A 144,179-nucleotide genomic window follows, 5' to 3' on the forward strand; every position below is an offset into this window, starting at 1 on the left:
GCACTGTCATTATGGAATTTATGTTGATCAAGCTTAAACTATAATATTGTGTACTCGTATTTGCTTAATCTATAATTGTTTGAAATTACCAATTAAATAAAAATCATACGTAAAACATTTGTTTATTTGTTCTAAATTAAATGATATTTCATACATAATTAATAAGTTTGTATAAGCTGGTGATTACATTATAATTTGTTAATAATTAATTAATTCACCATCAAATTTATTCAGTTATTGATGGCGAAAGTAAAAGTATTTCTTGTAAGAATGCATAATATAATTTTTTTTGGCAGGTACTAACCCATTCACGCCTAAATTAGCGTATGGAAAATGTATTACCATTTGAAATTAATGCAGAAATTCAAATTAACGATTTTAAAAACTAGCAGAAGGATTATAATATAATATGTTAAAATTAATATCTCTCTGTTAGTAGTCCATTGGCAGTATATTTAAAGGCACATAAAATTTTGATAATCTTATGCATCCTCTAGTCGTCTCTCGTTAATTACTTGAAATTTGCTTCTAAAACTTTAGCTGTGCCTTTACGTTAGCTTAGCTTAATTATTTAAAGATCAAATATTTCAAGAAAAAATGAGACATTTACTTTAATGGACGTCGTTAAGAAAAAAATTATTTGTGCGATGAGACTTTCTTCTAATTTTTCTTTCGTGCTTTTTATTTAATATTATTCTTAAAAAGTATAAACATCTTTCGAATGTTATATTTATTTACAATGTTTTACATGCATAAAGCCTTTGGCTGTGAACTCATATTAAAATCCTAATATTAGTATATGACATCTTCAGAAATAACTACTATAATAATTATTATAGTTTAATTTTTTTTAAATGCTTCTTTTATTAGATATCTGAATCTTACTAGCTACTTCAGAGCATAAATTGAGACAGTGAAAGTAATTTCTAGAAGTTTAGTAGCTTAAAAAGGCGTTTCTTAAGAACTTTGTAATTGGTATTTTAAAACTTAAGCAGCCTTTATCTAATTTTTTTCACCTACTTATTACAGGTTTCACACCATTTTATTAACTATGATAATAATTATCAAAAATTCCTTATTGCCTTAAAAATATGAAAAAAAAGAACATAAATAAATTATTATAAATGAATCAATTTTTAATGAAAGCTTTAATTAAGCTAAAGAATAATATGATATATGTTATGCTGGGTATATGCTGGACGTCAATAACTCACTTTTATAGAATCCTCGACAATTCTGTTTGGACTTTTTTAAGGGAAGGTCAACCTTCTATAATCTTATTCATAATCGTATTATAGTATACAAGATGATATATATATATATATATATATAATATACAATTATAATATACAAGATATACAGGGTGTTTCCTAACTACGGTACGGAAACTATACAGGGTGAATCGTTAGGTCGTTTTATGAAAAAAAGTTCCTATGAACGTATGTCGGGAGTTGCTTTGTTTCTAAGATACAGAGCGATGAAGGTTCAAAAAAATATCGGTATTTTAAAAGTACTATAACTATCCTTAAACCGATTTGGTTGAAATTTGGTGCAGTTATTTGAAGTTATAAGACGCTTATTTAGCTGTAACTACATTGAAATTATTAGGTCCAGTGGCGTGTCAGTGGCCACCACATGCTTATTGTTGAGAAAAAACAAGGCCAATAATTGTTTTGCAGCTTTTTATTTATTTTTGTATTTAAGCAACTAAAAATACAACTTTTTCGTATCTTATATTATCTTCATATCTGGCTTTGTTTTCGAAAAAAAAAATTTAATTATCTTTAACTCATTGTAAAAATTATCCATGGACGACAACATGAAATAAAAACCAATTAATTTGATAAACAATTTCGACCTTAAAGTAAATAAGCAAAATGCCCACCTTCTGATGAAATACATGAGTGCAAACGATTTGTCATTAAGTATCTGACACGCTCGAAAATACCTGGAGTATCCCTTATGATATTGCAATTGACAATTATCCGATTCCTCAAGTCATTCACATCTAGAACAGGAGTTTTATAAACAACAGCCTTCAGATTGCCCCATAAAAAGTAATCCAGGGGATTCATATCAGGACTGCGAGCCGGCCAATTTTGAGCTCCTGCACGTCCAATCCAGCAATTAGGGTAGATGACGTCGAGATGCTGACGAGCAAGGACACTGAAATGAGCTGGAGCCCCGTCGTGCATAAACCACATGTTGACTCTTACCTGTAGGGGTACTTCTTCTAATAAAGTGGATAAATGGTGTTGCAAGAAATCCGTGTAGGATTCACCTGTTAATCTTGCCGGTAAAAAAAATGGGCCAGTTAGGTAGTCACCAATAATTCCTATCCAAACGTTCAGCGAAAATTGTTGCTGAAAATGAGTTTCTCTAATAACGTGGGGATTTTCGTCGGCCCAAAAATGATCATTGTGGAAGTTCATAATAGCATCTCTTGAACAATGTACCTCGTCCGTAAATAAAATATTTGGTAAGAAATTATTATTGTGTGCCATCGTATGAATCAACCACCTGCAAAACATTAATCTTAGATGAAAATCCCGAGGCAGTAGAGCTTGTACACGCTGTATGTGATATGGATGCAGGAGGTTTCTTTTTAGAACTTTTGTTTTTGAACTGACTTCAAGCTGTAGTACAATCTTCCGGATACTATTGGAATGATCTTCTTCTATCGCATTAAGTATAGCTTCTTCCAGTTTAGCCGTTGTTATAGTTTCTGGTCTTCCACCACCCATATTTTTATTAAAACTCCCAGTTTCACATAATCTTGCATGTAGTTTTCTAAATGTTTTTGCACATGGAATTACTCTGTTAGGATATATGTCCTGGTAAATTCTTCGTGCTTCTTCCGCATTTCTATTTGCTAATCCATAAATAAAGTGCACGTCGGTCATTTCATGGTTAGTAAAATTATTCATGATGGAGTAATGAATCACTGCTAATTGACAGCTGAATTTTACTTATAGCAATTCTATCACTGTCAGCTGGTCTCCAAAGCAGGTAGGTACAAAGGAGGTACTTGAATGGACTTGCCAATTATTTGTCATAAGAAGCAATGTATTTGTTATTTTGTTGTATTTCAAAAATCTGATAATAAAAATCATAGAAGTTGAATGTTTATTATCATAGTAAACAAGACACAAGAGACCAAAAAGTCGTGCATTGGAGGGTGGACATTTTACTCATGTACTTTAAGGTCGAAATTGTTTATCGAATTATTTGGTTTTTATTTCATGTCGTCGTCCATGGATAATTTTTAGAATGAGTTAAAAATACTTTAAATTTTTTTTCTCGAAAACAAAGCCAGATATGAAGATAATAAGATAAGATATGAAAAAGTTGTATTTTTAGTTGCTTAAATACAAAAATAAATAAAAAGCTGTAAAACAATTAATTATTGGCCTTGTTTTTTTCTCAAAAATAAGCATGTGGTGCCCACTGACACGCCACTGGACCTAATAATTTCAATCTAGTTACAGCTAAATAAGCGTCTTCAGCTTCAAATAACTGCACCAAATTTCAACCAAATCGGTTTAAGAAGAGTTATAGTATTTTAAAAATACCGTTATTTTTTTGAACCTTCATCGCCCTGTATCTCAGAAACAAAGCAACTTCCGACATACGTTCATAGGAACTTTTTTCCATAAAACGACCTAACGATTCACCCTGTATAGTTTCGTACCGTAGTTAGGAAACACCCTGTATATAAGACCGACTTGTTGGAGACTTTGGAGAGTAATATTTAGATAGGTTCGATATCGATATACCGGGTGGTGCGTCGCCGAGCGGAAAATAGGAAATTCCATGTAAATTTTAAGGGGGTCAATTATTGGCTTCCCTATACATTTTACAAAAAAAATGTAAGATAACTTTTTGAAGAGACCATTCTGTATACTGCTTCTACTTTCCATATCCAAGCTACTTCAAAAATTAATTTCATTGTTCAGTTTCTTATTGGCTTAAGAGTTTTCTTACAGGAAGACTGCAGAGAGTTAAATTCAATATTTTTATCTCATCTCAATTTGAGGTTCTTTCCACTTGCAGTATGTTTGTGGACGATTTAAGACTTTAGAGGAATATTGAGCAGTGGGATGACTCGTTGAAGCTTCAAAGTGATGTGGATGATATACGGAAGTGGTCAGTATCTAATAATATTTCACTTAATGTGAAATTTTTTTTGTGTAAGCTTCTTTAAGAGGAGAAGAAATATAATGCTGGATATAAAATCAATATCTACATTTTATAGTCTGTTCCTATAATTAAAGATCTTAAAGATTTGATAGATTGACCTAAACTTAAGAGGTTAAAATAAGGGTCTTGGATAAATCCAAGGTTGATTTTGATGTACCCCGCCGTAATCTTCAAAATAACTCTCTTCACATTCCATTTTACTCAACTATGGACAGCATTCCCCTATTGACATATCACTGTGAGTTTTCAATATTAAGGATATAGATATTTTTGGGTGCCCTCTGTGTGGTCGTCATACGACCTAAGGTCTCGTGTGGATCCGTGATATGGTGGCCATATAGCATTAAAAGCCACCAACCCCAAAAACTGGCTACAAAAGCTGGTTTCTTTGGGAATTACTAGAGCCATGAGAATAATAGTTGCGGCAGCTCTAGATGTTTTTCTTAAGCTACCGGGACTTCTAGTCTGATCAGGATGTGCAAGATCATACCAATTCTGATATCTAGATATACTATAATGAGTGGTAAACTAAGGTTAAAGAAAGGCCTTCGGGTGGAAGAATGGCAACGAACCAAATCAAGGAGCTAAACAATTTTTAGGCCTGGTACACAAATGGGTCATGGATGGAAAGCACCAAGTCAGCCGGAGCCGTTCTGTACAGGATGGAAACGAATAAAGGGGAATCATTTCTCCTAGTAAAACATACCACAGTTTTCTAAGCGAAAGTAAAATTTAAGTAAGATGACCTAAGATTTCAAACAATCAAATTTCGTGAAACAATTAAGATTCTAATTGTGAATATATATATAGGGGAGAAGCCTTCTTGTTTATACATTTACGAAAATGAAATAAGTTCTTTTGTATAAACAAAATTAACTTAACATAATCAATAAAAAATTATCACTAATTATTATTAAGTTATGTCCCCATCGTGTACTGTAACCACCCTCTGTCTGTCTGCCCCTCCACACCAATCGTCCCGACCATCGGCGCCATTATTTGCACCGCCTCTTAAATAAATGAAAGTGCGATCGCAGTTTACATTTGTTCCACCGCGGAACCACTATGCTTCTAATGTTTGATGGGCAAATGTTTTCATAGATTTCTATGGTTATATGAAAAAGGAGGTGTGATCTTCGAATGAGGATGGTACCGCATACAGATTAGGTGATGTGCGCAAGGCGTGCGATACCGGCTTCGTATTTAATTTGTAAAGGGGAATGTGGAGGGAGGCCTGTAGGTGTTAGAGATAAAAATGCTTAATTGGTAGCATCGGAACATGTTTGCGTAGAAGGTTCTGGTTTAACTTTATGGGAAGGTTTAACTTTGTGTGAATTTTTATATTAAGGTTTATCCTCTGAAGCTTTTTTGCATTGACTGAAAATATATTTAACTAATCTGATTTATACAAAAATCTCAGTTCTATCTTATATTAAAATTCGTTTTTTTTAGATTTCTTAAAAAAAATCACTGTATTTGATTTTCATATTTAGCATTATTGTACCGTATTTACCTGTATTGTATTTAATAAAATTTATCTTTATTAAGTACGTATTATCACGCTAACTTCGCAAAATATGGTAATGAAGTTTGATAATTTTAAAAGTACTGAAAGAAAAACAACATATAAGAAAACAAAAATTTGACTTTTTAAATGCAATTTTCCAAAAAAATGGTAAATTTTTAGAGATACCCGATAACGGGTAATTTTTGTTTTTCGAGTTTTATTTGTTGAACGTATAATTTTTTAGAGAAAGTGCCACAAAAATTAGAAATTTTTATAAGTTTTTTAAATTTACCTAACCGAAGATCTAACATTTTATAATAATAGTGACATAAGGAGTATAAAAGTTATATTTAAATTTAGTGTTCAAGACACTCATAAGATAATTTAAACAGCAATAATAGGCAAAAAATTACAACTCAATGGAGCTCAGTAGGATTTATATCACATATTACTAATTTTCAGTGGAATGTTCGGAGATTATATTTTAAAATTCCCTTCTTAGTTTTATACTTTCTTTTTCTGTAACATACATACGTATATTTTTTGATAGCCTAGACCGATGCACGCATCTTGGGGTTATTTTTTGGAGTCTTTAATTGCCTCGTCTGTCCTCTCTCCTTGCGCTCGTCCGTTGTCGCACTGCCGCTGCCTCTCTTAAAATCTTAGGTTAATTAATTGTATATCTTACTTTGCATTCCTATATAAAAACGTTATTTTTATTTTTGTAAATTGTAAAGGGCTTTTTCATCCCTTCTTTGCTTGTGTTTACTAAGTGAAAAACTGTTTTATAATCGAAAGAATAGTCCTATTTGTCAATGTATTTTTTTTTCCTTGTAATTTAGTCCTATTATAGTCCTATTTGTCAATGTAATTTTTTTTTTCCTTGTAATTTTTATTGACCTATAAAACTGTAAATTTTGACTGACAAATAAACCTTTTTGGTTGATTGATATTAATTTTAACTGCCTCAAAAACTGACTTCTAGTTACAAAGCAGTCTAGCTGAGCTAAACAACTGGTATCTAGTTTGCTGACTCTACTGACAAAGTAACTGCAACCATAATTTGCTATGGTACCATCCATAATTTAACTATAGGTAAAGGAATATTACTCCTAAAAGTAATAAACCTCAAAAACTTATGCAGGACTTATTAAATAATTTGTGTGACGTTGTTATAATATAATGACCACACAGAGCCCATAGTAAGCGCGAGGATATACTAGAGTACTGAAAAAAATCGTTCATTTCGCTCAAAGAGACCCCATTATGATTTTAAATAGGCGAAAAACACAAAGTCTCGTTTTCGAAAGTCATAATAAAATTAATTTTTAAAATGGCTACATGTTTCGCTCAAAAAGTTGAGCATCATCAGACCTAAAAACATAAAGTAAACATAATTGCAAGACAAAAATGTAAATTAAAACTTTTTAAAAATATTTAAAAGCATTACTTGAACATAGGAAGACTAATATAAAGTATAGACTAGAGCTGATTGCTAAGAGGTTTATTTCATAGATTTCTTCAAGGCATACTATAAATAACTAATCTTTTTACAAATATTTTAAAAATTAAGCTGTTAAAAAATTAGTAAGCAAATGTGCTGTAAGAGAGTCTCAATTTAAATAACTCTATATCTATATTATAACCGAGTTAGTAGTTTTTTTATAAAAAAGTTTCATTAACTTATTCTGGCGAGTCTCTGAAAAAAGAATAAGAATTCATGATATTTATCATCCAGGGTTTTGGCATTTAGTCCTCGGAAATCTATGACAACTCGCCACTTTTGAGTGCCCGATGGATCTTGCTTCTTGGGGATAACCCCAATTGGGGAGCTCCATGGTGAGCTACTGGCACGAATAATCTTTTGTCCTAGCATTTTATCAATTTGCTTTGCTACTTCGACTTTATGAATCTGAGGATAATGATATATTTTCGTATATACGGGAATTTCGTCTGATGTTCGAATTCGGTACTTAATTTTGCTAGTAAAAGTTAAGCGATCATTTTCATTTTAAAAAATGTTGCTGTATTTTTTTATGAGATTTTAAATTTTATATTTTTCTTTTTCATTAAGATGATTCATTCAGAATTTGAAAAAATCTAACTTTGAATTTTGCAAACGAATACTTTCATCATAATTGTTTACTTTAAAGATATTTTTATGAAAATTTTCAACTTTAATCTTATGAGAAAAATCTAAAGTTTCGGGATATGTATGTTTATTTAATATTTAAGATCTTTTAATATTAAATGAGTAGCTGGTTATTAGAAAATAAAATTACAGAAATATTAATTTTTTTTTACATTATTACATTGACATTTTATTATGTAATACAAATCTAATAATATTATTTAATAATGAATTTAATTCCAAATCATAGGCCTCAAATATGTTGAAATATATGTTAGAGGATTACATGGCTTTTACCTGCAAAGATATTCTATAGATAGAAAATGCAATAATAACGTGGTAACTATTTGCCATCCTATTATATCAAGTTTAACTTTTAATTTTTAACCATTAACTTATATCATGTAGTGTTGCTTTTTTTACTTTTTTCTTTTTAATTAGTGACTACATAAGAAATGAAGTTAACTACTATTCCTATTCCTGCATCGTTGTTACAGAAGATCTGATGATGCCTAGTAGAAGCGAAACGCGTGTAATCCTTTGGCTTGATGTTACAATATATTTGAGACCTGTGACTTGGAGTCTAATTTATTATTATTTAGCTTAGACCGGTCTCTTTGAAAAAATAAGACTTTTTCTTCAGGTTTTAATATTAATAGTTTCTTTACAGAAAAATGGCTATATTACAGAAAGAATATTTTAAAATGATTTTTTACAGACTTTTTTCAAAATTCCATTTTTTTTTATTTAAGTAACAAACCTTCTAATTATTCTGAATTGTAAGAGATCCCAAAACTCAAAATCCAACATTTTCCTTTGAAAATTGCTAAAAAACTAAAATGGTTAAAAATTTTGTTGGTTTTTTGGATAAATTCAAATAGTAAAATAAATAACCATATTTCCTTACCAATTAAAAAAAATTTAAACTTAATCATATAGGTTTATTAAAGATCTATAGTAATATAAACACCAGAAAATAGCATTTTGTAACCAAAAAAATTAAATAACCCAAGTAAAAATAAAAATAATTTACTTAAGTCGTTGCTGTTTTAAAAGTTAAAAATGAATTTTTATTTTTTTTTTACAAAGTTTTATTTTAAATTTTGTACAATGACTCGTGTAAAAATGTCATTAATAAATCATAATAAACATATAATAAGAAAATCCAAAAAAAAATAATACTGTTGCAAAATTAACATCAATTTAATATCAACCAATAAAATTAAATCTATTAAATAGTAATAACATATATCATAACTTTATCGCCAAAAAATCTTAAAAAATATTCTTTTAACAGTTAAAATTGAGCAATTATATTAACACCTTTGGGCAAAATCTAAATAATCTTGTTTGATAATTTCTGTATTTTATGATAGTTCATGACTATTATTACCCATATCTACCTATACTATGTGCTTTTAACTGCTACATAAACTATAAATAATTAGCCCAGAGCAGGACTTATTTAATCTAACGCTATTTAAGTTAGGTAAGCCTTTACGTTTATTCTATATATATATTTGTATTGTGTGTTTATTTTTCACTACTTATTCTTAATAAAATAGTGCTTGTTAAAAAAATTATCTACTTAAAAAAAAATGCAAAATTATATTATTATATAGATAGCTTATAATTTTTTATATTAATGACCAAATTTTTATAAATTATGAAATTTATATTTTTTCTCTAATCTAATAGTTATTTTATGACAGGGAATTATTATCACAGATGCACATATTTATTAAAATTCTTTATATTTAACTTGCACTATAAGTATTGCTCTTCTACATTTAAACAACTTAAGTACATTTTTCAGTAAGTGTTGACCTTATTTTTTATTCCAAAAATTTTTTAAAAATCATATTTAGGTACTTTTTAATATCTTACAAATATACTCAATTTTAATAAGTTCAGCCCTGCATTAAGCATATTACCTTAAAACAAGAAATATTCAGATCGGCCAAAGGCAGCGGCGAGGTTGCGTTGTATAAAATCATTATCGATTCCAAAAAATCTTTATCCTTATCTTACTATAACGGACTAATTGCATCTAGGAAACAATCTTGATGCAGTTACGACACGATTAAACAAGGACATGTATAGAATATAGCGAATAATCTGTTAATTAGTTCTGGGGATAATGAATTGATCAAATTAAACTAAGCGGTCGGGTAAAGGCTTGCGTTTATACATAGAAACATTTTGCTGCTTAATTATTAAAGAAGTAACATAAGTAAAAGTTTATTTTAAAATGTTAAAAGACATTTTTCTTTTGTATATTTTTGTATGTATTTTGTAATAGGTGTTTAATTTTTTTTAAATATATTAGTGTCATGAAAAAAAAAATATTTATGGTCAAATTTTTAAGCTGCTAATAGATTTTTCAGATAAAATGAAGAAAAAAGTATGATAAAATACAATCAAACAAACCTAAGACTTAACTAGAAAGAGAAAGAATGGCAAATCTGAGGGTAACAAGACTTACAATAATTGTGCTGCTTTAAAATGGTCAGGCGGATAGAAAAGAGTCATAATGTGAATACAGCACACTTTTGGTTAAAATTAATTTGATTTTTCTTCAATATAAATCAAAATTTTGTATGTTTTTAATATTGTGCTTCTTTGTATGCTTTAATTGCCTGGAACATTGGTGAACTCTTAAATATTGGACTGGTATGTGATGAAATGCTGAGGTCCGATTTAGAACGAGTCTGATTTCCTTTGTTGAAATAAGCATTAATGTTAAAATAGTTTTTATGTTTTCTAATGAATAACCGTAATTTATAGAAGTATAGCGAGAAGATTGACTTGATTTTCAACTTAACAAGTAGGGGAGTGGCATAAGTTTTTCATTCAGCACCATCAATTATACGTTATATATTATTATGTTTTTGCAATAGGAATAACATTTTATTAATCTCTTTTCATACCGTAAGAGAGTCGACTCATAACATATGCACGCACATAAAAAATAATTGCGTTTAAATTCGCTTTTTTTTTTAAATTTCAAATACGGCAAAACACAAGGAGACTGATATATTGGTCAAATAATCAATATGACTAGACTAGCTCTAGCTATAGAATAGACTAGCTATAAAAATTGTAAAGATAACAAAGTTTTGAAAACCTGCGCTGTGGGCTGATTTTTAAAGGTTGAGTAGTAACCCGTTTATAAAACACCATTGTGAAGAAAAAAGGTGAATCTCAAATAAGAGGAAATTTGTTAGTGAGGTTTGTTTGCAATTGGATAAATCTATGATAGTTTAATTGTTTCGACTCGGAGTACTCGATACCTAAAATATCCTATGTATCGTTCCTGATTTCGATGTTACTTGGAAAAGTTGTCACATACATGCGATATGAGCCATTTCAAAGCTAGCCTTCGGATGCCAGAAGATTCAAATTTGTAACCTAGAAAGCTCTAATTGACAAGATCGAAGGGCCTTGAAACATCATAATAACTCCAAAAATAAACCGTGTCATATCAAACTGATAATGAATGGAGGCTTTCAAAAAGTGTAGTTTCACTGAATTTAAGAACTTATGTTGACAATCAAAAAGTTAATAATATTTTGGTAATGCTTCAGACGAGCACACATAAATTTTTAAAATATTTTTAAGAAGACCGACATATTTGAGATTGGACTGCAATTATTTGAATTGAATTAGTTACATGAATGTGAGATACAGGTCGAGTATACTTCATAAATGGCTTTGGTGGCTTTTGTCCTATATTTGTTTCCATGATTTTCTTTTGGGTCTTTTTATAATAAAAATGTTTTTATTTTATAGGTTATAATGGAATCATAGTTACCGCATTTTATATTACAAACTATTCACAAACTATTCACAAATATCAATTTACAAAGAATATAAATGTAATATATTCAAGAATACTTGGAGAAAATAAAAATAAGTGTATTTAGTATTTTATCTGAGGAATTAAAAAACCTTTAAATTATTTTGAAAATAAAGAAATGAAAGATGCACCTTGTAATCATTCACATTCGCACATTCTAAATGGCTTGAAAAGTTACTAAGAGTTTCATAATTTTGGGAAGACATGGATAAAGTTTGTGTGTGTTCCAATAATAACATGCAATTTTTTACCTCTTGGGCTACCTTAAGCTAGTAATTTCTTTTAAATATATATTTTGGCATATATTTTTTTAGTGATTCTCTAGTAAAAGTAAGTATTACATAATGATTATGTATATGAGGTTCCTGAAAATAGAAATTATCTAAAACATCAGAGGTAAAGACATTCAATATTTATTTATTTGGAATAAATAATATGATGATGCTTCATAGAATGACTGAATAAATGATGAAGGATTAAGAACTAAGTTTGTATTTCTTAGCTATTCATAAATGATGATAAAATAAAAAATTATATAACATACGCAGGGACTTGGTTCTTTTTTGTCTCAAATCTGCGAGGTGATAACATATTTTTTTATAAGAGTTGACTTCTTGTTAAATTTTTCTCCTCTTCTCTTGCAAAATTTTGATTTAAGGTACTGTTTTTAAAATATCTTAGTTTAATTATACAGAAACGCGAGTTAAAATGCTGCAAAAACTTAAAAAAAAAGAAAATTAGGCTTGAATCTTAAATTAAACTTGTCAAATAAAATAATGATTTAAGGTAACTTTTGATCATCTTTTATAATTAATTTTTTTACAAATCCAAGCCCGATTTCCTTTTTTTATGAATTTTTGCAATATTTTAGCACGTATTTCTGCACAATTAAAGTAAGATATTTTAAAAACAGTGCTCTAAATCATAATTTTGCAAGAGAAACATTGAATGGAGAATCTAACAGTTGACTTCTTATAAATAAAATATTTTATCAGCTAGCAGATTTGAGACAAAAAAGGACCAAGTCCCTCCGTATGTTACGGCACTGACAATTTTTTTAAAACTTACTTCATCAATAATTTAAAAAAAAAAATTAAATTTTTTTAAAAATTGACTTCATCAATAATTGACAATTTACTACTATAACCTGCATGCGAAATTTAATTAAAATTGAGCTGGTAGTTCAAAAGTTATGATTAATTAATAAATAATTATTCTTAATTTTAACACCCTGTATCTTTGTTATTAAACATTTCTATGAAAAATTTTATAATGAAAGTCTATTCCTTTTTCAATTTTCTATCACGTATTAAAATTAATGACGTTTGAACTGGACCACTGTATATATATATACAGTGTGACCCATTTGTTTTCGGGTCACCCTAATAAAAAGTTTATTTTTGGTGCGATTTTGCTCGGGTTTCTTTTAAATGTTAGGTCCAGAAAAACTGTATCATTACATCAAAAAAAATTCTGCCATGCAAATTCCAAGGCATACTAATGTCAGTTTTTAAGGGCCAAATTTTAAGAAATCATGCTAGGTATTTTTCTAGCAAAAAATTGTGCACACCACTGGATTCGGCATCGCCCAAAATGGCCTTATACCAAATTTCACTAAAAATATTAAATATTAACAATTTTATGATAAAAAAAAAAATGCGCTTTACTTCTAAATTGTCTCTAAAAATTATTGAAACATTAAACTCTATTGTGTCTAAAAATTATTGAAATATTGAATTGTCACATTTGACATCTAACTGTCGAAAGTAGTAATAGAACGTGTTTAGATAGTATTAGTAATCATGGAAAATTTAAATTTAAGAGAAAAAATTGAAATTGTTCGTCTTGTTGGTGGTAACACGCGTTCGATGAGAGAAGCTGCCAGAGAATTTAATATTAGGCATCCTGATAGACCAGTAAGTCTAAGTACTGTGCAACGTATTAATAAAATTTTCAATGAAACAGGATGTGTTTCGAAATATCTACTTAAAAATAGATATAATGGACAGCGTGGGCTCAGAAGAAATGAAAATTACATTTTGGAATATTTTAACGGCTATCCTCGAAGTAGTGTCAGAACGGCTAGTTTGGTCCTTAACATCCCCAGAGGAAGTATAAGAAGATGTTTGCAAAAAAATAACATAAAAGCATTTAAGCCAAAATTTTTGCACACCTTAGAGGATGGTGACCAAGCAAGAAGATTAGAGTTTTGCTATTGGCTTCAGGGAAAATATTTAAACAACAGAAACTTTCTAGATGAAATCCTTTTTAGCGATGAAGCCACTTTTACCACAAATGGCGTAGTCTCCAGTCAAAATTGCCGCCACTGGTCCGTGCAGAATCCAGAATTTATAATAAATGCAAGGAGACAGTATTCGCAAAAAATTAACGTTTGGTGTGGAATACTAAGCGACAAAATTATTGGCCCTTTTTTCTTTAATGGTAATTTGAATACAATTGAATTTTTGAATTTTGTTGAGAATGAATTTTCGAACGCATTAGAAGATTTACCCTTAAGATATCACCTTAATTTGAAGTTTCAATTAGATGGTTGTCCTATCCATATTGCTCGTTTAGTAAGAGACTGGTTAAATCAACATTTTGAAAACTGTTGGATAGGACGAAACAGTCCTTTCGTTGAGTGGCCACCGAGATCCCCTGACTTAACGCCATTCGATTTTTTTCTCTGGTGCTTACTTAAAGAAAAAGTGTACAAATCAAGACCTCAAAATTTAGAAGATCTACAAGTCAGAATAATCCAGGTTTGTTCAGAAATTACTCCAGAGCAAGGCTGTAAAATTATTTTAAAATAAATGCATAATTTCCCTTTTTATTTTTTGTTATAAAATTGTTATTACTTAATATTTTTTGGTGAAATTTGGTATAAGGTCGTTTTGGGGGATGCCAAATCCAGTGGTGTCCACAATTTTTTGCTAAAAAAATGCCTAGCATGGTTTCTAAGAATTTGGCCCTTAAAAACTGACATTAGTAGGCCTTGGAATTTGCATGGCAGAATTTTTTTTTGTTATAATGATGCAGTTTTTCTGGACCTAACATTAAAAAAAAACCCGAGCAAAGTCGCACCAAAAATAAACGTAATATATAATGTATATATATATATACAAAAATGTATCTGAAAAAAACATACCAATTTAGATATACAGCGGGTCGTCTAATTTTATATTTAAAAAAGTTCTGTTAATCACCTCTTCACCACCAGCAAACCTCATTTGAATATATCAAATGGGAACCAACCCTTACCGTGTAATACATCATTATATGTAAGCAGCAATAAAATGTCTATTTAACAGTGTTAAAAAAATTAAATGTGTGGATGTACCAGCAAATAGTGAGCTAAAATGTCTGGTAATAATGAATATTTTATCGACGTCATACTTTGGTATGTCAAATAGCTATTCCTTAGTGTGATACATCATTTTAAGGGGCATATAATCTATTATCCAACGGTGATATAAAAAATCTTAGACTTACAAACAGTGAGGGTGTAAAAAGGTGTTTAAAGAATAAACAATTTAATCAATTCACAGAATTTATTTTATTAAATTCTCAAAATGTGCTCCGTTATTGGCGAGACAATAACAAAGTCTGTTTTGAAATACCTCACGAACATTGACAAGTATTTGTCCGCTAATAACATTCGCAAGTAATTCGATCCTTTACATTACTAATATTTTCAGATTTCAATTCTGATGAAACTGCTCATTAATCCACTCTCGAACTGTCAAAGCGTAGTGCGGAAGAGCTCCATTTTGTTGCAAATACAAATAATTTTTCTTTAGTATCCCAATACTATTTTCTTCCAGTTGGTTTCGCAAAGATTTGACGATTTAAGGATATATTGTATTTTCAAGGAGATTGAAATTAATTTGCCTAGTTAAATTTCGAAAAAAAAATGGCCCGATTGTTGAACTTTACCATAAATTCCTGCCCATAAATTAACTTTATTTTAAATTGTTTCCAATTGAAAATAATGTTTGATCCTATGATGCAAGCGTTTGACCTAACAAAAATGGACCGATTAATTCCCAGATATTTCACTATTCGCTGGTATGTGACATTTTAATGACAGTAAGAGACACTGTTTGTTTGCGAGCTTGTGATTCTGTTGACAATTTTTCTATCCTCCTTCATGGCCAGCAGAAAAATGACCACAAGACGAAATAAATGATTTTTCTGCTTCGTCTCTTATTTCAACTTACTACTTACATACTCTTTTTCTATTTCATAGGTGCCTAATAAAGTTTCAAATCAAAATTCTTCATCCATCTAAAGCGAAGCGGCAGAGCGACCTTTAACTCCGCACGTCGACAAGCATCGAGCAGCGGCATCGAGTCACCGCCACGCCGCTTCGCTCGTGGTTCACCCTGATTTTACTTTTGCTTTCTACATCAAGAAGTCGGGCGTGGTCGCCAGCTGCCTACGCAATAATACGAGTAGTTACGCTTTTTTTTATTTCGTCTAAAAGATATTGCGGTTCTGCTACTATTTCAGCAGGCTGTGAAGGCTGAATATCGTTTTGCAACTAGTGCGCAACGGTGAAAAAAACACCCCGTATAGAAAGTCTATAAGTGTATTACTATCGAGGTGTAGTAAAGCTGTCATGGACGTATTAGAAGTCACTCCTTTTTCTTTTCCTTACCTGATGAACTATCTATATTCTATTCGTCACTTTAAAACGAAAAGGCTGTATACGCGGCAAGAGAGTTTGATGGTTTACAAGACTCAGAATCGTACATCTCTTCATGAGTATCGCTCTCACATATGGAGCTCTACACTTTAACACACTTTGAAGCTGCTTGATTTCATTCAGGATTCAGAGATAACTGGAAGCTTGAACAGTTTGCGCATAAAATAATGGTGGTGAACCTAAGTAATTATTTTAAAATGATATCAACTAATTTAGCAACATGCTGAAAGTCACTCTTGCCTAGTCAGTGTCTGTACTTTGTTTGTACTGTTTGTTGGTACTTTTGTGGTTATTATAGTTTTTTAGTTTTAGATGTGTGTAATTTGGTTTTTTTTTATAATATTTTTACTCTTTTAAATAAGTTAATTAGGATTATCACTTTCTTTCTTCTGACTTGTCTTATCCTATTGTATATACAGTATCAAATGACCAAATAAATCAGTAATCAGTAATCAGTAACTTTGTTTTATGGATACCATGGTAGTAAATGCTCTTCTGAACTGTCACATATTATTCCACCTACAGGTATTACTACAGGCAGATGCAAATAATGAATATCAAATGCACTGCTGACGCTTAAAACGTCGCTATATTGGGATTTTTTTTTATAGAGAAGTGGAATCAATAAGCACGTCTTTCTTGAGCATTATAATTTGCAGAACTTTAATAAAAATATCTCCAGACACATTCGTAGCAGTGATGCTACTCGGATACTTGAGTACTGTAGGGTTTTTTATGCCAGTGTATTTCGTACAAAAAAAATACTATTAGGGTTCTTTTGGGCTTTACAATCTATTGATAATAATTCATTATGTGTTTCTATATTTTACTCTGTTATCTATGTTTTTTTTTTATATTTATATCCTTTCGCTCACACTAAATATGAAAAATAAAAATATTGCCAATATTTTCTTTACTATTACAATCTTAGAACTTTCATTTGAAAAACATATTTTTGATTAACGTGTTTTGCTCTGAATTTATAAACAGGAAGAACTAAATAAAAAATAATACAAAAAAATGACCAATTCGCAGCTCCTATTTAAAAGCCATTAGGATCTGTTGAAATATTAATGTTTTACTAATGACAAGCACGGGCCTAAGATTAATTACCCTAAATGATCTCTAATTGTAGCGTACAACCGAAAATCGGAGTCTATAATTTTACACACTTCAGTTCGTTTATAGTCACAATCGCCCGTATAAATCGGATAAGACATAAATAACTATATTTTACTTTTACTAAGTGAATTTGGTAATTGGTCAATGTAAATGAACTCAGCTAGTACGACACGTAACGTGACGTCTTACGATGAATTGTGGTACACATTTGTCTGTGACACGAAACGGTATACCGGCAAAATATTGTAACGTAATTCGGGAACATTTTCTTTTCTGGAACATACTTAAGGAATATTTTTTTATTTCAGAAATACACTTTTTATTGACATCGTTAAAACTTTAACTTAACTGGTGTTGATTGTCGCTTAATTGTCAAAGGTAATTCTAATCTGTTACTTTCTAGGTAAAGTTTATCGTATACATATCCCAGTTAGTTTTATTAGGGTTTGTCATAATTTTCAAATAGGCTTCAAAAATGTGAATAAATCTTTAGACCATTTTATCAGACTAAGGTTGTAGGAGAGTTGTGCGGATTTTACTGATTCCCAGTAACTCGCAGACTTGTTGGAATACTTGTTACTCCAAGTTTCTTCCTCGGTATAAATATATCTCCCTGGGTACAGCACTTGAACTATTGTGGTTGCTTTTTAGATTGAAATGAGATAAACCACTTACTAAAGTAGTTCAGAGCCACAAAAATTTGTCACAAATATCTTTTTATTTTTACTTTTAAAATTTTTTGAGTTCATAAATAACTTCACTTTATAAATAAGGCCAAATACTTTGACATCACACAAAACCTGAATTAAATTACCTGTATTCCACTCTTTAGAACTGCTAAGGCCAATATAATGACAAACTGTCAAACAATCTCTGCATGTTACTCAAATTCCTTTTTAACACAATGTTGACAAGGTTAATTGTAAGTTTTTTTAGATCAAGCATCTGCGTTTTTGTAATACTCGCCTTTCCTATGTTCTAGTGTAAAGAAATACTCTTGTAGTCGTTGAAGAAAGCTATTTGTTCTTCAGGGTTTTTGAAGAGAAACAGCCATTTTAGAGAAACATAACGTCAGCCCTAAGGGTAAATCGTTGACAATAGCTTTTACTGCTACCAAAAGCTCTCATCTAGTCACACAATAATACCATTTTTGATTTAGTAGTATTTTACTTGCTCTCCATCTTCACATTTTTGTAAATGAACATTTCCAATTCCAACATTGTTTGCAAATACAAAATAACAGTTTATCCAGGCATCGAATACATTAAAATTGGAGATGTGAATAATGTTCCTTTTTGCCCTTTTAATGATTCTTCACACTCTGCTATATCATTTATAATATCATTTGGTCCTCTGTGAGCTTATGAAGAAGTTTTGCAGTTCAGCGAAACTTCTTACAAATCTGCTGTGATATGTACAAAAGCATGAAACCTTCTGAACTCTTGTTTAACATCAAGTCTTAGCCAATTTTCAATTGTCTTTACTTTATCTGAATGACTCTTGATCCCAATTTCTAATATTACATAGCCGAGATATCAATGAAATAATAATAATAAAGCATTTTTGTGCACTTAGTTTTAGTTTAATATCTCGGACCTCAACAAGTAAATACCTCTTGAATGTTCTTTAAAGAATCTTCAAAGGTTTTTCCTGCTATGATGACGATATACAGAAAAACCAAGCATAATTTCTAAGTCATTCCAGGTAACACACTTTCCATAAGTCTTTTAAAGTTGGCTAAAGTATTACAGAGTCCAAAGTATATACCAAAATCCTGTTTCAGTGTGACTTTAAAAATGCGGCCTTTTCCTTATCTTCTGCATACATTATTTCTTACCAGTATCTTCCGATTGACCATTAAAAATAATACTAAACCTGATAGCTTGTCTAGGATGTCGTCAATTCTAAGTAGAAGTACTCTCTTTCTTGATGATGTCATTCAATAGTCTACACAAAATTTGATAGATCTTTTATTTCTCTTTTTTTATCTGGAGATGTCCAGGGGCTCTGAGATGGTTCTATTATTCCTTGTATCCTTATTTTTTAAAGGAAACCTCTGTTAAGCTATCTAAGTCCTTCGAAGTACTTGTTCTAGCAATATCTCCAGTGTTAATTCGATGCTATACAAAATCAGCACTTTTCAAGTCATTTATCATGTAAGAAAAACACATCTTGATTTTGCGCAAAAAGACGTTTTAGAATTTACTACTCTGGTTAAATTGGATTCTTCCAAAAGGTCAGGTAAACATACTGGAAAAGATCTGCTTAAATGACGTCAAAGCGTACGCAAATGTTCTTTCCTTGTTTTACATGTTAGTCATATCCTTTCAAGTTTATTATTTGAACCATAATAGTTAAGTAAATGTCTTCTTAGTAGGTAACATCATTGCTGGAATAATTCTTTGACCATATACTTAACAGTTTTCCGTGAGCTTAATCAAAATAGCTTTTCCCTCTTTTACTCGAGTTCTGGCATTAACCATCACCTTTTAATTAGTTGATATGGTAATATCCTAAGATAACTTAACGACTCGGGTATTTACAATATCTTCATGTAGATGGTGCATAAGGATCTCTTCAGGTTTCGTCATCAATATGCGTTTATGCAACTAAATTGATGAGTTAGAAGAGTGAATTAAAAAAGAAAAGAACAAAATGGACTATGTAGTTGTAAAATTTACTACAATATTATTCAACCTACATAATCTTTCTATTTTAGGTTAAATTTGTGAAAAATATTAGGGGGAAATAATGGGAAAGATTTTACTTTAGGAATTTGTAACAGTTTATTCAGAAACTCCTTAGCAGAAGTAAGGGTTCATGGCTTGAGAGGTAAAATTATGCGGTGGAACATTTAGAAATTATAAATTTGGCATAGGATAAGTGCAAAAAATATTTTTCCCGATTAAAAATTTGTCATCGTAATTGTTTTTAACACAAGGAGATCAGTTTTTATAACTTCTATTATTACCATTTACATAATTCTAATTTTTCCTATTCATTTTTCTTACCAATTAATGGATTTTGAGGAATACTTCCATTTGTTGAGTATAGTCACATGGTCTTAAATAGAGTTCATTGGATAGCCATTAATTTAATAGAAATAAAAAGAAAAGAGAACACAAGAGAAGATGACGTCAAAAAGTATATATAGATTGATCAAGAAGAAGATTACAGAAAAGCAAGGTTGATTAATTGCCAAAATAAAATAAAAGGTAAGCAGACTTGAGAGATAAGGAGACTTAGCCAATATTTATGTAGCAGTTTCAAAGTTATTCATAGAAAGAGATGTGAGAGATTGTCTATAGGATCTTGTATAAGAATTTTGAATCTTTAGAAGAAAGAGAGTTACTTCTGACAGAAATTAGGATGCTTTAAATTCAGCACTTTAAAATATGCTTTATCTAGAGTTTTAAAATATATTTTACCAGTTAAATATTTATGATTCCTAAGTGAAACATGAAGGAATAAAAGGAAAAAACGTTCCTTGTTGCTTGGCTCATCATCAATAAAAAATATCACTGGATTAGGTATTCTAAAGATAACTTGTTTCAGGTAATGTTTCCTTTAGTCATCTAAGTTATTCTGCATGTCAATGCTTTTATGTTAGAATTTTGCACCAACGCTATTTTCTTTGTCAATCAATTTCTTGTTGAATAGGTAAAACTTAATATTACTAAATCTGATTTTTAAATTATCTTCGGTTTTCTCTTCCTAGTGTTATTTGCATATAGATGCTCATTTTCTATCCAAAGATTTTTGCATAAGCCCGGCAATTTTTTTCTAGATTAGTGCGATTTTTCAATATTATATTTACTCCTACGCCTGCAACAAGACTACTATATCTATCACCAAGATTATCTTATAGAACTATGTAAAGCAGATACTGCTTGTGATTTTGTTCACCAAACTGATAGATCTCAGATGTTAATAATTGGCAGTGTACCATAGTAGCGTAGCATTTTATATATTTATGACCTCATTTATATTTTATGAAAGTCTAAATTAATTTGTCGTAACCCTTTCTCTAGAATCAACTACGCTTAATTAGTGATTTCAAAATTAATTATTACAATAAACAAAACTTACTGCGCATCCATTTACATCTTATTAACTTGCATAAATAAATAAGTAATGAGTTTAAAGATGTGATTTTAATGCGACCGATGATACAAAATTTATTTAATTATACATAATTAAGCCTTTAATATTGCAATACCAAGTATGATGTGATATGTTGAGTGCTTATTTACAATATACGTGGGAACTAGCTGGGCAAGTGTTTTAATATTCTTGTAAACTACTTAAGAAATTGTATTTCTAGAATAAAAAAAGGAAAACTTTAATATTGGCTTTTAAAATAATTACAAATACTTTTTACTATATCACAAAAATATGTTCTTCTGCCATATCTACCATCATTAATTAAATTTCTATATGAAAGCCATAATAGGTAAAGCATCTTCCTGAACCTATAGAGGTATACGAAAAATGCGAAAAACATACGTTATAGTAGCTACAACATCTGCTGGCTTGTACGAGCTTGATACTCACTTATTTGCTACGTCAAGGGTTACCAAGAGGTTACCGTTGATCGTCTGCTTCCTATAGCCATGGTGGCTAACGCCCATATGTACTACGGATCCCGCGTGAGTTACTGCATATTACAGCACCGATTTTTTACGCTGGTCAGCGTGAAAAGCTCCCGCTGCTCGGTAAGGCAACCACTCCTACCTACCGACGACTACAGAAACCGATTGCCTCAGGTAACTTGAAGAATTGCGAATGTGTTTTGAGTCGGCTTAAGACACAAGAGGGTTAACGTATGAGTAGTTATTCTAATTATATATTTATGTTTTTGTTATTTAATATATATTTTCTTGGTTCACATATCTTCTTTCTCATAAATGTAGGAAATTTGGCGCCCAACGTGTGGGTCATTTTTTATTTATTTTTCTTTTAAAGAAAAGGCAATAAGTATGTTAAATATGTCCAATTTTAAAATAAAATTGCATTCATTTTACCAGCATACGAGATTTGTTTTATTGACAGATGCTAAGCAATCTATTGTAGATAGTATTTTACCAATTTAGGTTTGACTCACTTTAATATTATTCCATTTAATTGGAAGTTTGATTTTATGATTTTTTCATTGTAATTTAGTTTAATTTGTAATTAATATACATATCCAAATTATAATTTAATTGTTATATTTTGTAAAGGTATTCATAAAAATGTAATATTTGGTTGTATGGTCTGATATCGTGAAACTATACAGCTATTTTATATTCAGCATAATATCATTTTATAAAATTAGGCAAATTTTTAAACCAAGATAAGAGAAATAATGCATATTTTAATTTTTGTCTCTAAAAGTTTATATTTATATCTTTAAAAAATACACTATGATTTACTGGTTAAGCAAAAATATATATTTTATATAATTGCTTTGCCGATTATGTGATCACTTGTTTTTTATAATATCTTCACTAACTTAATTTTTTTTACGTTTTCATTTCTAATATTTTTTTATGATACATTATTAGACGATTTTCAAATCAATTCTAAAGTAACAATAAAATTTTATTGTGAAAAATAGAGATTCATTTAAATAAATTGGTGTCTAATAGTAAAAGAGACCTTATTAAAAAGTAGCAGGTTTATTGCATTTTAAGTTAATATTGTAATCTTATTTTTCAATTTAAAATTTAGCTTACTATAGTTTTTTAAAAGTGCTATCATACTTTAATTTTTGTATGTATTGCTTTCTTTCTTCTTTTTTTTTTACAGTTATCACAAAATATTCATTTAACATTCGATTTATGTCAATAAATTACATACCTTTAAAATAATTTCTTCTGCTTTCCTCTAATTATTGACTATTTAGATATATTAAAATTGAAAATGTTAAAATCAAACCCGACAAACAGCCTAGTGCATTGAAAGAAATTATTAAAATTTTATAATTTCATATAAAATTTTTTAAGAAAATCATGTTTCTACTGGAATAAATTCAACAAAATTTACCCCCTTTTACACTTAGAAATTATTTTAAATTTGAAATGCAAAAATTATTACTTTGTAAAAAAAAATATTGTTTCTGTATAGATTATGCATTTTGATATTGGATTCACATTGTGTTCGTGTTAAACTTAAGCAATGTTGGCAGTTTTGTATGTTTGGAAGCTTCTTTATAATCTTTTTTAATTTTGACGTCTTTTAGTAAACGTTTCTTCTAATTTTTCGAAAGCATATTTTGATAAATGCACACAAAATATAATTTTAAATTATTTTGATCAAAGTTGATATATTTTGTTAATATCCGAATTTTGAATGTCAAAACTACAAGAACAAAATAAAAAATACAAGATTTCAAGTAGAAAAAAAGTTAGTGGATACAAAAAATCAATTATATGCTTTTAGGTTATGCACAAGGTTATTTAAACTTTTATTGAGTTTTCTGTTGTTGTAGCGTTTGTGGAGTTGGTTTTTTAGTGAATAATTTAGCACAATTTTTAAAAATATTTTTTTAGGTTCTAGTATCAACGTCAAGTAATCCATATTTAAAAAAAGCAAGATGATACAAAACTTATTGATACATATACTTTTATGTGTTTTATATTCTTGTAATCAAAACTTTTTCGCGCATCAAATATTACTTATTAATTTTTTCTTGTTTAAAATTAAACTAATTTACATTGTTCCTAAACCCGGACCTAAAGTGAATAACAATAAACTTACATTACAAAAAAAATTCAAATGCTTAACGCGTATCACGGAGCTGAACTATCGAACAAAGACAGATATATAGCAACAGCATTGTTGAAGCGAGGTGGTGCGGTATTTATTATGATTTATTTGTGTCTAATAATATTTGAAAAAAAATCACCTAAGGCAATGGGAGCCGTTTTGATATCAGTCATGAAGCGTAACATGAACGTGCAATATCATTTTGTTGCATAACTTATAGTGCAACTTTTAATATGAAAATTATACGGGGAGGTGCTGATAGTTTGTAAGAGAAATAAAAAGTCATTTGTGTAAACTGGATAAGTTGCCTTAAAATAATTAATTATTTAAACAGATTTTTAATAGATATGTATTTTTTCATTATGATAGAATTGTAAACATATTTTTGTGGTAATTACTCAAAACATAACTTACTTCAAATAATCTTCTGCAGAATTACACAGCCTAAGACGTTACCTTTGGAACTGAATATAGTGTAACGTAATTTTGAGAAACACCATGTATATAACTTTTTTATCGATACACGTCAAAACAAATATTAAACTTAATTTAAACTGATTATCAAGAAGCAGCAACCACCAACAATTCTCAGCTTCGATTCATATACAAACAAACATATTTTCGATCTTGCTCAGAATTAAAGTAGATTTTTATTTCACACTAGTAGATGACCAGCTCATACTGATCCCTCATTTGTACCTGCTACTAAAAAGAGAAGATAAAATAAAATATTACCAGTGCTGTATCAAAAAAAAGGTGCTCAACAGATCATCCTTAAAACCATCTAGAGAAGATGGTGAGAACATCACTTAAACGAAGACAATACCGTTGGAACCAGAGATGATGCATAGTAGGCTTAAAATAGTCTGTATAGATTACTTATTCTTTTACGCATAGAAGTCAGAATAAACAATAAACCTACCTGAAACTATCTTATTTAGATAAGTAAATACGTTGGCTTAGAGCAATTAATTGATTATTTTTTTTATTTGTTATTAATCCATACAAAATAACAAATTATTATATAACTCTATACATTTTAGCGGGTTTAATCACTTTACTATAAAGTTTCACCTAGATGTGAACATCCGTATGTGCCAAAACATAAAGAAATATTAAAAGTATTAAGGCTATAAAAGTAATAATCTATATAATATAATCTTTATATGTTAATTTATATCCTAACTATAATTTTAAATAAAAACAGTGATGTAAAGAGATGGAACAGCTTTGACATAATCTTTCGTTAAAATTGTAAAAAATGTGTTACATTTTTGTTAGAAGGAGATTAAAACATTTAGGTTTGAAATAAGTAACAAATTTATGATTTATTTTTTGCAGCTTGATGAAATCATTAGATTATTGCCAGTTTTAAATCTAGTTACAATATCATGCTTAGCATCTTGGATTAATTTACTGCTCTTTGCTGTAAAAGAACAAAAAATTTTAATATACAGTGCTCGAGTATTCTAAATATTTTCTTTATAGAATAATAAATCAGCAGCGTAGTTTTTCTAAATATTATTTTTAGAGTTGTTTTTTGAATAATATTAAGTGGCTCCAATACATTGTTGTCCAGATCACCCAAGATGAAGATACCATAAGGACCTATTCAGTAATATATAAATTATTAGCAGGAGTTTTAATTATTTTAACAGGTTTTAAAATTTAACCCACTTAAAGTAATCTTCTCCAACATTGCCGAGCCTAGGTAGCGTCTTACCTTTGGAACAAGATATATTGTAAGTTAATTTTAAGAAATTTATTTTATATAGATAACTTAGATAACTTTTTTATTAATAAAAGTCAAAACAAACATTAAACTTAATTGAAACTAAATATCAAGAAGCACCTCCACCAGTCACTTACTAATTTATACCTTCTACTGAGAAGCGAAGATTAAAAAAAATGATACCAGTCATTTATCAAAAAAAAAGAATAAAATATCGTATTTAAAACTATCTTTTCCAACATCGCTACTCAAATGAAGGCATAATACTTAAATTGAATATCCAATAAAAAAAGAATAAAATGACATCAACCGCACACCAGACGGAGATCAAAAAGATTTTACGATTTTAAAATGTGCTATGGAAGACATTAGGAGAGCATACACTAGTAAGCAGATCCTAATAATAACAGATAGCCCAGCAGCTCTAAGAGCCCCATCAAACCTTAGGGTTACATCAAAGCTGGTTTAAAAATGCTTCATAGAACACTGATAGGTATAAGAAAGGGAAACAGGGCCGTTAAAGGACACTTTAATAGAATTGGAGTGTGTAATAGAGACCTTGATTGCCGGTGGTGTGTAAAGGAACCTAAGACAGTGCGATATATTATTTGCAAATACACCCTAGGAGATAAACTGAACCCACAAGTGCTAAATATCATAGCAGCAAAAGACTTAGACCGGCTCATACAAGGCAGCCAGGTGCTACGCTGAGTAATACAGATGCAATATCGGGGTGAGCACAATAAGCCTTTAGACTAAGGTGTATTCGGATACAATATACGAACATCAAAAGAGGAAAAAAATGGCATAATCCTTGAAGATATTTCATTGTACCTTTGAGATACTCCGTATAGATTATTTCATTACTGATAGAAGTGCTCAGCACATGTAAATGTCGTGGCTTGAAACCATCTTCTGTAACATTCACTTAGTCAAGATATTAGTCTTGCAACTGGAGATCTTGTGCATAACCCACTAACAACCTCCACCAACAACTCTCACCTTTGTTATGTCTACAAAGAAAACTATTTTGATCTTGACTGGAACTACAACATATTCTTATTACCGGCTCACTCATCTCTAATTTACAACCTCTACTTAGAAGATATGAAATAAAAATATACCAGCAATGGAAGAAATACCAGCTGATCCCTATTAAAACCATCTCCAATTATATCCTCCATATCAAGGCATTACTCTTAAGGAGTAGAAATGTTGATTAGCACTTTTGCAATACTCTATATAAGTTAGTTATTTATTGATTCAAGTCAGAAGAAACAATAAACTGAAAGTCAGCATCAAAAATATCCAGTTTTGGAGTTCTTTTCGGAAAATACTTTCGATCTCACCCAGAAATAGAACAGCCCTAAATCTGACATAGTCGACGACTAACACGTACGTACTGATTTCTAGTTAATACTCTCTGTTCAGAATAAAAGATAATAAAATTTACCAAATCAAGGCATTAGCCTTCCCACTAAAGAACTTGTGGAATAATTTTAGGATATTCTGTATAGAATAGAAATTTAAAACAAACAATAACTAAACTGAAACTGACCTTTAATGATCAGAAACTGTCAACAACCTCCAACAATGACTCCCAGCTTTGATTCATCTCTGGAGAAAACACTTTCTATTTTGACCAGAACTAAGGCAGAGCTTTGTTTTGGCCCAGTCCTTAATCAACTTATACTGATCCCTAATTTACACCCTCTACTTAAAAGAGAAGATTAAATTAAATGGTATTAGTCAAGTATCGAAGAAGAACATTGTTTAACACATTATCTTTAAAGCCATATTTTCTTTAATGTGGCTTAACTTAAATAACTTCACCCAAACGAAGACATTACCCTCGGAACTCAAGATGTTGCTTGGTAATTTTGGGATACTCTATATAGATTACTTCTTTGCCGATAGCAGTCAGAACAAACAGTACACCCAACTGAAACTGACCATCAAGAAGCAGAAACCGCCAACAACCTTCACCGATACTTAGTATTGGACTTCTTTTTTGGAAAATAGTTTCTATCTCGCCCAGAATTAGAGCAAATCCTTAATTTGCTATGGTCCATGACTAGCATGTACTGATCTTTAATCTACACTCTTTACTCAGAAGGAAAAAAAAGTAAATTTACTAGTCGGGGAAAATTAAATGCTAAGCAAATATAAATGTTATAGCTTAAGACCTTTTGATGTAACATTAACCATATCAAGGCATTACACTTGATTAAGTAAATAGTATCAGTCAAGTTTCGAAGAAAAAAATTGGCTAACACATCATCTTTAAGGCCATCCTTTCGAACATCACCCAAACCAAGACATTACCCTCGGAACTCGAGATGTGGATTGGTAATTTTTGAGCCACTCTGTATAGATTACTTCTTTGCCGATAGAAGTCAGAACAAACAGTACACCTAACTGAAACTGACCATCAAGAAGCAGAAACCGCCAACAACCTCCACCAACAACACCCAGTTTTGGTCCATCTGCGAAGAAAACACTTTCGATCTCGCCCAGAACTAGAGCAGATCCTTACTTTGGCGTGGTCCGCGACCAGCGCGACCAGCAGCTCAGTGATCCGCCGACCATCGTTAAGACAGCACCACGTCCGGTCGTCTGCAAATCGATTTTACACGTGCGCGTTACGAGAACCCACCGTGAGCAACCCCTTCGAGCTGATTGACTGACAGCCTTTGCTCTTTTTTTTACTATCTTTTCTGGGATTTGGTCACTTAGGTTCGTTACTTAAACGGTTGTATGGTAAATTTGTAGGGGTTCTTTAGACCCTTGGACTTGAGCTGTGATTATTTTTAAAATCATCGAGATTGGATAGTGGTGTTGTTTAAAACTTTGAAGATGTTGACGATTACGTTGGTGACTGATGATAATTTGTCGCAGGGTTTCCGATCTACTTGTCTCTGCTTGTCACTGACAGTTTGCTGAGTTAATTGGCTGTTAAAGTCTTTTGAACTGAGTTTTGGCTTTTGTGATATATAAACTGTGACCTTTTTTTAGCTGGATTTGTAAGCGATAGTGTTTTGAACTAAGTTCCTTGCCGTTGGTTAAACGTTTTGGTTTAGCTGAAAAAATCAAAAGGTAAGCATAGTTTTTTTTTATAATTTATTTTTTGTTTAAAATATCATAAAGTTTGAAACTATCATATTTTAAAAATATCTACTTTGACAAATATTTATTTATTTAATGATTTTTTTTTGAACAATTTTGTAAGTTTTTCCAGCAGAAATTTTCAATTAAATTTATAAATATTTAGTTTTTAAATAATTTTTTACATTTGTTACTATTTATTATTAAGACAAATATTTTAGACCCTTAGGAAAATCAATATATTTTTTTTTTACAAATTAAAACGATTTTTGAAGCTCTTTGTACACATTGTAACAAGCTATTTATTTTATTTAAAACGATAAATAAATATAGTAAAAAATTATATAAAAGAGATAATTTATGTACAAGAAATTATTAGTCATCTAAAATTTATGCCTGTATGATGAGTATTTGCGTACATTTTAAAAAGGTTAGCACTGTAATAGCCTGTTGATGTCTTTTCATATTTACTCAGATGCTGGTATTTAAATGATTTTTTATTATTTTTTTCACTTAAAACAATAATAGAAAGATATTTAGTTATAAAATTTCAAACAACCTTAGCATATTTGTTATAATAAAATTGGATTATAAACAATAGGCAACGGAAACAATATTAGTCGAGTTTGCTTTTTATATTGAATTTTCTAAAAATTTTTATTTTAAATTCTAGAAATATTTTAAAATTTAATTACTTTAACTATAAAATTTTATTGTATAATTTATTGTAAAAAAGGAAATGGAACAAGAAAATTATTAGTATCATAATAAGTTTTCTTATTTTTCTTTCCATAAAAAAAATAATTTTGTTATTTGTTAGTGTTTTATTAATTTTGTATTTGTTTTATATATTAAAAGCCACTACATTAGAAAAAAAATAAAAATATTAATAATTGTTTGAATTCATTTAGAAAAAAAACAAATAAAATAACAATAAATATACGTTAATAAACCTAAATATAAGGCATTTTAAAATAGCTAATTATTTATTGTAAAGCTGTATGAAAAATATGAAACTTAAAGGAATAAGAAAAATAATTATTAACTTATATTTGTACGTCCTGAGTCTACTTTAAAAAGGTGTATCATTGTAATCGCCTGTTGTTGTCCTTTCGTATTATTTTGGTTTCTGTTATTAAATGAAATGAATATTATGATATTTATCTTTCATGCTATATTTTTGATACTTTCTCAGTAAATTACCATAATAGAAAAATTACAAAATAATAGACAAATATTCACAAACATGTTTTAAAAACCAAAACTGATTCCTTCATATATACACTCTAATATGAAAAAACTTGTAAAATGTTAGTTTAATTCAGTAATAAAATACTTAAGCCATTTCTCATACCACTTTTACTAACAAAATTATCAAATTTCGTGTATTCATTAAACAACAAATTGGATTACACAAATAACACACATGCAATAAACAAAAAGTAACACGCGTTTTGTTTTTTGTGGGCATTTAATTTTAAAAAATTTCACCGGATATGCTTGTCAGACTTCATCTAAAAGTCATTAGTATTGTGTACTTACAAAAATGTATACACGCTCGTGGACTAGTTTTAATCTTGTTATTAAATCTTTGTAAAACCAGAATTATTTTATTTTATTTTTTTTATTAAATTATTTGGAAAGTATTATATGAAAACGCATTTTTGAATAGTCCCATGATGATTAAAGATATAGTCAGTTTTCTTGTTTTTGCCACTGGATAACTGTAATTTACATACTACTCCCATATCTATATGATACTTACATTTTGCGTGAGATGTTTCTATATATAAAACCTATAATTTCTTACGCACAATGTAATAATATCATTCAATTGAATTGTTTTAATACATCTTGCTCTATGGAGTGAAACATCTTATAAACATAGATTCGCTCAAGCACGATCGTGTGAAATAAAATAATATAATATTATTTTATTCTGAGGGTTATCATTAACAAGTATGCATTATTTATTGTCTTTCGTAGAAAAATGGTAATCGTTAAAGATTCGAAGGACCATGAATTTAAATATTTTTTTGCTTTAGTTTATTACAAATAAAAAAAAATCTATTTTTTTTTCACTTGACTGTATTTGTATGCACTATATTTAAAAAAAAAATTTTAGATTATAACAAATAATTATTAGAAACATATTTAGTTAGGTTTTGATCTCTTTATCTTAATCTATTTTGTAATTAAAATTGAATACCTATCAAGTTTTAGAATGCATAACTTAAATGTACACGATGTTACCTTTTTTATTTTGTAAGACTTCTTAAAGAAACTCATGATTTTTCTTATGATATAATTAAATTATGGTTATTTATTTTTACGGAATTAATAAAAATCTCTTACTCTATTTACTTTAATCATAATTATATAATTGCGGATTTCTAAATTTAGAAATAAACAACATTAACAATTTTTTCCATCGGGCGTATATGCATTTTGCAAATTGTAGACTACAAATTAATATTAGTTAAAATAAAAAATATATATATTAATTATATTATTCAAAGTATTTTTTTAAACTAAATTTTAACATTTTTTTATTAAAATATCTCATACAGATCATAACAGTTTCCCTATTTAAATGCCTTTAAATCTTTATATAGCTTCGCATATAGCCAATTATGGCTACGATATTTATGATAATATATAAAATAATTACGAGAAAACTTAAAATATTTTACTAATTCTATAAGAAATTAATAAACATTATTTATTAGTAAGCATAAACATTATTTAAACAATAAAGTAAATATGATAACCGGAGTCCACTTATGTTATGCATCCTAAAACTTAACTCAATAAATGTAATTCGAAAAAAAATTATAAATTATGAATAATAAGTATATATAAATTGATATTTTTTGAAAAGCTCAAATGCCAAGTTTCTTTACTTTTATTCACATACTTTAGGTATACACATTCTGTCGCCTATAATTAATAGTAAAAATAGTAAATAAAAAATGCAGGAATAATAGTAAATTATAGCACTAATAGCATACAAAGCCATGTTCCTTTATTTTATAATTTTAATAACAACATATTAAACAATAAATAAAAGCCACAACAAATTAAAAATAAAAGTAGCATATTTGAGCTTTGACTCTATAAGATATTGAGTATAATACATGCAAAAACTCTTTTAATTTAAAAAAACAACACAACAAACAACAAAAATATTTAAAAAAAACTGCATAAACCAGATGGCTTCCGAACCTGAAGGCTTCTCGTTTTCATAGAAATAAAACAATAAATGCCAAGCGAAGAGCATCGCGGCATAAATTATCGCGTTGACCTTAAAAAATCTTCTTAATTACCCGATTGTGTTAAAACAAACTCACTTTAACACATAATATAGAAATGTTTCTTTATATTGTATGCGGTTGAATATGTGTTGCATAAATATTATTTTTATTATTAAAAAATCACCTGGTATGGAAAATAATAAGGCAAAGGTACAAAACAAAGGTTGAACCCGTGCATTCACGAGATGGGATGGCGTGTGCCGGGCGGTTTCAAAATCACGCCGAGAACATTGTTTTAGAAAATGAATGGCCCCGAGATGCATATCGGCTAACGTGGTAATAAATAAAATATGTTAAATATACTCATTTAAATACACACGACGCGCTGGATTTTCGGTTTTGAATGGAAATTAGCCTCGTATTAGGCTACCTGATGACATAATAGTGGGAAGATTATGATCTCTAACATTAAAAGTTTAAATTAGCTTATAATTAATTATCTAGAAAATATGATTAATAAGAACCAAACTGTTTATAGGTAAAAGTAAATTTATGTGAGTCCTTTATTTTATTATTATTTAGCATGCATTATTTGTTATAATCTGCTATTTTCCACAATAACAGGACTTAAATTCCTGACTAAATTGATTCTAACTTATTTGCTTAATTCCCATTTTAAGTTTTGTCATCGACCGGGATCCTCAAGTTTTCTGATTTTAAGCTCTCTTAATGATCCTAGACTATCCATAAATTATAGGCAATATATCATATTATCTTGCTTTTTTATTGTTATGAAGGTTCCTTAAAGAAATTAGCGTATCACCTAATCATAATTGATGAGCTATATACCCCTTTTCTTCTTTTTCTTTACTTTTTTCTATGGATTTGGCATCATTTGTCCAAACAGCATAGTTAATAGAATTAGGGGATCAACCTTTTTTTGTTGTTGTTATAGTTTTATTTTATATTCAAGTCACTTTCCTTTCCTCTGATCTGCCTGTTCTACCATTATTTTTTTTTAGCTTTATTAATTTCTGATGATGATCCCAGTTAATTTTGTTTCTCCATAAATCTTGATTGTTGATAAATTTGTATCATATTTTAACTATTGGTTATTCTCGTTTAATAATTTTTTCTAATTTTTATGTTCTTAATAGTAATATTTTGTATATTCTATATTCTGGTTCAAATTGATCAAATATTAGTGACTAATTGTCATTATTTGTAAATTTGTTCTTCCCTTCTTTATTTCTTCAAAATGATCATTTTTAAGCCTTTTTTTATTTATTTGATTGATGGTCATAATTTTGATAGATTGGAAAATGATTCTTATCAAACTGGTGTTACTCTTTAATTTATCTTTATTTCTTAGAAGCATTTTTCAAATTCCCCTATTAAATGCTCTGCACAAATTATTTTTTGTGTTACAAAATATGGATATTCCCTTTGTAAATCTTCCTTAATTAATTTTTCTCTAATTTTGTTTTTCTTGGAAGATTTGGAATATAGTTCTTCTGATAGATTTACACTATTGCAAAATCTTCTTTTGCATACTACATCTATATTTTTCTTAGAGTTAATTATTTCAAAATGTCTTCCAAGCTATGATTTTTCCAGTTCTTGAACTTAAAACTATGAAACTTTAAAAAATTATGACTGTTCTTCAATCAATTAAATAGCATCAATTTATTAAAATTAGTTTTTATTTTAATTACTAACTCGAAAAATTCATCCATTATCCCAAAGATGCTGGTCATACACTTTTATAAAAGGTAAAAAACACGAAATATCAGTATACACGATATATCAGCTGTTTTGTGTATGTTATGGTCTGATGATGCTCCAGTCGAGCGAAACATGTAACCTTCGTTATTTTATTAAATGTATTTGTGATGCTGTAGATTTCGTGTTTTTTACCTTTTATAAAAGTTTAATTACTAATCTTAACATCTTAAAAATTACATTTAATGGATAGTTTCCATTGATAATATTCATATTAATATTTTAGCTTTTTGTTCTTTTAATATCTAATATAAATTTATTTCAATATATTCACAGTAGTAGTATCTCATAATCTTCTTTTTCTATTGTTATTTCAGTGTTTTTTTCTTTTTTATTTCGTAGATTAATATAATTTTATTAACTTTGAGAACTCTGTGTATTTGATAATGGCTAATTTACGACTTGTTTATGAACCATTTAAAATTAAGGCTTTCTTTTAGTTGATCTAAAGCTGATCACCCACTTTTTTTTTTTTTCTAATATACTACTACACTTGTTGCTCTAATATACTACTAATATAAAAAGTATTAAACCTAAAAAAAATCATTTCTTTAACTAAATTTTTGAGCAATTAGCTACTTCTACATCAAGAATAAAACGGGAACATTTACAAGAATTTTCATATACAAGTAATAGGACAAAAATTAAGAATATGTTTGATGAATCTGAAGAGTACACTCTTACCACGTCTAGTTATCAACAAAATGAGATGATTGATGTCTAGTTGTAGTACCTCATTCCACGTAACCCAAACTTCGGGGATTAGCTGTGCCAGAGTCTGTGCACTATGGTGTAAAGTGGTTTGTTTTCTTCCCAATACATGTTTCAAAGGGATTTAAATCCGGTATACGGGGTGGCCAGGGCAAATCAGTAACGCCTGCTTCTTAAAGAAAGTTCGTAGCATAACACTCAACATGAAAAGTTTTTTTTTCGTTGTGCATACATCTATTTAGCAACTGTCTAAGCTGACTAATCGCATTTGAATCTTATATAGTTTCATAGATAGCCCACTATGGCTATGATCTTCAAGCTACCCTGTATATAAATTATAAATTTTTCATTTTAAAAATTTCATTAATTCTATTAAAAAATTTATAAACATTTTCAAATTTTAATTGTTAATAAAAAATTTAATTTAAAAAAATTGAATAAAGATGATAACCGATGTCCGTTTAAGTTATGCATCCAAAAACATGAAAAGTCAATAAACTTTAAAAAAAATTAATTTATATGCTTTAAATATATTATGTGGCTCAAAAATAAAGTTAAACAATTTATTCCGTCTAAATCTAACACTTCTTATGTCAGTGAGTATATTTTATCCCTATTCTGATTTTGGTGTATTAAAATTATTTTTCTTTGTTTCTAGCCAATTGCTTTATAAGGCAACTATTGCTTACACTTTATTGATATCTCTTTCATAGTAGCTTTTTATCGTATTTACAGTTCCATTAATGTTAGAGCTTAGTTTAAGTAATGTTTTGATATTTTATTTTTTACAATTTGTAAGACCATTAAATTTATGCTTATAACATATCTTTCATACAACATTATAGATCATTCTTTGACATAATTATGATTCTTTAATTGTCTAAATTAGTATAAACATTTCTGTTATTTTAACCATCGCATGTATCCAGGAATTCTGTGCTAATTCGAGTAAAAAGTTCTTTAAGTATTATATCGTCTGAACAAGATAAATCCTTAAAACTTAATACTTCTCTTATTCTCTTCTGATTTTGGGAGTAAAACTGCTATATAGTACTGTATTTAGTCTAGCTAAAATGAGTTATTTCCATATTAAAAATTTCACAAAAAGAAAATATGAATCAGCATAAATATAAAATAGGTTATCAGGTCAATCTAACGACAACTTTACACAGCTTTTAATTTACATCACTGCAAAAAAACCGTTGATGGCAATATCCGAAAATCAATCCGTTTCAGTTACCACAGACAATTTAATTGTTCTAAAGAAATACGACATCCTTTGTACTTTGTAGTTCTCAGTTACAACTGGGTCACCTAACCAAGGATCAATTAGGCAACCTTTATTTATAGAAAATAAAATTTTAAACTATTCGGACTTAAATGTTATATAAATGTACTAAAATTACGTCGCTTATAACAAAAAAAATCAAGGCGTGTGAGATTACTAACATCGTAATTTATGCAAAATGATTAAGCATATTAGACTAAGCTTCTTTCTTATTTGTGTATTGCAATCAGGAAGCATTAGGAGTTACAATATGCTAAAGTAATTGATTTTTTTACGCTTGTATGAAATTCTATAGAAATAAGAGTTGCCAAAAAAAAAACGATTTTGTTGTTATGATTGAATTTATTTTTAGATTATGATGGTCTCTACTTTCACCTTTTTTTAGTTTGTAATGGTAAAGCTTGTTAATTGTTCTATCAAAAAATATATTTATTGGAATTTTTAATATTTCTTTAGGCTTACAAATTTCTCTTTCAGCAATCGTCACCGAAGTTACATAAATTAAAACCTGATTAATCTAATTTGGCTTGATCCATCATCGAGATGGACAAGTTTCACTGACATGTCAAGTATTTAGAAAGTGTAACAGATTATTATTATGTTTTGCATGTCAACGAGCCTAAGGTTTCGTAATATTTTTTTTTAAGAATGAATAATTGTCGGTCTTATTCTTCGGTAGCAGTTTAAAATAGCGGAACGGGTTTTTTGAGACAATTTCGTCGTTTTTTTCTTTAAGTTTTTCTCTTAATGTGTCAACTTTTATTTGCGTATGAGAGGTTATAGTAATTTACTTTAGCGTGGCCTAGATTTTATGAGAATATATAAATTCAGTTATTATAGTAACTTATACTTAGACCAGAAGTTTTTAAAATTATTATTATGAAGCGCAAAAAAATTAATTTTTTAACAAATATTCATCTATTATTTTTCGTAAGTTCGCTTAAAAATTAATTTTTTTGTGTTTTTTTTAAAAGTAGGAGAAATCTTGCTATAAAGTGAAAATAGAAATATAAAAAAAAATTTGTTCTTTTTAAAATATAAATATTAATTCAGATTTTAATGTATTAATCAAATAATTAATACAGAAAAAATTAAGCTTTACAAAATACTTTCTATTTTTTTTTCATTTATTTTAACATATATTTGTAAGTGGTTGATATTGAATTGGCAATTCTTCTCTTTAATTTTAATAAATTTTTAATTTTCTTAATTCATCCATGCACTTTTCCTAAAAAAAAACGAACTATTGGTATTCTTTGATAAGTTTCTCTTTCCATGTCTTGTAAATTGGTATTTTCATATGCTTATCATTTTCTTTAATATTTCGTGTAAGCAATAAAACTTTTATTTATTTTATATTAAATATTTCGTATAAAAGTGATTATTTTTAACTTTATTTTCTTAAATCGATGCTAGGAATATAATTTTTCAAAAAGTTTTTCAAAAATTTTCATATTTAAATAAATATATATATTATGAAATGCGATCCTTTAATTTTTACTTACTTTTTTGGATTAAGCAACAACACATATCGATAATAGTATATATTTGAATGGAAAAAAATTATAATTCGGTCAAAATTATACAACAAAAAATATTTATACATTTATTATAAAATACTTAATACTTTATAGTTGCCATTTTTTTGTTTAGTTTTTATAAAATATATAATGAGATGTTTATTTTATTTGGCTTTATCTTCAGCTATAAATGTTTTAGGAAATGGTATTCTTTAAATTTTTTGAATACAAAATTCTACAAAAAATCTTTGAATAAATATGTTGGTACTATTTATATTGTCAGATAATAATGTTAATAATTATTGGTAATTGCAAGTTTTAGGAATCTGAACAAAGATGATGGTTATTTAAATCCCAAACATCGGGTTTTAAAAAAGTACCTTTTAAATAATAATATTTTTTGTTAGAAAAAGTCAGAATTATCCTACTCATAATATATAAACCAAGGAAGAAGAATTCCTTAATAATCTATGACTTATTGCAAGTAAAATGATATATTTGTTTGGTTATTATTATTAGGAATAACAATAATCCCTAAAATAATTGGTTTTATAGTTTTACATATAAAACAATTTTCGAAGAGTAAAACCTGAAGTATGAAATATATATTTTTTAAATTATTTTAAATTTTCTCAAATTTAGTAATAAATGAAAACTTCGATAGCATGCTGGCTAATTACTTAATACCAATAATGCAACACCAAGAAAGCAAAATTTTGCTAATTAAACAAACTCTTCATCTGAAACTCCACGTGACAAATGGGATGACATTTAAACTTTCTTAATTTTCAGGACGGTGTCTTTTTAATTACCAAGAACTACATAAACCGACTAATTTTAATTATATATTAAGTTAATTAAATTTAATTTCCACAGTTCATATGTCAGGTGTTCGTAATAATTAGACCTTATTTTCTTATAGCCTTATATAAAGGCAGCGTACAAAGATTTACTAGCCATCAAAAACAATTAAAGCAAACGCCGCATGAGGTTTTAGAGAGATAGCCTTATTTAATGTAATAAAGTAAACAAAGATAGGCGAAGTTAAATGGTATAATAATTTAAGTGGTGTTATTTATTGGTTAAGTTAACCATATTAGTGTCCAAATAAGGAATGGTATATGCACGCACTGTATGGTGTAAATCTTTATTTGTTGGTCACTTAAAGTCGATTAAATTTTTTTGTTCTGTTTTTATTTTAATTTAAAACGGATGTTGTAGAGAATAGAGTGCAAAAATTTACATATCGTCGCCTTGGATTCCTTATATAACGGGTTAAGGAAAGGTTAAGGGATATAATTCTTTCTAAAATGACATGTCTCATTTTTTTTGCTCAGTAACCTTTAACTCTCTATCTCTTCACATATATTTTTTAAATTATCATTTTATATCTATCGTTTAATTTGATCCATAAAAATTGATCCACATTATCAGTAACCCACATTATCCGTAATACATTTACTCATAATTGTTCATTAAAACTCGTTAGTTTTAAGACTGTTTGATAAGAGCTTATCTTAATCATATTTTTTTTTAATTAAATTATAATTAATTTAAAAATTGTTATAAAAACCGATTATTGTATATTTTAGCCATTTAATATTATTTCAATTTTTACCAATAGAGCACTCTTTATAAATCTCTTAAGTTATGCTAATTTCTGAATCACAGCATTGGTTATATAAGTACATATAGCAACCCATAAGTCCCTATTAGATTAATAATATTAATGTTTTCTCATAGTGCTTATTCAAATAATATCTTAATTAGTTTTAGATTGTTATTGATTTATCTACATAATATTGTTTATCAGAAATTAAATTTTATTAAGAATTTACATTTTATCCATCCTATTGAATACGGGGGTCTACAAGACATCCTAGAATCCCGGGTTCATCGGATAATGTGTTTGAATAGAAGTTCTAGTACTCTGGTTGAAAAAATTACCTTTTTAGTTTAATCTGTATTCCAAAATAGATTATTTAAATTAAATCTGCCCTCTATTGACCCTCTAAGCTAAATTCTATAGAGACCTCAAAGAGTAATCACTGGTAGATAATGAAGTATCATCGGACAAAAAAGAGGCAGTCGGTAAAGCCAGAATCTGGTGTTGGCAAGTCATTTATATATATTAAGGATAATATTGTACTCAGAACATAGCTTTAAAGTACCTCAATACTGACCTCACCTTCCCTCTATGATACATTGAATGATCTGAGATCTATTCTTCAATTATGTTTTTTTTTATTTTAGCACTTAGCTTTTCTAGCAGAATATCATGATCCACACAATTTTATTTAAACACTCTTATTTTTTCAAAATCTAACTTGACTTTCATTAAATAAATTATTAGTTTTATTTAACTATTTGTTTTGCATTACATTTTTCTAGAATTTTAAGAGAAGAGAAATTAGAAAAAAATTTGTGTTTTTTTGGTGCATTATGATTTCCTCTTTTAATAATAGGCATCACTACAGCTTTTTTAATATTATTAGAAAGATGCCTTTACCCAAACAAAGACTTGTCGGTTTCTATAAGTTCTTGTTGTATTAGTTCGCTTAACAATTCTAGTATAGTGAATAACGTATAACATACACATAGATTAGGCTAAGGTAGTGAGTGAATGCACTATGTACAAAGCTATCAAAAAACCTTTTAGATCTTTTGAATTTCATTTTTCTGACATAGTTTATCTAATTCTGTACGAAAGCATAGTTCTAGTAAGATTATTTATAATACCTTAAGAATTTCCCTTCTAAATATTTAATTTTCCTGGCATTCTTTATGCAACAGCATAGAAATGATATCATTTTTAATTTAACATCTCAGACTGATATTACGATATAGCTCTATATTATTATTTAATTTCTCAATTTTTCTGGCTGTTTTAAGTGCGGTTTTTCGTAGCCTAATTTATTCTTAAATTAATATTAACATTTTTTAAGCTTGGGTTATCAATTCCAGGCTAATCTAGAAATCGTAATTAAAGCTATTTAATCAGCGTCAAGACTCATTAAAACTAATCTGAATTATATTACCTCTTTAAAATTAAATTTCAATCGCTATAAAATTACGCTAAAGGTTCACAAGCTTTTTACTTCAAAAACATTCTATGAACAAAAAATTGTAAATATTGTTCAAAATAAATTATTCGCCGCTGTAGCTCTCAAGCAATTTAAAGTAATACCGACACGTTATTATTTCTATTTACATTTCCTCCTAGATACATATATTTAATACCTCAAGAAAAAACCGCTTAAAGCCGCAAGAACTATTGCAAATAAAATAAACTTACGTAGAAAGATCGGATATCGCAAGAAGATGAAAGTGCGTCGATTTTGCGGTTTCTTGTCGGTTTTATAAAGAGAGAACGGCATCCATGTCGTTCCATTTTATTGAATTCAATCGTACTATCTATCGGGAGATAATTGATGTTTCTTCTATCTAGACAGACGAACTGTAAGTACTGCTAAAAAAATAACCTTCGCAGGTATCATAAACTTGATACGAAATGTCACTGCAATATTCACCAGCCATTTTAAATAATGATCCTTTGCTGAAATCGAGACCATTGTTTGCACTTTAACGCTTTAGATATAAAAAAACTGGTTCATTCATAGATCACCAACGCCTTGTTATGAAATTAAAAACTCCATACAAAGAAATCTAAGGCGGATGACATTGAACGGGCCCCGCCATCTTGCCGAGACAACGAAATGTCATCTAAAAATGCTAATCTGGATCAGTTTATTGCATTCTATTTTGTCGCTGTTTTGCAGGAAATACGTTTGGACATTGGCGTAGGGATTAAAGATTAAAATATTTAGACATAAATATGAATAATATTGTTGGATTTAAGATCAATAAAATTTAAAGCGTACTGTACCTACTGTGATGTTTTACAAAATTGATATGCCTTTTGAGGCATTAGTATTCAGTAGCATTTTAGGAAGTCAACTTCACTATACAGAAAATATTTTCCATGAAAATCTAAAAATTAAACTTATTTATCTTAAAATATTTAGCCAAATAAAGCTATTATTAGTAATTTCGCAATTTATTAAGGAACTATTTTGCATAATTCTTAAGCATACGCATACATATTTCATTTTAATGTTACCTAATCTGACCAATTTAACGTTTCCTTTACAAATATTTTACTGTTGCTGCAATTATTTGTTACCGCCACTGACTGAGCCTCAAGCGATAATCTATGGGCTCACACCTCAAATTGTTATTATTAAATAAGAATAATAACATATTATATGTAAATAGATGCGATGCGGCAAAACCCCCGGCCATTGAAAAGACGACATCTTAGACTTTTGTTTAAATTAACATTTTGGGCATAGGCGGGACGTTCTTCACCGGCGATGGGACGATCTGAAATCATTGTTCGTATGTTAATTGGTATTTTAGGTTATGTAAGGTCGATTATTTTTTTTTTTTTTTGAAAGTCATCCTAATTCTATCTGTTTTCATCATATGATTCGTGAACAATTTGTTAGGATGTCAGAACAAGTTTGTTAATAGAATTACCATATTATGGTAAAGTATAATATATAAATTTTTATTAAATATTATGAAAACCCGTTGTTTAATAAATTACTTTGGGACAGCTTGGCTGAATCACACTTTTTTACTGCATGAAATCATCATATTTTTCCATTGTTTACGGAACAGTTTTTAGAAATCACACTGATGATTTTTAAACTGATAATAGCCTAACTTAATAATTTTTAATACGAGTAGCTTTTTAAAATTACAAAAAATATTACTTAATCAATAAAAAGCTTTTTTGGACATAAGAAATAGTTCGTAAGATGACTTTTACTGTACGAAATAAATTATTTATTTTAGCATCATTAAAGCCTATTGGAATTATAACCGTTTTCCTTAATTATTTATGGGTCTATGACCTGTTTTTTAAGTCTCAGTTATGGTTTATGAATGTTCAGATTATTAAGTAATTTTAAATTTTACCTGAAATTATTAAATATTGTTTATAGGGCAAGAACCCTATCATCATAGGAAAGATTATTCAGTAAATTCAAAACTTGTGTGAACATTAGCATTAAATGTTGTTAAGAAAAAAAAAACTTAGTTGAACCATACTAATGTTTTAAATTGTTTACGTCTTTTTGACTCTTTAAGCAAATTAAATCACAGTAAGAATAATTGGATTATTTTAATTCTGATTTAGTCTTATCTAAATCAATAGATTTTTTGATCATTGTTTATAAATCTTTACAAATATTACGGATTTATTACTGCTTACAATTTATTGTAATGATTGAATTGAATTAATTAAAAAGTTTTGTCACTGATATGTTAAATATCACTTTAAAATTAACGCTAGGACTATTTATTTGTAAATAGGGTGATATGAACTTTTTTGAATCAGATCAGTTTCTTCTTGTACCTAAAAGTGATTAGTAGATATTAAAAATCAAGTTGAAGATTATTTATTAATTTTTAAGCAGTTAAGAGTACTATAATTGGAAGTATCTTTAGAATCATATTAAAAATATTGTAATTATATTTTAAGTAATTTATATTAATGTTTTTTACTGTCAGTTTGGTGAAGCTATAAAAAATAAAAAAAATATTTAACTAATTTTAAATAAATAAGCACTTATCTCAATCAGAACAATTATTGTTGTTACGGGTATATATGCATTTGAAAATCATTGAGATTATTGGAATAACTTAAAGCCAATAAAATAAACTATACAAAAGCTTATATTAATTAAATTTTTTTTTAATAATGTGAATAATTAATAATAGTAAAATTAATTTGTTTTACTCCTAAATAACAAGATCGCAAAAAAAATATGATTATTAAGAAATTATAATATTAATTACTACATAATATCAAAGTTAATATGTACTTATTTGAATCATAAAGTTTTGTTACTGATTACAGTTAAGATCGCCTTAAAGTCACAACAAAGTTTGTACTGCTCTTAACCCTAAGATCTTATCAGAAACATAAGAATTTATTTTAAATATGGTTGGATGACCAATGAGTGAAAATAATTTAATTTGCTTAAAGTTAATAAATTTCAAAATACTAGCAATAATGTTCAGCAACCTGATAAATTTAAGGAAAAAACAACAGCCTAAACTAAGAATAACAATTTCGAGCCCTTAATAATCATAATATGTTATTAATAATAATAATCTAATAAAAACGCTTATCAATAAGACCAAAATGTGATAATAAAAGTAGACCTCCTTACTAATATACGTAAATCTATAAAAGATAGCAAAAAAAAATGCAAAAGAAATTAAGAATTATGAGATGAAAAAATTACGCTGAAAAAAATAATCAAGAAACTGCACATCCTTCACAAAACACTATGATTTTTTTTAAATGCATTTTAAAATTGTATTTATCAATAATATTAATGAAAAAATTATGCATAATTTATGTGGATCTTAAGGACAATTCCTTAGACTCTTACATTAGCGAATTTTTAAACTGTAAATTAACTATATTAAAACTTAATCTATAAATTTATACCAATTAACATAAATTGCTACAAATATTCAATAATTTTCAAGTTTTTAACAATAGATAGTATTTTTTTTAATTGTAGCTGAAAATTTTACCATATACATTATTTATTTAACCATAAAACTTATTATCCTTAAGTGACTTTACTTGCTTAAACAGGATAATAATGAAATTATGATTTTAAAACTGTATTACACACAAAATTAATGAAATATAAGTCCCAATAGTTAAAAGACTTATTATAAATATCTAAAACCTCACATTTATTTTCTTATTTAGTTAAAATATATCGGCATAAGAACAAACCGCTTTACAGTACATCCAATTGGCCTTTTGGGGAACTTAAGAGCCGCTCATCAAAGCGCATTCTCCATTACGTATTTTTAATTAATTATCACTTCCCATTTGCCGAAAGGCCTATTTCCATTTTATTCACATTCGTTAGTGCCCTGGTACAGCGATAGGGTTCTCTGGAGATATTGGCTCTGGATAATAAACAAGGAAATAGGAGTACTTAGCTTGGGTTAATAGCTCCTAACTTGTTGATGTTAACATATTTTACAACAGACCTAATGTCTTTAAATCAAACTTCCAATGCTAATAAAAAAAACGCCGATTAATAAGATCGAGAATGAGCACACATAAAAAAAAACGAAATCATTAAAATCCCATTCATTTCACTCAGAAGAACAGGCGTAATTTCACCGGAAACTAATACTAGTATTCGGATGATATATGGCCTGTTATATTTCGGTTATAAATATCTAATGATCTATACCTGTATAAATATCCAAACCGGTTTATTTATTATAAACTATTTATAATTAAGTATCGGTGATTTAAAAGCCAAAACACGAAGCACGTGGACTATAGCCTAATTATACTGAAACCATGTAATAACCATATGGTTGTATCGTAAGTACCGATCAAAACGGTTCTGTGACAAACGCTAACGATTTTAAAGTCTTTTCTAATTAGACAAGCAAGTACACTGTTACAGCCATGTGGGTGGCAGAATTCTGCATCAAATTAGCAGCTTTAGTTACGATAAGCTTAAGCTGCTTTAGATATAAAATGGTTTAGTGCGAGCTTCTGTAATTAGAGGGAAGTAGATTTGAGGAGATTTTTTTCAATTAAAAATGTAGATACAATAATAAGGGGTATCAAATATTGTTATATCATATATTATTTTATTTTTCAAGTTATTAAGCTATTTTGTTTTGTAATTTTTAGGTTACTGAATAAAATTTTATTTTTTAGTTTGCTGCCATGTACTTTATGGAAATAAGTAATTTATTATCCTAAAAAAATAAGAAAAAGTTTGTACGTCTTAAGTTTGCTGTCTTTAAGAATGTAAATTTTGAAATTTGTTGATCAGATCTGGTGATGCCTTAGGGGCGAAACATGTGCTACCAAATAATCATTTGCTGCAATATACGTTCGAGGCTTTGACCAAACTTCTAGTTTTTTCTAAGAAGAAAATAACTAACGGCAACTGTTATCAATATAAAATATAAATTTATTTATATAATGCGCAAGAGCTAATAAAACTATTTACACTTTTAGCATATAGTAAAAATATTTTAATATCTAATTGTTAACAAAAATGTACATTACGTTATATTTTAAAATATTGGTTTAATATTATGCATAATTTAATTAGGTATATTGCCATTTTTCTTTATTCACTGCACTTGCCCAACTAGGCTAATTAAATCGAATTTTTGTTATTTTCAAAAAAAAATATTTAAAAAATCAATGGTATATTTTGCTTGTTAAAAAATATATTTTACATTTCTTATCGAAAGAAAAATATGTTCGTGCAATTTGGATAAAATTCTAGCATTGTAAAAATTATAAAATAATAAAATAAATAAAACTAAACTACAGGCAATTGATCTTTGTCTTTAGTTTTTTTTTTAATAAATTCATTAAATTTAGTCGTTCTTACATTCGGGAGCTACTAAATTTCCTAAAATTAATTGTTACTATATTAAAATTTAAAATAAATATATATGCCTTTTAAAAACATTATCAAATTTTCAAAAATTATATTTAAAATAGTTTATATTTAAATGAAAAGAAATATAATGAAAATATATAATGTATTTAAATCCAATTTAGGTTATTCTTTAATTGTATTTTTCCTAAACTTGCCCTTACCTAATAATAAAATAAAAAATTTTACAGAACAACTTTATTATATGCAGAAATCAAAAGATATAGATATATATCACGCCGTATATAGTATTTTTTAGGTTGTTCTAATTTAAAAATATATTTTTTAACTATGAGAAAATCAAAAGATACTTATTATAATAAAATAAATAAATTAACCGCCTGAATATAAATTAAAAAAATAATTATTACGATAATTAGTACAAACGCCTGAAAGAAATTACATTTATTTTGATATTTTTATTTAATTTGACAATATTTACCTATCAGACCGTCACCTAGAGTCTTTTTATATGCATAATTTAATTGGATCCGATTTCAATATTTAAATGTTTTCATTTGCTTATTTAAATAATAAAGTTATCCTTTTTCTAACACTGTAAAAACATTTAATTTTAAAAACCTATTCTTTTAATGTCATGTTTATATATTTTTGTTTCTTAAATTATTTTAATGCTTAGACTTTTTTACTGATAACTATAGTGTTTTTCATATATAAAATGGTAATTTTGATATTAAGCGACTAATTAAATCCTAACTACATTACGAAAAAAAATCTTTCAACTTGACATCCGCAAAAATATTGACCCAAAAACCGGGACAATAGACCCTCGTTTTCAAGAATATTTATTTTTCAACGATCTCAATGAAAAGATGTCAGTGAAATTCCCACTGAAACACGCGTTACTTAATTTCAACCCATTCAGAAAAATTCCCATACTTCGAACATAATGGACACATTAAGTGGTTTATGCTAAATACCATTTAAAAAACATTTTTTTCTAATTAAACTGGTAATCTGATAAAATTATTACACCGCACGAGATCGTTTTGAGCGAAGAGTGATGAGGCAGATGATTGTTTTTTTTTATTGGCAATTAATACCTCTTTTGTTATGAAAATGTTGAGAAAATGCAATTTCTTTGCAATGCAATCTGTTTTTTTTTTTGGGATAATAAACTATTGCAATATTTAACCTTCTAAAAAGCTCTTATTGATCTAGATGCTGTTCTTTTTATTTTTTAACTCTCGCGAAGATATTTTAAGTCACCTTATTACCATAGCGAGCATAATTAAATCGATTTAAAAGTGTCTAGACCATATGTCGTGTAACCATTAAATTTAAATAAATGTTCCATTTATTTTGTAAAATAGTTAAATAATTTATTTACAGGTGCAGTAAAATTGTTTTTCCTTAATTAATTATATTTATTAGAATTCTTATGGAAGATTAAGTTTTTTCTTGTATAATTTACTGCATGATGCTGATCTACTATAGAACTTTTTTTTTAAATAACTTAAAAAAAATCGATAGTTTAAAATTATATTTTATGAAAAAATTAGAAAAATGTTATTATGACGATTGGTTAGTTTTTTAGATAGTTAGGAAATTAATGTTTTTATTCGCAATATTCCTCTTGTTTTAATATTTAAAAGAAATATTTGTAGAATAAATAAGCATAATTTAATTGGATACCAACGACATTTAGCTTGACTTTTTAGTCACATATATTTATGGAAACCTCTATGGCAACTTATCTATTCATAAGTTACGCAATTTATATATTTTTTAAAATGATATTAAGATATGTATTAGAAAAAAATATGAAAAAAAAAACTTTTTTTTTATTAATTACTGGATTACAGATAATTATAGATAGAAGCACATAAATCAAATTTTTTCAAATTTTTTTGTATTATTTTATTATTAGAGGTAATATTAAAATAAATAGGCATAATTTAATTGTATAAGATTAACACTTTACTTCTTAATTGTAAATATTAATTTTAGTTTTTACGAATGCTTAAGTTGCTTTTGCTAAATTTTTTGCTTATTGCTAAAATGTATATATTCTAAATATTATTACATGATGCTAATCTACAGATGAGTTTTAAAAAATAATTTATTAATTTGAATACATATGTAAATTTTATTATTAGTGTAATAATTTTTTTTTAAATTATGAATGGTCAAATTTTTGAGTAATATATAATATAAATATTTGCATTTTTGCAATTTTATAGAAATTCCAATAAATATTTATCACATTTTTTACAAGTAAAATCATAAAGCTGATCTGCTTTAGAAGGTGTCATTTGGATTGCGTTAAATAACATATAATTAGATAAATTTTCTTAATAATTTTAACCTAAATTCTTACGACTTAATAAAACATTATTTTATTATATAAAGAATAAATGATCTATTTTAAAGCTTTTAAAGCGGAACTTAACAACCTACGAGATCTCGACGCCAGGCATCGACAACTGACATCAAAATAAATTCAAGAAAATTGCCGTACTTGAGGCACTTTAATCTGATTTCAGATTAAGTCGAGTTTGTAATCCGAGATCTTTCAGTCGTAAAAACGGTTGAGAACTAAATTAAGCCTCCCACGATAGTCACGACGTCATTTGACGCTAAACTGATTTTGTCTTTGGCATATTTTTGTCTAGTATCAAGCGTAAAAAAAAAACACAAAATTTTTTGGAAGCTTTCTATCTGATCATTTTAGATTGCTTCACTTTCGCTTCAGATTGATTTTCAAACTCAATTACCTAAAATCCTAAGCAATTTACGCAAAAGGCAAGAAAAAAAAATAACGAAGATCATGAACAAAAGAGGCAATCAATCAAAGTTTTGGTTTTTGCGTCATCGGGTATCCCGTGAACAATTGACAAATACGGATCGATTTTTTTCTTTAACACGCTTGATTGGTCACGTGGACATCTAGAACGCGGTCGTTTGAGTGAAAAATTGACGAAAGTGTTTTGGAAATTTTACGGATCGCCGGCCAACGAGTATTGTTAGATGACATGTGACAAATGGGTCACGCGATTTCAGCCCAAGTTGCGTTAGAGTATCTCGAAACAAGTTGAGAAATGTAATTTGAAATTATTGCTTGTAACCTATAATTATTTTAAGAAATTTTTTGTGCAAGAATCTACTTCCTATTTAAAATTTTCATCGATCTAGCCACGGCAGATACATTTTATGAAGTGGTATACTACCGTTCAAGTACCTCCGAAAACCCATCAATTTTACGCTACTATCTTGATCAAAAAAGACACGATGATGTCGAAAGTGCATTGTCTTCCTTCCCATAACTACTAAAATATGTCTTTATACGCCGCACATACAGAAACGGCTCTGTGAGAAAATATAGGAGTTTTATGGTAATAAAAGGTCTTTGTGGCGACTTGATTGATTTCCCTTGGTCTACGACTTGATAGTAGTATATATGAGTAGATAAGTTAAAAGCTAAGATCGATATGTGAGAAACAACTCTTTTTTTCAGATCATTATTTAAAAAAATTTAAATATTTTTTTGACTTCAATAACCACTATTACTTTTATTATTACAAAATAACTAGACTTTGCTTTTAGATTACTCCAAACCTACTGAATATACAAAAATCAATACTGCCATCTACAAATTAATTCTATAGATGATAACCTTTAACTAATTATATTTTTCATTATTTTAAAATAGGCCTATATTATTAGGTACATAAACAAAATTATATAAACTCATTAAACATTCTAAGTAAATTCATATTTTTAAGCGAACATATCATAAAATAAATATAAAATCATGTTTATTAATTTTTTTTAATTATCATTATTTAAATTAAAAATTAAATCAATATTAATTTGCAATACTGCATCAATAAAACCTTGCTGTCTCCTTCTCTATCAACGTCAAAATTTTCATTTATTACTGCACAATATAACTCAACTAACGAGTAACAAAAAGAAAAACTAAGAGAGTTACAAAAACTAACAGGGGCTTAATTGATATTGCTTAAACTTAAGCTTAGAAAAGGATTTTTTATTTAGTATTGTTAATTCAATAGGCAATGAATTGTATAGCTTAATGGTATTAAAAGTAAACCAGCACGATATGATGATAAAGAAATGTTATTCAGCATGTTATAAATTAAAATTTAGGGGCTAGTAGAAATGACGGGTTTAATAGAATGAAACTTCCTATACGTATCCATTTTAACCAGTTTTAAATTTTTAACAGTATCAGAAATGTGATTATATTTTTGTATTCCAAATATTATCCGTAAGCAGATATTTTGTACCAGAACAGATCATAATTAAGATTACAATAACTAAAATTGGACCAAAGATTCATAAAGCATCTGACATTATTAAATAAGGTTTTCAATGATAAAAATAAATTCTGATTTACTGTACTAATACTGAATTACTGAATCATTCATTTTACATATTCACCAAATCTCAATTTAGTATCCAGAATAAGAGCTAATTTCTTTACATTATCAGCCTTACTTAATAAATTTATATCCTAATTTATTAAATAGTCTGTTTGAATAATCCTTATGCTGAAAATAAATACAAATTTGAGTATGATCTGCAAAAGCTCCTAATTTAAAATATTTTGAAGACGACTTAAGTATATTACAAGTAGAGATAATAAACAACAAGAACCCCAAAATAGAATCTTGAGGCACTCCATATAAGATTTTAACCTCATCAGAAAAAGAATTATTTAAAAATATTTTTTTAAATCTATTTCGAAAATATGATTTAATTAGCTCGACCGACTGATTCAGAAATCCATAATAGTTAAGTTTGGCTAATAAAAAATAGTGATTGATCATATCGAACGCGAGGGAAAAGTCTAAAAGTTTAAGTGCCGCTGTCAATTTCTTATGTATTGACGCTATTATGTCATCAGTGACAGTGACAGAGGTAACCCACGCTGATTTTATGAAATAATTTTATTTACATTGTAATATGCAATCAACTGGTTATATTCAATTAACTGCTTATATTTTATTTTTATATTTTTTAAAAACGTTTCATAAAACTGCCAAAATATTTATTACTCTCAGGTCTCTGAATATAAATTAATTTTTTTTAATTTTGGTAAAGGTTTACCTATCGAGATTCTCACTGACTGGGAAAGTAATTCTATTCTATGCAAGGATTAATTAAATACTTGATGAAAACATCCAAAAATGAACTGCAATACTTTAACACTTTTCCATTAAATCCATTAACCCGGTGAAGCATTAATTCAAAGTGGAGAAAGAAACTAGTGGTTGCTAAAAAATTACTATACTAGTGGGTTGTCTGATATTTGTAGTTAAAATATTAAGTTGATCATAAAAAAACTAAGGGTTTCTAAAAAAATACTAGTGGATCATATAATCAACATATTCGAAAATATACAGGGAATTACAAAATTTGGTATAAAAAAAAATTTGGAAATAAATTATTTGGAATACTAGGTATAATTATGCGTTAAATATTTTGAAAATTTGCAAGTCTCCGTTTTTTTGAGTTTTGCGCAATCACGTCCTACTTAATTTTTTAACGAGATGCTGTTGCTAGATTTTTAAATTTCTTGTTGTGAACTTAAGATGGAAGCTATCAGAAGGGTACGCTCTCTTGAATTCTCCCCTATAATTAGATTTATACCATTTTTCAAATGCAAAATGAAAAGAGCACTTAAAAAACAGGGACTTGCAGTGTTCAGGACGCATAACCTGTAGTCACGATTCCAAATACCCGATTTTCTTGAAGCGGATTTGCGCGGATGTAGGAGGTACATTCTAGGACGCATCTTTATAGGGAAAAAAGTCTTATTTTGTTTTCAACAATACTCTCTTAAAATATTTGCACCGAATTTTGTAAGGCCCTGTATAATGGAAAAAACTAGCGGTTCCTAAGAAAACTAGTGGGTTATTTTCATAGTTTTGATGTTATTATGAAACAAACGAAAGGTTTCTAAAAAAATTACTAGTGAGCCATAAATGAAACAAAAAATACGTAATGTATAATGGAAGAAATTAGCAGTTCTTGAAAAGAAACTAGTGGGTTATCATTGTATTTAAAATAAAAACAGCAATCATGAAAAAAACTAGGGGTTTCTAAAAAAATTACTAGTGTATTAAGTTAAAAAATCGTTTATCGTGAAAAAAACTAGAGGTTTTTAAAAATATTACCAGTGAGTCGCCATACAGTGAACATAATTTAAAGTATATGAAGAAATAAACTAGGGACATCTACAGATATCACTAAAGGTTTTTCGTATTTTCAATATATAAATGATTACATCAAGAAACCTACTAAGGGTTCCTAGCAAAATACTAAACAGTTTTTGTACTTGGGTGCATAAAAGAATCAAACAATTTCTAAATGAATACTTACTTTGAGAAGAAAAATTTAGGAGTAGGTTTTAAAATAACTACCACTTCCTAAAATCTTTTTTCGATATAAAAGTCGGATTTAAAATAAACAGAAGTAAAAATTCTGAGCTTTTTATAGTAATCCTACGCATGTAGGATATCAGTTACCTTAAAATTTCGCAATGATGCATGTCTTTGCCTCACTAAAACTTTAATGTCATCATGGAGCTTCGGTTTATTTATTCTTGACTTCTAAGTGGTGCACGCTTATTAAAAATAGAATGAAGTAGCTGATTAAATAATGAAATCTTATTATCTATAGTTTTTTCACATATTACCTTAAGAGCATTTATTGATTAAATATTAGCGTAAAAAGCATCGACATTAAAATTGTCAAAATTGTGCGCAGGGGCTCAAGAAGAGAAGTGGAAGGACTACTTGTGTAATTTTTGCAAATTTAGAATTTTTGTGTTATTACTATCCAGAAATTTTTTTTAGATACAGTGTTATTTTGTGTATGAAAAACATTTTAACGTACAATTTATTATTGCATTTAACTATCGTTTAATGCTTGGTCCCATGTATAAGATGCATGTCACAAGGTACACGAGCCTAGTGTATCGGGGACCACTATGCAATAGTTTTGTATTCTATTTTTGTTTTTTTTTATTAAGAAATTATAATAAATTATCAAATTCGATTTTCTACTAAGGGGTATCATCAATAGCTAAACATGTTATTTAAAGACGGAAAATGGTAGTAAAAAAATAAAAACTTATGAAAAATGGCTCAAGGTACAACAGTTTTCCCTAGACAGTTTTAAAATCTAAAACAGAAAGAAATTTGAAATACAATAAAAGGTTTTTACTGTTAATATGAAAACTGACATGCGCTATTTTAAAAGTAACCAAACTTCAGCTGCACATTTGGTAAGAAAACACCCCAAAAATATACTCAAGATTTCGCAATTTAACTAAAAAGTCAATAGATTTACCGTTTGTACTTTTGCAATTAAGAAAATACAATTTTTAATATATTGTTGAAAAATCTATATTTAAATTCCAAATTTTAAAAAATAAAAAAAGAACACTAAAATTTCTATATCAAAACAGGCATTCTTTACTTCAATTGGCTCGGACATCGAACTGCGCGTTTGGTTTTATAATAATAATAGCAAGTTAAAAAAAAATTAATTTCTCACCCCCAGGCAATGTTATTTCTCAATAAAAATTTGGATTTAAACGACTATTGCATAATATATTTAAATATAAATAAGATGCGGTCCTGTTCAAAAGTAACATTGAATGGCGCATTCAACATTTAACATATTAGACGAAGAAACAACGTTGGGCGTAGCACCGATATACAGAATAACATTCCTATATTTATTGTCGATCAAGGCTAGCGGCTTCATGCAGATTTTTTTGTTTAAATTATTGTTGCAAACCGAAGAATCTATGCCATTTCTAGATTTTAATCGCCATATAAGTTACGATGCTGGCTGAAGTTTAATATAGGCTGTCTTGTATATTAATATTGTATAATCGCCCTGTCATGTGACCAGTAAAATTAGGTTTAAAATTAACTATTACCACATAAGTATATTAATACTTTTTTTATTTAATAAATAATAAGAAAATCTTACAATAATAATTATTTGTTATAAAGTTAAACGTGTTTTCAGCTCCATTTAACTTTACGCATGATATTTGATTAAAAATTTAATTTAGATAGTCCACTTCGCTATTACGAAGATAATAGTCGTGATTAAACAATTTCCTGGGAATATTTGTTTTGACTAGATAAATGGTTCTTATTAGGCTGAAACTGCCAACAAAAGAACGTAATATTGAATCGGTAACCGTGACAAATAGATGAAGGTAATGATTGTTTTCTCGTTGGGTCTTGTGACATTTACGCATTTTGAGAAAGTTGGAAAAAAGTGAAGCATTTCTAATTAAAAACATAAACAAGAGCCATATTCTATTAAATTATGCAGTAAAAATAATTTAATACTTTTTTTTTGACAAGAAGCAATACAAATTCCATCTATAATAATATAGATATAATAATACTTATAATAATATATAAATATACTTATAATAATATAGATAGTAATTTAAAAATGAAAAGCTGATTTGTAAAAAAAAAAAAAGAAAAGTTAAATTTTTTATGATGTTCAGGTTTCTACACCTGTATGCTAGGAAATTACTAGGAAAATAAAAATTAAATATCTTTAGACTCTATCTCGTAATAATAAATAAATCCAGATGTCAATAAAACTGCCTAAAACAATTAGTCAAATCTTCATAAAAATTACACGAAGCAATTTAACACTATAAAGATGTCACATAAATAATTAATATACCGAGTGTATTTAAATATCTGTAGCGCCTTGTATTCAAATGAAGTGAGAAAATTATGCGGCGTATTAAAACAATATAAAATTATGTAACGACAATGTAATGAACGTGTTTTTTCTTATCATCCCTGTAAACAATGATGCATTAATGTATAAATTGCTTTTGATCTATGTGTTTTCAAATTTTCATTTTTTTTTCAGGTCAGTACCAGCCACATCCGTTTCGAAGTAAAAGTGCAGACAACCAAATAAGTTATTACGGATCTGTAAAGTGAGCTCGTGTTGCAGAATTTAGCGGTAAAAAAAAGGGAATTCCTTTTCGTCCGTGGTCTATGTTGAATCGAATCTAGATCTAGTAACCTCCTGACCTTCGTACACTTGTACACAGTTATTTGTTGCATAAAGGCACGTTCCTTTAAGAGTACACAAGCTTTAAATGAAATTACTAAGAAGCCATGCACGATCTAATGCTAAGAGCTTAAGTTCGAGTGATATTTATTAAATAGTAAGAATTATTGGTTTTAGATGGAATATCCTACTTAAGATATAAATTATAGGAATTATACTGATTAGTGGCATTTTGACTAAGTAGAATATTTTATTTTAGCATTTTATATTTTTAACATTGGATGGGGCACAAACAGTAAGGAAAATAAAATATAAAGTTTTTCCATTAATTAAGCTCTCGTCGCAATATGTTTTTTTTTTTAAATTGTAATATAAAAAAAAGTGAGAAAGTTACATTTTCATAATTATACCTCGATCTCAGTCTGTGGCATCATAAAGAATGCTAATAAAATGACGTTACTTTACTATTGAAGTTGTGTAAACTATGCATGAAAAGCATAATTTCTAGATAGTCTATATAGTACCTAATATTAAGCTAAAATCTGACAGGAAAAAAATTTAAATTTTGAATTTCAATTCTTTTATCCCCATGTGAATCTAAAGTATCATAACGAATAGTAATAAAATATTAAAGTTTATATTATAGTTAAGTTTACCACAGGAGGAAAGCAACATTTTCACATAATCCAATCAGTCAAATTTAAAATACAGTGATATAGGAAAAACGTGTATATTAGTCTAACGTATCAGAAATAATTCCAATAAAATAGAACTTATTTTTTATTACAATTATAAAAAATACATGAAAAAATCATAATTTCTTTATGAATAAGCACTTAAACACCTTACCAATGGATCGAATAGCGCTATCTCGACCTCTTGGAGAAGGAAAACTCATGGATATCATCAGGCTGCTATATAGCCAAATAACCAGTCTGCGATCATACTTTTAGAAACAGGCATCGTGTTGTTGCATCGTGCAATATACCATGTAGAGCTCGCAACACATTTGCGATTCAGTAAACAAGAGGTAGGGATGCCTCATAAGCCTCTGCATGAACGACCGAATAAAGTAAGTCAGGATTATGTCGACAGTATCGCGTCACCTGTATAAAGTTACAAATGTCGCTATGGATTACAGGTGCAGAAAACCATACAACAATTGACTGGAAGCTGTCAGGCATTCACTGGCACAGAATACAAAGAGAGGCACGATTCAATGGGGAAGACACTGAATCAAGAACTGGCAAAGCCTTTAAAATTCATTCAGAAGAACAATCTCTTCTTCTACAAGTACATTCTTTAGTATTCCAGTATAGCTATAATTATTGTGTTCAAAAATACCAACTATAAGCTATGCTGGGATCGCAGTGTTCTCACAGATATCACAGGCAGAGGCATAATAGACTAGATCTCATTCTTATAGGTATAAGTGCTAGGCAGACAACTCTCGTCGACGTAGCAGTAGCAAATAACAGCAATATACTTGATAAATGCAATAAGATCGCCAAGCAAAGAGATTTGGAAATACACGTAAAGATGGAAAAGGTCCACACGGCCCCAATTATTATTTTAACATCAGGTGCTATCCTAAAAGTCCTTCTTAAGCTATTTGGGCCTAGTGAATACCTTTAATGTAAAAGGAACTTACAAATAAATTAATTCCTATTTTAAGAATACAGCTAACATAATAATTAGTATTTGCTATAAGCTGATACGTTAGACTATAACAAATTTATATAATATACTCTAAAATTGTTTTTATATGTATAAGTTTACATTATATAAGAAAATCACAAACGCACGCAAATATAAAAAAAAGAAGGAAAAATAATTTAAAAAATATATGATTATAAATTGATCGTAAAACAATACTCTTTAGTATACGTTTATACGCAGGCGGGGGGCAGGCAACTTAGATTGAAATTTATGAAACTGAAAATTATCCAACCACATCAACTTACGCATCTTAGCATCTTTATTAAAAAGATGTATTTGACTATATAGTTAAACTAATAAAGCATTTGGTTTGTATTAAAACAGAAACTGTATCAGATTTCTTACATTTTGTTATTTCGCCTATTTCTTACAGTAATAAATAAGTAAAAAATTTGCAGATGGAAGCGTCTAAAAAAAAACTTTTTAGTTACCAATTTAACCAACTTAACAGGCATTCTTGCTGCGTTTTAATTAATAATAATGGAAAAGATCATTGGGAATTTATACAGGTAGCAAAATATTTTAAATTTAATACATCTCCACCATATATCTTCTACATTGCTTAACGATTCACAAAGCACAGCACTCTTTGACACTTGACAAAAGATCTTAAAAGAAATAATGCGGCGAACACATCAAAAATTACGAAAAAAAAACCTTTGTTTCAGTGCCGCCGTAAATCGCCTCCTATTCTTTCTCTGAGCACGATTTCGGCGGCTAATATCAAAGGCGAATCAAAACGACATCTTTCACCTTAAGCATTTAGGTCTCGTCGTAGTAGGCGTTTATCTAATTGCCGATTTCAGTTGTTTTCACAGCCGGCTGCTTTTTCGGCACGTTATTCTACAAGAAGATGTGATTTCTAGATTAAGATGGTGCTCAAACATCTCCTGATTGGCCACGCGGATGGATTGTATGCTTGCTTCTCTTTTTATGGGGTTGTAAAGTAGTAAGTTGATGTAAAGTAGTAAGAAAAATGTGGTAAATTAGTTTCTGTAACACAATGTGTTGGAAATGTACCATAATGACTTTATGAATAGAAGAACCTAGTATGCTTACATTATAGATGATTTAATTTAAAGAATCAGAGTGCGATTAACATTACGAGAAACTACAATTTAAATCTTAATGATATTAGGTTTGTCTAATGTAGTGGATCAAATTACGTAAAAATTATTATATTAGGAATGTTAAGGTTTATTAAAAGAATGAAATAAGGCAGAAGTGATAAGAAATTTAGGTAAATGGTGGCATCATAAGTTAATTAGATGAGTTGGTGAACGTCTTCAAATGATATTTTGTGCTGAATAAGTCGCTTTTTATAATGTTTATCATGTGATTATTTTTATTTGTTCCATCCATCTCTTTCATGATCTGCATGGCATTTTCACGCCTCGAGTTATCCAAAAAATCTGAGGTATGACCAGAATATAGTCATGATCACGGATATGGCGTTTTCTTTATGCCGAATTCTATGATTTCGGTGTGTGCGGTGTGTCGTCTATGCTATGCACAGCAGGCATTGGTACTCCTAATTGCTCAAAAGCATTGATTATGTTCCTGCCTGTCTTTTTAATTGTACAAGTTTTGGCTATGTTAATTGCTGTCATTTGTATTATTCTTTATTTGGTGTTTGAAGTTATGCCTGTGACTTTCCAATTTGTCAGCTATGTGGTTGTAGGCATGGCATTGGCATTTCTCCATCATCTCATATTTCAGGATTCTTTGGATCTTCTATTTGCTAGCTTTTGTTTTCATTAAGATATTGGATAAACGAAATTAAGTGAGAGGGCGCTTAGAGTTTTCTAAAACTTATCTTATTTTTCTGAATCAAACGTCTTGTGCTAGTCAACCAAGCATAGATATGTCTTTATGTTGTGTTTGCGCTCTTTTTCAATAAGCTGTGGTGTGCTTAAGATTTATTCGCGCATGTATTTTCCGGGCATTTAACCTGTTTGTTCATGCGGTATCTGATGAATAAAATATGACTTTATGCGTTCGTTAATTGTATTGAGTAGTACTTTGCTGACCTATGCTATCAGTGCAACCATCATCTAGTTATTGCAGTTCCTGTGTGGTAAGTTTTTATAAAAGGGTTTAATGATTGATTCACACCAGTTTTGTAGCCACTTTTCTAACTATCATATCGTTTGGCATATTGCGTGTATTAGGTCGATTCTGATTTCTCCTGTAGTCTTGATGATGACTTGTTGTGTATTATATGTATCATAGGGTCATCAAATAGGTTACCATTGTCTCTACATTTTTAAGTAAATTGCTGTTCGAATCGTGTATACTTTTTGTGTATGATTTGAACTCGAGCTAGATTTAAGTGTTTTTACTCTATCGGTAAGTTTGATTTAGCGACTTCTCTCCTTTCTTCTAGCTTTTGTATATTTTCTTCGTCATCTATTTTTTTACGCTTTTGTCATCTTGTTTGCATTTCTCTGCTGCTTTCCATGTTTTTGTTTCCTGCCAGATTTGATTTGACTTTTTGCAATTGTCTCGTTTATTACTTTCCTGTCTGGTTTAATTACTTACCTTGCCTATAATTCTTATTAAAATGCTTTTTCTGTTTCGGGTTTCTATGATTTTCTTATTATTATTTTACTTTTTTGTTGTTGTGTTGAGTTTAATTTCAAAGTCAATCTGTAGTAGATATTTCATGACCTAACACACATTGGATGCTTGATTTTGCCTTTCCGTTGATGATCAATGTCTTCTATCTCATTTCTATCATTTTAATTGGAATCCAAACTCTTCTGCGCAAAATCTTCTTGGCTAAGATCTACGTCGAGCGTTTTCGTGCATGAAGGTTGTGTTTATTAAAATAAGATCATTTTCTATACCGAACTAAATAAGTCACTCACCTCTTTCATTCCTCCTTCCCAAACTATAATTCCCTATTATTCTGTGCAATTTTCGCATTAAAATCCCCGGTTATTACCAAGATTTTTTTGTTCGATGTATCGCGTATGATTTGTTTAATGGTTCAGTGCATTTTTTCTATTTCGTTATCTCTACGTACTTCAATATTCCTTTTTATAATAAAAACGCTAGTAGTTCATTTTTCCAGCAACTACATGTATCCTAAATAATACCAACGATAAAATAGATACTAAAAAAGATGTAAAAGGAGACATGTATGCAATAATACGATACGGCTACCAGGCTGGAAAAAAGCTGCACCTGGACTTACACCTCCTTATAAAAAACGTTGAGGGTACTCAGCAAAAGGAAAAGCTTTGAAGAGTTTCTACATAACCGTGGCTCGGACCCTCTCGAATCAGATGATCGAATTCATACCGCTGTAGGGCTATATATCCGTTGAAGTGAAAAGTAAGGTCAAAACGATGGAGCTAGGGGCTAGTCACAGGGAATAGTAAAGTTCTCAATGGTCTATATTCGACAGCTTAATCATTAATCTAACTAGAGCCGACTTGTACACATGCTGCTACAATGCAAGGCCCTATGACAGGAGCCTTTCATATAGGGAACCACTATGATGGACTAAAGATTATCCTCAAATAAGCAGAGCATCTACTTTTCACAAAGAGCCGTTATTTTTATTTACAACGTTTTATATCTCCATCAAGCGTGCAGCTAAACTACTTCAGAACAGATTTATTTCTAGAAATAACATTAGTATCTCCCAGTCTGATTAATAACTGAGGTACTTATATTAAGCATTCAGGCTCTCTGTAGCACATAGGGTATGTCTATCAAGAACCTTCACTGGATCTACTTATAAATCATAAAATCTCTTTTTATACAGAAAACCGTCACTTGGTGATAGATCCTCTAATGTTATATATGATGAACGATTATATTAAAATATAAAAAATGAAAAAAAAAAAACAGAAATTTTATTACCACAGAAAGGTAAGTCACGAAATCGCAAGAGGTAGCCGATAACTTAAAGGCTGATCTCTAATTAATTGAAGAGTTACCTGCTAAACATAATTTAAACTTAATTTCTGACAAAACTAAACTATTCCATTATATGGAAGTGAAATCAATAGAAACTCCACTAAAAATAAATTAATTTAGAGTAAAATCTGTATTCAGCGCAAAAAGTCTTGACTTAACTATAGACGAAGATCTCAAATTTATTGTAAATAAGAAGAAAAGCTTTTTTGTGCTTAAATATTTATAAAATATTATATGGTATATTCTTAGCTATTTATTGGAAAAAGTTGTATATGATTTACTAGTGCTCTCATATTCTAGCTATAGGCCATGTCTTACAACTCTCAATAAACAAAAAACAGAAGGGATATAGAATACATGATGTTGATTATTACATAGAAACAGGAAGCATGATCATATTACTAACAAAATTGTAAAATCAAATCTAGCTGGCTCAATATGGATTTACGACGGCGAAAATCTTTTTTTTTTGTCTATTATATCATAAAGTGGTTGGAATTTGAAAACCAATGACCAAGAAAGATCAATAGAGCACCCATAATAAAAAAGTGGATGATGATCGTCAAACGGTCAAACGTCGGATGTAAAATCTAAAAAAGGGATTTTCTGGTATGTTTGATATATACAACATTTTTCAAGTTAATAGATAGAAGAAAATAAAAATCATGTTCTTACGTTCATCAACGTTTAAAATTTTTAGACTTTTTAAGAGTTTCTTGTGCATTTTATCTATTATTCATAATAGTAAAAAACCAACTATATCTAATTTTTCTTTTCCAGGTTTTTCTTTTTTTATTACATTTCGAAAATCAAAGAAAATATATAAAAATATTTTATTTCGATCAATAACCACCACTGACAGAAATTGTAAAACCTTTTAAATATAAGGTTAATGGCATAAAAACTAACTCAAAAGTATCAAATATCCTGATTTACATGAATAGAATTTAGATTGCAACTTTTAATGCAACATGACAAAATTTTACTTAATTTTTTATACATTTTAAATACTCACAGTAAGGAAAGCAAACTTATTTTTAACTTAAAAAAACATGACTTACTTTATACCTATTAAATAACGACAATTTTACAAATCCAGAAAAAAAACACTTTTTTTAAACCGTAAAACCAGTTACGATCTTCAAATTAAAACTCCTGGTGATCACACAGCAAGTCTTTCTCTCATAAATTCGTTTCATTTTGCTCTCAAAACAGCCACCGACCAAATCGATTTTCCGCGGTCCATTTCTATGCAAATCATTTCCTATGCTCGACTTTTTTAATATAATAAAATAAATTGCCCAGTGAGAGCTTTCACTACGTGTAGCTTCATGGCGTCTTTATCTATCTATATTTCTTCTCATGTGGTTTCGATCGAATAGTTTTTGCAATCTATTGAATATATCTTCTTATAAAATAGAACCAAATTTAATAAGTACGACTATAATGGAGAACCAAAGAAAACCACTCGTAAAGAAATAACCACGAAGTATAAATCAAAGATCTGCATCTGATACAAGTGGATCTTCTTATCTAAGCAACATTAAAACTATTGATAGAGAAAAACCGTTAGTGCACTCCGACTGCTCTTTATTTTTTCAATGCCTTTGGTTCTATGCGTATAATAGCCGATTGAAAGATAGAAAATGTGTAGCAGATTCTCTTTAGTTGGCCTACGATATAAAAGGCCAGAGCTCTTGAAAATAAATAATAAAAATTTAGTTAAAAATGGTTTAAGTTTAATTGTTGCTACGCCTGAATGTGTGATTATTTTTCTTAATTACCATATTAAATTTCTAAGAAAAAATTCACAATCCCAATTTCCACATCATCATATTACGGCTTAAAATAAAAGAAACACTGCTAAAGTTTGACTTAAATAAAAATGTCCCTACTTTCCTAATTTAATTGGGATACAGTATATTTTTGCGTATTTTAGTTTAACTTAATGTATATTTTTTTAATGTTAATATATTGTAATCAACATATTAAATTTATTAATTTATAATCGGTTAAAGAGAGAGTGAAAAGCCACTAAACAGGTAAAAAAATGCATATTTATTCATTATACCTATTTAATTACATATTTAAATATATATGTAATAATTTTTTATTAAAAAAAGGGCATTTCCTCTTTATGGATAATTAAGGAGAAATTGATAAAAAGCATATAATTGATATACAATTCAAACTAAACGTTTCTTATAATTATTGGAAATTTCCATGGCTTGTACAATATATATTTATAATCTTAAAATGACAAGTTTGGTAAATTTATTGTATTTTTTATGAAGTGCTCTCAATTAATTTTTTTTTTTAATTTTACTGTATTTCCTTTATTATTTTTTTTATAACTGTTTAAATTATTCTATACTATTATTCTTCTTATATGATTTGATGGCTTTATATAAAAAGATCTTTTTATTTAAAATCTTTGATATTCTTTATGATAATTTTTGTTTTTTCAATATGCCCTAATCTCTTTAATAGTTTCTTTATTATATTCTTTGAAAATACTGATTTTCCTAGTTTTGTGTAGCTTAACATAAAAACTAAACCAACCTGAAATAACTAGGGCTCCAAAAATCCACAAGTAAATATTTATGCTTTTACTACTTAGTACTTTTACATAACAATAGATAAGCGGTTTGTACCGATAGAACTACTATTTGTGTTCCTAAGATGTAAGTCACTGTTGGGTTTTTTCTTTAAGGAATTTGGCCAATCTATTTTTGAATATATTTTTATTTTCTGTATTCACAACAAGTTCTGGAAAAAGTTTCCATCTACTCATTTCGGCTGGTGGAAAAGTCTTTTCTTTGCAGGGTTGCAAAATTTTGTCACTTTTAGAGCTTCGCCATAGGTAGCATGGATAATTTTGTGAGTTTCTATTAGGTTTTTTCTTTGTCTTCTTTCTTCCAGCATTGTTAAATTAAATATTATTAATCTATCCTCGTATGGCATGTCTTAAGTCTCACAAGGTATTTTGATCGCTCTTCTTTCAAGTCTTTCCAAGAGCTTTATGTTTTTGATAAAGTAAAGATTCTAGATTGTATGGCAGTACTCAAGTTTTGTCTGATAAATATTACATACATTTTTCTTATTGTCAGTCTGTGTTACCATTATAACTCCTTTTTGTTATTGATAGCTTATATGTCTGCATTATTGATGTATGTAATTTTTGAGTTGTCTTTACTTATATGAAGGATAGTGCATTTGTCAGCATTGACTTTTATAAGTCAGCCTTGCGTCCAGGATGCTACGATTTGTATGTCGGCTAAGAGTAAGAATTTGTCAAAATCAGTCAATGGATTGCAGTAAGCCTTCTTGTCATCTATAAAAGCTTGGCTATTAGTTTGTAAGTTTAATCTAGATATGCAATTTAGCATGTTAATAGCACGGGTCCAAGGACTGAATCCTGAATAATGCCACTGAGTACTGCCTTTGTGTCTAAAAGCTGTTTGACCCTCACACTGAAGGTTTCATATTTATGTGCGTTCTGGATGAATATCAAAATTTGCTCATTTATTCCAACAAAATGGATCAACTTGTAAAAGAGACGGTCATGAGGTACATTGCGAAAAGCGTTTTTGCAGTCTAGAGAAAGCACATCTATTGGTTGTCCATTGTCTATTGCTTGCTTCAGTTACCATATTTGGATCTGTGATAAGATATCCAGTATCTGGGTCTTTTAGATGAATATCATATAAATTACTTGATAAAGTTTTGTTGATGTATTAATAGAGGATTTTCTCCTTCTTTTTCAGCAGACCTTCTTAATTTTAATAGTCTGCCTTAGATTCAGTTGCTTTGTATTTATTCCAAAGAAGTCTTTTCTTATCAGTCTCTTTAAAGATATTATGGTTTAGCCATAGTTTTTGCTATTGGTCCCTAAAGGTATGTAATTTTCTATGATTCATGTAAATGCCTCTTCTACATTTTATACTGTTGTTAGTTTTCTGTCAATTCCTAAAAATTCTAATGTAATATGGCGGTTGGTAGTCTTAGAGTTTGCTTTAAAAAAGTTCCTCTTTAGCATTTCTTTAGTCTTAAGTGTATTTATATTGTTGTCATAGATACTGCATGATCACATTTTTCAATGGGGATTTCACGGATAAGTTTTTTGTCTGTGCAGAAAAGTAAATCAATAAGCATAGCCTAGTTCCCTTGTACCTTTTGAATGGTTTTGATAATTAGTTGTTTGCATCCTTTTTATGCATTAAGGAATTCCTTTACAGCTTGACATGCTTTTGTCATGCCAAGCTTTGCCAATGTATCTCTGGCTAATTATGGTCACTAAATATTATGCAATTGTTGCTGTTATAAAAAGTATTATCTAGGGCAGTAACCAGTTCTAAGTTTTTCTGATAAATTATTTTCCGCTTATATATGCACCCTAGAGTGAATGTCTCGCACCCTATTCTTACTTTTAAAAGTGTAGCATTGACACTTATTGGTATATTCACTATAGCATTTAGATAAACAGGTACACTTTCATTATTAATGTGGTTTTTATTAAATATGCAGGTTTTCCCTTCCTTTTGGTTCTCTCTGTTAAAGAAATGAAATAAATATAATACATAAAACGAAATTTCTTCTAAATAGAAATTTTTAATACAAAATATTAAAAGGGAAATCATATATGATTTAATGACACGTTTTTATATTAAATGAAAAGATCTAAACATTTTAATTTTTGTAATTAAAAATCAAGTTTTGCTTATAAAAGAAACTGGATTAAAGAAAAAATAGAGTAATGAATTATTTAAGGGATATTTTGGTTCACGAAGTTTTAGTATGTTAAGGAACATCAAATAAGTGGTTAGAACATCAAAATGAACATTCTCTTGTAAATAAAGATAATGAAGAAAATATTTAGATGCCTTTTGAAAATTGCCTTGAATTATTCATGTAAATTTTTATAAATAAAACAAATGGTAAACGTTTATTAATATCTTTGTACTTACATTTTAATTAATTTATTTGTATAATATTTTTTGTATGAACTATTGATTTTTTATCATTCACTTTTCAATTAATTTATTTTAATGCCTACAAAGAACAAAAAAAAAAACGAAAAAAATATAAAATTTAAAAATCCAAAAAAAAAATTTTGACGAGAACGTTCAAAAAAATAAGCAACTTTCAAAAATATCGGTTTTTATTCAAAGAATTTTTAAAATATTTTGTGTCATACATTTAGGATTTTTTTAAACAGTTTGTATGCTTCTAAGAATTTAAGAAATTCAGCATATACGACATATTTAAATAAAATCATTTACACAGCTGGGATAAACACATTTCTCAAATTATAAGAACAGAACCATACAAGTATCAAAGTTAGAGATCAATATGAACAGTATATTTTTTCTTTTATCAAAAAGCCAATACTTCCAAAATCTTTAAATTTTTGTGAGATTGATAATCAAAAAAATAATACAAAATAATAAAAATGAAACCAGGACAATCAAAAACCTTTAATTATTATATTTTATTATAAAGAAATAAAATACATAATGAATTTAGTGATAAATACGATTTAAAAAAAAATAATACTTACGAACTCTCGTTCTTAGCACAAATATTAAATCTTATAAAAAATTACTCCAAACAATTTCAGTTATTTTATTGGCTTGCAGTAATATTGCATCTAATCCTTGTATAATATGCGATTAAGTGTTGATCATAGTAGGTCCAAATCTAGATCACTTTGTCGAGATTATCGGGGGCTATCGGCTTATTATCGGACATCGGCGAGCCATAGGTGGGTTTAGATTTTCTCTTTTAAATAACTTAAGATTCTTTTGCGTACGAAAGTGGATCGGTATAAAACCGGCCGTATTTGGCCATCCTCCAGAGATTCTAAAATAGCCAATTAAACCGCTTAGAAGGAAGTGCGCCTACTGTACCGTACGCTTTTTTATCAAGCAAACGATTATGGGATTTTTATCTCTTATTTACCTAATTGATGTTGCTATTTATGACTAAGGCCACGGGGCTTCTTGTTCTTTATAGCTCTCAGAGAAATTCATTGATATTTTAAGATTTAAACAATTTCTTTGGAAACTGAATATAAAAGCCTTTAAGTTAACGATGTAAAAACTTTAACCTTCATTCATCCTAAACTTTGGGAACTAAATGGTAATTGACTCTTTTTATTATATTGTGCATTGATCCGTTTTCTACAGGAAACATTAAACATGTCATAAAATAATTTCTTCATTTTACGCTTGTTTTTTTTTCGACAAAATCTGATTTTTTTTTTAAATAAATGGTTCCTTAAAATATAATATAATTTGCATTAAAATTTGACCAAGGCTGTAGCAACCATGAAACAATATTATTATTTCCTTGTAAATTTACTCTAGTGTAACTAATTATTAAGATTTTATTAATAGACCTAAATAGTGGTCAGCGAAATGATTTTTGTTATCTAAAGAAACACATACATCTCTCTTACTAACTTTATTTTTAACTTATAATATATCTACTAGTGGATACAGTTTGTACAATCCTATGCAAAAACTTAATATTAAGTAAATAGGAGCGTTTCCTGCAAACATCTGCAACAGTACTTCCGGGGCCTGCCGATTGACCCGACCTAAGTCCGCTGCACCAGATAAATGCGGCACATAAATCGCGGCGCAACGGCAGCGCGCGAGGCAATGCCTCGAGGTTCTTCTTCTTCTTCTCTTCTACTTCTTCTACTGCGGAACCCGCCCAACACGACAACCAAGAATCAGATGATAGTCGAGTATATAGACAAGGCGACGTTGCCAGATTTAGGAAAAATATATCAATTTTTCCGTTAAGAAAGTTTGTGTAAACTATCATTATAGAATATTATAAGAAATGTAGATTATTAACTCAAATATCTTAATTTCTCACTGCCGTGCTTTAAAATAAGTTAATTTTATCTTAGAAATAAAAATGTAACAAATAATACATTGTACAATTCTATAAGCCACTTATAGAAAAATGGCACCATCTTTGATTTTTTAAATAGAACACCCTATATATTTCTAGATATTTTGATTCCTTTTGAGTCTTTTGCTTCATTTTAAGTCTTTAAATCATACTTTTCTATATCTACCTTTAGCGGTTTTTAATAATAAAAAATTGTGCGAGTTTTTTGTTGAAAACCCAGAGATAAGCCAATTGTTTATTTCATAACTTTATAGGTTCCTAAAAAGCCCAAATTTTATACATCACTTTAAGAGACTATCATAATTACCTTCCTATAGCCTAAATCCATCAGCATTATACAATGGTCGTTGAAAATTAAGTTAAAATTTTTCATTTACTATGGATATACATATTTAAATATAGTAAAGCAATGCCCACGATAGAATTTCTACGTATGTGGTAATTGTCTACTATTAGGTTATGCATTTATTACCTAAGGTAATCCAAACTAAATCTCAAAATATGTTTATTCAAAATAAATATATACTTTTTTAAGCTTGTGACATAAATCTATGTTAAAATGTTGTTTAATATCAAAAATAATTTTAAAAGCTTTGACTAATCTTTTAAAAGCTTCATAAGGCCTTAAATTAGCATAATTAAAAAACAAAATATTAGGGTGGTAATTTAGCCTGAAACTGGTATTATATAAAATATTATTAACAATTAATAATTAGTTACTAATTTTTTAAAAACAGGTTAGTATCTCATACGCTCGATTATTATAAAAAAAAGAAAATAGATTTGTTTACATATTTAAAAGAAATATGAACCTAAATCGCTAACGATACTTTTCGCTATATTTAATTTTATTTAAATTTAATAATTTTTAAATACAATAATTTATTTGAAGAATATAGATTTTCTTTTATACACTAAGGAACTGGAATTTAATCTATCGATCTTTAAGGTCATTTCTTTTATTTTATTTGAGAAATATTAGATTCAGATTTAATTAAATAGAACAAGGTATCGTTAGTTAAGTATTTAAATTCATATTTGTCTAAATATATATTATTTGAAAGAGTAATGTAATACCTAAGAAAATAGCTAAGTAATTATAAGTTTGCCACAGCAATATAGATTTTATTTAACAATTATTAAAACCATATAGAATTTTATTAAAACCTCTATTTGAAATCTTCTCAGAAATTTTTAATTAATTTTAATTAAATAAAACTTTCCATATCGATAATTTGAATAAAAATAATAAAATAATTTGTCATAGTATACATTACAAATTAAATTATAAAGATGGAAGATTAAGGGCATAAATGTAAACCAAAAAAATTATTAAACATGCATTCAACAAAAGCAGAGACTGTATTAAAAAAATAATTTGATCAGTTTGCAAAAAAATCACACTAATAAGCTTAGCGTAAAAAAAAATAAGTATAATAAAAGAGATGAGGTTCTAGACTAAGGGTTTGGTCTTCCATGCTTAGAAAGTTAAAAGCAAAAAACGACCATACATTTAAAAATTATAAGAAAAGGAAGAGTTTAACACTTTTATAATAATTCGTCACAAGAGCTCTCTTAAACGATCTATAAATATCTCAATCATGGATTATCCCTTGATAAACAAAATCATCAGTTACAAAGTGATCAGCGTATCTTAATTTTTTTTTTGTTATGTTAGTAATAAGAATAATTAAATGATATTATTAGGTAAGAAATAAAATAAGCTAGAATATCCTAAACACCCTCCTTTTTCATAAATCCTATCTGAATGTAAGGAAATAATTTTGTTTTCTCTGATCTATTTATAGATCTAAAACTATCTGTATTCACTGGATCTTTATTAGTCTTACAAATAGGGAGAACTTGAAAGTTTTTTCAAGAATCTGGCATTATAAGTTTTTGTTGTTTTTCTCCTCTTTACGGAAATTTTTTATCATAAAGTAAAATATGTCGTCAATGTGCCGGAGCTTCATTCCTCCGGTGGTAAACTTTTAAAGCATTCCTCTATTCCTCCATGGTAAACCCTTCTTGCTCACGTTTCTATTTCCATGGTTAGGCAGGCAACATATTACAAATTTGCATTTATATTTATGTTGCAGATTTAAATTTGCAGCAAAAGATCACAAGTTTTGTTTTCTTTTGAGACTTAAAACATCTTTTTGTTTTGGCAATTATATGTTTCATTGCTAGAATCGGTTGTCTCTGTAAGCTCTTATGGCTTTTATCCTTTTATGAATTTCAGTGGTAAATTATTGGTTGCGGCAAGGCTTTTCAATTGAAAAACACATTGAATGCTGTCTTTGGAATAAATAGTTACGCTTCTTCATGTGTTAACTTCGATTATTCTTTATATATGAGTTATCTGGGTGATTTAGTTTATTTCTAATATACATGAAGTATTCATATATTTTGTACTTAATTGTAGTAAAAGCCGAAATCCAAAGAAATGATTAGCGTTTCCTATAAAATTATGCATATATCATGATAGAAAATGTAAAAAGTTTATTAAAGATATCATAAATTATATGAAATAATTTTGTTTTAAGCAACCAAGGGTAAATTGTAATAGGATTCTGAAGAGCTGTAGAGCAGTTTGATAAAAAAATCAGCAATCAGCAAATAAGCAATCTATAAACGCATGCAAAATATATATAAAGAATTACACGGCACTACGACAACATGGTATCCATTCGCAATCCTAGGAAGATAGAAAAGACGCCGTGAGCGGGATCGCCCGTTCTCGCAATGCGGTGCGCGAATTCCTCGAGATCAGTCGACCAAATAACTCGACGGGCCAAGGAAGAAGAAATGAAGAAGAGAGCGCGAAAAGCGGCCCGCTTATTCTTCCTGATGATACCGTCGTCATTCTCGATCGCTTACGCCCTGCTGGGTAGTGGTCTAGGTCAGTCAACACGTGGATTTCGAACCCGTTATGAATTATTTATTATATTATTTGAGTTATGGGTGCAGGGAGGCATAATGATTAATTAGGAATTGAAAATCATTATTATAAAGAACTATTCTTATTTTATTTTTTCTTTGGTGCCTCAGCATAAATGTTACCTTGATCTAATTCTATTTAGGTTTTTGAAGGTTTTTATGACTGTTTTTGAGTTTTTTGGGTACTAGTTAAAAAGAAAAATGTTGGTTTTCCTTAAAATCCTTATTCTTCGGATTAAATTTTGACGCGAGGTGTATTCGCGAAAATTTAATTAGGGTATTCAGTTTAAACTTAAAACTAAAATAATTAAAAAAAAAAAATTAGATCTTAAAAATATTTCAAATTCTTCAAAAAATTTAAGTGGACTCCAATCATTGAATACTTACCACTCGTGGAGTAGTGAGTCAACTATACGTGCATTTTTAATTCCTCTTAAGAGTATATTTAAAATTAAAATTAAACTTTGAATATTTGTATTTATTTAGTAATTTCATTTTACATAAAATCACATATTTTTTTAAATTAAATTTAACTTATTATAACAATGAACAAAAAAATTAAATAAAAAAAAATTTGCTTTATCCATTAAAGTTATGCTTTTATTATTAAATATATTAAAAGCATAACTATAATATTAGATTTGTTATAAATATTAGACGTAGCAGATATTAATAGATAATATTACTTCAATAATTAATTAACCTGTGTATTAGTAATTAATTCACGGAGATGGTCATTTAAATACAAATTTTTAAATAAAATAAATAGGCCAAGGAGTTTAATTATTTATCCTAATGAGGCTCAAAACTTAAATTGACCCAGCGACATTTTATCTAGAAAACAGTTTATTGTTAGTACAATCGAAGGTTCTGGTAAACAGTATCTTTAAATATTGTTGTTACAAAAATTTATGTAAATTTCTTAATAGTTCTTTTCAAAAGTTTTTAAAAAACAATACGTTAATATGTTTATGAATAAAGTAATTATGATAACTTTATGAAACTTTAAGCCATATTTCTTACGTTTATGATAATGAATAATTTACTTCCAAGAAATGAGGACCAAAGTAAATACCACTTACTTATTATTTTCCAATTTCCCCCAAAAAAAATTCCTTGCTCGACAAATTCCCAAGTCATTTTTTCCGTCAATAAATCTGAGCAGCTACTTTCGTTTTGCATTTCTAATAATGATCAAATGCCGCCGGACACGCAAAGACACTAACTGCGACATTGCTATTAATAATTGGAAATATAAAATATATGGGTAATTATTACAATTAATTGCCAGTGGCTCTTTAAATTGTTGTTTGTCACATTGCAGGAATGCTAACCAGATCGGGCCTGTGTAATAAATTATGACTTTTAGAGGAACGAAACTATACGATTTCCTCACAAGTTCAGTACATTTTTTTAGTTTTACTGAAATATGTGTTTTATTGTTTTTTTTTTCTTATTAAACGGAAAAAAAATGCACATCCATTAAAGTTATGCTTTTTGGTTCAATAAAATATGTTTACTCAAGTACACGAAAAAAGTTAAAAGGTATTTTTATTTTATTTACATTTTAAATCTCAAGTTGTGCCTATCGTCCAAATTTGAAAGACTACAAAAACCTAAGTTAAATGTAATGTCTTACTATCGACAAAAGAATGCAAATTTCTCAACTTAAATAAAACTTTTAGCATCTTTAGTTAAGAGATTGCATAATAAAACAAATAGATCATTAACAATCTAGTTTAATTCGTGACACTGAAATTTCCAAGATTTATTTTACAAGTCTCGAGAAAGTTGATACGTTACAATTGAAACGGTTTATAGGATCATACCAAGTGCGTAGGTAACGAAGTGTAACGGAAATTTAAGCTTACCTGAAGGAGAAAACGCATCTGTCTCTATTAATATTTGTTTTTGCGCATTTCCTTTCAGAATATTTTGCATAAATCTAAGAAGCAGAAGGCATAAATAACACGCCTTAATAAGGGCATATAGTTTTGCTAAAAACGGTTTCTTTATTAATACTTTGTAACCAAACTTTTTTTTCTGTATCCTAGTGCTCCACCCACAGTATTAATGAAACAATAACAATTAACCTAAATTCCATAAAGTAAAACAAACGCCTCAGAGGATCTCGATGATCAAAATTTCAAATTCAATTAAGCTGATCTCATACCTCGGGTTACTCCGTGTATAACATTTAATATCAAGTTAATTTTCTGTTTTTTGCCCTCTCTGTAATTACGCCGCGCCACGCCGTTATTATTGGTTACCGTAGACATATTCGTGACTGCTGATTTAACTTTTCTAAATGACTTATTTGGGAATCGGGCTGATGTATGAATATTATACTGGTAGCGTATCTTTGGCCTACTGATTGATAGTCATTTAAGTAATATATTATGGGAAACGTTTATTTATTAAAATTTAATATGAGAACGCCATAGTAAAGTATAATTAGATTGGGAAATTATGGTTTACCAATATGTTTTACAGGATAACAAAGAATTTTATAAAAGCTCTCAGTTTTTGAGAATTTTTTTCGAAAAAGTGAAATATTTCAAGCTTCCAGTTATATCTGGATCTCCTATGACACGTATTGCTCTCATATGGTTGGAATTAAGCAACTTTAAAGTGTGTTTGAGTGTCAATCTCCACATGTAAAAGCAATATTTAAAAGAAAGCGATACCAAGAACCCCACAGCTTTTAGCGCTAATTTGGACCCATTTTTCACATCTCCTCAAATTGACGCTGTATTTATTTATCTTTTATTTCTGTGCTTGTAATTTAGATGCTTTACGCTGTTCTTTTTCTCTGAAAGCAAGCACAGTCAAACAGAGCGTGTTATTGAATGTCGCTTTCCTATTTTTTTTTTTTTTTGTTCCTATTCTTTGGATATATGTCATGAAGCAAGCCTGTCCCGTCATACTTCCTTTTTTCCAAGTCTTGTGTTGCTATGTTGTGGCTGTATATGTAAAGATGCAATGTTAGGGTAAGTTCTTTCCTTCTGAGGTACCTTGGGCCTCTAATATGTGGTAAGATCGCTGATAGTGCGTCAGCATTGTAAACTATGTAATTTTTATAGCTTTAGACCAATATGACACATATTTGCACAATTTTGATCGTTTAGTGTCATCCTCAAATTTAATTTTGATATCCTTACGTTTTTTTATGAGGGCCTAAAAATACTACGGCTGTTTTTTCCAGTAAAATTTCTAATTTGTTAAAATTTATTTTGTTTTGGATGGCTTGTAGTATATATTCGTAAACCATCAGCGTGTGCATATAATTTTATTTGTTCTGTACTTGATAACTTTAGGATATCATTATAAAGTACATTTTATAGCCGGCGGTTATTTCTTTAATATTACCTTTTTCTAGCTCTATAGTCTCTCGTCTAGATACTAAGTTAAAATTTCTACTAGGTAAAGAGATATTTCTCTGAGATAGGCTATTTATTTTCTATGAGACCCTTTTAAGCCTTGATATAAGCAACAAATATTACCACCACCATTTCTTCCTATTCTATTTCAGCCGAAAATTTTTTTACATGCTTTTTGGCATCAGCTGTGGATATTTCTTTGCAAAATCCTAATTGGTTTTCTCTTTTACATCTAAATCCTTTTTGATTCTTTTATTGACAATAGTTCCGAATAGTTTCCCAATAATGTCAAGTAAACAAGTAGGTCTATACTTTATTGCATCAACATCAGTTCCTTAAATATGGTCTCTTTTTATTCTGATTGCTCTTTTTATTTTGGATGGGGGACCTGCATTGTTTAATAACTTTGTATGCATCGCTATATACGTACATCTAAATTTGTGCAAACGTTTAACCACTAAATATTTGGTAGTTAGGATCGGCTGAAGTCGTTAGGTACTGTCCTTAGCCAAGCTGTAAATTAGATTAAAAGTCTTTCATCAAGACTATTAATCTATCAAGAGGGTAGGAGACAGGATGCACCCCTGAGGGATACCAGTGTTAATTTGAAACCTATACGAGGTGTGTCTATCGGCGACAACCTGGATGGAACCCCAGTAGTGTTGTATTTTCGAATGTGAGTCTACGATAGAGTTTGATGCAAACATCTGACCCATCAAGTCTGCCTTTTCCATTGTAATCGAACCATCTTTTATCCCTTACGCTCCAGCATGTCACAATTGTGTGAGTCTTATTAACATGGGATAGAAACATCAAAATGATATTTTAACTGTCCAAAATGATACGACACGATTGTGCAAGACACCTCTTTATGCTTTTAACGTACGGGCTGGATTTAGTAGCCATTTTGACTTCGGCAGAGGAGCATGAATTACCGTTTTTTTTTGTTTTTTCGAATTCTTGTGACTTGTGATGGCGAATAACGGTAAGTTTTAACTAAAATTAATTTAAACCATGTTTTTAATGTCAAATTATTTAAGTAATGCATTGTTTTCCCTAATAAGCTCAAAAATATTTCAAAATATTTTGCAGCCATTTTTAGAAGTACAAAAAAAATTCGGTACCGTTTTTTAATAGTTATGTTTTTTCTAGGATCCAAGAGATTATTAAACTTGGAGAGGCTCGCAGCCAATCCAGATGACGTGTATGAACTCCTTGATGATCTTGAGTCCGATTTCGAGGTGAAAGCGATAATTATGATGAATTTTTTGCTCCACCCGAACGCGTTTTATCGGAAGATGAAGAGTCCGAAAGCAGCAGCGACAGCAGCAGCAGCAGTGACGAGGACGCGCCTAGACCTAGTACCAGCCAAAAAAAGTCTTAAGCAGCCATTTGAAGGCAAAGAAATCCCTACTATGTTTGATAACCATGAACCTGAGCCAGTTTTGAGTCAATGGGGTTATTTTAGTAGATATTTCAATGATGAGTTTTTTGAAATGGGAGCAGCGTTAACTTCTCAGTATTACTTGCAACGACATGGTAGGGAAATCACTCCAAAATTGACTGATGAAGAAATTAGGCAACTTTTTGGTATGCATGCAATTATGGGATGTTTTAAGTTTCCTAGAATCCACCTTTACTGGAGTATCAAATATCGATTACCTCTCATAGCTAATGTTATGGCGCGTGACAGGTTTTATAAACTTCGAACGAATTTTCAGGTAGTCGATAATCTATCAGTGTCGGATGATATCAAAAAGAAGAATCATCTCTGGAAAGTTCAACCGATGATAGACCGAGTTCGACAAAGATGTCTTGAAATTCACAGGCCAGAGAATGGTTGTTTTTCAATTGATGAGCAAATAATACCCTTTTTAGGACGATGTCCTATACGTCAATTTGTCAAAAATAAACCAAGGCCGGTTGGACTTAAGAATTTTGTCATTACAACGTCTTGTGGTACAATATTGGACTTCGAAATATACCAGGGTTCCTTGACGTCATTGCCAGATAAACAACTTGGTTTAGGGCCATCAGGTATTCTTCGTTTAATACAAACCTTGCCACCTGGAAGCTTTTTTTCCACAATACCATTATTTGAAAAATTAAAAGAATTAAAAATGAAAGGAACGGGAACCATAATGACAAATAGAGTAAAAGGATGTGTATTTCAAAAAGATGCTACTATAAAAAAAGGCGACGCAGAAGTGCACGTAAAAAATGATACGAAAGTATGTTTGACAAAATGGAAAGATAACAAATCAGTCGTCATGGCATCTACGGCTTTTGGAATAGAACCAGTAAAAACTGTTTAGAGATGGAATAAAAACACAAAAAACATATAGAAGTATCCTGTCCAAATGTAATTAAAGTTTATAATGAAAAGATAGGCGGAGTTGATATTTGTGATCAAATGACTGAGGCTTATCGAACATACTTTAAAACCCAAAAATGGACATTTAAAACCATTCTACACTTATTTGACATAGCTATTGTGAATAGCTGGATGGAATATCGAAATGACTGTAAAAAAAATGGATATAGCTCAAAGCAAATCTTAGATTTTTTGCAGTTTCGACTAGCATTAGGAGAATTTATGGTTTATGGAACAAAAAAAAAGAAATCTATACTATGAACACGCTCAAACGGATGAAAATGAAGAACCTTCTGCCAAGAAGGAAAGATATACACCTCTACCTTGTGAAGATAAAAAATTCGATGGGTTTGATCATTGGCCAGTACATGAGGATTAAAATCCCAATACTTATCGCCTGGAATCCTGTCAAAGTAGATCAAAATCAAATGTATTAAGTGTAATGTTTACTTATGTTGACAAAAAACCAAAATTGCTTCAAAACATTTCATGTTAAGTAGTGTATTTTCGTAGAAATAAACATTTTCAATATATTTTTCGTTTTTTTCACATTTGTGCCAGTATCACTTGACTCCTATCCAACATAATTGTGAGAGTCCCTAAAATCTTATCAAATGTGATTTTTTTTTCCTGAAAAAAATTAGGATCTCTAGTGAGGTCATAATAAGCATTGGCGTAAAGTTTTGTCTCAAAATTCTAAAAAAAGTAGACTCGGGAGCGTAAGGGTTATAGTTAATGGTAGAATGTTTGACCTATAGAAACATTCATCAATTACTTTTGCTACAGACTAAAATGAATTTGAAAACCGAAATCATTATATATCTTGACCACAATATATGAAAAAACACGTTGAAAAATTAAACCTTTATAGTTAAGAGATAGCTTAAAGTGACCTAAGAATAGCCTATGTAGATTAGCATAAAATTCAAGCTTCTTTCTCAGATAACAAGGAGATCCGATCATAATGAACTTATGTCTGAAGCTTATTAACCGCATTTTCAAATTTCACTAAGTTAAATCTTGTAAATACTTTTTAATTTATCAGAAATGGGCTTATACTTGCTTATATCAATTAATTACAAATTCTTCTTACTTTTCTGGAAACAAAATTCAAACAAGGTTTAAAAACGATATTGTTCTAGTAAAATATAAAAAATTAGCGAATACTGATATAACATTTTTATTATTGCAGTGAAACGTTTAAGTAAATTTAAAACCTGGTCATTTAAACGCAAATTTAAGTCTATAAATATACCAAGATTCCTTGCTGTTGTTGGATAAATATTTTTATTTATAATACTATATGCAGTGAATATAAGGATATTGTGACTTGCAAGAGTAACTGTGACACGTAGATCTAACAAAATGCAAGAAGAGATTTGTACAACGTGTATGTATTTTTTATCCACTAACAGCAAAGCGCTTTCGGCTAATAAATACTCATCATCAGTACTACATTTCAAAATTTAACAAAAATCTCTCGCCTTAAAGGGGTTAAAACATAAAATATCATAATAAACTATTTACAAATAAATTTAGACGAACGTACGTTCCAATTTAAAATTAACAATATTTACATGATTTAAAAGTTCAAACTTAGAATATAATAAACATTAGTTAAAAGACTCTACAGAAACAGAACGGTTAATAAAATTATGTGTATAAATTTAGTAGTATTTAACTCGTAGCATTGATGATGGCTATTTATTAGTCGAAAGCGCTTAGCTATTAGTGAATGAAAAATATATTCTCGTTGTACAAATCTCTTTTCGCATTTTATAAGAATATTGTAGCTATAATATCATAATAGGAATTATATTTATTTAAATAAACACTATAATAATTTTGCCTTTTTAGTACTAATTACTATATTTAGAATAATCAAAAATCTAAGTGTTTTTTTGGTTAATTTTGTCATTGTCCTTATATTAACCCACAAATTAGAACATTTCTTTAAACTAAAGTACACCTTTCACGAAAAAACGCAATTTATCTTCTAACTCTGAAAAAGTACTTAAGTTAGCTATATATATTTGAATATAGAGAGAATTATGATAAAGGTTAACCTAAGAAATTAAATTGGCAGGTGGCTATTGAAAGAGTTAAAAAAACATTAATTGCTATTTTTAGTAGGAAAGCTACAAGAGTTTTAGTGATAGAATGTTAGAAAATAATTTAATAGACGTAGCATAATTACATGATTATTACTTCTATTTTTATATTTGCAGGTGTAATTCAAAATCTTATATAAATAAATTATCACAAAGAATTGCTAATAAATAAGAAATCTAATTTATCTATATCATGCAACTCTAATTCTTTATATAATATAAATTCTAAATATTCTCACATTTGAGGCACTTCGTAAACAATACCAGTACAAGCCCGTAACTTGATACTCACTTGTTATTCTCAACATTTATGTAATTTCAACGAATAAAACGTGCGATCCCGTAAAGACAAGGGTATCATCAACACATACTTAAGATGTAACCTGAAACCGCCATACATGTTTCGGACTTTTACGCTATTTACCACTGCCATTACTTGTCACATGGCTCTTAAGGTACGAGGTGCTTAAATTTTTATTATCACTGTCAGGTATATACCTTATGGGTGAAACGAAATATCACTTACTTACTATAATTCATATTTTATTGACTTTTACTGAGGACGATAAATTTGCGTTGGTTATGATTTTCATATCGTGTGGAGGAGACATTTTTTTAATTAGATGGTATTGTAAATTATAGGATAAAGGTTATAAAATAAAAACGAAAGGTGGTCTAATAAAGATTTTTCAAAATTACAACCCAAGTATTTTTCACACTATAATAAAAATCAATGCAACTGCATAGTGATCTTATACCAATGCCCAGATCAATTAACAACATCATTTTAATATTAGGCCACGAGCTTTGGAATTATGCCTTGTTAAATTTTCTCATCTTATATAATAATAAGACAAAATTATATTCTTCGAAAAGAATGTAAAAAATTATTTACTAATAAATAAAACCCGATAAGCAGTATTACTAGTAAAATACAGGAAACTGTTTTATCAACTTGCCCTGATCTATAACGAACCAAAGTGACTGGTGATGTGAATAGAGTCACTTTCTCTATATTTTATGCGTCCGCTTCTTAAGGCGAAACGCTGACCATTAGTTGTTCAATTTATTACTTACCAGTTTAGATGCTTTCCGCGGTATTTTAAATATTTTACTCATTTGCCATTTGGCTATTGAGAACGTTGCTTAGAATTTAAGTATAATGATTAAATTTAAAGATACTAGAATGCAATTATAGCGCATGGGTAACATAATGTGAGCTCTTAATGCTAAGCCTCTCCCATCAAACAAGTTGCAGTATTCAAGCTACAATTAACTAACGAAACTCTGATTTTGCTCCAATTAAACCGATTTTTTTCTTCCACTCAATCTCTATTAAATATGGCATTTAAAAGGATAATTAATAGTTACATTGTCGGCGTTGGTATAACTGAAGAGCAACGGCAAAGGTTAGGGACAAATATGGTAGTGCTTACCGTAAAATTATGGGAAGAGATTTATTAAGCATCATCTAATAAGGGTTTATTACTGTGTTATTTACGATATAATATTTTTAATAAATTATTTCTGGGTAGAACTTCCTGATAGCTCATATGCTTTGTTAACATGTTGCAGAAGATTGGAGAATTTGTTATTTAATTTTAGGTGAAGTTTTTAGGTCAGATTTTATCAGATAATTAATTGGCAGAGATGAAGGAAATATAATAATTTAATTACGTTTTAGGTGTTTAATAATAAAAAATCATATATGAGATATTTAAAAATAAATGTTTTTTAACAGTTTTAAGGATAGTTTTACGTATTGTGGAAAACACATTCTGAAAGCAGGCTACGTAGTCAAAATAGTAACATATTGAGTTAGTTATAATATATAAGTTAAGTGTTTATGCTACAGAAAGTAAAAAGCTTTGATCATTCAGTAAAGTTATAGAAGTTAGTATAATAATATACAATTTAGAAGCACATTTTATTTATTAAATAAAATGATAATACTATAGTGAGAAAATTTGAAAAAAAAATTAGATTTAAGAAATATAGTCATTTCTTTATATTTAAAAAGATTTATGTTATTTCATATATTTAATATTTATCTAAAAAAAATATTAAGTATAGCTGTATATTTGCTTAGTAGCAACCAAATTTTATGCTGTTATTTAAACAAATAAATATAAAGGTAATTTAATGTTAGCATCTTAAGCATAATAGTATTAACTCTTAGTTCTTTAAATTAATTTGAAACCTAAAATAGCTCAAATTAACGGACTAAAAAACAAATTTCAAAAACGTCAATCAGAGAAGAAAATTGTAGTCTTATAATTTTCTTTGCAAGTTTTAGTATATACATTGTAGAAAATGTAATATTTCAATATTCCGTAAGCATAATTTAAAAGCATTTTAAAGTTTTAAAAATGTAAGTGCTAGTTTTGTGTAAATATTATTTTAAAAGACATAGTGCCTTTAATCTAATTCAATTAAGCAAGATATTAAATCGAATTATTTACGTCAAAAAAGTTATAACAGTTTAAATTAAGAAAAACTCAAGCGCATGTAATTTAAAATTAATAATTATTCAACCAACTGATAATTTTAAGACTTAGTGTCTACATGATTCAAGAAGTATTAGCTTACTGTAAGTTGTAAGTATAATTTAACCTAAATAAGTATACTTTAGAGACCAAAATTTGGTCTAAAATTTTGTTAAAATAGCTCAAATCAAGACACTAGAAAACCAATTTCTCATTAGTCATAAAAGGAAATTATAATGCTATTACTTACATTTCAAGGATAATTAAAAAGGATATAGATCTAGCATAATAGCTTCCATTATAACTTTGAGCAATTCCTGTAAATTTTACTGTAAACTTAGTACTAAGGTACACCATCTATTTTCTAAAAGACGTGATATTTCAGTGTTATTATGTTTGCATAATTCTGAATCCTGGGGTATTTTCAGTACAAAGGTAATCGTAGTTCAGCCTAAGCATAATTTTAAAGCATATGGTGTGTGCTTTAGCGATTGTTTTATGTAAACTGCATAATTTTTAAATATTAACATTTGTTGTGTTACATATGCAACTCAATATACCCTTTTGATAATTTTTAAGACTCCCACAAGCCCCTGAAGTAGCGCAAAATAAGTTCTACCAGATATGATGTCTACTTTGCTTTACTCGTAATCACCTTCAAACTACCCTTAACTTAAAATAATTTCTTACAATCTACTTTATTGCATAAACAAATAAAAAACTCTTCTTATAAGATTATTAAACAAAAGACCCCAACAAACAACGTATCTTAACAGGCATTGTAATAGAGGCACGCAGACACACATACACATTACGAAGAACCACAGTTGTTCAATTAAGGATATAAGCGGATAGATAGCTACACCTCTATTTCATACGTCAGATTGTGATCATCTAATCAAAAACGAGGTACATCGTTGCATCCCGGTTTTATGGCTTGTGATATTTTCATACGTAATCGTTCGCTGTATCTCTGACATTAAATCGGCTGCTGCCGCGATTCATTATTTTCTAAGAACTCCACCCATCATCCATAAGCTACGCGGTATGTAATGGATTTCTTTAATGGTATGGGGTTTTAATGTAAGAGGTCAGATTGGTTTTGATTTCAATTAGAAATTGGTATCACTATAAGTGCGTAAGTTATTGTCAAATAACACTCATCGATCTCCTAACAATCATAACCAACTTTCAATTTTAAACCAATTAACTACCGACCAAATATCGATATAAGTAAAAGTTCCTATATCCAACTATAACACGATCTAATAAGTTATATTCTGATGGTTCGAACGGCCAAAACTTTTAATCGAAAATAGTTAACTGGATGCTTATTAATGAAAAATGTGCCTATATCGGAATCACGTAGTGAGGAAAAAGAAGTTGCGAAATTCTAATGAAAATCGGTCGAAAAAAAGGATTTGAAACGTCCTATCGTTAGCGATAAACTTGAACGGCTTATTAAACCGATCGGCCATAAAAGTTGTTAAGAACCATGTAGCGTGGGCTCGCATTGCCCGCACCAATTTATAAATCAGGTTTAATTAGAAAAAGTTGTTAGTTAGTTGATTTTATAGGTTTGTGGGTGATTTCACTTTATATAGTTTATTGAATAGAGTTCCATATAATTGCTAAAAGATATCAGATTCCGTTATTTTATTAGATTTTAAAAATACAGAAAATGTTATTTAGAAAGTATATTATCTATATAAATTAGGCTGCAAGCCGTGGAATTTTGATCTAATAATTTCCTGTTTTTACATTTTTTATTTTGAAGTTTTTCTAAGATCTTTTAAAGAACGTATCTCAAATTATCATTGCTACTATACTACTTTATAAAAATTGTTAAATTTAATATTTTTAAAAATATGCATAACAAAAATGAATACGATATTCTTTTAGTTAAAAGAGCTTGATAGCAGAGTACGGTTATGTTGCTTAAATTACAATTTATTTCTGAAAAAAAAACATTAAATATCATTCAAGTACAGCCTTATTAAATTTAGGGTAAATAAGAAAAAAATTACCATTTAAATAAGATACAAATTCAAATATTCTTAACTCACAATAATTTGTGATATACAGTCACAGGCAACGTCAATAAAAGAAAAATAAGAAATTATTGATGCTGTCTTTATAAGTGCCTGTATCTTGAGATAGTTAATTCATCTCTGCTTCTGGTAAAAATGTTTAGATTTCAATAAAAATCACTGTTAATAATAAAAGGATTTGTATTTTTTTACAAACATAACTAATTGTAAATAATATAAAACAGAGACAGTAAGAAGGTCTAGCTTCAAAAAATATGATCTAAGGGATGTTCTTAGTGCAATATCTAACATGGCTCTCTACGGTGACTCCTAAGAATTTGACCCCATCGAATAAAGGGATGGATTGGTTATACGCTTTTGTGTATACGAATTCAGTAGGAAGTACTGGTTTTTAAAACATAATTAAATCTATCTTTACTAGACTAAATTTTACGCTATTATTTGCACACCACTTTCAATTATTTGATGACTTACTGCGACTGAGCAATCACTAACAAATTGAGCAGCCAAGCCTTGTTTTTCAGTTATTCTAATTTATTGCTGAAAAGAGTCTATAAAACAGGAAGAAAATCCAGTATTAACCCTTCAGGGATATCCTGTGCTATCCTCCTACTCTCTTATGTGCATGTCATTATTCTCTGTCAAAAGTAATGAAGCATTCCTTTTCTAAGAGAAATTATGTACAAATTCAACCTCTGGATAAGTAGGTAGTGAGTGATCCATTATACACAAGGCTTTTGAAAGATCTAAATATAAGCCTACCGTCTTGTTGCCAATTTCCAAGTTGTTATAGATAAACTTGTTGTTAAAGTGAATTCTTGAAAGATATTCTTGTCATATATCCGTTATATATTAATTTTTATTAACTAAATGCAATTTAACAGTCTCATGTACTGATCTTTCAAAAACCTTCAAAAAAATATAACTTAAATCTTTGAAATTAAGAAAAGCTAGTAGAATGTTGAATAATTTAATCGCATATGCAGTCTTTAAAATAGGCCTAGCCTTTATATAAGTAAAATGTCCTTTTTAAACCTTAAAATAGTTATAAACCTTAAAAAAGTGAGAGAACTCCGCTAGAAATTTTTTTAAACTGTTTAGATTTGCACAATTTTAATTGCATAGTTATTCTAAAAGATTGTGAACCAAAACACCTAATTCCAACTATTTTAACGATGTTTATAAATTCGTAATGTCGTAAACATCGTAAAAATAGTATTACTTCAGTATATGCATAATTTAAAAGGATATTAAGGCTAAAATGGTCGAATATTTAGACACCAATAGTTTAGAAATTGTTGACAGTATAGTACATTACTAGTAGAAGTAGTAGTAGTTTCACAAATCTATTTGTAGCTCGACTAAAAATGTATTATTATATATTTAGTCACTAAGGGTGTTTCATTTAAAAACCCTTAGACTTTAATTGCTAAAGACAACTTGGTGATCCAGAAACTATTATCAGGTTTGGTGCCTGTACTTTTAATATCAATTTTTGAATAAAATTATAAATTTAATTTCATAGTTTCTGAGACTCTTGGCTTACCATACAGATAGGATGTTTAGGACTAAAAGTAGATATAATAGATATAAGTATTAAACGTTTTTAAAAGAAAAAAGCTTTTTTTATCCTTCAGGCGTATTCCAGTAGTCGTTATATTGGATAACGGGTCTTTAGCTGCGGATCTGCGGGTCTCCTTAAACTAGTAGTAGTAGTACGTTCAGCATCACGCCCCATTAACTAACAAGCTAAAATCGTGACGCGGCCATATGTGCCGGCAATTTGCAAACCGTGGCGCGCCATTTTTTACGCAAATCGCGCGTACACCGCCGATCGTCGAAACTTTCGAACATCTTTCTCGGTACGATCGTTTATCAATTGGGGTTTTCTACTACGGTGCCAATCAGGTTCACGATTTACGAGTTCAATAGATGTACGCCAGTTTAGGAGCAGATTGGCTGAATCTTATTTGGATTTGTTTCCAGTGACCGGTACTGAGAGATACCGAGAAGAAGTCATTCAAGTATAGATGAAAAGCTTTATGTACTACATATTAAATAATTAAAATTTATAAACTCTATAAAACAAAAAGCTCCATTGGATTTGTTTCTATTATCAACATACATATCAATCATGTTTTTAATCGAGAAATTGGGATTTGTGTTACTGGTTTATTTCAAGGAATTCAACAGTCAAGTATGGTAGGAACTTGTTGCTACAGAATAATATAGAAAGTATTTTTGTTTATTATCAATGAATTTTACGAGAAAATAACAAGAGACGTAAAAAATAATATAATACATAATGTAGTTCGCATTTAATCAAAAATATTGACATTTTTAACAGGGGAGAAAGTTTCACAAAATTAAATATTATTACTACAGATACTATTTTCATGAATTCGGATAATGGCATGTAGATTGCATCTGTCTGCGTACTATATTATATTAATTGAAACCCAAAATATTTAAATCGGTTTTTTAGAAATAAAATATCAGTAAGCAAACTAAATGATTACAATAGATTACGAGATCTCTGAGAATTTAGGCATGATTTCGGGATATAGTGTTAAGCGTACTGTAAGGAATTCTTGATTCGATAACCAATGTAGACTAAAAATAAATAACAATAAATACAAAACCTAATTTTGCAAAAAGAATATCTTCTCGCCTATCTATCGACGGCAGCTTATTGATGCAAAAAAAATATATACTCCGTAACTATCGAAATGAAATAAAAAATATGACAAATATGTGGCTTTTGATTTCTCTAATGCAAAAAATTCTGTTACGTTTCGACGCTTAGTGAACCCTTTTAAGAAAAAATTTCTTAAGCACGATTTAAATAAGCGGGTACAGGAAGATTATTTTAGAAGTATTGTATGAATTTATAAAAAAATTATTTGACTACTCTTTTTAATAAAATACTTGAAGCACAAAAAGATCCGGTCCCAGGTAAATTCTACTTGAAAGTTATTAATATGAGATAAAAAACTAATACGGTGCAAGAAAGTGGGTTTCGGGGGAATCAGGGATGCATTGAGAATATATTTACCTTAACAGCATTTTTAAATCTTCAGCTACGGCTTAAACGTCGTAAAGCCTTTGTGGCCTTTATAGATTTTAAACGCGTCTTCGATTCTGTATCTTACAAAATGCTCTGGTAAAAGTTGAACAAGTTGAGAACGAGTGCTAAATTTATTGCAGTACTACAAAGTAAGACTTTTATGAGAATGAGGGCTTTCGACAGATTGACAAAGGACTTTACAATTTCTAGGAGTGCTTCAGTGTACTTAGTCCTCTTTTTATTTATCGGACATAAAGAAGAATTTCTCAAAGCTGTATTAACGTCGATGGAATAAACTCTATATCACATTTGTTTTACGCCGATAACTTATAGTTATTTTAAGCGACTATGAAATCGACTTGCAACGACAATTAAATACATCAATTTTGTATTCTCAACAATTCTATATGAATGGCAATGCCTCTTAATCGCTAATAATGTGTTTTGGGCGGGAAGGTCTAGCACCTACCTATCTTTTTCAGTTTAATGGTGAAAAAATCGAAGTTTTGCATTTTCATCCTCTTCACTTTTTCGAGACATGGCGGAGTAAGCTGTGATAAAAGCCCAATAAGCCTCAAGTTCTGTAATGCTGCTTCTAACCAATAGCAAAAGCACCTTTTACATACATTATCCTCGTTACCGGCACGGGGTCTCAGATAAGTCAAAATTCTAAGAACAATCCAAAAATCATTTTTTAAAGGCCTTTTGCTTTTAGCACGAACAACTTTTAGTGCACTCCTAAGGCTTGAAACAGGTACTACACATATTCCGCTTACAATTTTTAAGCTTTCGCTTACTTTTCTTCGCAGATTGCTCCTCATCTTAATAACAGATCACTTAAAATTTGTTTTCTTTATCTGCTCTGGTTTTTTGAGTTATCAAAATCTTGACTTCACATACCTTACTTTAATAGACACAAGCTTGTCTTGTTAGAGAGATATAAAAATAAACTATTTCAATCGAACACTTTATTTGCTAACAGAGCTTCGTGTACGATATTCTATTTTTCTATTAATTTCATACAACGCCCTTCTACTTAGCTAACCACAAAACATTTGAACCTCTACTTCTAGGGTTGTTGCTCAAATTTGCCTAAGTAGTAAGTATGTTTGTAAGTTTTTTTACAAGGGCTTTTCTTATAGCTTTAAGAAAGATAAACGTTTTACAATATGTAATATGCGTGTGCTTGAAGTATTTGATCTTTTTTTTTTGATAGCCATAAGGCCTGCTCATTGGTCGGATGTTGAGTTCTTTAAAAAGTTTAACTTACTAACGCCTACTTTGCCTAATGAAATTTGCCAAGTAGTATTGCAAATCATGAGACGTAGAATTTTTTTGCGAATTACGAATAAACCGTTCATTAACACCTAACGTAAAATGCTCAACAAGAACAAGAACGAAAAAATCCACAACCTTCGAAGAATTCTCGGCAATAATTTTTTGACGTTCTTTGAACGGCGGCAGTTTGCGTTTTTAAGGACCCCCGTACATTACCGATTCAGTAGATGTTACCCGTGTTTTTTTTTACGGCGTGTCGTTCGAACATTACTCGAACACTTAACGACGGTTCTATGCAGATTTTATTACAGATTTTGGTACACGCACTCCGACGACTCCGAGAAATAGTTAATTGACATTCGGGAATCCGTCGAGACCGATTCGGGGAAGAGAAACATTAGCCACCGGTCCGAAAAACTCGCCGGTAAAGCAGCGTACTACCAAAACGATCGTGCCGATTTTGGCGTTATGGCCGGCCGGAATGATTTTACGAGCGCGGGTTTTGAAGAATGGAATATTAATGGCAAATTTTCTGGTAAGACACCGGCCCGATTATATTTGGCGGCCATCCTTAATTAAGATGAAAGAGTAAAGGATGTCCGAAAGATAAAATGACAGTTGCCTGATTTTTTCGCCGCATAATAAGAGATAAAAATACCGCGGGACTTAGTTTTTAAATCACGCTCGGCAGCTTGGTATTTATATTACCCTGTTGATCTTTAAAAAGGTTTTTTTTTAAATATCATTACAGGTTAAAGGACCTTTTATAAGTTTACTTTTATCATTTCTTTCAGACATTAGGTGTTGTGTCTGGGCTGACTATTGAAGTCTGTGAATTATAATTCTATTATGCAATCTCTGACTAAAACAGCATTGGATGCATCGAATATTGAAAACAATAATATTAATAAAAATAATTTATAAAATAATATAAATAAACCACTAAGCCTAACTTAAGCTAAATATGTTAATAAAGTATATTAAAGCTAGTGAAAAAATATTTGACCTATTTATTTATATACCTTTAGTACCTATACATATTAATTTAAATATTATTTATGGAGAAAAAAAGCAGCAAAGATTTAAATGTTAAATAAAAATAGTAAAAGATAAGTTTGTAGGTTCATTAAAAAATTAATAAGAATATGATAAAGATAAAGAATTATTGAAACTAATTAATGATTGAAGGATATGTTTTGTTCTGCACAAATATCATTAAATATTTGTCTTCTAAAAGATTAAAGGGAAGTAATTTTTATAATATTTTGTTGTAGCTTATTTCATATACAGGGTGTTTCTTAACCTATACACGTAAACTTGGGAAATTATTGCTAATGATAAATAATGACTAATAGTGAAAAAAAATGTAAGTAAAATATTTTTAGTCTCTGAGATAATTCTTTTTTTTTTCACAAAAGTGTAAGAACTTTATCAGGTGGAATTTTGTTATCAAATTAAGAAGTTAACAAGTCCGGATGATGTTTATTATGTTTAGTTGATACAGTTGTGGTAGTATTTCATTTTTTATTAAAATTATGCCGCATATATTTTTATCACTATTATATATATAATATATATATATATATATATAATTTTTCAAATGATAAACTAATGGACATGTTACTGCATACGGGAAATCAAGACAAAACAGTGTGGCTGCAGCTAATCTTTATGCACAAAGGTTTCCTCATAGGTATCATCCATCGCGTGAAGCTTTTTTGCGTGTGGTTCAGTGGGGTAGAGACACTGGAAATTTGCGGCCGAGGCCAGGGCAACATGGTGGAGCCATTAGACCTAGGCGCATTTTAAATCTGGAGAATTTGATTTTAGATATCATCGAAGAGCATCCTGACATAAGCACTAGAACAATTGCAACGCAATTTGGATTATCACCAGTCACAGTTTGGCAAATTTCAAGGCATGAATTACTATATCCATTTCACGTCCAAAGGGTACAAGCTTTACTTTCAAAGGATCATGCGCCTCGAGTAAACTTTTGCGAGTGGCTGTTACATCAGCAGCAGTTAAACCCAAACTTTACCAGGAACATTTTAGCTACGGATGAAGCAATTTTCACACGTAATGGTATTCACAATTTTCGAAACACGAAAATTTCGAAACACAAAAATTTTTGGCCAGTTGAAAATCCGCATGCCATTCGGCGAACAAACTTTCAACAACGATTTTCAGTAAATGTGTGGGCTGGAATTGTAAATGGAATACTTATTGGCCCTTTCATTTTGGATAATCGTCTAACTGGTGCTCTTTATTTATAATTCTTGCGACAAAATTTGCCGGTACTCCTTGAAGAAGTCCCTCTTCACATTAGGCAGAATTTGTGGTTTCTTCACGATGGTGCTCCACCACATTTTGCGCGACCAGTGCGACGGCATTTGGATCGAATGTGCCCCTAACGATGGATAGGACGAGGTGGTCCAATTGGATGGCCTCCTCGATCACCCGACCTTAATCCGCTTGAATTTGTTTTTTGGGGCCACCTAAAATCTCTGGTGTATGTAACCGAAATTGACAATGAACAAGAATTAAGAAATCGGATATTTGCTGCCGCCGAGGACAAATTTGACTACAACCTTGATTAGCTGCTGTCTGCAACTCTTGGATTAGGCGCGCTCAATTATGTATTGAAAGTCATGGAAATAACTTTGAACAGTTACTATAATAGTTAAATAAACATTTATTTTGGAGAATTTACATTTTTTTAAAATTTTAAATAATAAGTCGTTTATCTCCGTAACTAAAACTATTTTACTAATTTTTTTTTCACTATTAGTCATTATTTGCCGTGAGCAATAATTTCTTAAGTTTATGCGTATAGGTTAAGAAACACCCTGTATTAGCGACCTGATCAGAAAATGACCGTTCAAAATGATAGCTATAGTGTCTTCGCATTGTTGGTCTACCTTTGAACCGAAGATTTAAATGGCTTACGTCTGTCCTAAAACTTATTTTGTTGTACAGGTATATCGGCAACTTTTTAACAATATTAAAAAAAATAAGACCATAGAGGGTAAACGCCATCTGTTACGCATTTTAGGCAAAATACTGGATCTTAATGTATGACTTTCGTAACGTCTTGATTCTACACATGTTTGACTTTTTTAAATAAGAGCCATGTTGTTGGTCAAATATTAGTTAACTTAAAATTAAAGTACGTTTTCTGTATACATCTGTTAGTATGCTTAGTAAAGTGCAATTTCTGGTCCATCACTAGTCCTAAGTTTCCAATTTTATTGAAAAAGGATTCAGAGTTTAATAATGTTTTGTTTTTGTATGATTGCTCAAATTCCTCTCTACATATGTTTGGCTCAAGTACCATTATTCCTAATTTTAATACAGTTAGTTTTATGTTGTTTAGATAATTCGGGAATATTTTCCAGATCATAATTAGAAGCGTCTTCAGTTTGTTTTAATTTATCTGGGTCAAAAATAATGTAGGATTGTGTATAGTTGCAATAATAGTAATAACAGCTGGATGAGAAAGCAGCAGGGAACTGGGAAACATAGAGGGAATAGAGCAAGTTCCCAGAATTGAGCCTTGGGTAACGCCTGACTAAATAGGCAAAAAGCTTGATCTTATCCCACTGTAAAATACAGTTTTGCGCCTTCAAAGAACCCCAAAAACCCTAATACAGATAATAACAACTCATGATTTAAAGTATCGAAAGCTTTAAAGTGATCTTAAAGCGCCAAAACTATAAACTTGGCTTATTCGGTAGCAGAAACTATATCATAAATAATTTGTTAGTGTATAGAAAAATTTGTTAGTGCATAGAGTGGTAGCATAGCTATGATCTGATTTAAAACTGGATTGATGAACTAGCAATAAAAAGTTCATGATCTTGTGTCTTAATTTTAATAATTTTTTGTAGTATCTTAGAAAGTATAGAAAGAATACTAACATGCCTTAATTTGCTTATATAATCTAAATTAGATATCTTTGGTATCGAGAATAACTGGGGCTTGCTTCCAGATTAAAGCAGAATCAGAGTTGATAATACAAAAATTCATACAGTGAGTGTCAAGTGGTAATACAAAAGTAAAATATAACTCAAGTGTTGATTTGTTGACACCATCCAACCTCAGCACATTAGTCTGTATTTTAAGAAATTCATTCTCAGAGACGGAAGTGTTGGTAAAAAAAGTAAAAAGATTTGGCACAGATTTAATAAAATTTGTATTTATAGGCTCTAAATTATTTAATTCTTCGGGTATAATTGAATATATTTGTTCATGTACAATATTAATTTTTTTATGTCCATAAATCCTTCACAGTTTTTACTTCTTATATAGTAGAAAAAGCTTTTTTTCCCTATCAATTTTGGAGTGGACCAGATTACGCATTTGCTTGTAATCACTTTAGATAGTTAAGCTTTTGATTTGTTTATATTAAGCTAATAATATATCATATTTTTTCATCATCACTTTTATAGTATCAGTTATACAAAAAGAAAACGGTTTATTTATACGATAGGAAGAATCGATGCGTGAATGCCTAAAGAAAATGAATGCTTTCATTTAAAAAGTTAATCTTGCCATAAACATTGTCAATATTGTAAATGTTTTGTCACAGGATAGATTTCAAATTTTTAATCAAATTAAATTATATTTAATTTTTGAATTCGCCCGAATTCTTAATTATTTATTTGTTTCGTGAATCACAAAATTTGGTCAAGAGTTATACAAGTGCGTGATTGCTAAAGTTTGTATGTAAGACACTTACCGAACTTATAGAATTTCCATTTGTCGTAAATACTGGTTGGGTCGTTAATAAGCTGTGTTAAATCCAGATATTGAAAAATGTCAATAGCAATTTTAGTGTCGCTGTTTTCAAAAATAAACCATTTAATAATAAAGTCACCCATGCAGTATATTTCGTCAAAAGTGGGCAATAATGAAAAAACAAATGTTTTAAACTTTTTGAAAAAAATATTGTAAGAGTAATTCGGGGGCTTTTATGCAACGCCCACTATAGTACCGATATTACAATTATTTATTTTTAACCAAATTTAGTCCGTCTCAGATAAAGCATCAAAAAATCTTCGCCAAAGCTCAAGATATAAATAATTTCTAATACCATAAAGCAGAAAGGTTCTTACCTACTTGAGTAATAAATTATTTTTATTTAGCGTAATTTTTTAGCAGGACAGTCTTGATAGCATTTTACAGATGCTTTTATAGAGAGCCAAAAACTGCCTATAGGTTCTAAAAACTATGTGGCAATAAGTTACTGACCTACTTGAATATTTATGTTTTTCCCTTTTAATTTTTTTATATAGTCTGTACTTAAATTATACTAAAATTAATTATGAAATAAATAGCGAATTTGTATTATATAAATGCTGGAAGCTTGAAATTACCCATGAAAGCCTTCCGATTCCAAATAGCTACAAGTTTCTGGCATACTTTTATAACTTTTTATTATATATTTTCTTCATTAGATTAACAATAAGACAGGCACGTTTTTTCTTTCGTCATATTAGTAAAAGATTAAGAAAGTTTTTTTTTTATGTACTATTTCAAATCAGCTCATTTATAGTATTTTATACTTTTTAGTAATGATATTAAGCTCATAATACCAGTTATAGTTTTTTTTATATAAAGCAACAAGTTTTGGACTTTTTTGACTGTTAGTGTCTTTTAAATTTAATATCGGGAAAGTCAAAATAAAATAAAATAAGTATTCAGCGTAAGAAAGAATGGACTATTATTTAGCGCTTTTGTCTGTTGACCATCATCGGCCATGACTGTAAAAAAACGACTTTACTAAAATAGAAAAAAAATAGGAAAAATGTAAACTACCCTTATATAAATAGTTTGTTGAAATTTATATAATATATACCTACTACCCTTATATAAGTTGACGTGTTTTAGTTTATTTTGACTTTTTCCTTTAGTACACAGCTTACAACTGACGTTTTCTGATATACTTGAATATTGATGTCTTTTAATTTCAGGATAACAAATATCGACTATAGTAGCCTTAAGCTTTATGATTGAAGCCAATATTATAAAAATTCATCGGATGGGACCTTAAATACTCTTTTCTCAATTTAATGTATTAAAACTTTATAAATTTCTAGATGTTTGGTGATTAACAGCTCTATAGGCCTTGTGTCCTTTTCTTGAATTCGCTGAACATTAGATAAGATTATGACAATGTATTAAGTACAAATTATTTAAATATTCCGATCAGAATATTCTCTACTTAGTGTCTTAACAGAGACCATTTTAATAAAGTAATTATTATAAATATTTTACCTGTATAAAAAAGGAATTCAATATTATTGATTGGTGCAGTTTATTTCTAAAATCAATTTTACCTTATTGACCTAAAGAAACGATCAATTTTTTTTATTGCGGTAGGTTATGAATATTCAATTTTCCAAGTTAAGTTCGAGAACGCTACAGTTGGGCTTACTGGTGGACGCTGGTCTTCGCGGGATCTCTTAATTTATCTTAACGCCGAACTTATTCCTTATTAACATATTCATAAGCCTTAAATTTGTTGTTCGGCTTCCGTATACACGAGAGTTATATTTTATGTTAGATAGTCGGTATTTAAGGAGATTGGTGCTCGTTATAATAACATTGATTTGCACTTTGTGCTATAAGTTTTTTTTTTCACGAAGATGACCGGATGTCATGTTATAATGATGGTATCATCTCATAGTAGGAATGTATATAATCTATTATAATACTGGACCTTGGTACCTTTGAGTGTCACTAAGTAATTATTGCGGAAAACAAGTATTCTATAATTATAATTGTTTTTTTCTTTGATTTTTCTTAATTATGTTTCCATAGTTTAAAAATGGCAGATGGTTTATTAGATTTTCACTTTTGTTTGCCTTACTTTTAATTGCGCTTTCTGCTATAAAAAAATGTTTTCACAGATGTTGAATATGGTTTACAAAACCGGTTAGTTATTCAACTTTAAACTTTGATTATAGTATGAATTAAATAATAGAAGTAAAAAACAAATTACTAAGAAATGTAATTGTCATTTTAAGAAGCTTCATATGTACTAGTTTTTATTTAATTTTTTTTTAAGAATTTTTTAATTAAAAATTTTAAATTAATTTTTTAAATTAATTTACATACCTTAACAAAATTAGGATAAACTTAGTTTAATTTTAACTTAGTTTATAAAGTTTTAAATAATTTTTATTTTAATTTGTTCGTATCAGTAAGTATTAAATTGCTAAGTAAAATAATAATTTATATGTATAAAGTAGCAATTTTAATAAACTCTTTTTTTCATACTTATAATGCTAAATGTTTCGTTTTACTTCACTGATCTAATTTAATATTTTTAACTTTTTTTTCAATTGATTTTTTAAAACTTTAATCTTATCTTTATTTTAAGAATTTTTATTTTTTTTATAATAAGTTAGTTTTAATAAATTATTATATTATAATACCCAAGTTTGTATGTATATATAAACAAATATTATTAAAATTTACTTACAAATTACAAAATAAAATTAGTTTAATCCTAAAAACTCTTTTCCGAACATTTTTCACATTAAAACCATCTCAACAATCTCTTAAAAAATTACGTCAACTAGCAAAAATCTAACGTTTTATAAATAGACTAAAATTTAAAATAAAAATCCTTAAAAAAATTCATAAATTATCAATAAATTAAAATTCAAAATAAATTTTACTATTAAAAAGTTACTAAAGATATTTCCAAAATAATAGGTACTTTACTTCTACTACTTCATTAATTTATTTTTCTAGTAAAATTTAAAAAAGTTAGGTATATTTAAGAAAATTTACAAAACAATTAAAACCTCAAAGAATTATTTTTAAGATTGAAATTAAGGTCGAAAATTATATTTTCGAAATTTTATAAAACTTGCCATTGATAACTTAGAATATGAAAATTATAAAAAAAAAATTAAATAAAAATAAATCTATAAATAAAATTAAATATAACTGAATTTATATATTTTTTTAATATGTTGTGTTATTTTTAACTCTAAATTTATCATTGTCTTTTAGCCTAATTGAATTTTATTTCTCATGTAGATATTACACATATAAATAGATATTTATTGCTAATTTTTTTATAATATTATCGTAAATATATAATTATAAAGCAATTTAAAAAATGCTAATTTTAAAATTTGGTCCTAATAATAAAATTTTTATTTTCAAATAATTTTACTTTTTAATTTAATATTTTTTTATTATATAATTAAAATCACTTAAAACATAATAATTATCAAACCTCATCTAAAATCCATTATACAAGAAACCCAATTTTAAATAACCCAACTTATCGATTTCATACATTATTGCCGCAAAATTACAAAAATTACAATTCTTTCAATCGGGCATTTTATCTCCGTTCGCAATCTGACTCTAAACTGTTATTTAACGTGTTCTTTACGACTTTCAAAAAACCCGCTTAATGTTGGCTAAAAGACATAATTCAAGAATGTTAATAAAATGGCTCGAGATTTTCCATTCATTCATTCGCTTAGATAACGGAACGGTAGGATACCTATATTTGGTCAAAAAAAAATTTCATATTGATTGTTATTGATTATGTTGCTAGATCAGTTGTTTAGATCAATAAGATCGGCATTCTTCTTGCGATCCGGCCGGATTGCCAACAGATTAAGATCTTTATGATTGTAATTATAAAATTATTGTTTTGCCTTTGCACGTGGATTGAATTAAAGTAGCGTAAAGTTAAAAATAAGTTCGGTATTTATTTCAATAAAACTTAACTATCGAGAGTAGCCATTTAAAATTTGAAAAATTTTAACAGTTCTTACTCTCACATAGCCACAATTTTTAATATTGTTTTTTGGCTGATTTTGTTGATACAAAAAGCAGATGTTTTATTTAGTAGCATTTAAAATGAAACATATTTTAAATTTTACAGGTTATAAAACTGAAGAATAAAAATGAATTTTTCATTATATAGAGTTTTTAGTTTTTAGAAGATGAACATTTTTATATTACATTATTTAGAGTAGTAAAAAAATATATAAAAAAGTTTAATTTCACATTGCTAGCGTCGATGTCTATTACAAGTTTTCTTTCAGGTAAAGGATAGCTTAGGATAGATCACTAAGACAATTTTAAGGTGAAAAATAACTGAAATATTTACGTTTTTAAATTTAATTTTACTGTCCTGGTATTCGGCTTAGATATTTTAATTTAGTTTAATTTTTCTCATTATACTTTTTTATTTTCTTAGGTTTTCTACTTGCAAAATATACTTTGAATAACTAAATTAATTTTATAAATTTTACTATATTACTTGCTTTACATTAAAGCGTCATTTATAAGACCAAAAATAAATTGTAGCTTTCCCATAAATTTCCATAACTAATTTTTCAATAAGTCATAAATTCGCTCGGTCGACTTTCATCTAAAACACCATAACTCGTATAAATCAAAGACCATTTAAATCTTCCTCCGTAACTCTTTCGACAACGGCACGCGATCAACATCAGCAAAAGACCAAATTGGCAATGATGTTATTATACAAACGATAGTTCGGTTTTATGTATAAAGCGTAATTACGGCACTTTCTTTGCTCGCGGCCTTTAGCCAGAAGCTCATTGAAACAACCGGAGCGATTAGAAGAACCGATTTTTTGAAACAGTGGTGCATATTACATGATATATTACATGAATGTTATTAAAACTATAAAAATGTTTCAAAATTAGCTTATGCTAGTAAATAATAAGAATTTTAGATTAAAAGGAGGTGGACGTAGAAAAAGAGATGCAGCCTTGAAATCATCTATATTTATCAGCTATTTTTAAATAACTTTCGAATCCGTATTTCAAAAATTTAAACGCTACCGCTTTTTAGATGGTTCTACGCGAGATTTTAATATTATAGATAGAATCATGGTTGTTGATAATTTCCATAAAAAACTATCAACTACTCCAGGTCTTAATCTATAAAAATCTAAAGAATATTATTTCATATTTATATAATAAGTCTTTGATTGTGGAGCTATTAATTTAAATGTATTTTGAAAAATCTAATCTCATTTATGAGTAAATTAGAATTTTTATAACAAAACAAATGGAAAAAATGTTATTATAAAAAAACTAAAAAATTTAGCTGTTTTTGTTTTACTTTTCTTTTAAAGTTAGTTTTTATATAACTTTTATTCAGCAAATATAATTAAAATTGTAGGAAATTTTAAAAGACATAGAGCAATAAAAAAGCAAATAAACGAAAATATATTCTCGTAGAAATTTTACTTTATCATGTCTAATAATGAAGTATGAGAGAATCTTTTCCAAGTGAAATCAAATCGTCACCGATAAAACTCTATTTAGTCAAGCATTTGCCAATTATTATGAAATTAACGCATCAGATACATTCTATAATAACAGCTTCATGCAATATAAGACTAAAAGTGAAAATACACAAATTGAATTTTCTATTCAGCATATATTATTATACAACCTTCCATACTCCATGGAAGAACTAAGAAAATCCATTAGGACAGCTGCAACAGCTGCAAATTTAGCACACGTCTCGGGTGTCTTCCAAATGAATTTCTCAAAGTTATCCTAATTATTTTTTTAAATCTATTTGTAAAGAATTATTTTTCGAAATAGCTGAGAGACTGGCCACTGGAGCTCAAAAATCAGATAGATAGCTACAGACCTATATCAATAAAAAATTTTATATGTAAATTACAAGAAAGGATGGTTGACAGTCTACAAAAAAGTTAAAAGGTTTACAATAGACTACCTGGCAGGTTTGGAGATGGATATTCAGGACTCCTTGGTACAAAAAAAAATTAATTGGCGTGCTCTCTGGCCCTCAGTAATGCATATGACATCACTTAAAGTCACACTATTCTTTAACAATTAAAGAAATTGAGTATTGTGGAGAGTCTTTCATTGTTTATTGAACACTCCTTGATTTAATAGAATACCTGTTCAAAATTGAAATAGTTTTGAACATAAAAATAGAATCATGCAGGGCTTCGTATTTAGCACAACCCTATTCACATTATTTATGAATTCTTTGACAAACTATATTCCAACCCAAATTACGTACCAAACTTTCACGAATGATATTTTGATTTAACCCTCGTCTTCATTAGCTCGAACCAATCAAAGTGTTAAAATTTTTCTAAAAATATTTTTAAACACCTTACATAAATTATTCTATGCAAACAGGTTTTAGCTTTTTCTCACAGAAATCTTCTGTTATACATCAAAAAAAAAAATGCTTAAACCTAAGCAATGTCCATGTTTAAAACATTGGTATTCTAGACAACATCAAATACCCAAGCTTAATTTTTGTTCTTTTTTTAAGGTAATTTAAATGATAAATTGAACCAATTTAACATTTAAATTACCTTAAAAAAAGAACTCCATATGATCTTCTTATTCTTCGCGCCCTCTCTAGTATTTCCTGGAGACCAAAATATATTACTTTCATGGAGATCTTTAAAATAATTTTATCACCATCAATTCTTCAACAAGACAAATACTAACGGAATAAACAATAAAATTCCACATCTAATTAATATAAATTTTTCTGCTTTTGAATTGATTAGTTCAAATAATTTTTTTATTATTTAGTGAACTGACGTCAAACCCATTCAATAAAAGATCAGATCTCACCAATAATTATAAGGGTTAAATTTAATAATATAATTCACAAACATTTCCATTTAGCGGTTCAGATCTACACAGATAGCTCTTAAACCTCAATAAATATAGGAGCAGCAGTGTACTGAAAAGAATTCTTTTTAATATTAAAATTGAACCCAATTACATCGGTTTTCTGTGCCAAACTCCTGGCTTTTCAGGAAAGGATTAAATACACAACTCATAATCTAAATTAGGATAAAATTATTTAAATAACTGACTCATTAGGCACCTTGCAATCGATAAAACACAAAGTTAAAAGTTAAACATAAAGTCCTCTCATAGCCTTATTTCTCAAATTCTAGATCTCCTTACTATAGAAATAAAATAAAATAAACCTTTTTTTATTCTATGCATCCCTAGTCATATAGGAATTGAAGGGAACGAAAAAGTGGTTTGCTTTGCAAACATCTAATTGGTAAACAATTTATATAATTAAAATTAACTTACGAATAACCTAACAGTGAAAAACAGCAATATGAAACAAAGCCAACTTTTAAAAATATGAATTTTCTACATTTTCCTAAAAGAAAAAATTCCATGTGCAAAAGGCTAGTTATAAGTCAAACATCTTTATCTCACTCATACATTTTAAAGCAACATTTTTCCCGCTCAGATATAGCTATAGCTAACCAGATATAGCTAATCAGATATTGTAATGGTGCTCTAACAGATAATCTAATAGAATGTCGTTACTTAAAGGGAAAATAGACGAACATGTAACCGTCTTGGAAAACTTAGAGAAAAGCGATAAATATTAGTTGGTTTACAAAGCTTTTAAATGTATGATAAATTATAGAAAAAATAACCATAAATCAGTAGAGAATTAATAAAATAAGAAAATTTGGTTAGTGTACTTAAGATCGTAGATGTACGTCAGTGCTACAAATAGTCTCGTCACTATACAAATAGCTACATAAATCAAGTATAAAATATCCTAGTAAATAATATAACTGGCTTAATAATAATTACCCTCGAAGGTGGATTGGCCGGCTAGGGAGGAATGATATTATTGATCAAAATGGTATTGGACTAATACCCTGGCCACCCAGGTCAACGGATCTTAATCCACTAGATTTTTACCTTTGGGGAAACATTAAGGATAAAGTTTACGCTAATCCCGTATTTAACAGAGAGGAATTAATCTTAAGAATTCAGGAAGCACGTAATGACATGCAAAATCAAAATGTTGTGGTACTGGCTGCAATAAACTCCTTAATAACTCGGTGTAGAAAATGTATTGAGGTCGGTGGGCTGCATTTTGAACAACTTCTTTAATTATTAATTGTTTTTATTTTGTTATTGTTTTTAAACGAATTTAATGTGTTATCTTCTTATGTGTTTTTATAAATCAGCATTTTTACTCGCAAACGGTGTGTCGTACGACAAAAAATAAAGAGATGTTTTTTATTTTAAATTAAACAAGGATTTCATACAAAAAATAAATTTAAAAAAAAAACAGTGACGCATCATTTTTTTACTTAAAATTAATTAAACTTGTATGAAGATCGGCCCGCACACACGCCACTGGTGAATAAAATTAATAATTTTTGCACAAGAAGATGCGTCTTGATGAACTGTCTAAACGTGCCAAATTTAATTAAAATATCTAAAGTGGTTTAAGAAAAAAAAAATTGATTTTTTTAATTAGAATTTTGACACTCTGTAATTGTTTAACGAATCATTTTTCGAATATTATTTATAATAGCAAACTTATTATTTTTTCGTTCTCCGTCGGCCATTTAATTTTTCGCCATCGAAACCGGACCACCCTGTATATAATTTATATGAAAATATTATTATATAAAAAAATTAAATGTAACATATAGATTTAAACTGAAAGAAAGTAATTATATGCAAGTGATATTATCCTTATGAATTGATCTGAAAATATTTAATAAATGTGCAGTAATTTTTAATAAATGTGAGTTATTCCTTGTGACCTCAATTTGTAAGCTTGCTTGTTTTTTTTTTGTTGGATATTAGTCAAAAAATGACTTTAGACGATCGACTAATATAATTTTTAATAAATGCAAATTTTTGCAAGACGCCAACATAAGCAAAAAAAAATTATAACGACCTTAAAAAAAAAAATAATAAAATGCTTATATAACATAATATAGTATTATTTTTTAGAATCTCATTAAAAATTAATATATTCATTTATTTTACTTGATTAATCCTTAAGTACTTACGCTATATATACATTATAACTTTTGAGCATTTTATTAATTGAGAATGGCACTAATTTTTAATAAGTGGGATTACTAATACGCTCTATAAATTAAAATGTAAAAAATCATATAACTAACGAGTTAAGTAGTGTAGGCATGTAATTGCTAATGACTTTGAGGCTGCTATAAAGAGGCTTTTACTAATTACAGTAATCGGTAATAATTTAATATTTTATTTAATTGAGTGCATCATAATATTTATAATATAATATAATAAACAATCTTAAGAGTCGAAGCAAATGATGCGTAAATTATTATTAAAAAAAGGGGGATTAAGGTGATAATTGCTAACAGTTCAATGAATATATTTGCATTAATGATGGATATATTATGCATGTAAAAGTATAAATAATTTAAAATAACACCCCTTTAACAAAAAAATCTCGCAATATACACTAGTAAATGCCACACTTATAAATCCGTTTAATTAAATAACTTATCTACATACAAACTCTGCAAATAGGCACCACAAATAAGATGAAACACATTTTTATTTATGTGCCAATTAAATTCCGCCATATGCACCATATACCATGTGGGTGTATTCTAAAACAATAGAGAAAATGCCACATTACTAAAATTCAATGCAAAACCAGTAAAGGAAATGTAACAATGGTGGCTTTAAACGTGTGGTCCACGTCAGTTTTTAACCTGCTCTGGTTTACGGTTAGCACGACCCAGACTTATTAGGTATAAATACTTCATTAGCTTACTTGGAAGTAATAAAATACATTTTTACACTCATAAGAGAAATTTACGATGATCCGCTAAAAACAAAAAAAATGACTTTCCTGAGGCGATTCCGATTCAGCATACGACATAATAAATGGGCAATTTACAAGCTCAATCTCTCTCCGACACCGTTTTGTGTCTTTCTTCTTTGTAATCTTGATTTGCCGACGACACAAAACATTCTGCTGTCACGTAAACATGCCTATTTCAGTCCGTTTTCTTAAGACAACACCTCCTGTTCTTATCGAGGGCTTTTACGGCCGAGAAACGTCACGTACGTCTCTGATACGTCCACCCGTTTGCTTTATGGATGGTCTAGGACCTATGTTTGCTTTGACCAGATAAGAAAAGAAAAATGAGGATAAAATATGTTTAAATTAGAAAAGCATGTTTTATTTAGCTATTTTACATCTATCATGCCCTATTAAGTTATGCATGAATTGAAGCACTTGCTTGTTAAAGTACTCCTGTTTCATATTTAATAAAATGCTTTGCGGTGAAGTCTTTTTTATTCTGTGTTACCAATTTTCTTCTTAATTTACAAATAAATAAAAAAAGAATATCATTGTGGTTGTTTCAAGTCCCACATTATATTTTAATAAAGTCTTAATGTCATTTTGAAACCGAGTTACTTTTTCATCCATTCTCATATTACCTCTTTCGTGAGTAATCACTAAATGAAGTCACATCATTACCAAGAACTTTTTTGTTTTCAGTAGATTTTTTCGAAGAAAACACCGTATTATTATAGAGTTATTATGATTTGAAATGTGTGTGAGAACATCAGTAATTTGTCAAGCCTGTACAGTTATTATTCCAAATAGATATTAAATTGTTACTTTGATAAATGTTTATATTTGTAATATAAATCTACTCTATCTGGTTTAATTGAGTCTGATTGATTCGTATAGCCATTGAAATAAAAGTCATTGATTTAAGTCAACAGATCATGCAACTTAGTTTTTATCATATGCATATTATCACTTTGCTATACGATATTCTCATGGGAACGTAAAGTAAAGACAACCAGTTAAACCGATTAAGTTAACGAACTAAAATAAGGATTTAGCTGTTATGATAGATCCTTATATGATATGGTAACACTGAAATTACTTCTGGTTTTACCATAATTCTTGTTTATATTTTGTATATAATAAAGAAATTTAGTATGCTGTGTACTTCTATTAAATATAGAGACCTCATAAGTTTCTAGTGTTGCTTACTTGATTCATATTTTTAATGATTAAGGAGTTTTTAAATTGTAAGTCATTAGGTGGAGCGTTAAGAACTACCTGGATGTCTTTGAACGCATGTTTAAATACATATCGGATGAGCATAAAAGAGCACAGGATGTAAGATTAATGTAACTTTTTTATGAAATTTCATAATGCAATGGCAAGGATTGTAAGCCTAAGAATATATAACTAATTATTTCTTAGACTTCTTAGGACGGATTTTATTTACGAATAGCTTTTTAGATAAATAGAACAAATTATTAATTGTTTTTAAATTTGCCTTTCTTCTACCTTAATTTGTTTTTTTTTTTCAATTATTTAACACTTTTTTACCATACATACCTAAAAATGTTAAATTATTGAGATAGCTAATATATTTTTTTGACATGCTTCTGTTAGAAGACTTTGTGAGAATTACAATCACTATCACCAGAGCTAAAGGCTAAGAGAATACTTTATTACTTTTATTAATAATTTTTCTCACTTTGCTTTTGTATGAATATTAAAAGTAAAGCACTTGATAAATTTAAAGAGTATTTGGCCTTGGTGAAAAATAAATTTAATCCTTTTTCAAGAACACCAATTGTATCCTAACTTAGCTTAAATTTAAGTTTTTGAGTGCAGTTCATATGTTCACAATCCAGTGAAAACCTGGTGGAGTTTCATGTTCTTAGTGCTAAAGCAGTAAACTAGCTGAAACCATAATTGAGTAATAGGGCGCAGTTTTAAATTGTGTTTTTGCTGCAGGTAAAATAAATAAAAATAATTAAATAATATAATGCAAAGCTTAACATTTCTGAAAGTTTCTAAACAAATAGTTGAGAATTAGCTACCATTGTAGATCTGTAGTTTCGTATGGTGGCGCAGTCGAGTAGGACTCGTGAAATATTACATCTTCTATGTTTCTTCTGATCATTAAGTCATAATTTATTACTTCCAGGCACTTGTTTCTTTAAATTTTACAATGGTGCTTGTGTAATATTTAATATCTTTATAATAAAATGTGAAATTTCTTAAAAGCGAATTAAGGTAAGTATTTGAAATCAACGATCATGCTTTGACGAAGGTTTTTTTCAATAAATTTGGTTAAGATTCTAAATATTTTCAATAGATGTTGCAAAATAAGAAAATATATATAGTAGGATATACTGTTAATGGTTATCGATTATGGAACCCTATAGATAAAAATTGATGAGTTCTCAAATATGAGAAATATAAAAGGTTTTGAGAAACCAGAATATAGGATGTATTTTATTAGTAGGTACTGAACCTGCTAGATTTTAATTCTTTAAAACTTCATATTATATTAATATAATACAAAAATTTAATGATTAAGTATTTAAATCTAAAGTCATGATTTATTGAATTTTTAGGCAGAATTCACATTTCATTCATAAAAATCAAGTAAAAAAATGAAAAATAATATTCATTCAATGAATGAATAGTAAAAGCGACTCTTTATTAGTACATTACATTCGAAGCTTAATACTAACATAGCAATTTCATATAATTGCAAATGCGACACATGATACTTGAAACGAAGATCATTATTGGAAATCTGCGAGTTTCCTTTATCATTAAAGCTGGTCGAGTAACAATGCATAACTTCTATACCTATTTCAGGATCTTCGTATATAAAAGACCAAACACTTAAAATATACAAAGATCGGATTGCCAGTATTTCTTTACTGTAAAGAAGGCATGTTGCAAAAATTATGTTCTATCTGAAAATGATTTTAAAAATGTAATTTTGGATTGTTTTTAAAGGTTTTAATGCACTTTTGTCGAAACACATATCACTAGTTGTTCGTTTAGAATTTCTAATAATATGAAATTTTAGAATGTTGTTAGTTAATCTTAGCACATGTTGTTTCCATATGAGGTTCTGATCGATGATTACTCCTTAATATTTAGTTATTTATACTTTCTTTGTTTCATTCTCAAATCCATTTATCTGAATACTATTAAAATTGAGACGATTGGCATCAGGATTTGTTGAGGAGAAAGCTAGTAAATTTTGCCAACATTTACTGTAAGTTTGAAAGAGTCTAGCTAATTTTTGATTATTTTTAAACCTAAAGATGAGTTTCAATCACCTCTTTCCAAGTTTCACCCTCAAAAATTACCACAGTATCGTTTCATGTTGTTGTCACAACATCTGTTTTCAGCCCATCAGAAGACTCTTAAAAACTTCTAACACAACCCGTGTGATACCATAAATATCTAGGACATCAAAAAGGTTGTCATGAGGCACCTAGTGTCAGAAGCCTTTACTAGATTAAGAAATGCTGCAAGGTAATTTTTATGTTTATCAACGTGCTTTATTATGGTGCTTGTGATTAGGAGAACAGCGTCAGAAGTACTAATACTGGTGTCGAATTCGAATTGGTTTTTAAACAAAATGTTATTACTAGATAAGAATTTAGAGGGTTTAGAGATAGGAGTAACAATAGAGGTTTTAAAACCTTCATGGACAATTTTTAATGTACATATAAGATTGATTATATGTATTAATAGATTAGTCATGCACAGGTGAATTTTTTTTCATGATTTCAGTTTGTTTTACATTATAACCAGGCGAGCAGTGGTTTTTAAGTTGAAAATATTAAGCCTAATGATCTATACTTTAGTTTAAAAATATTGCTTGGAAATTTTAGTTTATAGGCCATAGTTTGCTCTACACTAACAAAAATTGGTTGCAGTATTCAGTCATTCAATATATGTATGTTGTTTACTTGTACAGGCGGTAAAACTAACGAAGGGTGTAAAATGTATGTATAAAGTTTGGTATATAAATAGAATTAGTTACAATAATATCAATTAGTTTCTCATATATATAGAATTTGTTACTCTAGTAGGCTCTATGATTAAATGGTTAGGTCCGTATTTACGCAGCAGTGCAGAAAACAGAGTTTTTGCATGGCTGTTAGAAAGGAAGTCGACGTTAAATTTTCCACCAAAATAAATATGCTAGTACTTAGGTAAAACTTCCGAAAGCATATTTTGAAAAACAATATTTAACGTTGGAGGTCTATAGCATAAATCCAGGTATATTATACTGCCACTTATAGTTACTCCAACTCGCAATATCTCCAAAGCACTTATTCTAGGTTCATCAAAGTTAATTTTTCATGCATATATAGAAATAATTTGTTAATGCAATATCTAAAAAATATGTAAAGAGCGTTTTCTTAGCATGAACTCTAAGAAAACTGTAAACCTTTATAAAAACAAGGTACCAATACTACATTCGTATTAATCTATACCAGCACAGATGATTATCTAAGATGTTAAATCTGCATCTCTGATTTAAGACCATGATCATAGAATTTATTGAGAAAACCTTTTAAAAATTCTCTCTTTTAAACAAATTGTTTGTTTTGACTTGTATGTATTGTTAAATAATGTTTTAAATTTCTGAAAGTCTAATAAGAAATAAAAAATTCCAGGAATATTCTTACCGTTGCCAACTGATTAATATTTCAAAGTCTCTATAAATCAGGTACATTTTATTTATTTACTTGTCTAATTTATTTCTTTATAACGTTTGCGTACATTTTCTCTTACACATAACATTCGTTTTATTTCGCTTTTTTTTAATTTGTTTTCTTCTTACTCAATTTTAATACTCCTTGCATAAATTCATGATTTACAATGTTCCTCACGTCTTGATACAAAAGGAAACTTTCTCAAAAATTTTATGTATCCAATATTATATTTTATAGTCCATTTTATGGACAGCACAGTAATTTATTCTTTATTGGTTGGCACTACGGATTACATAAATCACGTATAGCGCGTGCTGACCGTATTTGATTACCGTTCGTAGACCGGCTCTGGCCGGTAATTTTTTCTTTTAATTTGAACATAAGGAAGTAGAAATTTACTTCGAATTTAATTCAGTAGACACGAATACCATGTCTACAGTCCAGTTTTACTTCTTTGTCGAGCATTTTACACCGCAGATACAAATCTTTGCCGGGGAATAAATAATTACCTACGCTGGCGCTGCTGACAGCCGTACAACACTTTCAGACAACTATTTCTAGTTCTCGTCTCTCAGTTCATTTTTTTTTCTTCTCGATTTGTCACGCTGAAAATTTAGTTTGTTCCTCGTTATAATTTCGTTTTGATAATTATATATTTTTGACATGTTATAATTAATTTTTTTTATGTTTCAGATCCGGCAAGGTTTTTGCCGGTACACTCATGTCCACTACTGCAGACGCCCACCTAAGCCTCCTGCACCCCGCTTGGCTGCCCCGTTGCCGCCCATACCTTTTACCCCCACCGGTTATCATGAGGGAAAAAGATTCTTCGCCTAGAAAAATGTTAGTCGCCCAGAGCGGCCATTCGTCGCCCAAACAGGCGGCGGTCTATCCTTTATCGGTAAGTATTTACAAATTCAAAAACTGTAGAAATATTTTTCTTAGGAAATATTTCTAAAGTTTTTTTAAAATGTTTACAGTTTTACAAAATTATAAAAAAATATTTTCCTTAGAACATTGAATACACTAGAATAAACATTGGCTGCTTTGGATTAAGCGCAACATCTACACAGGGGGCAAAGGAGATATTTTGTTGATAAACATGCTTGGTATTTAATGTTGCCAGTGATTAAACAATTTTAACAGAAAAAAATAAAGTGATAGTAAATTACTATAATTAGCAAAAACTGAATTGCATTTTTTTATTATAAAGCAAAGTGAAATTCGTTTAATAACCAAAACTATTTTGTACTATATTTACACTAAACACTAATAGGAATTAATATTTTCAATTTAAATTCTTTAAGTCACCAAATTTTCACACACAGCGCAACGCTGTAGCAAGTTTATTGCTTATTAGAACCGATATCGATGGTTGATATCCAGCGACCAAATCGAGAACGCAGCATATGTCATTTACCAGCAACATATTTATAGTCCGCGCCCATTGTTATTTAATCAATATAATGTTCGTATATCCTGGAATTCCAGGATATACGAGCCAGGAGTTTTCAAATATTTCAAGCTTTCAAATCTGATTGAGTTAGATCCTAGAATTTACTATAATTGCCAAAGGATATGGATACAACTTTTCCTTATAGCCATTAGGAGTTATAGCATTTTATATTTTTTAACGTCTAACAATTCAATAATTTTTTAACAAAAAACATTTATTTGTAGAGTTTTGCAACCATCTCAAATGCGTTTACATATTTATTATATATTATAAAAAAAAGAATAATTCAAATCCTTTAACAGTCTTCTTCATTACCTTAACATTCGACTTTTTAAATAATTTTCACACAAAAACTTTAGTTTGTAGAGGTTTATAACTACTATAAATCGATTTGGTTATTAACTGTTAATATCTGGACAAAAAATTATTAGGATTCCTTGAGAATTTCAGGAGATACGGGCATTATATCAATTAAATATCAGCGGGCGCGGACTATAAGTAGGTTCCTGGCAAACGACATATGCTGCGTTCTAGATTTTTGGTTGCTGTATATCGATCGGAAGCTAGCTTCACACATATGAAAAAATATCTAGAAGAAAAATACAAAGTGCCAATATCAGATACTTGCATTGTAAACGTAGAGGTATTCGACGTTGCCAAGTTGCTTTTTTTTCATCAACTTTTCTGTTGAGAATCTTTTTTTGTCCTGAAAAACTTGTTGATTACTGAAAGTATATATTATTAGACAACAAATAAACGAAACTTTTAAAGAGTACATTTTTACCTGCTACAAAATAAAATACATTAAAAAAATATGCAGTGGATTAAGAAAAATATATATTAAATAAAAAGTTGATTTGACATCATTGTCTGAGAGATGCTGAATCCAAACAATCTTGCCTATGGTTTGCAGCTAGGCTTATTCTAAGCATTCAATGTTCTAAAATATTTTCTTATGCAATTATATTATGTTTTAGGTGAGAGTTCCTCCTCCAGAGGAAGCTCCTTTTGACCTTAGTAGAAACACTAGCAGATCGTCTCCAGGTCCTCATATGAGCCCTGCTGGTAGGCCGCATGACCAACAAGGTGATGAGCAACCTCTGGACTTAAGGGTCGAGCATAAAAAACTTAGTTTGATTATTATGAGGCGGCAGGTAAGAATGCTCTTTATAACCCAACTGGAAACACCCTAAATGGTTATTTTGTTAAAGGTCGAAGACGAAAACCGAAACATAATCTCACCAACCCCTAGCACCTCAAGCGAAAAAGAAGAAGTCATTATAGAAGACCGTACGTCACCACCTACCCCTAGCATATCAAAACCTCAATTCTCTTCTCAACTTCCTGCATACCCTGGTATGCTTTTTCCACCTCAGCCAATACACCCTATGATGCTAGAGGCGATGTACCGAGCTCAAGGGGGTGACAAAGTACCTAGGTTACCACTACCTTATCCACCAAGCCCTGGATATCCTCAGAGGTACCCATTTTTAAGTCCTAACATGCTTAGTCCTCCTGTAAATAATGTTCCTTTTGATATGTTAAGAAATGCTCCTCCAGCACCTCCTACTCCTAAAGTGTTTGATCCTACAACAGGGAAACCTAAAGATAGATACGCATGTAAGTTCTGTGGCAAGGTGTTTCCTCGAAGTGCAAATTTAACAAGACATTTAAGGACGCATACTGGAGAGCAACCTTATAAGTGTCGCTACTGCGAAAGAAGCTTTAGTATATCAAGTAATCTGCAAAGGCACGTAAGGAATATTCACAACAAAGAAAAACCTTTCAAATGTCCTTTATGTGAAAGATGTTTTGGGCAACAGACTAATTTAGATAGACATCTGAAGAAACACGAGGCTGATGGTCCCACGATTTTAGATGAGAGAAACTTGCAGAGGAGAAACCTCAACAGAAATATGAGTGAGGAGTCTTATTTTGAAGAAATACGTTCTTTTATGGGAAAGGTCACTGACGGAAGACTGCTGCAACACTTAAAACCTGGAGGCAATTTCCCTCTTTCGCTACCGAATAAAATGTTCGACTCCAGCAAGATGGAAAGTCCGTCAACACCTACTGAAGAGACTAAGAGGGATTCTTCGTATTTTTCTGATAAAGACAATTATTCGTCGAGGTCATCAACTAGCTCAGAGACATCCAATAAAGATGACGACGTAACTATGAAATGCGAGGAAGGGACTAGTGTGAAAAAGCAAGAGGATGAAGATAGTAATAACAACAATAACGGTAGTAACACATGATTAAAGTGGAATTTTTGACTGTGATAGCTATTTGAGTTTGGGTTGTCATTTGGTGAATGATGTGATAGTTAACGGTATAAAATTAATGCAATTTTTATGTGTTTTTCTTTTCACAGAGGTTTAGTCAGCAAGTAAAAATGATTATACTTGAAGTCTAATTTAAACAAGCCAATTTAAATAAATTTCAAAGCAGCCTACAAATGTTTTAAATTGAATTAAAGCGAACATTACCGACCCACGTAAAAAAGTGTAATTATCTACTTTGAATAGTGATGAACCAATCTCAAGGTCTACTCATTATTTTCTTCTTCAAATGATCCAAATGGTTGGATCATCGTAGCCAAAAGAAAAATGCCGATTAATTTTTATGGCATTTTTGGTTTGTTAGCCTTGTTAGATCGGTTTCTTTTTAGCGATGGCCGTTTATGGTAAATGCCAAAACACCCACGGATGCTTTTTGATTTTAATTTGTTTATGTAAAGTGAACGATATAATGCGTGCGATGTTGTAATAAAGGATTTAGAAGTTGGGTATGTTTAGCACTGAAATATCTACAGTAAATAAACTTTATCAATAGCATTATCTTTAATTAAAAATTAACATAATTCGCACAATTTTTTAATAAAATAAATCTTAATTTTATTAAATTTGTTTGTAATTATATTTTTTTTTTAATTTTCCTAGTAGTAAAAAACTATTTTATTTCCATTTTTTTTAATTTGTAATTTTATATTTTTTAAGTCAATATTGATTTAATAAATAATAATTTTTTAATTTTTTTATTACTTGAAAATTTACTGTTTCTTGGCATTTTTTGCACATTTTCGTTTTATTAAGAATGTTTGAATTATGTTTATTATTTTTTTTTAATGGCTAAATTAATACCATTTTGTATTTTTTTATTTTATTATGAATTTTTATATATTAAAATATGTTGAGTTTTTATAACGTAAAAACCCATTGAATTTTTTTTCTCTTTTTATCTGTTTCAAAAGGGCATTTAACTCAATTATTTTTTTAAGAAGCCTTAAAATTGTTATTATCTTTTTTAATAAAATATAAATCTAATTTCTTTTTATTTCATTTATTTTACTTGCTTTAAAATATAAAATATATATTAACGAGTCAAAAATTTATAAACGAAAAAATTACTCTTTTAAAATTCTTTAAATATTTATTCTTTAGAATATGGTTAAAACTTTTAGTAAAATAATTAATTGATCAAGAGATTACTCCTTCTTAATAATATCTCAAAAATGGTTAGGTGAAAATATTTTATTAAATTATTAATTAATATTTATTTATTTTAATTAATCGATCAATATAATAATATTATCACTCAATATATTTTATTGCTTTTGAAACATTTTAAATTTATTTATTTATTTCTTTTAAAAGGCTGGTGTTACATATTATATTATATTTAAATAATTTAAAACTCTAAAACAAAATAATTAAAGAAAGTAAAATAAGTAACAAAATTAATAAATTAACGCAGCTTTAGAATATTAATATTATGTGAAATAACAAGAAAATGTTTAAAATAAATACATTAGAAAAGTATTTATTGCTATTTGTGAAGTATATATTTATTTTTATATTAGTTTTTCAGAAATATTTGGTAATAATGTATTCTAACTTAATTTAAAAGAAAATAATTGCGCCATGTGCAATTAAGTTATGCAAAGTTAAATATAATTATTATGTCAAGTTCTTCTAGTTTTCCTTCTTAAAATTCTATTTATTTAATACTACATTTTTCATTTAATACATTGCACACAAACCCTTAATTTATTTTAAATGCATTTTAAATAAAATTAAAGAAAAAATAGAGTTTATAATAAGAACAGTGAACTATTTTAATGTTTGTTGGTCGTATCAATCAATGTTCTAAAAGCAAAATCTTTTGCAATAATACAATAAACAAAAATTACAGTAATCTGGCATCACTATAAATCTGAGTTCGTACTACACCCAAATAGGAATAAATCATAAAAGTGAAATAAAAAAAGTAAAGCTACCGTGTTAATGTTTCACTGTGGTCTTAACCGGTCAATTATATATTTCTCAATGCGCTATTAATAATACGTTAGTTGCAAAACGTTAACACTTTAACCAGCAATTTAGTTTTGACATACGGGCGCAAGATATTGGTACATAATATGGATGCAAGAATTTACAAAAAAATAGTATATCACTTTTTAAGCAGCTTTTTAATTATTGGTCTTTAGTAGTAAGCAAATTTTCTACTAAAAAAAATAATTCTATTGCCTAACTGAAACAATAAAAACAATTTAATACATTCACTCCCTTACGCACTTCTGACCTAATTTGATCCAAAATTCAGATACACCCAATAACGAAATATCTTAATTAACAAAAGCGGGTCTTGAATTGTTGATAATTAAACTTTTAATTATAACTAAGATATCTTTATTTCCAACCAAAGAAGAACCGAGCCAACATAAGTCGAGTATTGTTTAAGTCGATGAAGAAATCATAAGAAAATTAATGCCTTATTATGGCGTTTAATAGTGATTTAAGAAAGACAATAATTTATTTACAGATGGTTTGAAATGAAAGCGCATACCAAGGTGTTTGATGGGCCCTGAACAGTTGTTGATTTGAAACGGAACAGTATTGTTTCACGCTGAATTATGTTTGATGAAGAGCGAGTAATTGGTAATGGAAGCATTACGCTCAATTAAGTTAGAAATTATAACTAGACTCATTTTATAATTGAAAATAAATATTTAATAATATGCAACTTTTTCTTTTTATCATTCTTGAAAACAAACAAAATTTAAATTTATTTTCTGTATGTAGTAAATTCTATCTATATTATATATTTGACAAGGGTTTTTCTTAGAACTAACACATTTTGCTTTGTCACATTTTCTAAGTACCTTTTTTTCTTTTCTCTTTATTTCTTTATCTTAAACTAACTTTTCTTCTTACTAAGGTTTCTTCCGATTTCTATTTATTTTCTATCTTCTTTTCCTAATAGCCTTATTAAAATTTTATTAAACTTAAGTTTTAATTATAATATTTTATCAATGAGCCTAGTAGTCTCTTATAAAACTTTGAAGCAACTACTATTTTTATTTTCTAATTTTCTTCTGTCTTTTTTAAAAATGGCTTACTTATTTGGCATCCCATATCTTTATGTTTTCAAATATTGTAGCTTTATAGATTTTTGACTTGTAACTTTAAATTTTACTTTATTGCTTTATAATTTTGTGTACTATTTTTTTGCTTTTTTTGTATTTTTTACATTTAAGTATTTTTTTTTATTTTAATATTATTTTTGTCTATTTGCTGCTTAATGAAAAAAATCCTACTTAGAACTAACAAATTTGGCTTTGTTACTATTCTTGAGTATTTTTTTTTATGTATTTCTGTATTTCTTTATTCCGGGAATATTACTTTTCGTTTTTCTAAACTAAAGTTTCTTTCCATTTCTATACTTTTTCTGTCTTCTTTTTTTAATAATTTTATTTAAAATTTATTTCATTTGTTTGTAACCTTACTTTTTTATCAAAGAGCCCAGCTTTTCAAAATCTTCTCAATTTTCTTCTGTCTCTCCTAAAAAATGGTTTATTGCTTTGCATTTTATTTCTGATTTGTGCAATTAATGTGATTTTTAAATAAATATTCTTTTAAATTATTTATTTTTTTAAATTTTTACTATTTGTTTCTAATAATAAGATATAATTTAAATTTTACATATATTAAATTCTACTATATTACATATACAAATTTCAATAATAAAATTAATCTATACTTTCTATTTGTCACTTGATATTTAACCTATAACTTTATATATTTATATAATGTAACTTTTTAAATTTTTTTACTTTATTGCTTTATGGTTTTGTGTATTAATTTTTTGATTTTTTTTGCGTTCTTTAATACTTTTTTGTCTTCTTTCTGCTTTCCTTTATTTAAGTATTGTCTTAATTTCTTTAAAGCCCAACAGTATTAGGCTTTACTAAGTCAAAAAGACAATTAAATCTGATCACTTTTACTATTTTATTTCGAACCTTTTTTACCCATTTTTATTTTAGTTTATTTAATTTTCTTAATTACTAACAAACATTGCTTTGTTACTATTTCTATGTACTTTTCTTCTTCAATTTTTTAGTCTTTCTTCCTATATAATTTTTTCTATCTTTTTTTAATAACTCTATCTTAGATATATTTAAGAGCCGAGTTGTATTTCTTATAAAATTCTTCATCAAGATAAACTCTCTTTATTTCTAATTTTCTTCCGTTATTCTTCATTCATCTTTATTTTCATTTTTACTACAATTATTCAAAAAATAGTTTATTACTTTTGTATTCCTTTGCTTATTTTTGTTACTTATGTTTTATAACATATTCATTTAGCATATTCTCTATTACTTATTAGATCATATTTTAATGTTTAGTTTAATAAAAAAGTTGTTCGCTTCTGTTACTAAGTTTTTCACTCAATTGTGTTGAAAAGATAAATGAGTAACAAAATTTATTAAAATCACACAAAAATTTAAAATTTAGTTTCCCTGTATTTTATTGAAATTCTATAATTTTTTCCCTATACTAAACTATCAGATATAGGATTACACTACTTAATATATCTTATATTTTCATTCTTTTTTTTTTAAATTTGGTTTAGCTAATCTAACATTTTCTGCTATTATTTTGTTTTGGGCTTATTAGAACTTTCTATAAATTAATGCATAATACTTTGTTCTTAACCGATCTTCCTCAGTGTAAGTTTTCTTGCATAGTTTTTATATTCCTTTTGTATTTCTATTAATTTATTCTAAAATGTATTAACTAACTATTATATTTCATTCATTTGATTTTGACAGTGGCACTCGTTATTTATTTACAGTATTTAATTTCTTACTAATTTTTTTATGAAAAGTTTTAGTATCCATATTTTATTTCCTATATTAATTTCTGTTTCTGAGTTTCTTTCCTTTAATCTTTTAATTATTCTTCATATTCTTCTTAAAGATGTTAATTTCATATTTTATTTTTTTGGTTTTAATTTAAACTGAATATTTCTTTTTTTTCCGAATAAATTATTACGTCATTATACAATTTAAATACTTTTAAATATCAAAGGGTTCTTAATAAATGTCTATAAATATAACCAACTTTCAATATTCTTATACTTGCTTATTTTCTTCTATCTAATGCTTCGCCTAGTGATTTATTATTATTTTCTTAATTCATGTTTACAGCCTTGGCATAAAAACTGTAATAAATTAAAGGAAAAATATACTAAAACATCAATAAGAAGCTAATTTAATATCCTCTAAAAGTGAGATTAACAATTTGAGTTTGTCTTAATTTATTCATAAAAATATAGGTTTAAATAATATTTCCTTTTCCTAGTTTTGATAGTACTAGATGTTTTTTTTCTTATAAGTTTATTTTTTCTTTTTATAACAATTTCTTCTTAATTTCTTAGATTTCCTTTGCTATTTAGAAATTTTCGACTTATCTTTCTTAATATCTATTTAATTCTAAATACCCTTTTTGCGTTTGCACTTTTTAATATCTTTCTTTTTAAATTTTTATCGAAATAATTGTTTTTCTTTTATTTAAATCTTTAGTTTGTAGTAAAAATTAGAGTTCAAAAAATCAAGTTATTAAAGCGTGTGTAAAAATTTACAAGATTGACGTTGTTTTAAATATATATAAATTTCACGTATTTTTTTCTCTCTAAAGAATTGTTATAATATAATCAAACCTACAACTATTTTTAAAAAAATTCCATTTCCTTAACTTTATTTTTATGCATTTATTATACTAATTTTTACTAATTAAATAGCATTTAAACATTAGTTTTAGCATACGAACCATAGATCACAATCAATAACATAAATCGTGAAAAATATAAAAACATCAACCAGCAATTAATTCGGCAACCTGCTTTAAAATTGAGCATGTATGTTGGAAACATTAATGTGCCCAATATATTTTTTATTTATTTGTATAACTATATTTAAAAAGTCTAAAACAAAAACACAAGAAAATATAGTTAACAACAAAAGTGTATATAAATAAACTTGCTCTCATTAAAATAGCCAAAAAACCAACACTTCAGTCTACTTTTAATTAAATCCTAATTGACTGACGGGCCCCATTCAATTCCTTTTAGATGCAAATTTTATTAATAGCGTTTTCAAGAAGCTATAGGTGAGTAATTTAAAGGTTAACCCATGTGGTACGCATTAATGAATGGGTGTAATCCGCTTAGTGGTTAAATAGTACCGTCGTTATTAACAAGAAAATATTTTCTTTAAGATCGTTTTATGTCGGCCGGTTGTGTAATTTCCGTTTAACGTATATTTACTTGTTCGTCTGATACCGCTCGTAATTAGTGCAGATATTGATTGAAAACTCGGATATTGTTGCATCATTGTATTTAATAATTTAATACCGTTGCATAATGTCCGAGTTCGTTTTTTTGTGGTTTAACATTAACAATATTTTTTTTATTAAAAGTGATTAGCTTAGTAGCACTTTAAAATATTATAAATCATTCTTGCACCGATAATTAATGCACTTTAGATTTTTTTTTCTTTGTTACTGTACTAATAATTGACGCTTTCTCTTGTCAGTCTATTCTCTTGATCTGAATATATAAGATTTAACAAAAGGTTAACAAAAACCTCTCGTCTTAGTCTAGCCTTTGATAGAACGCAACGAGAAAATTTAAATTGTTAAAAAGAAGAGCCACAAAAAAACTTGCGGCTTGAAGAAAGTGATCCGATGAAGCGTAAAATCAGTGGAAAGTAATTTTTTAAACTCGGAAATAGGCAAATATTTTAAGAAATTAGTGTATTGGATTTATGGAAACAACATTAAACTAAGTAGAGTATATGGCAAGATCTTGTTTTAGCTAATTCATTGGTTATCTTCTTTTGCATTTTTTACTAAATCTAAATATCATAAACTTTCTCTCTTGGCATTTAAAAAAAACACTCATATAAATTTAATTTTTGTTTTATTTACATGTAGTGTCAGGTGAAATGGATTAAATTATTAATAAGGAAATAAGGCTATCACTTCCAATCCTCTTAAGTCTAACTTTACGCTTTCGAGTACTTATATATCTTAAGCTTAGTAAAATTTTTATTTGGCACATTAATGATATTTCTACGATACGGGAAAATATCTAATATTAAATCGGTGTGAAGAAAATTACTATCTGGCACGTTGTATTTTATGCGGGTATTGCAAAATAGTATAGATGTATCGAACAAATTGTTATATTGATTCGTTGCTTTATAAGAGCATAAACTATTAATGTACATGGGATAATTCTTCTCATACTTCTGCACTGCATATTAAGTCATATCTGCTTACCTTATTCCAGAATCTAAGCTTATTTTTTTAATTTCTAATATCTATTACCAATAAAATATTTTCTAAAATTCAGTTATATCAAAGCCAATCTTCATAGCCATTAAAGTTATGCATAAAGTATTGTGCTTTTGCATTTTTCAAATAGAAATAAAACTACGTGTAGACTTGTTAAAATAATTTTTTGATAAAAATATTCTTAAGCTTTTTTATAGTTTTAAAAGACATTATTTGAAGAAATGAACAATTAAAGCTAAAACTTATATTGTTGTAAAATTAGATATGAAAACCACTATACATACTACGAAATGCTTTACCAACATTTCAAAATTTTGCATAGAAATAACATTTAACATCCATTTAAATTATGCAAAAGTTGGCCTTACAATAATATGTCTTTTATCAGTGGAAACTATCATCAGTATGTACTGTTTTTTGTGTTAATTTATATTTTATTGAAATTTAAATGCGTCTAAAATAAAAAGGAAAATGTGACAAATAAAAATGTTACATTTGAATAAAATAACTCCTTTAATTTACGCATTATTTTTGGAAATCAAATTTTTCAATGTCCAGATTTTTTATAATTTTCCTAGTTCTGACTTTATGTTATATATCCTCTAGAAATCGAAAATAATTATTCATACTTAAATAATAAAAAAATAAGAAAATTCAAACAAAAATTGTAAAAATAAAGAATGAAACATACAACAATTTCTATTTCTTTTAAGTTATGCAAATGGTTTTTAATTATTACAATTTAATTATAAAAGTATTTAAATTAGGAAAATATAAAACTCAACTAAATTTTCAAAAGCTTCAAATAAATATATGAATTTTAAAAATTTTAAAACAAATAAATAAATATTTATAACATCAAATGCAAGTCAAATATTAAAGTTAATAAAAATATATTTCTCGCCAAACTGGAAAAGGCAGCTCAATAAAACAAATAAAGGGAATAATTTTTCTAAAGTATATATCAACCTATCTGTGCGGTCTCTTTAATATGCCTATATCCATAAAAACTAGATAGTCTATCTAGAAAGCGAATGAAATTGCTCTGAAGAGCAAATAAAATTAAATTACTTATATTTATCTCATTTCCATAATAGTTAATAGTTTCATTATTCATTTCATCTTAAAATTAATTTGAGATTTATTTAAATTATAGACCATTATGCGGCTTAAAGCTGTAATGAGTTTCAAAGAGAATCTTCGCAATACATTATTTCTTCTTATGGAAAATTTAAAAATAAACAATAAGTTTTATTAGTTGTCAATATACGACCCAGATACGGTGAAATTTAGTACAACAAGATTGGTTTATTATCGAAGCCAAAAAAGTCTGTAGTAGGTCAATCGCTGACAGATATTTTGTAAGAAATCTATTATTCAAAAGATGATTTCTGACATGACCATAACGATATAATGTAACAATATGTTGCTTTGTTATATCTTGTTAAACATATGTACTGAATGCGATGTGCCATGGCCAGGAATCCTTTTATAAATAAACAATTTAAAATCAATTTCTTTGCTCTCTCTTATATCTGTAAAAGAAATTAACATTCCCGACAAGAGCGTCGCGTCCAATAGAAATCGGTAATAAAATCCTCGGAGAACTACCGTTTAAAAATCCAAAAAATTCCCATTAGTACCAATAAAATCCGATCAATCCACCTAGGAAGTAAAGAACTGATCTGAAAGCCCATATTAGGCCGTTAAATAACCAAGTAGCAAGCGATTTAGTTAATTAAAAGTACTGGCTTCGATGAGGTTAAACATGAAGAACGCTTAATCAGTATCTAATTGGTGTCCTTTTTCAGAAATACAACTTATCGAAGGGAGGAGTTGAATCGACATTTTTTCATATCGATGTTTTATGGGCTTACACTTCTTTAGGCTTTTTCCTGCATTAGTTTGTTATATTGCATTTTGTATAAGGGTGAATCTTTTATTAAATTATTTATTGATTTTCCTAACTTTTTTTAAATATTTTATCTTAAGCTTTCACTTTTCTTTAAGTTTTTCTATTATTTGTAATTTTTTAATTAAATACCATAAATTTTGTAATAATTATTTATAAATATTATAAGTTTTTAAAATATTTTTTTTTTTAAGATTATAAGATAAATTATTATTTGTTATATTTTTCCACTAACAGTAGCTCTACTATTTTTATTTTATATATTGTAATTTCTAAAACCGCTTTTTTTTCCTTTTTCTGTGTCTATTTACTCTTTTTTTAATTTGTAGATTTTTGTGTTTTTTTTAAAATTCCTCTTATATTTTAAAGCAAAAAACAAAAAAAAAACATAATTTTTTTAATTGTTTTATTTTTAATAAATGTCGTTTATTTACGTGCTTTTTTGATAACCTTTTTTTGTATGGTAAATATTATTTCCTTTTTTTGTTTCTTTTATGAGCTTTCTTTTTTTATCTCCTTTATCAGTTAATAAAATTTTTTCCAGTATTTCGGTAATTCGTACTTATAATTTGTACTTCACTATATTTTTGGTTTTTCTTTACATATATTCCAATAATAACTAGGTTTTATGGTAAATTTTATTACTATCTTACAAACTCTGAGCAACTTGTTTCTACAGCCTCCTCTAATCTTTTATTTTCATCCTCCTTTTTATGAATTATATTTTTTTTATTCTAAGAATTTATTTTCTAATTGCTTTGTAATTTTTATAGTTTGCAAATCAATATTACTCCTAAATCTTATGATTTTATTTCTATATTTTGCGCTTACTTGTTTTATGTATATATTTTCTTATTTTATCAAATAAAATTGAATTATTACTAATACTACTTTTTCTATAGCAATTTTTAAATTCTAATAACTTTTGAACGACTAGACCGATAACAAAAAAAACTAAAGGAATTTGTATAGAGTATTACTGATTTTAATTTAAACAAAATTAAAAAATATTTTGGAGGAGGACTTTTTACTCTGCCCTAATTGTTATAGAAACTAGCCTCTACTAAAAACAATTAAAAAAAAATAAATTCCCAACATTTTAACCTAGCAATATACCTCCTTGCCTAATATTACCTTTTCGTTTCCCTACGGGTTCTACAACTCCTTCTCTCTATTCTATTACCTATCACGCAACCATTCGCCGTAACCCAGTACAGTAAATCTTCCTTGCATTCAATATAACTGTAATCTAAGGCCCATAACATCTCATACCAGCGATATTAGAATCAATAGTCATCTAAATTATAACAGAACCACTCTTATAGAACCATCATCTATACGGACACTGATTGCGCCAAGCGAATAGATCAAGAATACCTATGGGGTATGACGCGGTTCGGTTAGGGTACCACCCACTTCCTTGTCAGTGCAGTACAAATGCAAATATTCTTTTTGCAAAAAGTATTCTGCATTTGCATAAAACAGTCTCTTATTTATATTTTTATTCATTACTACTCCATTTTCTAATCTACAATATTGCCTACTTAGTTTTCACTATTCTAGCTATTGAATTATTTTTCTACATTATTCACTTATCACCTTTAATAGTTCTTTTGTACCTATCTAACATTAGTAATTTTATATTTCCTTTCCTAGAAATTTCGATAAATTTTATCATTCTTTCTCTTACTTATCAACTGGTTTCGATATTTACTCTTTTTAATAATTAATTAGTATTTTCTGTGAGGCGACCTTTATTAGGCCGATTTTGTTACCTTCTTTCTAATTTTTTTTACTATTCCTTTACACTAATAATTATTTAGTTCCTTCATTTTATAATTCAGTTCTGATTCTATAGTAGCATTAAAGTAAATGCAAAGTCTCCTATCTTAAACATAGCACTAATTTGTTCATTCTTTGTTCAGTTGTTGCAAATCTTCTTCTTAAATACTTCTCTCTTCTTTGTACTTTTTAACTTATTTTTATTTTTTCTTTTAAAATTTCACTAATATAATTGCCTATTTTTCTTTTAGAATTTATGAAAAGTACTTAGTTTTTACCTTCTTAATTTTTTAGTTAGTTATCAATTAACTTCCTATGGTAATTTTCTTCTCTTTTTCATTCTCCTTTTACTTGTTTCTAGCTATTTTTATATTCTCTTCTATTTATTCTTAATTTTTCTTAATTTTTCTATCCTTTCAAGTAGTTTTAACTTTTCTACTTTTTACTTGTAATGCCTCTTTTAACGTTCTCATATTCGTATTAAATTATTACATAAATACAAGGTATTTAAATAATTAATAAATTAAATATTAAAAGTACTTATTTTTTGCTTCCTTAATAAATATACTTATAATTAATCGTCAATTAATTTTTAGCGATTATTTTTTCTTTCTTCCTTTCATTTATACTCTATTTTAAAAAAAGTATTCATCTTTAATTTTTTTAAAGGATATACATACATAAAATTTCTGAACTAATCAATTAATTTTCAGTGGTAATTTTCTTCTCTTTTCCCATCTACTTTTGCTTTTTTTCTTAACTATTTTTATATTTCCTCTTATTTGTCCTCTATTTTCAATTTTTTTTATCCTCTCAAGTAATTTAAAAAATAAAAGTTAGAGATTATTTTAGATAAAAGAATTTACTTTTAATCCTTTTTTTAATTTTTTCATGTCGGTTGTTAAATTTTCTCATATTAAATTATTATTTTGTTATAGAAAAATTAAATAATTAAACTAAATATAAAAAACTGTTTATTTTCTTACTTCCTTATTAAATATACTGTTAAAATCTTTTAATAATTCGTTATATATATGTCTAACTAACTATTCTTATATTTCCTTCTTTTTAAAGTTTATGTTCTCTTAGTTTTTCTATCCTTTTAGACAATTTTAATTTGTTCGTTTAACTAATATTATTAGTTCTATTTCATACTTTTAATCTTTTTTATATCCGTTGCCATATGTTTTAGTAATAAATAATTATTTAATTATAGGATAACTAAATAATTAAATTAAATGTGAAAAATACTTATTTGATACTTTCCTAATGAATAGAATTCTATAAAATCTCTTAATGACTTATTAATTGACTTTCAATGGTAATTTTATTTTATTTTTCTTTCTACTTTTGAAGTTTTTTTTACTTTTTTTATATTCACCTATATTTATTTGCTATTTTTTTTCAGGTATCTTTTTTTTCCTAACTAATTTTCTAACTCATACTTTGTACTTTTAATCCTTCTTTTAATACTTCATTTATACATGATAATTTTCTACTTTTACTTTTTTCTACCCTTTTTCATATTTTCCTTTATTTACTATATTTTTACGTTTATTACTTAGTAGTTAAGTTAGTAAGTAAGTTACTACTAGTACTTACTTACGTTTTATATTTTAATTTAACTAATTTTCTAACTTCTACTTCTTACTTTTAATCCTTCTTTTGACTTTAGCTTATTGACTACCATATCTTTTTGTATTAAACAATTATCTAATTCTAATATAAATTAAATATTGACTTAAATATGAAAGGCATTATTTTTTTTATTTTCATAATGAATATATTTATAAAATCTTTCAATTAATTAATATTTAATGTTCAAAGGTAGTGTTCTTATCTATTCATTTCTTTTTTCTGTCTATTTTCTAACTATTTTTATATTTCTTTTTATTTATAGTCTATTGTTTTATTTAATTTTCTAACTTCTATTTCTTAGCTTTAATCCTTCTGTTAACTTTGACATATTGGTTGCCATATTTTTTCATATTACATAATTATTCAACCCAAATTTATTTAAATAGCTATATAATGAATTTCAGGAAATGTCATCTCTTATAACCTACAAGCAGTTTTAATATAGACTCTATTAAATAATAATTTTAAGATTTGGGTTTTTCCTTTTTAATTTAACCTTTCTTCTAACTATTTAAATTACTAAGTTGATCTTAACTGTTATTAACTTTATGTTTGATTGTTTTTTTTTTCAGTTGATTTGTTCTTTTGGCTAATAATTTAATTTTATAACCCAACTAATTTTCTTACTCCTATTTATTACTTTTATTCGGGTTTGTTGTATACTTTTAAAGTATTCTATAGTAGTAATAATTTGAAAATATTTATTTCTTAATAAACGTATATAGATTGTCCTTTATTGTATCTAAAAACTAATATCTATATGACTTTTAAGTTTTTTTTTGTTTTTTCATCCTATCTTTTACTTTTTTCTATTTGTTCTTTTATACTATTTTTTTCTTCAAAATTTTATTTCTTCTTAATTTTATAAATCTTCCTAGACTCTTCGCTATATATTTTTTCTGTGTAGCAAATTTTCATACTTTATATAATCCTTTCTTACCTTGACTCTTTTAACTGTTTTTTTTTTTAGTTTTCCTAACGTCATAATATTTATATATACTATACTTGGTAATATAATAAAATAATACTAGCTCATCTCTTCTTTTTCTTATTAAATAAATATGCGTAAAATATATTTTTATTATTATTTTTTTACCGAAAGTTGAGTTCTTCTCGTGTTTCATTAAGCTGATTTTTGACTTAAACTTTTCTAAAAATATTTATTTCCTAATTTATGTTCGTTTATTTGTAAAGTTCTTTTATTTTCAAAATTTTATTTATTGTAATAAATTTAATTAATTTTTTCAAGTAAGATCGAAGACCTTGGATAGATCATATAAAATGCCAAAAACAAACCATTTTATATCATGCTGATAATGAATATTATTGGTTTAGACAAAAGACTACAATTGGGTACTGTAGTATTAGATTGGGCCTTATCTGCACTAGCATTAACAGAGTATAGAAAGTGCCTGCTCAATGTGTTTATTGGGGATTTTGAATTAGAACCTTCTCTATATTTAGGGGCACTTTGAACAAGATATAGAGAAAATATAGAGAAATTTATTGTACGCCCCTGAATCTGGACCATTATCATGCAAGCAAGAAGATCAGGCATACGGCGAGTTGCAGCTTGACGTATGACCTCTTCTACTTGCCATTCGGCCGTGGCACGCTATTTTCTTTAACACGACTGATGATGCTATTAGCCACGGGCCCTCTATAATCAGAATAACAATACTTGCATACCATCACAACCTGGGTTCTTGGTACCGTACCGTAAGAATACGAATAACGAGGATGACACAGCGAAATAAGATGATTTTCTCGGAGTGTCGGTGAACTGAAGAGCTGTTAAAGCGAATGAAACTAGATTGAAAAAATTATATTTTAATATTTGCTTATTAACTTGATGCAATAATTTTAAGGCCTTCTCTATTTTCAACTTAAAGTATTTTTATCAAATTAACATTTAACTGTTGAACTACTATAAAAGCTCACGTAAGATATATTATGGAGGGTGTATGGCTCAAGTGAGGGGTGCAGAACTATCAAAAGGTAAAAAAAATATTTATTTTAGCTGGTCTGGAACTTTAGTGGATATTTAACTTTAATTTTAAAATTTGATTTAAAAAAATGTTAAACTTTTATCCTTTAGAACTTTTTCGTATTAATTTTTTTTTCTTGTTATTTAGCTTTTTATATAGGCATGCTTTATAGAACTACTTAGTTATTTACTGAACTATAATATTTCAAATTTTGTAAAATTAATATGACTAGGTATAATACCTCTCTTATTCTCTTCATTTTAAATAGATTATTCCATTTTAAAGCATGTTATTATTCTGCCAATTTTTTTTCATTATTATATTATTTTATTAGCCTTAAATTTTTTATTGGTAATTTTTTTATTTAATCCTCTTTTCATTAAATTTTTTATTGTTCATTTCTTTCTCTATCAAGTATCTTTCAAGTCTATTTTTTTAAATTAAGTTTGATTTAATTGGTTTAAAATATTTCCTTTAATATTTTTATACACTTTACATTCACCCCTTCACTCTATTTGTACCCTTTATTTTAATCAGTTACTTTTTTTACTTTTCTTGTTATCTTTTTCTTCTGCTTTTTTTTACTTCTTTCTTTACCGTCTTTTAGATTTTTACCATTGACTTAAAAATGAGTATTAAAAATTTATCTTTCAAACCCAATCAAACACATAACTTTCAAAATATTTTCATTTAATTTAATTTATGGTAAGCAGCAATTATTTCGTATCTTCCATTTTATTTTTATAAAAATTATCTAATATGACTGATTTTGTTCTTCTATATTTACTCTTACCTTTTTCTTTGATTATACTAATACTGTATTTTTTGTTTGAACTTCTACCGTATTTTTCATAAAAGCCTTTGTGCTTCACTTTTTGCATGCCTTTCTTATATTTTCTTTCTCTATTTTTACTAATATTATTACATATTTATACTGTTCTAATTTTTATAATTTACCAAACTAATTTAAAGTTATTTTTAAAAATCTCACCCTTTCTCTGTAATAGTTCTAAACTATTTTAATCAAATACTTTCTCTTAATTTTCTTGTGTGTTTTTTTTCCCTCTTTCTTTTATTAGCTACTTTCCTTACTATGATTATAATATTGATTTAAAAATGAATTTTAAATATTGAAATTAAACTTAATCAAGCGTAAACTTCTTTATTTGTTCCTACTTTCTTTTTTTTAAATTTTGTAAAATTAATATGACTAGGTATAATGCCTTTCTTATTCTCTCCTTTTTTAATAGATTGTTCCATTTTAAAGCATACTATTATTTAACAAACTTCTTTACATTATTTCATATTAAAATATTTTCTTTAATATTTTTATACACTTTATATTCACACTTTCTCTATATGTGTACCTTTTATTGCAAGCAGTTATTGTTTCCTTTCTTCCATTTTATTTTTAAAACAATTATCTAATATGACTGGTTTTGTTCTTTTATATTTATTCTTACTTTTTCTTTTAATTATACTAATACTGTATTTTTTGTTTGAACTTCTACCGTATTTTTCATAAAAGCCTTTGTGCTTCACTTTCTGCATGCCTTTCTTATATTCTCTTTCTCTAGTTTAACTAATAATATAACATATTTATACTGTTCTTTTTTTCATAATTTACCAAACAAATTTAAAGTTATTTTTAAAAATGTCACCCTTACTCTCTATTAGTTCTGAACTATTTTAATCAAATACTTTCTCCTAATTTTCTCGTGCGTTTTTTCTTCCTCTTTTTTATTTTTTACATTCTTTACTGTCTATGATTATAACATAGATTTAAAGATGAATTTTAAATATTGAAATTAAACTTAATCAAGTGTAAGCTTCTATATTTATTCTTAATTTCTTTTTTAAATAATACACTAATGCTGTATTTTTTGTTTAAACTTTTACTGTATTTTTTTCAAAAGTATTTTTTACGTTTTATTTTTTTAGTTAAAATAAATATTAGTAGTTTTTTTTATTTTTAAAGAAGAGTATCTTAAACATATAAGGGTTTCTTATATTGCTGATGAAATATAATAGCTATATATTTTTTATATATTTCTTTTCTCTTGTTAAATTTCTTTCCTTGTAATTGTATTTTTTTTTAGAAAAGTTTTAAAGGGTAACTTTGTGGTTTATTAAATTATAATAATTAATCTGATTTGGTCTTATCAAGTTTTCTTATTATCTTTCTTCTAATAAAATTGTGATAGTTTTAAGCTTGCTATAATTTTGAGGACTTTTTTTATTATTAATTTTATATTTAAAATTAAATAATTTAAATTTATTAACTTTAATTTATACCTATTTTTAAACATCTCACCCTTTCTCCCTTAAATTTTGTTTTCAACCATTTTAACCAATTATTTTCTTTTATTTATTTAGTCTTTTGTTTTCTTTTCCTTCCTTTTTTCTTTATTGGATTCCAAAAAAAAAATAACACAAACGACAAATTCTTTAAAATATATTTGTTTGCCTCCATTAGCTCTCTGCTATTTTAATTAATTACTTTTTTTCTTCTCTTGTTTACCTTTTCGTTCGCTCTTTTTTCTTTGCTTCTTTCTTTACCGCCTTTTAGATTTTCTATACCATTGACTTGAAAATGAATTTTAAAATGTAGTTTTTCAAACTTCAAACATTAACTTTTATATTTATTCTCACTTCCTTCTTTTAATAATATACTAATACTATATTATTTCTTAGCTTTTACTGTATTTTGCCTAAAATCTTTGTGCTTCCCTTTTTGCATACTTTCATTGCATTTTATTTTTCTCATTCTTTTATTTAAGAAAACTTATATTTGTTTTTATATTTTTAAAGAAGAATAATTTAAACACATAAGGCGTCCTTACATGCATTAAATGCTGATGAAATATAATAGCTATAAAAAATTTTATGTCTTATCCATTGTAATTTTTTTTCTTGTTATTTTATTTTCTTTATATGCAAGTTTTATAAAGCAACCTAATTGCAGTTACTTATTTTAATATAATAATTTGATTATTCCTAAATTAGCATGATGAGTTTTATGACCCTCGTGTTCTCTTTCTTCTCATAAAATTGTGTTATTTTAAAGCTTCCTTAACTTTTGTAGATTTTATTAATTAATATTGTCAGTTTTTTAAAATTATTCCTATGCTTATTATAATCCAATTTTTATTTATTTTCCCTTTTTCTTTTTTTGCCATAAAGCTTCTTTCAAGTGATTTTTTTAAGATTTATTATTCTAATTTATACCTATTTTTGAAACTGTCACCCTTTCTTTCTATTCGTTCAATCAATTACTTTCTTTCACTTTTCTTATTTACTTTTTCTTCCTTTCTTTGCTTCTTCATTCTTTGTTGCTTTTTTTATTAATAACATTGATTTTTACTAGATTTTAAAAATATATCTTAATCAAACGTAAACTTCTATATTTATTCTCACTTACCCCTTTAATTAATATACTAAGTCTTTGTGCTTTCCTTTTTGCTTACCATTCTTGCATTTTGTTTTTCTTATTCTTTTATTTAAGATAAATATTATCAACTTTTTTGTCTTAAAGGAAATATAATTTAAACACAAAATGCTTTCCTATATGCACTAAATGCTGATCAAATGTAAATAGCTATAAAATTTTTGTAAATTTTTTCCCTTCTTAATTTTTTCCTTATTCTGTTGTTTTCTTTATAGGCCAGATTTATAAGGCAACTTAACAATTTTGAAAATGATTCTCAATACTGTCCTTTTTGTTTAAATATTTATTCCATTTTTTATATATGCATTTGTGCTTTACTTTTAACATACCTTTTTTGCACTTTCTTTTTCTTAATCTTCTATTTAAGATTTTTTTTTAATTTTTTAAAGAAGAATAACTTAACACATGAGGCTTATAATATTAAGCACTAAATTCTGATCAAATGTAAAACTTATTCTTTATATTTATTCTTAATATTTTTCTTTTCTTCTAAGTTTCTATATTTCCATTTATGCTATATGTATTTGAATTTTTATTAAATCTCTGTTTTAAGTAAAATTATTTATTGTCTGTTTAACGTAATATCAATGTTTTGTTTCGTTGCCTGTCTGTTTTATTTTCTATTTACTTTACTATTACTTATATGCATGTTTTCATTTTTGCTCTTTAACTACCTTATTAATCTTTATATCTTATATAAGAATATAATTTATCCAAATGCCATAATAAGCTCTAAGAACTTGAAAATCGTTATTTGATTAACCTTGATTTCGACGCAAAAGGCGTTCAATCTTCATTTAATAGAAACCACATGAAATTATGCAAGATGACGGGCAAAAAAGCAAACGCCTTTAGATTAAATGCTATTTGACCTTTGGCACTTGAACGATGAATGATTACGATTTACGCAAGATGAATAAATCATAATGAACTTTTAACTAATAAAAGCAAAAGAACTCCTTTGTTTAAAGCATTATTTAAATAGCGTTAAACGGCTAAACGTTCGCTAAAAGCAATCAACATGTGTTTTACTCATCCTCGTTATTCATTGTTTTACTTAAACTAATTAAAGTTGTTAAGTAATTAGTGAGGAAGGAAATTTTTCAAGCGCAGAGAATTATGGCTTTTAGAGATGAATAACTTAGTATATTCTGAGAAATAAATGCTTAAAGGTGTTACATTTTTAGGAAAATTGATGAGTAAAATGTTTTTATGCAGTGGCGTACGATGTAGGATTTTATTTTTTAAATCAATATATACAGTATTATCTTCAGTTCTTAATCAGTATTTACTTCAGTTCTTTCTATTTGTTTTTTTTCTTACTTTAATTTATCTTTTTCCTAAATATTATTTCTAACTATTTTTCTATCTCTATTCTTCCTAACTCTAACTGTTTTCTTGTGTGTTTTCCTTCTTTATTCAATTCTATACTTTTTCCATTTCATGTGAAATATCTTTATCTATGTCACACATTAATAACATGCTTTCTTTCCTAATTCTTTGCTTTTTCTCTGTATTTTCCTTATTTACCATCTTCAACATGTTAGTTCATTCATAGTTCAGTTAGTTTCGGGCATATTTTTTCTTTTACTTTCATAAGATACATATATCTTCTTCTTCTTCTTCTTCTTCTTCTTCTTTTCTTTCTTCTTTTCTTTCTTCTTAACTATGTAAATATCTATTTAAAAAAAGTGTATCTCATTTGCCCTAATAGTTTTTTAGCAGCTTAATTTTTCCTATTCTTTTGCTTTTTAGGAGCCTCTCCAATTGTCAATGCATTAATTTTTTTTATTTTACTAACTTTTCATTTCCACATATTTTTTCATATTTTTTATTCTTTTTTCTATTTGCTTCCTACTTTTGTTGCTTTCTCTTAATTTAAATTTTCTAATAATTTATTACTTACGTTTCTCGTATATTCTCTCTGATTTTTATTTTTAGTTTTATGTAATTTGTTTTTGTTTAAATTTTACCAAATTTTACTGAGACACAGAAAAAAAATTTACTTTGATTAAAAGTATTTAGTGACATGGAAATATTGAAAGCGCAGAGAATTATATTTTCATATTACATATTCAATATTCAATTATATATTCACATTTTTATTATTCTTGTGTATGTTTTTATAACTTCTTATTAATAATATTATATTTTTCTTTTATTCTTTCAAATTTCAACTATAACAACTCTTGCTTGTATGTTGCTTCTTTTCCTTTCAATATTACGATATGTAACTCTTGTATGGTTTGTGATTAAGATTACTTTATGCTTTTTTAACCTTTGTCATTGTGATACACTATTTTCTTTCTATAAATTTACATGCTTCCTTTCCAAATTACTTTCATGTTTTTAGTTTATTCATAGTTCAATTAGTTTCATCATAGTTCCTCTCTTTCCTCTTCTTCTTCGGCGATTTTTATTCTTCGTGGTCTCCTTTTTCTTATCTCTATGATTATTATTAAAATTAATTAAGATAAATTTGAATGCTTAGTATTAAAAAAGCTAATATTTTGTTTTATACAAGCGTTTCCAATTCTTACTGTGTTCATTTTTTTTATGTCACTAACTTTTCACTTCAACAGATTTTTTAAATGTTTTTTTTGTCTCCTTGCTTCCTTCTATTATCCCTTTTTTCCTAGATATTTTATATATAATTTACTACCTACATATGTTTCTCTTAAGTTCTCTCTAATTTTTATATAATTTATTTTTGTTATACATTTAAAAATTTGTTAACTACAATTTTTTTTCCAGTTATTTCTTTTTCTACTATTTTTATTTTTTTTTTAATTATTTCCTATTACCTTCTTCTTATCTGTTTAAGTTTTATTGACAATGGGTCATAAGATTTATTGGGTATTTATCTTTAGTACAACCGACTTAAAAAAATGCTATATTTGTATAATTAAAGATAATTTAATATAATATTATTGTAATGATAAATTAAAAAAATAGAATAATTTAGCACAATAATTATTATAGCCTGAAATTTAGAAGCTTATTTTAAAAACATTAGTATTGACAAGCAATGATAAAAAATAACATTTTTTTTAAATAACAAAAATTCTTTACTAAATATTATTTCCTAATCCTTCCATTTTTCTTCTTTCTCTCTTATTATTTTTTTCACACTAATATCTTTTTAATTTATACTTTTGCCATTCTTTTATTTCTACTTACTATCTTCTACTTATCTATGCCACTTTGTTCTAGATGTTTCTTTTTTTTAGCATTTTAACTTTCTCTGTTTTACTTCTATTCTTATTTCTCATAAATTTTTTCTATATACTTTTATTTTTTAAACTTATGATTTCATTGAATTAATAATTGTTTACCATTATTAAATGTATGTTTCATTTAATATATGTGTTAGTTACAATAAACCGAACAATTACAAAAATTAAAATCAAGTTTGTAAAATTGAAGATAATTTATTATTAAATGATTTTATTGATAAATTTAATTGATAGATTAATTTAGCACAATATGCATTACAACCTGGCTAGCTTAACTTAAAAAAAAAACTGATAAAAAATCAAATCTTAAAAAAGTAGCAAAAAATCAATTTATAAATAACAAAAATAAAGACTTTCAAAAAGAAAGAACCTTAATAATTATTATGTTTTAATCTTTTCACTTTTCTTCTTTTTCTTTCTTAATATATTTTTCACACTAATATCCTTTTATTTTATATATTCTTAAACCTTTTTTTAACTACTTCCTATCTACTACCTATCAACATGAATTTGTTCTGGTTGTTTCTTTTTCTAGTAGTTTAGTTTTTCTGTTTTTCTTCTCTTCTTCCCTTCTTATTCCTCATTATTTTTTCTAATTATTTTTACTTCCAAAATTTATAAATAAATTAATTTATTGAATTTTTACCGTTAATATATGTGTGTTTCAGTTAACAAATTCCGATTTGAAAAAAGAAAAAAATTGAAAATCCAAAGTTCACTTAAATGAAATTAAATTAATATTTGCCTTAAATTCATAGACTTAATTTAGAATAAAAAATTATTGCTGATAATAAATAAAATTAAAACAAAAAAAGCGAACATTTATTTAAAAAACTAGAATCCAAAAAAGGAACCTAAATTTCACTAATACGTTATTTCCTATTCTATTCACTTTTTTTTCTCTCTCTAATTATCGTATTCCAACTAATATTCTTTATATTATAAATTGTCCATCTTTATTTATCTGTATTGACATAAACAAATATTCTGATTAAACATAAGTCTTCTATTTACGGTACTCGAATCCAGAAAAATATTACTTAATATTACTACTTGGCTGAGTTGAAAATAAAACTACTCGAGAAGACACTTATCTCTCTACTACCGACCATTCTAATAACAAAACAAACAAAAACGCTCCTACACCACTGTTCAAGTAGCACTTCATCTAAAACTATCTATTTATCTTCTTTTAATGGCCCCTCACTATACTCAATCGGCTCTTAAACAGGTAATCTTATTCATACAGCACTTCATACAATTGACAATTGTATTCTTTTATGGCTCTTACAAGTGTTTAACTTCTTGTTAATAATTCTATTAGGCACGTGGTCGAGAGAAAGAGAGATAATTATTGGTGGTACTTATGGTGTTATGGTACTACTTGGTAATTTGTGGTGCTTTGTCGATGCCAGTTGGGAGTTTTCGGAAGGGAATTAGTCAGCTCGTGTTTATGGAAAAATGGTAATTGAACCGGTCGTTTGGTTTTTTAATTTGTTATAGGCGCTTCTTTTATGGATAATAACATATATTTAACGTAATTTACACTGGCTTGTATGGTTTGTTTTTAGTTTAGATATTCTTTTAAGGTTGTATAAAATAATACGGACTATAGTCACTTTATAAATCGGGTTTCTGCTATACTTGCCTGTGTCAACCTATATGACACCAACAGTCGAGTATGTTAAAAACTTTAGATTTATTAAGCTTTTTCAAAATTGTAAAAGGTAGCAATTGAACCGTAAAACTGTAAGCTCATACAAGCTATAAAAAATACTTTTTCAAATAAATCAAAACATCATAAATCTGAAAAAGGCACAGGGAGTGGTGCCTGAAGTACCTGGTGTCTAAAAGTCGCGTGGGCCAACCTGACTTCTCGTTACGGTTTGCAGTATTTCAGTTTTATCGGCTCCGTTTCTTGTCTCGTTAATGGCCTCTGTGAGGCTCGAAACAATTATTTTTGCTCGACGCGATTTTGCTGAAAGCGCACATAAGACCCGGCCTTTTGCTACGAAAGAATTTCTTCGGCGAAGACTTAGGGAACGGTCGCGATTTGATGTCGTAATATGTCTATTATTGAGATTGGAAAAGGAAGATTTGTGGAATATTGGTTTTGTTGTGATTGTGCAAAGGTGTTTGAAGTTTTTTCATGAAAGTAATGGGAATTTATGTAGGAAGTAACTCAAATATTATTTAAGGTTGTTTAATTTTTGCAGTGGGCCTTTATAAATAAGAAGATAATTATAAAAACACAGATTCTTATATGCTCTTCATATTAAAAGTATATAAAAGATTGCATTTAATATAATCAAAAGTTTGTATTATAATATTTGTACATGGGCTTTACTTTAATGAAATACATTTCCTACGTAGAAACAAATATCTCATAAGTAAATTAATAGTTTTATTATTTTAGAAATTCCGTTAAATTTTTTTAATCTTAGAACATATAAAAAAATATTGTTTTCAATACCTACACCAATTTAGTTTCTATTAAAGTAGCACAACTAGAAAATACAAAAGTGTCGAAATGTCGAATGTAGGAAATACATAAATGTCATTAAGTTATGCACAGAACTTAATATATATTATATTTTTATAAAAAAAAAATAAAATCTAGTCTCCAAGAACCAAGACGGAGTTACACAGTACCCCGATTTTTATATAGATGTAACTTAAAAAAAACATACTTTGTTACAGAATTTGTTATTATCTCATTTTCTTAGGCTTTAGTATATATAATTATTGTAAACTTGTTTTTGAAAATATAGAAGTATGCGTCCAAAATTGGCTACAAAACAATAATATTAACACTAAGTTTATCTTTATTCTATTTAAAAAACTTGTTTTATTATACGATCTGTAGATTTATTTTTATCTTTTTGGCTAGAATTTCTGTACGTTTTTTATTTTGCAAAATCAACATCTATAAAAGCTCCTATCTATCAGTTTTATTTTTACAGGAACTATCCAAATTACAAATCACTAACTAACTTATTAAAATTAGGTAATGTTGTTAAAAGTTAAAAGACCAATAAAAGTGATATGTAATATCTTATTAAGTTATGCATAAAATGTGAATTAAATATTTTTTGAGAAAAAGATGTGCAAAATAGAAAAAGGCATCCAAATATTTATTAAAGCATTATATAGGTCTATTAAGACAAATATAAAAGAGAACCATATTTTATTAAATTATGCACAAATTATTAACTATAATTTTTTTTATATATTAAAGTGTCCCGCTAACAATAATTGAAATAAAATTACTTTAAATGATAAATGTTTATTTCATACCCAAAAAATTTAATTTATTACACGATTGGTGAATTAATTTTCATCCTTTGCTATCTATCTGTTTTCTTTTTACAAGGACTATCCAGATTACTAATTAGTAATTAACTTAATAAATTTAATTAAGGTTGTTAAATATTAAAAGACCTATTATTTATATAATAATAATATTATTAGACATATTACTAAGTTATGCATAAAATGACAACTGACAATCTAGTCTACAAGATACAAAACGGAGTCACTCAGTATCCTGATCACTAAAGAAATGTAATTACAAAAACTTAATTTATTACAGTTTACAGACTTAAGTGTTTATTTGTGTTTTCCATTTTCTAGGGTTTTGGTATATGTTTTTGTTAATATTAAACCCTAATAAGAATCTTCACCCTAATCGATTATTAATATTTTAAACAATATATCATTAAATTATGCACAAAATTATTATAAACTTCTTTTTAAAAATACTGAAGTAGGCTTCTAAAATTAATTTAATACACGATTTGTCAATTTATTTTTATTCCTTTGGATAGGATCCTACTTTATATTTTTTAACAATTATTATTTTTATTTAACAAATTTTAGCATGTATAAAGTCTGTAAACTATATGTTTTCCTCTTGCTTATTAGATTACTAATCTCTAACTAACTTACTATATACTAATTTACTTACTAACTAAATATAAGTAAAGCTGTTTAATATTAAAAGACCTATGTAACTAATAAGTTATATCTTCTTAAACAGCACTAAGTAGTAGAACTAATTTTAAAAAACTATAAAAACGGAATTAAATATCATTAAGTTATAATATGTTTTTAAAGAACAAATGACATTTTAGTCTTCATAATATAAGAAAAAGTCTCACAGCATCCTGATTTCTAAAGAAATTTACCATTAAACATTTTGAATTATTACAGTTTACAGATGTGTGTATTAATTATTATTTCAATATCGAGGGCTTTGGTATATAGTTTTGTTAATAACAATCCTTAATATTATACACCGTTGTCAATTATAAGCAGTATAAGAAGGTAATCGTATATCATTAAATAATGCATACAAAAATTATCTTTATTTCGCACCGATTTGTTAGTTACTTCCCCTAAAAAAATTTCTGTATGTGTGTTATTTTATACAAATACAAAATTGAAAAAGCATCCGAATACTGATTGCAGCTATTATCTTGACTAATTTTAGAGTTTAGCTTTTAAATACAGTCATAATATTTAACTTTTATATGTTAATAAAATGTTCGCAGCTTATTTGATCTGAAGTATAAATTTGATGAAATCTCCTAATTATTTATATACATACTTCACAATTTACATAAAAACATTTAACAATACATAACACGTTCCTGGAATTTCTAGCCTTAGTAATAAAATAGCCTATATAAAACACACATTAATTTAAAAGGCGGCAAAACTATAAGCTCTTATAGAATAATTAATTAGTATTATTGGAAAAAATAAAGAGTAATATAAAATATTACATAAGACAAGATTTAGTGGTAGTTTTAGTATGATTTTTGATAGAAAGCTACTATATTCAACGTTTTCTTTTATACTTCTTTTTAACCTTTAACATTATACCTAATTATAAAAAAGAAACAAGAAAAAATCTGTTATTTGCTCACTTTTCTCCTTTTCAAATCGTAAATGTTAAAAGCTCGATATTCCAGCCTATAAATGTACGTACCGGCTATTACCGTCCATCCTAAAACTTCTAACCAATTAAATCATTCCGTCACGTTCGCAAGCTATTTTATCGATCACTTTACATCAAATTGGCCAAAGTCTTTACATAACTCTCCACAAAAGCAAAACAACAATTTCCGTGCAGCACTATCTTAACTCTTTGTGGCTACAAATTCAGTGGCAGTCCAAATGGGCATCTAAAAAATTATTAATAAGTTCAATTTTTGAGATTTCTACTTGCAAAAATAATGATAATAATTCATAATTTGTTATTTCAATATCGCCGCCACTGTCCTCATATAGTAAGTACTTACGGGCAGGGATTTACGGCATTTTCCAATTTTTTTATCTGATATTTTCGCGCATCGCTGCCTGGCTTTTGGGCTTGGTACTTAAAACAGTACCCACTGAGCCAATCGCATTGCTTCGTTTAAATGCGAAAGATTTAATTGGCTGATGGGTCGTACGCATGTTGGTCTTTCCAATATGCTATCTTATTAAATATAATTAAATAGGATAAAACCGATCTTACAAGGCTTAATAATCATCGTTGACTATCTGCTAATTATTATTTTTATTATGTGTTCCTCTTATAGGTTTTTTTAAATATTTTTTTACAATAGTTTTATGTTTTTTTTATTAATACTTTACTGCAAATAGTATTTTTCAGCACATAGTAACCACACATATGTTCAGCACACATGTTCTAACCTTAATTTTAAGACAAAGACTAATTCCTATTTTTACAAATTTTTTAAAGAGTTTTTTTATTGTTGTGTTCCTACGGTTGAATTTTTTAAAACATTTTTTGTTTTTGAGAGAAAAATGTTTAAGTGCAATTGTCACTAGTTACCTTTTTATAGAGTTTAATTATTTTTTAGGTTTTGTATGTAATTTTATATTGTAATCTTCCATGTACATTTTGTTCTGTACCATACTATAAAGACTTTGTAATTTTTTGTAAAAATCTCACTGCCCTAAGTGTTATATTTAGGGAGAGCAAACTAGTTAAATAAACGCCAAAATTAAGCGGTTGCTTCCTCTAAATAAAAAAAAAATCATAAACTGTAATTAAGTTTTTAGTCAGACATGGTTACCAATTTGTACATTTTGATTAAACTAAGGCGCCAAATAGAATTTAAGTAATAAAAAAGTTAATTAATTTTTAAACGAACGACTTAGGCAGCCTTGCATTTTTGGCAAGACCGCTTCCGTCTAATAGCTGTACTGTTACTGTAATAGATTTGTAATTTTGTATATTTATAATTGTGTTTTATAGATAATAGTTAGTTTGAATAATAAAAGATAAAAATTAAATTTTAAATTTTGTGTTTTATTTAAGATAAACAAAGATGTGGAAAAATTTCCTTCTTTTGATTAATTTAATTTTTAAATATATATTCCCAAAATAATTAAATATCATCTCATATAAACCTAATCCTGGAGGTAGGTATATTGGGCGACCGTGTTATAAGGCACCGGTCTTAAAAAGTTTTTATCATTGATTGATTGAATTGAAGGTTTACACGAGCGATAATATGGTTTTGGGATGATGTAGAACAAGTATGATTAACCAAGAGAATATCATATTATCATTTATATTTATGATAAATTTACTGTATTTTTGATACTGATTTATCTCTTTTTTGGTTTTAAAGAGTTTAGAGGTATATGGAAAAACAAACTAATACAGTGAACATTGGAAAAGTAAGGCAAAGCTGTATTTTGTCATTAGTCATATTTACTCTTTCCTCGATGCAAATCTCGAAAGCCGGCCCTTGAAAATAACGGCATAGGAATTTTGCTGAATTAAGAACGAATAAACAATATCCGGTACGCAGATGATACTGTGTTTTTAATTAATAATATGAATAACCTACAAAAACTAAACTTATAAAACTTAAGAACAGGGTTCTCAAAAACTATTACCAAGCTATTTAAAGCAGCCGTAAACAAGTCATCATATGCAGGATATCGCCAAAATTTGTAAAGAATAGGCACTTGATTGGATTTTTTAGATGAAAATTAATACAAACAAATATTGGTATTTCTTATCGGGATGGAAATACTGAGTTAAATTGTTAATTATAATTATAATATAATTAACAATTTAATATTTTAATGAGACTTAAGCAATAAATAATTAATGTCGATCTAAAATAAGTAAATAAAAAATATTTTAATTTCTTTTCAACTTAAAAATGGTTATGGGGTGCATTATTTTTAATTTTTTAGATATTATTGTTAGATACCATTATGTTGTAGATACCATGTTGTTTACGGGTATAATTAAATTTAACAATTTGCTGTATTCTTCTTCTTCTTCTTCTTCTTCTTCTTCTTCTCTAGCCTGTATCTATCCACTCCTGAATGTAGGCCTTTTCCAGAGCTTTCCATGTTTGTCTATCTAGGGCAGTTTGGAGCCAGTTTCTCCCTGCTATTCGTTGGATGTCGTCCCGCCACCCCGTTGGTGGTCTTCTCGCATTTCTTTTTGCGGCTCTTGGGCGCCAATGCATGATTTTGTTAGTCCATCTAGATGGGTCTTGCCTTGCAACGTGACCTGCCCATCCCCATTTTAGTTCGGCTACTCTTCTCATAACATCCGTTACCTTTGTCATTCTTCGAATCTCATCGTTTCTAATGTGGTCTCTTAAGCTAGTTCCCAGCATGGCGCGCTCCATGGCTCTCTGGGTTGTTCTGAGTCTTTCTGCGGTCCTCTTTGTCAGTGTCATCGTCTCGAGTCCATACGTTGTAACGGGTAATATGCAAGCCTCGTAGACTTTCCGCTTAAGATTAATTGAAATGCTTTGGAATTTTTAAAATGTATCCTAGTCTTCCGAATGCTGCCCGGCTAAGTCTTGTTCTCCGGGATATTTCGGCTGTTTGGTTTTATTTTCCAAGTCTCACAGCGTGGCCCAGGTATATGTATTCCTCGACGTTTTCAAGAGCGTGGCCTTCTACAGTTATTACTTTTTGTTCGTTGGTCATTATTTTGGTTTTGTTTAGGTTCATCTTGAATCCGATTTGTTTTGATGTTTCTTGCAGTTCTTCCAACATATCTTTTAGCTCGTTGATGTCATCACTAATGACAACAATATCATCAGCAAATCGAAGGTGACTTAGTCGAGCTCCATCTACGTTGATACCTTTATTTCTCTATGGCAGCTTTCTAAGCGAGCTTTCCAGTGCCATCGTGAAGAGCTTAGGGGATATGATATCTCCTTGGCGGACACCCTTTTATTTGTTGATGCTTCTTCGTTGATGGTCACTTGTAGTGTTGCATTGTCGTAGATGTGTTTTATAGGTTTGGAGTATCTTGTCTCAATTCTTGCCTCGTCTATTGCGTTCGGGACAGCCCAGGTCTCGACAGAATCAAACGCCTTCTCGTAATCGACGAACGCCATGTGCAGAGTTATGTTATACTCAGAGCATTTCTCTACTAGAGTACGGGCGGTTTGTAAATGGTCATTTGTACTAAATTCCTTCCTAAATCCTGCTTGCTCGACTGGTTGATAGAAGTCAAGTTTATTTGTCAGCCGGTTGGTCAAAACTTTTGTAAGAAGCTTGTACAAGTGTGAAAGAAGACATATCGGTCGATAGTCTGCAATATTGGTGTTGTCCCCTTTTTTGAAGATTAAAACAACCTCGGAATTTTGCCAAGATTCCGGTATTTTCTCTTCGCTAATACATTTGTTTAAAAGGAGACAAAGGGCATGCTCAAGCGCTGCTCCTCCCATTTTTAGCATCTCAGCGGTAACGCGGTCTTCTCCAGGTGCTTTCCTATTTTTCATTTGTTTCAGGGCCTTACTTAGTTCGCTTCTGTTTACTTCTGGTATATTTTCGGATCCAACGTTCTGAATTTCTTGCCAGGCGATGTTTGGTTTAGGCAGGGTTGATGTATACAAGTCCTTGTAGCAGTCTTGAATGACATTTATTACACCTTGTCTATCTGTAACCGTTTCCTCATTTTTATTTTTTATTTTAAAAAGTGTTTTCCTTCCTCCAGACATATTTGACCTGAGTACCGTCATGTTTGAGTTTTTTTCAATAGCTCTTTCTATTAGCTGATTATTATGAGATCTTAGGTCTTTTCGACATTCTTTGTTTATTGTTTTAGATATCTTCCTGTATTCATTTGAGTCTCTGGCAGTTCTTTTCCTTTGGTCTATTAGCTTCAGTGTGTTTGGGCTTAGTTTGGATGGTTTTTTTACTTTGTACTTACAGCAAATTTTCTTTGTTGCTACCTGGATACTGCTCGTTATGGTTGTTGATAGCTCGTCCAGTTCCATTTTCTTCAGGTAATTTAAGTTGTGCAGTTTGGCTTCTAGAATAGTTTGGTATTCGTCTACCTTTGACATCAATGTTTTAGTGGTTGGATAGTTTCCTTTTTATACCATATTTTTCCTTTCAGCTTTAGTGTTGATTAGCAATCTTGTTCGGACCAATCGGTGGTCGCTGCCTGTATCGAAAGAGTTTAAGATAGATACATCTTGGCATATGTCTCGTCTGTTGGAAATTATATAGTCTATTTCGTTTTTTATTTATCCGTCCGGGCTTCTCCAAGTTTCTTAACTTTCTCTGGGGGGTTTTTTTGTAAAAGGTGTTCAAACAGTATAGATTTTGATGTTGGAGGTATTCTAGTAGCATTTCTCCTCTGTCGTTTCGGTTTCCTATACTATATGATCCTATATTTGGTGGATCGTCGATTTGCTATCACATTTAAAATATCTTAGAAACCGTTTTTCTGGCATAGTTAAGCGGATTTCATATAAAAATCATTATTTTATTAACATCCATAAAGACACTTAAAGGATTGTTACAGGTAAAAAAAAATAAGATATCAACGTTTTAAAAAAAAATTCTGGATATATCCCTTTCAATACACTATCACGCTTATAAATTTCTATCTTATTATGTTTGAAAAACCTCATTAAAAATATTAAAAAATAATGGAAAAAGAACGACCTGAATATCATATATGTTTTTCTCTAAATTTTTTGGATATATCTCAGCTCTTAGAAACTGTATGTAACTTACGTAGTTTATCTGATTACATACAAGCAATATCATTTACAATTTTTATCATTATTCATAAAGATATGAGATGAGGATATACGTCAGAAAACATCGATTTTTTTTTCGTATATTTTCTTATTTTAATTCTCTATCAGACTAAAAATCTAAGGCAATACGCATTTTTCTTGTGTAATTTATCGAACGAATAGGAGATATTAACGTATCCTCCTTAGAAATGATGACGGGAATTTATCAACATGAAACGAGTATAAAAAATATTTTGTGAAATTATGCAAATATTAATTTATAATATTTATAAAGCTTAACCGAATTTAAAAATAATTGATACCTTATCGGCTTGGAAGTATTAAAATATTTACTTCAGCGGTAATTTAAAGGACTCATTAACCTTAATATCTAGTAATACTTATTAATTTAGAGCGAAGATCCATTTGATACATCTATGTTTAATGTATTTTTTAATCAAATTAATCATTTACACATTTGTGGACCAGAAAAGAGTAGTCAATATCGATATCCTATTAACCTAAAAATAAATTATTGGCACAGGTTTTAATAATTCACACAGAACTTACACGAACTCCTTGTAACTGTCTTGAAAAAGTCCCCTTGTCTTAAAAAAGTCCCTTCTAATTAATCATAGCAGTGGTTAAAATACCTGTCAAGTTGGTAGAAGTGTAAAGTAAGATGTTGGTACTTTAGGACTTGAACAGGACATAATATTTCTCGTACTACGGATTCGATAGATGACAATATAAAACGAGTAGCATAGTATGCTCGATAACTTATAAGTAAACATATTAAGTATACGTTATTAGGTTAGGAAACTACATTTATATGAGACCAAAACTGTGGATCCGATCACCATAGCAACTATTGTGGCCTTCATAGTCAAAATTCTGCGTATTTTAATTTTAAGAACTTAATATTTGCGATATTTATTCGCTTCTTTTTCCATAAAGTTATAATTCGATGGATTAGAGATATCTATGAGAAGGCATGCTCTTTACTTCCAGTCTGTAATGATAATATCTAAGTTAACTTGTTAAATGGATGGGCCAGTTTAAATCTGTATATCCCAGATGATTGTAATAGATTATTGTGGTAACACCCTGGAGCTACTTCTGCCTAGACATATATTGTAGTAGAAGTGTGCTACTTCAAAGTTATATCGCTGCAGTTAAGCCCTTTTTATGTAGTGCAGGAGGGCCTAATGCTTCATGGTATATTATCTTATTGAATGTTCCGCAAAGTCTACATTACTCGTTTAGGGCCATTGTTGGTTTTCATTTTGACATGTGTGTAGTTTGTGGTGAGTATTTCTTCTTAACAAGCATTGTTAAGCGCCTCTGTTTGATTTCTCGTTCTCACTCTTTAAGCACTTCTAACTTATTGATCTATTTACTTTCTCCTTTTTAGCTTCCACTGGTATTTATCTATGCATTTTTCTCTGTTTGTTTTCTATTTTGGAAGCTGCTCTTCTTTCATTCATCTTTAATCTCCATTTTTCAGGATCTGCTGAGTTTATTTGTTCCAGGCATTTTTCTGCTTGTTCCTGTTTTCCAGATATCCTTTAACTAAGATAACTGCCTTTTTCTTCTTTTGGTTGATAATAGTTGTTGAGGTTATCTTGCTTTTTTGTAGCTTGCTTCAATGCTACCATTTCCTTTCACCGTGCTTCCGGGAGATGTATAGCTAGTCAGCATCTGATCTTGGATGTATCATCGAGTGCTGTTAATTTGATTTTAACTTTTTGTGTCCAATTTACTCGATTCTTGCGTTCATGTTACTATGCCATAGCTACACTGGATGACGGATTTGACTAAGGAGTTTATAACCATAATCTTGTTTTTACCGCTCAGTTCTGAGATCACTATGTTGGTGATTCTTCTGACGTATTCCTTCTTCTTTAGTTTCTTTTTCATAGCCTTGTAATATACTTTATCGTATCCTTCTACTCCCAAGTACTATTATTATTAATAATAATATTGACCATGGTTGCTGGTAGTTTCAGTAATTACAAATTCTTAGTAAAATTATTTGATATAATTCCTTCAGCGGAAAACACCAAAAGGTGGATTTGCCTTGATTTCAATTTCCATGTATTCTTTAAATCATATTTCAAGTTCTTGTACTTCTTTCTGTACGTCCTAATAATAATATGAGACATTCTATATTGG

At 28.3% G+C, this 144,179-nt stretch overlaps 1 protein-coding gene across 1 annotated transcript; it reads left to right on the forward strand.

Annotated features, from left to right (window-relative positions):
- Positions 1 to 28,479: 28,479 nt before the first annotated feature.
- On the forward strand, positions 28,480 to 110,678 carry LOC126737073 (transcription factor hamlet-like). The gene is made up of 4 exons (XM_050441764.1): positions 28,480 to 29,105; positions 107,563 to 107,770; positions 109,303 to 109,479; positions 109,537 to 110,678. The coding sequence occupies exons 2-4, from the start codon at positions 107,591 to 107,593 to the stop codon at positions 110,581 to 110,583; spliced, it is 1,404 nt and encodes a 467-aa protein (XP_050297721.1). The 5' UTR covers positions 28,480 to 29,105; positions 107,563 to 107,590; the 3' UTR covers positions 110,584 to 110,678.
- The last annotated feature ends 33,501 nt before the right edge of the window (positions 110,679 to 144,179 follow it).

This window comes from Anthonomus grandis, chromosome 6 (assembly GCF_022605725.1).
Source record: "Anthonomus grandis grandis chromosome 6, icAntGran1.3, whole genome shotgun sequence".
Classification (NCBI taxonomy): domain Eukaryota; kingdom Metazoa; phylum Arthropoda; class Insecta; order Coleoptera; family Curculionidae; genus Anthonomus; species Anthonomus grandis.

What these genes read in the sequence shown, in the direction of transcription:
- LOC126737073 (XM_050441764.1), top strand. Translation starts at nt 107,591, where the DNA reads ATGTCCACTACTGCAGACGCCCACCTAAGCCTCCTGCACCCCGCTTGG. An exon ending in CGGCGGTCTATCCTTTATCG is followed by an intron (nt 107,771 to 109,302) that starts GTAAGTATTTAC and finishes ATTATGTTTTAG; the next exon opens with GTGAGAGTTCCTCCTCCAGA. An exon ending in TGATTATTATGAGGCGGCAG is followed by an intron (nt 109,480 to 109,536) that starts GTAAGAATGCTC and finishes ATTTTGTTAAAG; the next exon opens with GTCGAAGACGAAAACCGAAA.